This window comes from Balearica regulorum, chromosome 3 (genome assembly GCF_011004875.1).
Source record: "Balearica regulorum gibbericeps isolate bBalReg1 chromosome 3, bBalReg1.pri, whole genome shotgun sequence".
NCBI lineage: Eukaryota > Metazoa > Chordata > Aves > Gruiformes > Gruidae > Balearica > Balearica regulorum.
Genome location: NC_046186.1, coordinates 62,240,759 through 62,382,619, shown reverse-complemented (window position 1 = coordinate 62,382,619; position 141,861 = coordinate 62,240,759). Strand labels below are relative to the sequence as shown.

The following is a 141,861-nucleotide window of genomic DNA, read 5'->3' as shown; positions in this document are numbered from 1 at the left end:
TTAAGCAGTATGCACTAGTTGCTTATGTTTTGAAGGCAGCTGAGCACCAATGACAGTAGTTATCTCTTCAGTTGAAATCAGACTATTAAAATACTAACACAGCTTTTAGTGACTACTTCTACATGGATAATAAGAATCCACGTGGACTGATTCAAGAAGTTTGATTAATTCATTCAAATAGTGTTGACTTAAATGACTGAAAGATGCAAAACTGGAAACAATTTTGATTTCATTTTTCTAATCTATTGATAAAAGTGATGTATGAGAAGAGGAGACCTAGAACTTCTGGAAATTTGGAGGGCACTGTTTCTGGTCGTCAATGATTCATTTCAACCAGAGATATTACCCTTAGTTAGTTTTTATCGTGTTAGGGAAGAAAAAAGTGTTGTATTTAATAAAATGCTGCTTTTTCTTTTTCAGTAAATTGTGGTTTCAATTGAAGTATAGACTGACAGAAATAACTGGGTTAATTTTTAATGAGTGAACAAATGTTAAGAACATCCACAGAACATTTAATAAAATTGGAAAAGTTGATGCTTTTATTAATGTTGTTGTTAAGCTGTATAGTTACTTCTTTAAATAAATGTCTATAAAAGTATGACCTCCTAACTAGCAAAACACAACTAAATTGTATCAACAGTGGGGACCTGGCAATTTCTTTGGAAAGCAGGTTATACATTGTAATACGTAATCATGTTTTGGATTTATTCAGTCAATAAGGTTAAGATTTCCTGATTGCAAATTTAAATGTAATTTAAATAGGTAAGTGCAGTAACCTTGACTTAAAGAGACTTAGTTATCTACCTTATAATAAGACTTCATAATAAATGCAATTCTATGGTGGCAGCACAATAAACATGATGCATAGCTGAAAACAGTATGTGGTGGTGAAGGTCAGCTCAAGACCACAATCAGAAATGCTACACAGCTGTGGCTTGGTGGCTACCTTTGTTTAAAATCTAGAAATGGTGCTGTCAGAAGACAGATCACCTTTAAATATTGGTCTGTTTGCCATATAATACATTCTAATGTCTTGTTCTGCATGAGAATAAAAGCTTTTCAAATTTGTTCATGTAGACTTAGTATCCTTAAATGGACATGATGGAGAGTTCTTGTTACTGGGAGCTCTGCTTGTGGTGGTGGCAGAGGCAGAAGAAAGAACTGGTTAGTTGAAGCTAGGCACATCCTATGGATAAATCATAAATCCTGAAGGAATGGATGAGGGATTTTTAGCCTTGCTTTTCATTGCCCTTCTTGATAGAGCTAGATACTAAAAAGCACTTTTCCTCTCCTTACCCTTTTGGTACCAGTTTTCAGCGCCCCTTTTACCCATTGTGTACCCTAGAGAATATATGGGGAAGTTATTAAATGTAGGCATGTCAGCCTTGTTGAAGTGGAAAGTTCAGCATCTGTCAACATTATCCCTCTGTTGGAGGAGGTATGAACTTCAAAACATAAACAATATTACCTGTCTTACAATATCAGGTTTATCTTATCCTCCCTGATCTGTAATAATGCAGAACCTCAGGTCTACCCCCTCCCCTGCCAATAATTCATTAACTTAAAGGGGCTAAATGATGCATAGCCTGATTTGAACTGAAGTCTCACCAATCATAAATAAAAGTAAAAGCATTATTTGGATGCAATTATGTTAACTCCTGGGCATTCCATGTGTTGAAGTTTACCAAAATGTTTCAAATCTATCTAGAACTAATTCTGAGGACTTGCTAGTCATATACTGTTGTTATTTCCTTTCCTAGGAAAGGAAAAGCTTGAGACCCTAGGGTAAAGAATTTGGCTGCTGTTTACTGTGCCTGTTCTTGTGCCATTTGACCACTCTGACTTGAATCAGTAAAATTAAAGATGAGGATGAATCCCGATACTAACTTTCTGGGTCCCAGAAGTTAACAAAACTTTAACTGTAAGCTGTTATTACCATCAGCTGTTACTTGTTAAAAGGGGGTGGTCTTAATTACTGATGAGTCAAGTATTGAGGCAGATGTTGACAGTGGTAACTATGGTGGTGTAACACAAGATTTAAGTGTTACTGTAGGATTGTCCTTTTGAAAATTAGTATCTTCTGAAAGATGCCAGGTTATGAAATTACAGCCAAAATAATCTGAGCTATCCCCATCACAATTTCACTGTTACTTCCTACCCCTAGTCAGTGAATCCAGGTGGTCGGTTATAGAGAGAAAGCTTTAAGTTGGCACAGGTACCTCATCCCATGAGATAATGACCCATCCGAGTAGGCTTGTTTGGGTCCTCCCCCACCACTGGCTGGAGTGTAACTGCAGCTGGGAGAGGTGATCACTTCAGCCTGAGTCGTCCTATAGATGCTTTCCACGAGGAGAGTGTTTGTCTTGCCTCAGGACTGGGATGTGTTAGGTGACAGCAGAGTGGCTCACGCTGCGGTTACAGGCGGTTCCCTGTAGTGAAGCGAAAGAAGTGATGACTGTCACGCAGACAACTGTAAAATTCCTCTTGATATCCCACTTTGTGCAGGTCTACTGGCCACTATCCCCTTTAGTGATGCTGTGCCTTTTTCTTTTCACTAGCCTGCCTGTTGTGCTGCTCCTCAGAAAAATGGATTGCTTTTATTGTTACACTAGAGTTTCTTGGCATTCAGACTTTTTTTTTTGCTTGCTTTCTTTTGCTTGCTTTCTTTTTCATCCTTTAGGGCAGCCTTGAAATTTTTACAGGACTTGGACTGGTGCTGGGCCCACCTTTAGGTGGCTTTTTGTATCAATCGTTTGGTTATGAGGTCCCTTTCGTTACACTGGGATGCATAGTGTTACTCTTGGTGCCTGTGAATATGTGCGTATTACCAAAATATGGTAAGCACTCTTCTTCCTTTCTCCTTCATTCACCTTAATTTCTCGTGTATATAACTGTTTTAGAAAAATACCGGTTTCTGGAGTTTGGTACAACTCAGAGGGCAAAGCTCCAGCTGAATTAACTTGTGATCTTGATCAGGCCTGTGTTTTAACGCAAATTAAAATTAATGCGTGCAGATGGCCTGGAATGAATCCAACACCTCATGCCCATCTCTGCAAACACTAAGAACTCTGTGTGGAAGTGAACTGAGATAAATTTTTGTTTTCTTTTATCTCTTTAGCTTCAGGGCTTGTAAAGGATCAGTTGTGTTGTCTTTGTATCAGCTTGTCATTACATCTAGTTGAAGAAAAGGTGGAGATAGGTTTTGCCTAAAACAAGAGAACTTGACATGTTTGAGGGGTTAACGGAGGGGAAAAAAACCCTGGAATTACAGGGAGAACAAAAAGGGTTTATTTGTACTGAATGATGCAGGATCTGATTAACATGAGAGAATGGTAAAGTTAATAAAGGAGGGGTTTAACTGAAGTGTTGGAGGTCATATGAATTTGGTTAAATTTTAGATGGTCCTGCTTGGACAGAAAGTTAACTTGGACAGAGAGTTAAAGTCTTCACACAAGATTGTTATTGCAAGGTTATAGTTCTGTTAGTATTATCTAAAGACTAAAAGTTACTAAAAACTAGTAACTTAAATACATTTTTAAAAATATTTTTTCCTCTTAAATATGAAAACCTTGGAGAATAACTTCATATATATTGGCTTTTAGAAGAAACTTACAGTGATTAACCATGTGCTGCTACTGCTGGCTTTCCCCCTGCCTCCCCAAGCTCTGAAATTGTATGGAGTCATGATATTACTAGCCAGTTTGAAACTATGTTAAATAAGTGTTAGCTCTGAGCTGGTGGATGCTAATGAATGAACTTTTAGTTTTGTGCATATTTTAAGACCACATTCAGCTATTAAAGCACCAACAGCATCAGGAAGGAAGCCTTACTTAGAAATGACATCTAACCATGACATCTGAAAGAAACTTCCTGTTTGGAGTACAAATTGAACATGTAGGACACCCAGATGACTAGTTGCTTAAAAATTGGGGCAGATCTCAACTAATAACTAGCAATCTTTTTATTTTACTTTCATAGCATGTTTCTCTGATAGCGTATGAATGGGTTGTGCATGTTCTTTTAAGTTGAGATGTATCCATGAGATTTTCATTGTTTAAGAGCTAGCGGAGAAATAACCGTATTTTCACATAACTGGGAATAGTACATGCTATTGTTCTTTTCAAGTTGGGGATTTGCAATGTTGGAATCTAAATGGTGTACTTTTCTTCTTTTATTCACCAATCAAATTTCATTTTTAATATAAAAACAGTGTAGTGTGTAATAATCTACTATGGATTTTCATTTGTTAGATAATGAGTAATAGGACTAGAAAAAGGGAAATACTGATTTCTAAATCAAGATGATCAATCATGAGCTTATGCTGCTGAAAATAATGCACTTTCCCCTCCCTTTTCTCTTGAAACAGATTCAATCCCTAGCAAGGACTCCTTTTGGAAGCTCATTCTTCTGCCAAAAGTCTTACTACTCTGTCTTACTATATTTTCTCTAAGTGCGTGCTTGGGCTTTTTGGATCCCACAATGTCTCTCTTTATCCTAAAGAAGGTAAGTCCTGTTAACATGCAGAGAAGTCTTGACTTGCTGAATAGTAAATAACTGGTTATAAATTCAGTTTAAATATCCTAAACAAAATTAAGCCTAATTCAACTGCATTGCTTTAATTAACTGTTAATAACGTGATTTCCAAATACCTTGATTTCTACTGTTGCTCTTCGGTCTCAGAATGAGGCCTTTAAAAATGTGCTTTTTCCACTTAATTGGCTTTCAGCTGCAGAATACCATCTCTGAACAGGGAATAGCAGCTGGGTTTGGAAACGAGGGACTTTTTTCTGAGAGCAAATTCTGTAAAACTGCAACAGTCACTGACAGTATTATATCTCTTGATGCGGACATTAGTTTTCAGTGACATGTCACAGCCCTACCTTCTCTTACAGCAATGCCAAAATTAAACTGATTGCAACTATGTAGCTGACTTCACTCACTCATTAAAACAGCAAATGCTGTTTTATTTATTTACTTTAATTGCTTTTAATATTTATTTATTTGTTTCCTGATTAATTTTACTTATTTATTTTCCTAATGGTGTTTAAGGTAATGAATTTGAAAAACAGTTTAAGATTCTGTTCCTGTGTGAAATTAAGCAATGCTTTTTGAGTGGTTTATTTACTAATTGTTTTTCGAGGGAATAGCATTTCCCAGGTGGTTATGCTACTACTTTTCATCTGTCTAGTCCAATCCTTAGAGCACTCGTACAAGGTGGAGGAGTCTTGGTGCTAACCTCTTCCATCAGCAGATATGTGAATGTACATCTTCCACCACCCAGGAGGGATCTGTAATTATTCCACTGTAGATTATCACACACTGGTGTGGCTCTTCTGCTTCCCCTCTGCTCTGTGCTAACAGATACTTGCTATGAAAGCATTGTAGCCTTCTTGGCAGGTGTTCTAACCACTAAATTAGAGTTATTATTAAGTGCTTGCATATGGCAAGGAAGTAGTGAATATTTATGTAGTCCATGCCATGTGAAACATCTTGGAATACCTTCTAACTGGTAGTTAAAGCACTCATTTGAGAGACTGGTATGCTTTTGGTTCATTGCACACTTTGTTTCAATACAGAAATGTGACTCTGCATTAGGAAAATGTAGACCTCAGGGTGTTTGCAAAAAGCCTCTTACTCATTCTCATAAAAATCCTCCTTTGGTTGAAAAGACAGAGTTGCGTTTTATAGCACTATTTACTTTTAGGATGCACTGATTAGCAGTGGATGACTATAATATTTACGCTTCTCTAAGTGGAAATAAAACTGAAGATTGGAGAGGTAAAGACTAAATCCATCTAAACTTCAGTGTCTAAAGTGTCTGTTTCAGTGTGCCAGATATTAATGTTAGAATCCAGTGTGCTGGTGTAGGGACATAGCATAGTGTCTCCTCCTGACATTATTTAGGCTTTATCTGAATACAGTTGTGTTGGGGTGTTTTCACTCCATGCTTAGAAATGGAAGTGGAAGGAAACTGGAGCTCTGCTAATGACTTCAAATGCTTGAAAAACCTCTGTATGGTATCAGTAAAATACTTAAAATTATGCTTTTCAGACCTAGAATATTATTCTTTGATTGTCCTTTGTAGCATGTACGGTTTGACGGTTGTTTTGTTTGTTGGTTTTTTTTTTGTTGGTTTTTTTTTTTTTTTTTTTTGTCTTCCTTCCCATAGTTCAAACTCCCAGCTGGTTATGTGGGTTTGGTATTCCTTGGTTTGGCACTCTCATACTCCCTGTCTTCTCCCCTCCTCGGGCTCCTGAGCGACAAACTGCCAGTGAGTACTACCCTGCTGTACGTGCAGGGTTAGTAAAGCACTCTGTGCATTTAGGTAAAACTGGAAGACTCCCCATATTGAAGCGATGGATGTAGGCCTGGTCCTGTAAAGCGATCTGTCTTTCAGGACCTTGCACACACACTGAATACTGCCAACTGGAAGGTCTCTTTTGCAAGGTCCAGGCAATACATGAATGTCCAAATTATTAAAGGATATTGAACAAGTATCCTGTAGTTGAAATGTGGTGAGCTTTTCCAGTGGACTAAGCACAACCTATTTCCAGCCACTATGGAATGGAGAGTGGGAAAACATGTCCCAGTTATTCATGCTTTTGTCCACATCTAATTGTATCAGCTTTTGAATACAGGAGTGAAGATGTTCCAATTAGCTGTGTTTGACTTTGTCTTAAAAAGTGTAACATCCAAAATAGATCAGCACACTGACCGACTGTGGTTCTCTAGCTCTTAACTGCACCATGGAAAGAGACTTTGGCATTGATGTATGTAAAACTGCGTGGTTGGCAGCCACTGCTAATTGATCAAGGAAACCTGGAGACTTTGAATGCTGTGCATGAAGGACAGTGCCAGTTTTCTGACACTGTTTTTTTTTCCTGACACAAACTAATAATGGCCTTTGTACATGAGAATTACATGCAATGCTGCATGGTATCAATGCTGCATACTAAGGAAGAGTAATAGCTAAAATACTTTGCTAACAGAGAAGCACTGTTACTCAATATCCTGAAATGATCTCTCTATTAAGCAGCTGCTGCCAGTGATTGCATTGGTGGTGAGGAAACATGAATTCAGTGTTTCTTGATGGTGTTCAGAACTGGCAGAGAAATTGTGGATTCCCAGTTTGTGTATAATGATGGTCTCTGCAAGAGCAGTACTTTTCAGGAGATGAAAATTTAGAAGAGGGGTATTACGTTACAAATTCACATTTTTAAGTTACCCACCTCTTCATTTTCTTTCACAGTACCTCAGGAAGTGGTTGCTGGTATCTGGAGGCCTAATGACAGCACTGTGCTTTTTCATGTTAGGACCTGCTCCTGTGCTGCACATTGAAAGGTACAGAACTGCCTCTTCTTGAACCTGTCCCCTTATGTGATGTTTTTGTCACAGCTATCATGACCATAGTCCTGTATGCCCACAAGTCTATAGTTAGCACCTCTGTGCATGAAACAGGTTTGCTTTTTTTAACTTGAGACTATGAATGTAAAGCAGCAGAAGCATCTGAAAATTGAGATCTGCTTTGTAAAATATATCCTTTTTCTTTGCTTTTTCTTACTGTCTTTGCCTTTGAGAAAAGGAAATAGGTAAAATCATCAACATTCTTTGTCTTAGCTGAGTCTATTTGGGTATAATGTATCAGGCTACAAACTGTACCTGCAAAATCCTTCACTTGTGCAACAACACAAGTCTGGAGCTTAGATATATGTATTGCTGAGTTAAGCTTATCTGTCCACCTCTTTTCTATGTGCTCCTCTTAAAATGAACTGCATTTGATAAGGAAATGTTTAACTTGAGCACAGGATTTTTAAATTCTCTTACTAAGTCTTTTTCTAAGCATAGAGCTGTATTTTCAAGTCTTAGCGTTCATTTAAAGTAGAGTTGTTCTCTGCTTCAAGAAACCTAGTTTTCTGGTCAGTCATGGAGAGCTGATAAACAGCAAATGGTGTCCTTATTTGAAAAGAGTCTTCAGCACCTAATTTCTTTTAAATGCCTCTTTTTCAGTCAGCTGTGGATGTTTGTGCTAGTGCTGGTTTTGATTGGCTTTTCCATTGGCATGAGTGCTATCCCAGTGTTTCCAGAGATGCTGCACTGTGCATAGTAAGTAACTCAGTCCAACACATCTTTCATCTTACTGACAGTAAGAAACTGCAACTAGTTTTCGGGGGCGAATATGAAGTAGGGTTTTGGTGTGGATTTCTTCCAGCTTTTCGAGACAAAGGCAGTGAGTTACACTTAAGTGCTTTCACTGCTCTTGTCTTAGTTTTTTTCTGACTGAGCACCCCAGTCGTCATACTCCAGATATAAATTTGCAAATGTCTATCTCAGTGTTATGAACACGCTGAAGTCCATCAGACTTTGGGTCTCATAGTATGGGGCAACCTCTGTGTGCTTTCATATAGATAGGATTTATTTCAGCTTCTGAGGATGATTAATAGCAAGCAGTTTTCACTGGATTTTCAGTCTGCGTTGGCATTAACAATTGAGCCTACAGGAGTCATATTTGCTCACAGTACAAGGTCTGTACTGATGATGATGACTAGAAGGGTCTAGATTTACTCTTATTAGTATGTTCCTCTTGGAACCAGGTCTTTCCTTCTTAAAAAAACAACTGTTACTGTTTTACACTTGCTGTATGAAAAAAAGAAAAAAGTACTAGGTAAAAAGACATGATTCTACTGTATACTTTTGCTTGTTAACTATTTGTTATGTGTAAATTGAAAGGAGGGGAAAAAACTTTCCTTATAGAGGAAGGTTATAGACTGAGACATAATAATGTATTGTACTACTCTAACTGGTCTGTCTTTCTGCAGTGAGAATGGATTTGAAGAAGGTCTGAGTCTGCTGGGACTGGTGTCTGGGCTCTTCAATGCCGTCTGGTCCCTTGGGTAGGTATACAGTCACCTTTTTGTTTGCTGTGAGTGCCTGGTTATTCTGTGATATTGCCACGTGAAAGCCTGCTGCATTGCAGCTGGAAGTCTTGCATTGCAGTCATTGTGATGACCTTGATTCAAAAGGTTCTTGCTAAACAGATGCCTGGTGAACATGTTAAAACAGAGCTTTTTATCCAACAAAGGGATTGTACTCTGAACTTCTCTTCCTTGAAATGTATTGCCCTGCATATCAAAAAGCTGCAGTGATTAAGTGGATGTTAGCTCTCCCTTCTGTGTGATCATTTCTGTTGTCACTGAGATATTTAATGCTTAATATACAGAGAGGTGGGCCCTCATTTTTTACAAGGCTAAGTCTGCCCACATGGAGTGAGGGATCTGCTCCTGACTAATTCTGCTCCCCCTCTTTTATTTTCCACATTGCCTCCTCTTGTCTGGGATAGTTTAGGGTAGAGTCTTCTCTTTCAGCCACAGCCATATTTCAAGGTCTGTGTTTGCGTAGCTTAGCAGAGTGTGTCTTGTCTTTCTTACCCAGTGATCATCACAGAAATGAGTGAAAGGTGCTACTGGCTGAGTGACGCTTCAGAGTTGTCACTTAGTGGGATGTGACAGACTCACCCTATTGACAGCCACTTCCAGGACTTTTTTATCTGTCCATGTAGCCTTCTGTGGCTGCACCATTTTTCCCAAGCTAACTGAAGTTCTAACTGTCCTGTTTATTTGGCATAGGGTTCAGTACAGATACAGGTAGTATAAAGTTACCAAACCCCAGTTTTATGCTGTTCTCAAACATGGTTTTATTATGTGATTTGCTCTCAGAAAGTGTGTCTAGTTTTACACAGTTTTGTCCCCTACTGTAGTGAGAGACCATTATCATGTAAAACCTTTCATAAAGCGACAGTAGCTGTGTAATCTTTCCTTAGACCTGGAAGTGCAGGCCAATTACATACAGCGCAACCTTGCAGTGACCGTGTCTGTCACGATGTGCCTCCCCACCTGCCTACATCCACCAGTCTTTTGTCCTGAAATTTGAAAGGTTTACATTTTGAGGGGTGAGAGTTTAAATTTCTTTTATGATAAAAGTGATAGAACTGTTAGAACATGGCTGTTAATGGGGCCTCTAAGCCATTCCAGATAGAGAGGAGTGCATTCAGCTTTCTGGTGTGGATCCTATTTCCAGCTGAGGAGGTAATGAGATAGGTTTATTGGGGTCATGGCAAACAAGGATTTAATACTTATTGTGGATTATAGGAAAGTTAGGCCTGTAGAGGACAATCCCTTTGTTGACAAAGGAGAGAGAATCAATGGAGGGAGGCCACAAAATGCAATGAAAAAGTTCTCTGAGAATACGATAGGTTAACTTTTTTTTGAGGGGGAAGCCAGTACCTCATTTTGATTTGTTGCAGGTCGTTTGCAGGTCCCACTCTAGGAGGATTTCTAAATGAAAAGCTGGGTTTTGAATGGGCATCAGCCATCCAGGGAGGATGGGCACTGTTAACTGTAAGTAATTACACATTTTTTGCTTTTTATATCTATTGCAATTATGAGCATAACGTTATTATTACAATTGTAACTGTTTCCTCAAAGGGTCTTGCAACTGGAATATTCTATATCACTGAGGCAAGAAGGAGAAGGTATGTTCAGATATTTATTCTATATTTTACTTGCAGCTATATGAAGCAAGCCTTTGGAAGCTGTGCTTCCATATTTTCCTTGCTACCAACCTGATAATGAATGACAAAATGAGCAGTAAAAATATTGCTTAAATACTTTGTCTATATGCCTTTCTTAAATCCCTACTGACCTAAACAGAGGACCTAAACCAGGCAATGTCTATTCTACACAAGCAACAGGATGGTGGCATTAATGAACAAACCCTACTGATGGTTCCTCTCAAGAGGATGTCTGTGAGCTGGAATTGGATGGATGGTCACATCCAGAGAGTAATGGTCAACGGTTCAATGTCTGGATGGAGATCAGTGATGAGTGGTGTCCCTCAGGGGCCGTATTGGGACCAGTACTGTTTAATTCCTTCATCAGTGACACGGACAGTGGGATTGAGTGCACCCTCAGCAAGTGTGCTGATGACACCAAGCTGAGTGATGCTGTTGACACGCCTGAGGGAAGAGATCCCATCCAGAGGGACCTGGACAAGCTTGAGAAGTGGGCCCATGTGAACCTCATGAGGTTTGACAAGGCCAAGTGCAAGGTCCTGCATCTGGGTCAGGGCAGCCCCTGGTATCAATACAAGCTGGAGGATGAAAGGATTGAGAGCAGCCCTGAGGAGAAGGACTTGGGGGTGTTGGTAGATGAAAAACTGGACATGACCTGGCAATGTCCGCTCACAGCCCAGAAAGCCAACTGTATCGTGGGCCACATCAAAAGAAGCATGGCCAGCAGGTCGAGGAAGATGATTCTCCTCCTCTACTAAGCTCTGGTGAGACCCCAGCTCTGGGGTCCCCAGTACAAGACAGACATAGACCTGTTGGAGCGAGTCCAGAGGAGGGTCACAAAGATGCTCAGAGGGCTGGAGCACCTCTCCTGTGAGGACAGGCTGAGAGAGTTGGGATTGTTCAGCCTGGAGAAGAGGAGGCTCTGGGGAGACCTTATTGCAGCCTTTCAGTGCTTAAAGGGGGACTTATAAGAAAGATGGGGACGGACTTTTTAATAGGGCCTGTTGCAACAGGACAAGGGGTAATGATTTTAAACTAAGAGAGGGTAGATTCAGACTAGGCAAAGACAGACATTTTTTACAATGAGGGTGATGAAACACTGGAACAGAGGTGGTTGATGCCCCATCCCTGGAAACATTCAAGGTCAGGTTGGATGGGGCTCTGAGCAACGTGATCTAATGGAGGATGTCCCTGCTAATTGTAGGGGAGGTTGGACTAGATTACCTTTAAACATTGCTTCCAACCCAAACTGTTCTGTGATTCTGTGAAATGATAGGTGTAAAAGCAGTAGGACGTGGTTCTGTGAAATAGTGGGTAACCAAATCCAGTGATCCATGTAGCTCTTTCCATGTAAATGTGTGGCTTTTTTGTTATAATGTTTGTATTGTATAGAAGTATCCAGAGAATATTAAAGCTGTTTCTTCTCTCCTGTTCTTTTCCTTGTGCAAACAGTTCCAGTTCCAGCCTGCAAAATCCTCCTGGTAATAATGAAGAACGAACTCATCTGATGGGCAGTGAAACATAGCCAGACACCCTTTCAATTCTCTGTGTACTACTGTGGTTTAACCTAGTGTTGAGATGAGTGGACTTAACAGTGTTTCATTATTCTGGAGCTGGGATACATGATCCCTTAGTGAACAACCAGGTGTGGCTTAGTTGTAGCAGCATTACTGTTTTGAAACACTAAACACTGACTGCCTTTCTTTTGGAAGTCCTCGTGGATTGGCTGAAGTGATGAGTAACCCTTAGATGTCAGCCTGTATGCGAAGAGGTGTGTTTTCAAATGTCTGGTTTCTATATTTGAGCCTGCTGTGCATTATTCTTGGGTAAAGCTACTATTTTGCTACCATGATTTTCTGTATTTTTTTAAAGAAAGTTTGTTACCTTGTAATACTTTAACTGATAACATAAAATGTTGATACAGAATTTAGAATGACAAGGCATTAAGCACAATATTGTTTTCAATAAAGCAACTTTTTTTCCTAAGTTTTGTGAATTTTCTTAGACAACAAGAGTCTAAAAGACTTGGTGTCTACCAGCACTTTTATTATCTTGAAAGTGCCTGAAAATGGGATGCAAAGGTAATGAAGAGAAGACTTAGCATCTCCACACAGAACTGACTGATCTTCAGTCCTGGAGGAGACTCGGCATCGTTTGTGCATGTGTGTATACATATAGGCACAGCTGTATATGTGTTTGTATTATATACAAAGACTCAGCTTGGTGTGTGAGATCTATTCTACTAGTAAATGCGAACTGGAATGTTTGTACTAATTGCCTTTGCAACAGTAAATCTATCAAAAATCGTAGGGCTACTATTTTCCAACAATGGAGGGGGAAAAAATAATCTTGCCTACTCCAGATGCTTGGCAAAAAAAAGGCAAGGGTACCTGAGACAAGGGCATGCCTGGCAAACGCACACTAGGCTGCTTGATCTCAGTTGTTGCAAAAGTCTTTTAGTTTGTCCTTCAGTGCAGAACTGGGTCCTAGAAGGGGCTTAGAAAAATGGTCTAATCCTAGCAATTTCTATTAGTTTCTCTCGTGAGTAGCTACTGCAATTCATATGAGAAATACTTCTTTCTCTGCCAGAGCCCTTTTTAGGGCACTAGCAGAAAAACTGCTCCAGTAGCTAGCTGAACTGTGAAGCCCCAGGGTGCCAAAGGGCAGGCTTCCCCAGGAACATCCTGGCAATAGCTCCCTTTCCCTTTGTATCGGTGTACAACTCAACTGGGAATGTACAACTCAACCTGTTAGGAAGTGCTGACCCTGCCACTGCCCACGGTGAGGCAGGTGAGAAGGAGCTGAGAGGACTAGAGGTAGACATGAGGAGGACAAGATGCAGATCCGTAGATATGAGACTTAATTAGCTCTCTTTGTGGAATGACTTGTTCACTTACCTGAAGTGGCCAGGATTACCAGAAGGAGCACAAATGTCACTGAAATTAATGAGCTGTCCTGCAATGCCTGAACTTCTCCAGATCTCCAGTAGAAACTAGACAGGCTTAACTAACCCCTCTAGCTTTCTGGCAACATACCTTCTCCCCTCAATTCTTTCACATACGCAATGGAGGCAAAAGAAACCTGAAGAGGAATCCTGGTTTCCAGATTTGTTGCTGAAATCAACTCACAAGCTTGTTCTCTCACGATTATCCAGGGAGCCACGGTTAAAGCCGAGCAGTGGGATCTGCTATGGGAAACTCAGCAAGGCCCTGGCTACTGCTGTGCTTATCTCATGCGGTAGCAGGTCTAAGTACCCATTCTGCTGTTACTAACAGAGTTGTACAATCTGTGAAGCTGTGATAAGTAAGGACTGTGCCAGGTTACAGCCAAACTCCACTGGGCTAGGTCAGAGCAGCCCTGAGGTGGGGTGGCACAGGTAGCGCCCATGCTGCAGCATCGAGCTGGGGGCCGGCCACCTGCTTCCTGCAGCCCTGCCTGCACCCCGTGCCCTCCAGTTTGGGCAGGAATGTGTCCGAGCTGGTCTTTGCTGACATTTCCCAAACTCTGGCTTGTTTTCCTGCTCTGACCTGGGCTTGCCTTGAACTGAGTTTCTACAGCAACGCCACGCCTGAATCATTTGTACATCTGGCGAGCGACATGTTTCTTCAGCTGCAGCACAGTGGTGACTTCTCTGTCAGGGGTATAAGGCAGAATTGCTCAATGCTGGCGGCTCTCTTGCCTTTGATGATGTGAGACTTTCCGGGCAGGGTGATTGCATGTTGTGGTGTCGGTTTTCTGCCACTCTGGGGAATTCCCAGGTTTTGTGCAAGACTTTCCTTTTTAAAGCCCCTTGGCTTTGTTTGCCCCATCTTCCTCTTGGGCGACTTCCAGGCTCCAGACATGGGGCTTCCTAAAGCTCGTGCCTCTGCCGTACTTTTGGTGCTGTCTGCTCTGGAGGCCTGTGCCCTCAACAGCTACGTCGCAGCCGTCTACGAGCATGACGTGGTCTTGTCAAAGGACACTGAAGTGCCAGTTTCTTCTGAGGAGGCCTTGATGCTGATGGACAAAAATATGGCAATTTTGGAAGCAGCCATCAAAGCAGCAGCCAGACAGGTATTAGGATAGAGTTAGAGATGTTAATTTTGACATTGGCCATTTATTCATTTTCTTAATGGTGTTTTTTGGGTTTGTGTGTTGGTACCAGGGTGCCCATATCATTGTGACTCCTGAAGATGGCATTTATGGCTGGGTCTTCACAAGGGAAACAATATATCCTTATCTTGAGGATATCCCAGACCCACAGGTCGACTGGATTCCCTGTGCTGATCCTGGAAGGTATCGTCCCTGCTGTGCATGGGGGAACAGTCCGATGGGACAGTCGGCTACCTTTAGAAGTGGTTGTTTTAAATGTCTTGGAACAACTGCTGTGAAATAAAGGCAGGTTAGACATCAAGTTGTTGCCATAAATAGCTTCAGAGAACTTCATCATTTTTCTCTGTCATTTTTTCTCACTGTAATTCTTTTGTTTTCAGTTAGTGTACTCAGAAAGGTTGAGATTTGTTTAAAAGAAAAGCAAAACCTTACAGAATCTACATTTCAGTAATGTATTCCATGCATGTAGAAAATGTTTAAGATGCAGGAATATTAGGAATATTTGTGAATAAAATAACAGCTGCTACTGAAAGGATGTACTGCACAATTTCAAATTTGTATTTTTGAATCATGATGTGGTAGCCTTTTTATTCTATTGTTTTCCTTAATAAATTGCACCATTTTTTGAGGCTGCAATATTTGATGAAAGATAATGAAATGCACCGTAGAAGAAACAAGTCCTAAGCTACCTCAGCACAGCAGCTGAACCGAGCTGAATCAGAAAGCTGAGATTAGCCCATGTGTTGGTGTAACATCAGTGCTGTACCACATACTGGCAGCAGAAGTGAGACTCAAAGGTGCAAAGACTCGCTTTCACTGCAAGGAAACCCCCGTGTTCCCCACTTATCTACCATGAGGTGTAGCTGGAGTTTCAGGACACTAGGCTTTGAAGCACAAAACTGCTGCCTTCCGTTGAATAACAGAAAATGACAGTCTTGTATTAGAAATGACTAACTTACACCTATCATCCTTGTGATCTGTAGTCTTAGTGTTGGCGTTTTTATGGATTGACTGGTTTTTGATGTTCTATTTCCTTTCTCCCTTCCCTGCTGTTTAGGTTTGCTCCCTCACCAGTGCTGGAAAGACTGAGCTGCCTGGCGAGGAATAACTCCATCTATGTGGTTGCAAATATGGGAGACAAGAAGCCCTGTAATTCCAGTGATCCAAGGTGCCCAAGCGATGGCCGCAATCAGTACAATACCAATGTTGTCTTTGACTCAGAAGGGAAACTGGTGGCTCGTTATCACAAGGTAAGAGGATTTTATGAATTTCAGGAAGTGCATGATCCTCAGGTGATTAAAGATGTGAAACAAAAGCTGTTTCCCAGGCTTAAATGTATTCGTACATAGAGTCATTGTAGAGCGGGTGTCAGAGGACAGGTGAAAGCCTGTCCTTAAGATATCTTCATTCCTGCTATTCTGAATTTAATAGCAAGTAATTAAAAGAAATTAATTAAAACTCAATAAGCCCTCTATTTTTACTGCTTCTCAATAGGAAGTGACACATGAGATATTAAAACAGTAATGTCCTAAACTCTTGCTAACTAAATCCAAATCCCCTTCACTGGTATAAAATCAGAACCATGGATATTTGTGCTTGACTCTTCTTGCAGTGGTATGAATTCTCCTTTTCAAAATTGAGATATAGCATGTTCACAAAACATATTCTCCATTACTTGTATTTAAGTGAATGAGTATTATACTCAATATTAGTCTGATTTAAATGGTTTGATTTATTTTCTAATCTTTTTTTTTTTTCCCCTCTCTATTCCTTCCTTTTCATGAACAGTACAACCTTTTTGTGACAGAGAAACAGTTTAATTACCCCAAGGATCCAGAATTTGTTACTTTCAATACATCCTTTGGCTACTTCGGCATTTTCACTTGTGCAGACATACTCTATCATGACCCAGCTGTGGTCTTGGCAAGCAGATTTCAGGTTGACACCATTCTGTTCCCAACCGCTTGGGGTAACACTCTCCCACTGTTGTCAGCGGTCCAGTTTCACTCAGCATGGGCTATGGGAATGGGCGTCAACTTTCTTTCAGCAAATATACGCAACTCCTCTTTAGATATGACAGGTAACGTGATATTGTTCTAATTGATCTTGTTCCCATGGGCAATATTTATATCTATGCAGTGCAGTTGACCCAAGCAGAAATTCCCATCAGCTTTAGGCATGGATGCGCATGTCAACAGGATTAGGACAAGAGAACTTATACAGATAAAAAGGAAATCAAAATGTGATATGTTAGAACTCAGAAATGCTTACATCAACTAGAACACCTTTAGTTATCTGTTAAATGACCAGTCTTGAGAGTTTAAGCATGTGATTCTTCATCTTCTGGCCCTGGTGGTTATCCATGTTTTGGCCGTGTGAAGGCCCAAACTTTTTTTCTCCACTAGGTGGAAACCTAACTCTGAGAAATGTTCTTGTGAGTCCTGCAAACATCACTTCTAGGCTGGAGACCTTGTGTCAAGTTTTCCTTGCCGGCTTTGTTTTCATTGTATATTTTTCCTGAGCAGATACTAGAAGTCAGGCTCAAGTTTTGTGGGAATGTGCTTGCAGAAGTGAGAGAAAATTTACTGGTGTTGCTGAAATGTAGCCCTAAGCTTTGCCTTCCAAATAAAAGCAGATATGGGCCGTTTCTTTAGTTCTCAGTCATTGACCCTATGTCATACAACTAATATTCTTTATGGATAGGTTTTACTCTGGGATTTAAAGATTTATGTATTTATGTAAAGAGCTTGCATAAAGATGCGGCTTTTGATAATATCTTTTTCTTACATAATTTATTTGACCTAACAGTGTTACCATTAATTTTAGTGAGAAATACTGAGATCTTCAGCCACTTAAGTCATATATAATGGCATATAATTAGCACAGTAATCTTGCCACTTACAATACACAAAACATCAGAGTTTGGTCTTCTTTCCATTGATTGCAAAAAAGCATTAGGTTAGGATTGTAGTCTGTGAAGGCTTAATTTAGTTTCAAAACAGTCTGGTAAACATTAGAATAAAATTTGGCACATGTTTGATTAGTGAAGACTGCTTACTTGTACTGTACGCTTGCTTTTAGATTAAAAGTTAAGCTTTCTGGTGTTATGTGTTTGCAGGGAGTGGCATTTATGCCCCAGATGGTCCGAGAGCGTATTATTATAATACAGAAATGGAAAATGGTCACCTTTTGGTGACAGAACTGAGCTCACGCCCACGTCTGTCTCCTAACTATCCTGCTGCTGTTAACTGGAAATTGTATGCCAGCAGTATTGAACAGCTTCCATCAAACAATCACTATTTCAGTGGAGTCATTTACCATGATCTCTTCTCCTTCACGGAACTCACCGAACCCAAGGGAAATCGTGCCATTTGCCAGCAGGAGCTCTGTTGCCATCTGAATTACAAGATGGCAGAGAAGCAGAAAGATGACATTTATGTTCTGGGTGCCTTTGATGGGCTACATGTTGTTGAAGGAGAGTATTATTTGCAGGTAAGTTTTCCGTTCTTGAGCATTTGTCTCATTTTTGATTGAGGGGGTTTAAGAGGAGGCATATTTTAGGTTCCTCTGAAAACATTTGTTTTCTTCATGATGCATTTTGACTTCATTAGAGGTGCTGATCCTGCTTTTCTGTCTGTGTAATAAATAATGAAAGTGAAGACCCTGAGTTCACCCTGTGCTACAACACTTCGAGGAGGTTTCCATATATGTGTACAAAATGTCATGTCCTGTTTTCAGCTGGGATAGAGTTAATTTTCTTTCTAGCAGCTGGTATAGTGCTGTGTTTTGGATTGAGGATGAGAATAATGTTGATAACACACTGATGCTTTTAGTTGTTGCTAGGTAGTTGTAGTGTCTACACGAAGTCAAGGACTTTTCAGCTTCTCATGCCCTGCCAAGTGCAGAAGAAGCTGGGAGAGCACAACCAGGACAGCTGACCCAGGCTGGCCAAAGGGATATTCCCGCCCACAGAACATCATGATCCAGATAGAACTGGGGAAGGGAGGTGGGAGGTGGGATCACTGCTCAGAAACAGACTGGGCATCAGGGTGTGGGTTTCCACATATGGTGAGCAATTGTATTTGTGCATCAATTGTTTTGTTTGGTTTTTTTTTCCCCCTTTGTTATCCTCTTAAACTGTCTTTATCTCAACCTTTATCTTTTCTCTGTATCTTTTGAGTGTTCCCACTGGAATAGGCAAATAAATATGGCTTCACTTTTTTTAGGAAACTCAGCCATAGCTCAAGTAACTTACCTAGATCATAAACTATTCCACATCTATGACTAAATGCATATGCACTATGCATGAATGTACATATAACTGCGTACACATAGACACAGTGCTTTGCTGCGGTGCTGGCAAAGAACTGCCTTTTTACAAAGTTTCAAGTGCCAAAAGCACCCATGGATCCTCTTGACCTAAATAAATGAGTAGATGTATTGGACAATCTCTTCATCATGACAGCTTTTCTGACAACCAAATCCAGCTCTGGATTGTTGAAAGCTTAGCAGTATTTTGCTTTTTCCTCCCCGCAGATATGCACACTGCTCAAGTGCAAGAGCACAGACCTGAACACGTGCGGGCAGCCAGCGGAGACGGCTCAGACCAAGTTTGAGATGTTCTCCCTCAGCGGCACCTTTGGTACCAACTATGTCTTTCCAGAAGTCTTGTACAGCGGGGTGCAGCTGGCCCACAGGGAGTTTGAGGTAATGGGGCACCCTTGTGAATTGTCAGACTTGTAACACAGATGGTCAAAAAGCCCCTACAAGACACAGGAGCAACTCCTGTGTATCCTCTATTTCAGTAACTGGCTTGAGTTCAAGGCAGCTTTATTTCTGCCTGATTTTCCTGGTTGCATTCATACAGCAGGTCCATTTCCCTGATTCCCTTCTTCCCCAAATCTCCTAGAGCAAGATCTTACTCAGGACAGAAAGAAGTGTAGTTTTTCTCAGATTTCGTGGTATCTCCAAATGAGTAAGAGACTCGGGCATGCTTTGCTTTGTCTTTTTTTCAAGACATCTCTTAACCAGATCAACATTAATTAATATATTCTTTTGTGTTTGTCATACAATAGTACTGCTTTGCTGATGTTGCTGTTTATTTTACCTTCCCATAACTAGGTGCTAAATGATGGACGTCTGGTAAGTCGGACTAGTACATCAAAGCCAGTTTTGAGTGTAACACTCTTTGGGAGGTGGTATGAAAAGGACCCTCCACACACAGAGCAAGCTTCACCATGATTTCACTGCACGTCCTTTAAGATCTCATCTGCTTCTTTCTGTAATTAAGTATAATTAATTATGTTAATTAATGTTAATTAATGTTAATACATATAATTATAATGACATTCTATTTCTCAAATTGCCAATGACAGCATAGTCATTGCACATTCATTTGTTGACTTGATTTTGCAGCAAAAATAAATTACTCTTTTGGGTAGTTCTGTATGTGTTTTTGTATCATTGCTTTTGATTGTCATAGGTTTGACCTCGATCTCACAGGGGGCAATAGAAAAAAAATTCATCTGACTTTACTGGTAGGATTCAGGCACACAGCAGTGGATTGTAGCCCAATAACAACTGATTTTTAATTCTTTGGCAGGGTATTAGAAGTCATTTCCACAATATTGTTCTGCCCCATCTCTGAACACACACCTTTTTAAGCCAGAGATTAACACATCCTTTGAAGGCCAATGGTTGAACTTTTAAGTTACAATTTGCTTTGAAAATGAAAACAAGCCTCCAAACACATTGCTTCAAAAACAGTTATTCAATGGAGCACACAGCGTAATACGTTATCATGCCACACCCTAACGTACAGTTGGAGGAGTCTATTTGAATCTTTCTGGCCACAGTTTTAGCGTGTGGAAAATTCCCCTTCCAGAAAACTATTGATAACTGTGTCACCTTTTTCAAGCAGTCAGGTAGGCCTGTATAAAAAATTCTCAAAAAGAGCAATTTTGCAGGTGCCTATCTGTCTTCCCATGAAATGGTTGTTCCTGCTGGTGCAAGGGAGAGTCAGGACTGTGCAGGCAGGTGTCGGGAAAGGCTGACGAACAGCCTGAACAGATTGAACGCACTGGCACGTGTGCGGGTGCAGGCCCTGCAGGCTGTACCTTCTAAGCAAGCGGACTGGATCACTTTGGGTGGTGTGGCTAAGATTTCCATGTACTGTTCATTGTGTTGTTTCTTCTGCAGGTTTGTTTTGAAATAAAAGCACTGTTCACATTTAATCTGACCAACATAATGAAAAATAGACTTGCAGGATGTAAAATACATTTTCAAACAAAGTGAATGTTCTAAAAATAAGATTTTAGTCTCTAGATGTATTAAAGTGTAACCCTCTACAATTTATATAATAGAAGTAATGGAAAACACTCTACTTGTTTGTGAAGAAAAAGTACTTGTCCTGGTTTCAGCAATGGACATTTTGTGGACATTTATTGACATTTTGAAAGGGTAGTCCACAGACTAAGGGAATTATATCAGTATATTATATTATATTATATTATATTATATTATATTAAGGGATGAGAAAAGTGGTAGTGGTCAATGAGGATGCATTGAATTTTGTGGGACCTGAGCATGATGTAAATAGTATGGAATAAGGGGTGGATAATGTCCTGGTTTCAGCTGAGAGGGTTCATTTTCTTCACAGTAGCTAGCACGGGGCTATGCTTTGGATTTGTGCTGGAAACAGTGTTGATAATGCAGAGATGTGTTTGTTCCATGGACCTGTTGTTGTTGAGCAGTGCTCACACAGAGCCAAGGCCTTTTCTGCCTCTCGCACCGCCTTGCCAGTGGGACGGCTGGGGGTGCACAAGGAGTTGGGGGGGGACACAGATGGGACAGGTGACCCAAACTAGCCAAAGGAGGTATTCCATACCACGTGATGTCATGATCAGTATAAAAGGGGGGCTAGTTGGGGAGGGGCAGCAGCAGCTCCAGGACACGTGGCTCGGGGACGGTCTGGTTTCAGGACAGGTCTGAGCGTGCGGTCTGAGTTTTATGGCCCTTGGGTGAGAAACTGCATTGGGTATCACCAGTTTTGTATAGTCTGTTAAGTACTGTTTTGTTTTGTTTTGTTTTCCCTTCTCCCTTTGCTATACTAGTAAACCGTCCTTACACCAACCCACCAGGTCTTGCCTTTTCCTTCCCATTCTCCTCCCCATCCCACTGGGCGGGGGGGGAAGTGAGTGAGTGGCTGTGTGGTGCTCAGCTGCTGGCTGGGGCTAAACCATGACAGTACTGCATTTCTACATTTATATCTGCGCCCTAGGACATGGTATCCTGTTACAGCTGAAGAAAATACCCATGTGGTGTTGCTAAAAATGAGTGGCTTCTGATTTCCTCACCGCTGCCCATATGTCCTTGCTGCTTTGCAGTGATTGCATGGTCGCAGGCGTGACCCTTCGCACAGGCTTCTCCACAGCAAGATTAACCCGTGGAATAAGGAGTAGTCTTCCACACAGTCTCTCTGAGCACAAGGAAAGGAGCAGGAGCACAATGTGAAGATGGAGTACTTCCACAGCTAAGCTGATTTAGCATCAAATCGCATCCTGTTTCACAAAAGTAAGTCCTCAGATAACCGCCGTCCTCACGCAGTAGCGGGGAGACAGGGAAGAGTGCAGTAGAGGGGTGAGGAGAGTGGGCTGGGAAGATGGCGGCGTGAAAAGTAGAGGGAGCTCTAGGATAAATTTCCTCTTACGTTTCCCACAGCCATGTGTAGCCTGGACGCTGTAGTTTCGCTAAGTTTTATTCAGGGGGTTGGTTTGTTTAATGGGAGTTAGTTCCTTGCTCCTGGGGGAGCTGCCCATCTCTGCAGGCAGCAGGCGGCGGTGCCTGCTGGTACAGAGGCAGGCAGGGATGCCTCCATCCCACTGCACTACAGACACCCCCCTGTCCTGGCAGCATGAGGTGAACTTTGCAGGGCACTGCCCCGGCCCCTGCACTTGAAACTTTTCCTGCTCAGCCCTGCCAGGGTAGTCACTTTTCTGGGCTGTTTTCCTAGCTGTTGCTAAACAAGGGAGTGTTTACTGCTTCCTCCTTCCAACTCAGGTCTGACTGTGGTTAATGTGATTCAAGCCATGTTTCATATGATAAGAAAAATGGGTGGGGGTGGGGAGGGAAGGCTTCCAAGCTACATTACTTCAATTATCACTGAAATCTCTATTGCAGCCTTTTAAAGGCTCATATTTAAGGCTTCTGAATGAGCATGCTGTATCATAGAATCATAGAATGGTTTGGGTTGGAAGGGACCTCAAAGATCATCTAGTTCCAACCCCCCTGCCGTGGGCAGGGACACCCTCCACTAGACCAGGTTGCCCAAAGCCCCATCCAACCTGGCCTTGAACACTTCCAGGGATGGGGCAGCCACAACCTCTCTGGGCAGCCTGTTCCAGTGCCTCACCACTCTAACAGTAAAGAATTTCTTTCTAACATCTAATCTAAATCGACCCTCCTCCAGCTTGAACCCATTACCCCTTGTCCTGTCACTACACTCCCTGATAAACAGTCCCTCACCATCTTTCCTGTAGGCCCCTTCAGGTACTGGAAGGCCGCAATGAGATCTAGTAGAGGTGAATATTACCAGATCCAAATCGATGTTCCTAATGCTTGAAACCCTCAGTCAGCGCTACTCTTGCAGGGTGCTTGCATTCACCCACAACATCTCTGTAGACATATTGTAGAGACAACTCTACAATGAATTCTGTGGTAGCTGGAGGCAGGCAGGCTGTTCTACTTCCCACTATTCAGAAAACCTTTTCCAAATGAGAACACTGCAACTATTAGAAAGAAAAAAAAAAAAAAGATGTAATAAGGAAAAGTGCATTTGAACTGAATTGAAGGAAAAGATTAAAAAATAAGTATTCTTAATACACAGCATATTCCTGGGGACAGGAAAGATGCACCTGGTGAACTAGCCTGCCCTTCTGCTTCAGGCAAGTGGCAGCCAGGCAATGAGGCACTCAGTTAATGGTCTGGCTGGTGGCTTACCTGCCTGATTTCAGAGGAAAACATTCTCTCTAGACGCAAATTTTCTGGTGGAAAGCTGTTGGAAAGTGATGTACAGCTAGACAGAAGCAAATGGGAGAGCCATTGGGATAAAAGCAAGGGACAGTTCTATTGCTGGCACGTTAAGTGTATTATATCTAAGTATAGTGAGATGCTATGTAATAACTTTGGTTTAAAGCAACTCTGGGAAGCAAGCTGCACATAACGGTACCTAGCACAGGAACTGGGGAATATGAAGACACTAGAATAAAGCAAACAGTTTTTAAGACCCTCAGTTTTGCCACTCATACTTCACAGAAGGGTGACACATCCACTTTTCACCCAGGTATCAGAGTTGAGCCAACATACACAGCAAAACTGTTGTAATCAATGACAGAAAAAAGTATAACAACAAAAATTGGACCGTTATTTCTAGCCATGTGTTTAATAACTTATTTTTTTACTGCCACAATTACTCTTGGCATTGCTCAATCTTTTAGTCTCATTGAGTTGCGACATCTTTACTGTGTACTGCTGTAATTTTCCACATGTTACTAGCAACACTTGATTCCAAGGTAATGCTTTAACAGACCAGCACTTCCTCCCTCTTTCAAAGTTAAACTTTATCCCTCTTTTCTTTTCTGTGCAAGCTCCTTTTGCACCATTTATTCATGACTCAGTTCGTTCCAGGAGCTGCGAGGCACCAGCCATGCTCCCTGCCCAGCCTCTCCTGCACGCTGCGGTGTTTGCCCTTGCAGCCCTTCAGGCCCTTGCCTCCGACACCTTCATTGCAGCCATCTACGAGCACGCAGTCATCCTGCCAGATGCCACTGACGAGCCTGTTTCTCCTGACGATGCTTTGGCCCTGATGAACAAAAACATGGATATCTTGGAAGGGGCCATCAAGGAAGCCGCCCAGCAGGTACTAGATGTGTTGTGAGCGTTGCTAATTAGTGTTTTCTGCACCTGCTGACCCTCCCGGTTAGCTGTTGATGAGTGAATTCTTAACGGAGCCTGTTGTGTCAGGGCGCCCACATCATTGTGACTCCCGAAGACGGCATTTACGGCTGGCGTTTCACAAGAGAAACCATCTACCCCTACCTGGAGGATATCCCTGATCCGGCAGTGGACTGGATTCCCTGCACCGATCCCACAAGGTGATTTCTTCTGCCGTGATTTATGTGCTTTCAAACTAGCGTCTCCTGGAGTCATGAGATGCTACGAATAAATGCCTGAGAACTGCTAACGGTTTTGACATAAGGGTAAGTTTCACTTCAAGTTGCATATGTAAGGTAAGTTAAATGATAACATATACAGCATGTCCGTGTGACTAAATGTCTAGGGAGCCCTGTTTAAAAAATATGTTTTTTGAATTGGACACTTTAAAGAGACATTCAAACAATATACAGAACTTGGGTTGCTCAATGCAGAGGAAACTTCTTTTTTTCACATTTGAAAAAGCTTTGATGCCAAAACATGCTGCTTCTCATTCTGCTTTCAGTTTTGTCACAGTATTTTGAATAGAGCTGACTGAAAATTTTTCACACTAGTTTTCATTTGTTTTGTTGGTTTGTTTGGATTTTTTATAAATGCCATGTTCAAATAAAAGCACACATTTTTGTGGACAACAAAGAACTAGTTTCTGAGCAGCTAATAACAGAGGAGATGAGATCAGTAGTCAAAGTCCAAACATTTCAGTGATACAAACCCAGAAAGTTCTAATCTTAGTTTTTCACAATTAAGATAAAGTCTGAATTGCTAGAGACTCTGTGCTGTAGAACATGACCTGTCATTCACGGATCATGTTCCAGCAGGACTGTGATAACCTGTAGCCGAGTGCTGGACTTCAGTTCCATACACCATGTGTACATGCTCAGCCATGGAACTACAGCTGTGGTCTGCCTTTTTCACCATGGCTTTCTGCACCTGCTCGATGATGAGGTGCTTAGACCATAATATTACATCTGTGAGGATGTAATTCCTCAATTGTCCTGAGAGGAAGATTCACAATGGGGAGAAGTGCAGGATGTGCAACTTTTTACTGAGACATAAGTAGCTAAAATGTACGAGTCTTTCAATGAGTGTGGGCTGTGGGGTGGCGGGTCTTTATTCCAGTTCTCCACACAGTTTTTGTGAACGTGATCAGTGTGTCCCTTCACTGCCCCAAATCAGGTTTTTCATTAGCACCTTGTGGGAATATAACGCCTGCTATCAGTCTGGCATGCCCTATCCCTTGGTGCTACCTATGCATCTTGCATGATGGTCCTCCTGTATGCCAAAGCCATTTGTCGTGGTTTAACCCCGGCTGGTAACCGAGCACTGCACAGCTGCTTGCTCACCCCTCCTCACAAGGGGGTGGGGAAGAGAACGGAAAAAAAAACCTCATGGGTTGAGATAAAGACAGTTTAAGAAGATAACAAAGGAAGAGGAAGAAGATAATAAATAAGAATAATAAAACAAGTGATGCGCAAATGCAATTGCTCAACACATGCGGAACACCCCTCTCACCCCCAGTGCCCAGTCTGTTTCCAAGCCGCGATCCCACCTCCTGGCCAGCTTCTCCAGTTCTATCTGGAGCGTGACATTCTGTGGTTGGGAATATCCCTTTGGCCAGCCTCGGTCAGCTGTCCTGGCTGTGCTCTCCCTGCTTCTCCTGCACCTGGCAGGGCATGGGGAGCTGAAAAGCCCTTGACTTAGTGTAGACATTGCACCTACCTGGCAACAACTAAAAACATCAGTGTGTTACCAACATTATTCTCATCCTAAATCCAAAACACAGCACTATGCTGGCTACTAGAAAGAAAATTAACTCTATCCCAGCCAAAGCCAGGACAGCCATGTGCATTGCCACCTTACAGAGGGCAACGTCTGCTCTCTTCTGGCCTACAGGTGCTGCCAGTTTATGGCACATGGGCTGTCGCATCTTGAAAGGAATATCCCACTGCTGTTCATGCCATGGCTAGAGGACTGTGTGCTCCCGTCCATGGGAGAAGATAATTGCCTTGACCACATCAGCTCCACTATTCCACAGTTTGACTCTGCTTGGTGTGTCGAGGGCCCAGAGCTATAGTCCTCAGTGCCGCTATGCCAGACGCTAAGGTATTCTCCTGTGTGACACCAAGTTAGTCTCTTCCTCTGCCCAGCGATTCTCCTCCTGGCCTTTCCCAGCCGCAGGGTTGCCCGCTTGCAGCAGAGCATGTTCTGGGTGCCGAGGGGCTCTGGCAGGCAGCCCAGGGCCGGCATGTCCCTCCAGACACCGACGGGAGGGCTCCAGGACCTGCAAAATTGCAGGCGCTGCTGATGTGCCCTCGGGGCCTGGTAATGGACACCACTGACAGCGCAGATTTTGTTAGTTCTTTCTATTTTTTTTTTTTTTTTTTTGGCTAAAACACATTAGATTTACTCCAGCACCAGTGCAGGAACGACTCAGCTGCATGGCCAGGAATAACTCCATCTATGTGGTTGCAAACATTGGGGACAAGAAGTCGTGTAACTCCAGCGATCCCGGCTGCCCCAGCGATGGTCGCTATCAGTACAACACCGACGTCGTCTTTGACTCGGAGGGGAAACTGGTGGCTCGTTACCACAAGGTAAAGTGGCCTTGGAAAGTCAGGAGTTACTTTTTCACAAGTTCCAAAATTTGTCCATTCGGCAAGAGAATTAAATACCAGTCATTTTCCCTTGGCATGTTTTTGCTTCTGTTTATAATTTAAAAGAATATTTCTGTTGCTGTAAAGTGTTGACTCCAAATTTGCATTTGCTGTCATGTTTCTCAAAACAGACTAGAATAAAAAATGATTCCTCAGGTCCAATTTAGCAGCGTATGTTTTTGGTTGACTTCCTCACTTCATTAATTCCCCATTACTGGAAACTCTGCTGCTTGGGCAGCTTTATTTTTCAATGCCAGCTTTTCACCAGACTAACCCTTCATGTTCCAGGATTTTAAAATGTTCATCTGCATCTCATCTTACATGGATAGTCTGGTTTAAGGAACACAGGCCCTTTCCTATTGATTTTTTTTTTCTGATGATGTTTGTGCACAGTTTTTGCATAATTTGTATAATTACCTGGACAAACCCATGCTGGGTGTAAAAAGAAATGAGGGCATTGAAATATTTGTACCCAATGAAAGTATCTTCTTTCAGTTTTATGTGCCTACCTGCAAGGTTCATCAAAGTTGTTTGGGGATTGTGTGCTGGATAGCATGTTGATGTGGCTAGAATTAATTTGGTTGTTTATTTAAATGCACTTTGGGCCCAGTATGTCACGTAGCTCTTCAGAGATTACATTGAGACATTTGTTTGTGAGCAAACTGGGTGAGGTGGACGCTGATACCATGGAGGCTGGTCCCCTGTGCGTCAGTCTGGCATGGCCCAGGTGCCAAGTTACAGGTTCAGTAAACTTGAACCTACTTTTTGGCTCGGTGACATGTGTTTATTGTCCTGGCCACCTGGAGATTAAAGGACACTTTTAGTAAACGTGAATGTGAGGGAAGAATGAAAATGTTGAAAAGCTGAGAATGTCGCAAACTTGGATTTTTCTGTTGGCTGAGGTCATCTGCCTTTCCCTCGTCACCACTGCCTTTGTCTTCTGCTCTGCTCTGCAGCCTCCCTTCAGTCTCACACTTCCTGCTGGTGCTGTGTGCTTCCAGGTCTTCTGTGCATCTCCACACCAAGGTCGCCAATCCTGTCTCTTGGCACCAGATGCTCCATGATCCTCTTCATTATTATTTCTCTTCTGTGTGTCTTTCAGGTCACCAGAATTATAAGCTAGGTGGGGTGACTGGAGAGATTATTTTTATGGGAGTTGCATTTGGCTGACACCAACAGACCTGCAGATGGTCGCGTTCCTAGCTAGACACCAGGGCAGTATGGGTCTCCCTATATCCACCTTTTGGGCACTATGGGGATCATGCACTTTTAGCCTTACTTCCTACATGTGAAGGCTTCAAATACAGGTTAAAAAATTTCTCTTGTAATTTTGAAAAATTCTAGGGATATTTCCATGATATTGCAGTAAGTTTTTTTAACTGGTTTATCTTTTTTCCTTCCCCTACAGTATAATCTCTTTATGTCAGAAACTCAGTTTAATTACCCTAAAGAGCCAGAAGCTGTCACCTTTGAGACCCCCTTTGGGAAGTTTGGCATTTTCACATGCTTCGACATCCTTTTCCGTGAGCCTGCCGTGGTCCTGGTGAGCGAGTTGCAGGTGGACACCGTGCTCTTCCCCACAGCTTGGATGAACGTCCTGCCCTTTCTGACTGCAATTGAGTTTCACTCTGCCTGGGCTATGGGCATGGGTGTCAACTTCCTAGCTGCCAATACACACCACACCAGCATGTCTATGACAGGTAATTAATTCTCACTCTGTCTGAAAAATCTTTATAGCCATGAATCGTTATTCCCTGTTCTGCAGGGTGATTTTGCAGAGGAATGGAATGTATTTATTTGGAAGGTTAAGAGCCTAATCACTGAATTTGAAACCTGACAACCCCTGTCCCTACTGGTGCTATACAAAGAGCAGAAAAACTTGCAGTGTTTTCTTTTCTTCTCCCTGGCTTCTTAGGATTTTCCTTTCTTTCTTTTAATGCTTGTAAACAAGAAGTAAGTTACTGCCCCTTCTATCTGAGCAGAAACTTTTGAAACTTAAGTTCTTATCCTCTCCACCAGTAAGTCTGCAACCGAATGCCAAATGATAAATACACTTGTAAACCCAATGCATGGCTCCATTTACTCTGGCCAAATGAAAGACTTATTTGTAGCTGTATTTAACACAGTTATGGAAAAAGTGTTAAAAAGAAATTTTCAGACCTGTTGCAGTAATGTTGCTAAGAAGCCTGCATTTTTTTTAAAGAGTGTGGCACTGACTTTTTAGAGCTTAGCTTATGGCAGAGATGAATATCTTATAGTTAGACCAGGATCTTCACTGAGCTGTTAAACCACAGTATTGGCTTGGGGCTACTCAACTGCTTGTTGTCCATTTTATGTGGCTCTTGGCAGTGATGGGTATAACAGATTTTCTTTGATTTCCCTCTGTCACTTGGCACTAGTCAAGTGTGAATTCCCCACGTGGGGAGAGGTCCTCAGACAGTGTAAATGGGGCTGGACAGCTGCTATCTCCTTTTCTGTTCACCAGGAGAGGCCTGTGATACTTGGTGTTGTGTTTTGGATGGTTTGAATTGGTAGATGGTCCTTTTACATCAATTAGCCAAAAATAAAGGAATTCTTAAGCAACTCTGTTGCATACAGGAGAAAAGAGAACTGGGGAGGCCATAAATACAACCATAACATAGCACCCTCTGCCTTTGGCTACATGGAACAGACCTCACACAGGGAAATAAATGCTATTCTTTGCCAAAGCATGAGCTCTATGTACCAAGTTGCTAACAATCACCTTTGGTGAGACTAAAATTTCTGTAATATTTATAAAATAGCAGATAAGCTAGCAGTAGGGACAATTAAAAGGATAATATGAAATTTTTTATTCTTTTTGGACTGACTATTGTGCTCTCCTCAGGGAGTGGTATTTATGCACCGGATGGAGCCAGAACATACTACTACAATATGAAAACTGAGGATGGTCACCTCCTCGTTGCTGAACTAGATTCACACCCTCGCCTTTCTCCTGCCTCCCCACCTGCTGTCAACTGGAGCTCATATGCTTTGAGTGTCGAAAGATTCTCACCGAATAACCATGAATTCAGAGGACTCATCTTCTACGACTGGTTCAATTTCACTGACCTCACTAAGCCTGAGGGGAATCTCACTGTTTGCCAGAAGGACCTCTGCTGTCACTTGAGCTACAAGATGGCAGGAAAACAAGAAGAAGAAGTTTATGTGCTAGGTGCTTTTGATGGGCTTCATGTTGTTGAAGGACAATACTACCTGCAGGTAATGATTCGTTGGAGGTGGAGTACTTATTTTAGGAAGCTTCTTTACAGGGAGAAACCTTCAGCTCTGTGGGGGAAAAAAAGACAATGGCTTTCTTGTATGCTGGAGTCCTGGTGTCTTATTTGTTAGCAATAGGAAGTAGTTGGTAGAACATCCAAGCCTGCTTGCCTTTGAATCCAACATCTGTAGTGGAGAGGTCTCTAACCTCTTTTAAGTTCCCAGAGTGTGCTCACTAGTTTTTTAGCCATGCAATATTAGCTGAATTTAGGTCTTCTTTTGTGATTATCTGCAGTAACTGTTCTGAATCTCCTCTGTAATCTTCATCAAACAGTTGCTGTTAAAAAAACAGTTCATCATATTTATTTTTATGAGATGCTCTGATAATTTAGTCTCACCAAGATGTTAATTTTTTGTCCTTACTCAAATCATAATAATGAAGTTTACTGAAATGACATATGACTTTTACTGGAAACGTCCACTCTTCCTCTCTTTTAATCAAAGTTTGGGAAGACAGTGAGTTACATCCTGGTTGAATTTGCTTAAGGCCATATTAGAAAACCTTTGCCTTCATAATTAAGTTATTGTGCCTGCAGATTATTGGGTTTTTAGTTAGTTACTTCTGTCTGTCAACACAGCCGTTGCATATCAGCTGGTACGGACTTCAGGATATGCGGGGGAGGTCTTAGCCAGCAAATAGCTCATGTAATACATTTAAGAAGGTAGCTTGAATAAATTCAGTTCTTGGTGAGCTCGCTTGGAAAATTTATTTCAGTGGAAACTATGAGATGGTCTCTACCAGTACCATTTTCTAGAGAAGACAGGAATTTCTACTCTTCCTTTTTCCCCTCAGTATTTTTTCCATTTCCTCAGAACATACTAAGAGAATTAGATTCTTTCTTTCTGCTTATTTGCATTTCAACAGGAAACCATATTTGCTCATGAATAATACTTCTGATGTTTGCAAATGTGCTTCTTCTATCCCCAATATCTGACACAAATAGACAAACTCCTCCCTCACCTGTCAGCAAAAACCGCCAACATCCTTTGAAGTTTCACAGGAGTGCTAGCCCTATTTCACACAGGAGTGCTAGCCCTGTTTCATATTTCTTCGTGGTGTCCATAACTGTTCATCAGCTGTAACCTGGAGAATTAACTTTAAGGACAAAACATTGCCATCCCTACTTTCCTTTATGTGCTACAACTGCTAACACAAAACTGTAACAGAGAGTGCTGACTTTCTAGCCTTGACATACATTCACCAGGAGTTGGATGGAGAACATCAAGTTCATTTTTTCCATGGACTAACAGACCATCTAATGAATTGTCATTAGCAACATGCACAAATACCAGTAAGAGTACATACAGTTGCACAATGTACCCATGAGGAGAACTGTTTGATTTGTCTAAAATTTCCATTCACAAACTCATCGTACTGAGACATGTGAGAAGGGAATCTTCAAATGAGAGAACTGGAAATTGTAAGGATTAGTGGCAGTGACAGGATTGACCTTCAGGGATGAAATAAGGTGCTCTGGCATCACTTACACCAGAAAGTAAGGTTATTCCTACCTACTAAGGCAGTGCAGCTCTGGAATACCCCCAGTGAGATCAAGGGTTGAAAAAAGCAAGCTACAACTAAAAAGGAGTTGCTTAAAGATTATGAAAGAGATCCTGTGACGGTCACCTGCTCTGACACACACTAGCTTTGATGACACAACGCTTTCCTACCAGACTGCTTCTGTCTAGCTAAATATATTATTGTCTTCTCCTCCCTGCAGATATGCACGCTGCTCAAGTGCCAGACCACAGACCTGAACACGTGCGGGCAGCCGGTGGAGACGGCTCAGACCAAGTTTGAGATGTTCTCCCTTAGCGGCACCTTTGGTACCAACTATGTCTTTCCAGAAGTCTTGTACAGTGGGGTGCAGCTGGCCCCCGGGGAGTTTGAGGTAATGGGGCACCCTGGAGCTGTGTCATGCTAGGTTCTCTGCAGGGTAGTCATGGCATAAATTGTCTCAGCACAGCCAAAGTGACCTTGCTCATAGTGAATCATCAGATCTATTAAATACCTTTTAATGAAGACACTAGTTTCAGTAAGAGATATAGTCTGACGTACCTTCTTCCTGTTTTGTCACATCTTTCTGAGCTCTTAGCATGTTCATATGGGTACTCCTCTAATTATGTCCTTCTCTTACGTTTTTCAATCAGGTATTAAAAGATGGGCGCTTGATAAGTAAGACAAAACCAACAAAACCAGTCGTCACTGTGACTCTTTTTGGACGATGGTATGAAAAGGATCATCTGAAATAAGACCCACAACCACCAGCCTTCCCATGATGGAACAATAAATGAAGCTGTACACTATTAATCTCATGTCTAAATGAGATAGAGCATCCTCTACTACAACAATCCCCATTATGTGTCTTATTTCCAGTTGCACGAACTTCTTATCAATGTGCTTTGTTTAGTAACAATGCAGCAATATTATTGAGAAGTGTCTATTTCTATATCATAAGATTACTAATCTTTTATTAGTGAAAAACAGCAGTTGTGTTTCTCTTTCTGTTTTCTGGATTTTTATTTTTCTAGCCCTCAGAAAATCTATATTGTGAGCCAGTGAATACAATCTTATTAAAATAGCATTGCATATTTTATAATTGCAATTATTATGTGACCAGTAAATAAAACAGTGAAAGATGTGATTTGTGGCAGCTCCATACAAAAAAGCTCAATAATGCTTTGTCCCTGATATATGATGACTTATGCTGACCTATGCAAGTCTGCTCTTTTACCCCACTTATACATTTTTTTCCCTATTTGTGTTGCTTTGGTTTTGTTGCTTTTATGCCATCGGTGCATGTCATGTGGCACACGGCAGCACAGAATAGTGCATCATGAGACTGAGCAAGAACTCCAGTCAAAGACGCAACCCTGAAACAAAACCTGCCACGCTGCTTGGTCAGAATGCAACAGGAATCATAATTTCTTTGAAACCTCTGTTGAACCAAAATTGGGAATTGAAACCTCAAAATATTCTGCTTGCCCGTTCTGAACAGTAGCTTCTCCGCTGGATGTTATTCAGTGCTGGAACTCTTTGCATCCAGTAAAGAGGTCACCAGGTGATCTGGTATCATATAGCTGCTCCTCTCTCCCATCTTCTCTATTTCTTTCTGGTTGTGTATCAATCATCACCAACATATGTGAAATAAGCTTTGTCCTTTGCTCCTTCATGATAATGCTGGGTGGTGCTGCCCTGCAAATTCATTTACTGTATGGATTAGAGGGGGTTAGATTTTTACTGAAGACCAGCTGCTGCTGGTGAGAAGGCACGGCTGGTGAGAAGGCACATCTTTGCTTCCTCTTCTCCCCCAGCGACCCGTGCTTTGTTGCTGCTGCTGGACCCTAGTGACCTTCCTTCAACGCATCAGTGTACAAAGATGTGTACGGTCTGTGGCTGTGTCTTTAAGAGTGGTCAGAGACCCCTATTAGTCTAATTTCTCCTTCCTTTTCCCCATACTGGCATGTGGGGACCATTCCTGGTCTCAGCATGGTGCTCTCAAGGTCCTCAGTCCCATGTACTTCTGTTACAGAGCTGGTGAGAAGTTGGGAGTGCTAATAGTATCCAAACCCCAGCGCTGATTATCGCTGCTGTGCGCCATATGACCTCTTCTGTTTTCAAATGTAAATAGATACTCACATGTGACATAACATAGTGTCATGTCTAACATGTGACATGTTTATCAAAAGCCCCAGACAAGATACTCACGAAATCTCAACGCTGCCAGAGCCATACTCTCTTAAAACCTTGTTCACTGTTGGAGTCAGCTACTGTCTGGCACAGACTGATCCCAGTCTGGCAAGGGATTATCCCATGGGATCCTCTTCCCATGGGTACAGACTCAGTGCAGAGACTGTACTTGTGCCTCGGGAACCTGTGGGTCATACCGCAACTCTCTCCCAGGGAAAGGATCTGGATTTGCAGGAGGCTATGGCACGCAAGAAGGTCTCATCTTGCAATGTAGAAGGGATTCAGTGAGAGCGCGTGGCTGGTCCAGGAGCTCAGAGTCACCTCCTTCGGGTCTGTTCACTGCTGATACCAGTCCTCTGGCTGAGGGAATGTGTCTGCAAGTAGCATATGATCCCAACCCTGAATCTGGTGAGTATCTTGAATTCAGGATTTGGTTCAAAGCCATTGTGGTTTGGTTTAGGTATGTTTGTATGTTGAATATTTTCCTATAGAAGACTGGCATAAGCCATCATAGCACTAAATTATTTTTCCTGCAAAAATTGCGTAACATTTATCATTGTGAAATGTGTTGTGTTAAATGAGTCAAGCATACAGAAAGTAATCCTATGCAAGTCTACCCATAATGCACATACCGACTCAGTCTGTATAAAAGACAAGGCTGCCTGTATCCACGGATAACAATAAACACCTCTTCCAGGGAAGAGTGGCAAAAAAGCATTCCATTACCTGACAGCTGAGTAAGAACCAGAGAAGGTAAGAACCTTGGGTAACCAGATACAAGGGATTTTGGGGAATGTGCAGCTTTAGCTTCAAGATTTCTGATGAGGTGATATAGACATAAGAAGGCAGGCTGTAATAGGCAAAATTTAGAAATTGTGGCTTCCATTCACAGTGCTTAACAACAGAGACCTTCGGGGACATGAGATCTTCAGAGCTCAGTTACTGAGTGATGTGCTGAAGGGTTTGCTCAGACAAAAAGCCTGCCTGGCAGCCCCCTGCGATGCGGAGCAGCCCCCAAAAGCCACACAACTCTGAGCCGGTGCTGTGCTGAGGTGGGGTGGCACAGGTAGCGCCCATGCTGCAGCATCGAGCTGGGGGCCGGCCACCTGCTTCCTGCAGCCCTGCCTGCACCCCGTGCCCTCCAGTTTGGGCAGGAATGTGTCCGAGCTGGTCTTTGCTGACATTTCCCAAACTCTGGCTTGTTTTCCTGCTCTGACCTGGGCTTGCCTTGAACTGAGTTTCTACAGCAACGCCACGCCTGAATCATTTGTACATCTGGCGAGCGACATGTTTCTTCAGCTGCAGCACAGTGGTGACTTCTCTGTCAGGGGTATAAGGCAGAATTGCTCAATGCTGGCGGCTCTCTTGCCTTTGATGATGTGAGACTTTCCGGGCAGGGTGATTGCATGTTGTGGTGTCGGTTTTCTGCCACTCTGGGGAATTCCCAGGTTTTGTGCAAGACTTTCCTTTTTAAAGCCCCTTGGCTTTGTTTGCCCCATCTTCCTCTTGGGCGACTTCCAGGCTCCAGACATGGGGCTTCCTAAAGCTCGTGCCTCTGCCGTACTTTTGGTGCTGTCTGCTCTGGAGGCCTGTGCCCTCAACAGCTACGTCGCAGCCGCCTACAAGCACAACGTGGTCTTTTTCAAGACATATAGAATAGAATAGAATAGAAGAGACTGTTTCAATTCGAAGATGCCTACAACAGTCATCTAGTCCAACTGCCTGACTGCTTCAGGGCTGACCAAAAGTTAAAGCATGGCATTAAGGGCATTGTCCAAATGCCTCTTAAACACTGACAGGCTTGGGGCATTGGCCACCTCTCCAGGAAGCCTGTTCCAGTGTTTTTTGCTGGTCTTGTCAGATTACACTGAAGTGCCAGCTTCTCCTCAGTAAGCGTTGATGCTGATGGGCAAAAATAAGATTTCTGGGTGAAATTACATAGTGAAGAGGAAGATATTGTCAGGATAAAGAACATATTCCTTGGTTTCTTACAGAGCAGGAAATATGATTGGCCAGGTTGTGTTTCTTTACCTTCATAGACGTACCACAGGTTCTAACAAAGGGGGTTTTTAATGAAGCACCTGAAACTATAGTAGTAATATGCTATTTCCAAAATGCTATGCAAAAATTGCTTTCCAGAAGAAAAAAAATCGTTTTGTATGAGCAATTTCAAATTGCTTATTGTGCAAAAATTGCTTCTTACAACAAAAACAATAAAAAAAAAATCTGTGTTGTTTAATTCTTTCTCACGAAACGAGCAAGTGTGTTAGCAGAGAGATCAGCACAGTTCAAGGGTTAGTTTATTTTGCAGTGTGAGCCCGGGAGGGAGGACGCTCTCAGGGCACCTGCTACAACTATAATAAGCCCATTGGCCAAAGGCAAGAGGCATGGCAGGACCACGTGTCTCATAAGGGTAGATGAATTGGCTACACTGTGAAGCATGAGGGCTGTACTGCACGCGGGTGGTCTGCCTTCAGCCCTGGCTGAATTTGCAACCGATGGCAGCCACGAGCATTAAGGTTATGTGGAGTAGTGTGCGCTAACCAGGGGAGCCTGGGCTTGCCCCGAGATGGGTTTGGAAGTCTGGAGAGGGATGTATGAACAGAGTGTGTAAATGCTCCTTCCATGAAGAGTCTTGTAGATCAGCATGGCTTCTGGCATGCTCTTTTAGCCTTTTGATCATGTTTTATTTGCAGCATTTCAAATTGGAAACAAGATTCAATTCCTAGAAATGTTTCTTTGACTTCTCACTATAAATAAATGTCCTGATAGTTGGCAGAACTCTACTGTACCTTCCCAGATTACTCAATAGAAGATAATTTCCAAAGCAAACTTATTAGTCTTTACTCCTCCTCTTTCTATCTGGTTTATATTCCCCATGCCCAATCCAGGAGCTGCGAGGCACCAGCCATGCTCCCTGCCCGGCCTCTCCTGCACGCTGCGGTGTTTGCCCTTGCAGCCCTTCAGGCCCTTGCCTCCGACACCTTCATTGCAGCCGTCTACGAGCATGCAGTCATCCTGCCAGATGCCACTGACGAGCCTGTTTCTCCTGACGATGCTTTGGCCCTGATGAACAAAAACATGGATATCTTGGAAGGGGCCATCAAGGAAGCCGCCCAGCAGGTACTAGATGTGTTGTGAGCGTTGCTAATTAGTGTTTTCTGCACCAGCTGACCCTCCCGGTTAGCTGTTGATGAGTGAATTCTTAACGGAGCCTGTTGTGTCAGGGCGCCCACATCATTGTGACTCCCGAAGACGGCATTTACGGCTGGCGTTTCACAAGAGAAACCATCTACCCCTACCTGGAGGATATCCCTGATCCGGCAGTGGACTGGATTCCCTGCACCGATCCCACAAGGTGATTTCTTCTGCCGTGATTTATGTGCTTTCAAACTAGCGTCTCCTGGAGTCGTGAGATGCTACGAATAAATGCCTGAGAACTGCTAATTTTTTTAAGCTATTAAAAATACCACGTACAATAGAAATGAGATGCATCAAAAAGAACTCTTAATTAAATGGTAATGGGAATATGCAAGGTAAAAAGCATTGAGACAGTCTCACTTTTAAAAATTGCAAAAGGAGGAAAATGAGGAAATTTTAGGCAAAATCATTATTTTTAAAACATGTAAAACTTTATCACTACAGATCAATTGTGAAAATCTCATGTAAGTATAAGCTAGTTTATTATCATGTCAGATGCATAGATTAGACAAGGTGATTCAGTCCTCAGCTCATGTGGCTGGGTGATTTCTAAATCAAATTGCACAAAATATTCTGAAAGAAGTGCCTTTTAGAAACCCATTGGCTTGCATGGTCTGCTGTGTTACACAGAGCTGCTCTGAATGTGGGTCAGCAGGGGACACCAAGAGGACCAGGTTCATTTCTAAGTTAAGCTTTTCTATTATTCTCTTCTGAGGCTTTATGAAGCTAGATTTCAGGAGTCCTCAGCTCTGTAAATGCTATGGCCACTTTTTACTAAAGGTTTATGGGCATCTGCCTTAAACAAAGTGAAGAGTCTTAAAGAAGGCTAAAATGGTGTTTTTAAACCAAGGCTTAGATCTGCCTGAAAAATTTTTAAGTTATTTTAAGTTTATGACAGCATATAGATTTATTCTATCCTCTGTTTTCTGCAGCTGCCTATATCTTTTTATGTGTGTTAGCTTGGAAATATATCCTCACAGAAAATAACACTGTTAAGGGTACAGGAAAAAAGAACACAAGGAGACCACTTTTTAAAACTAAAGAGACTGGCAGATCAAAATGATCCTATGAACAGAGGAGAAATTGAACAGAAACTATGATTTGATCTATCCCTTTTTCTGCACCAGGGGATACACAGTTAGTGGAATAATAAATTTGAATGCATTTTTTCCACATCTGAACTTAAACTTGTAAAATTTTCTGGTTTGGTTTTTTTTTTTTATTTCACCAAAAAATTGGATTAGATTTGCTCCAGCACCAGTGCAGGAACGACTCAGCTGCATGGCCAGGAATAACTCCATCTATGTGGTCGCAAACATTGGGGACAAGAAGTCGTGTAACTCCAGTGATCCCGGCTGCCCCAGTGATGGTCGCTATCAGTACAACACCGACGTCGTCTTTGACTTGGAGGGGAAACTGGTGGCTCGTTACCACAAGGTAATGACTCCTGTCATTGTTTATCAGTATATTTTTCACCTCTATGGTACCAATTTCAGCTGGTTTATACAATAACTTTACACAGTTGTAGAGTGACAACCAGTCCAGGATGATCTGGTGCAAGGATCTTATGGACAGAAGGAAAGTAGGCAAGTGCTTGATGGATCAGGCATTATTTCCAGGAGCACCACAGCTGCAGAGCGCATGCTGGATACCAAACACCTAAGGGCTACATTTATGATACTAAACGGGAAAGAAGCAGTGAGATTTTTCCATACTCAGTAAATGTTAGCTGGTCCTCGGCACAGTTTTAGCTAAGCCAGACAGCTAGGCATTGCTTCCAGGGGGCAGCTGGGGCGCAGCCACGCCGTTTTGCAGGGGGAGAGGGTCAGCTGGATGGATGCAAACACACTGTGCCGGCCGGCTCAGGTATCTCAACCCCCAGCTTTGCCTTAAAGCCTATCTCAGATGCAAAAGTAGCTGTTCATAATCTTGCCTTATTTTTAGTTTTTAATATGCCATTTTCTTCACCTGCAGTACAACTTGTTTAGAAGAGAAAATCAGTTTAATTACCCTAAAGAGCCAGAAGCCGTCACCTTTGAGACCCCCTTTGGGAAGTTTGGCATTTTCACATGCTTCGACATCCTTTTCCGTGAGCCTGCCGTGGTCCTGGTGAGCGAGTTGCAGGTGGACACCGTGCTCTTCCCCACAGCTTGGATGAACGTCCTGCCCTTTCTGACTGCAATTGAGTTTCACTCTGCCTGGGCTATGGGCATGGGTGTCAATTTGCTTTCAGCAAATACTCACTACATCAGCTTGGCAATGACAGGTAAGTTTTAGTTACATATGGGACAAGGGAAATTGTCTTCAGAGTTCCAGATTCAGAAGCAGGCAGAAATGCTTTACAAATAGAGACGTGTGTGGAAAACAGTGTTTCAATCGGACTAAAAATATTCTTGATGTTGCATTGAACGTAGTAAACAGCTTCAGGCAAGAAAATGTTGAATGTTCTGGGAGAGGTAAAATTAGTAATCCAAGACATTAAATTTTGATCATTTAAAGGTGAAATTTTATTTCAAAAATAGAACAAATTTTCACTTAAATTTTCAGCCTCTCATTTAGCAGCAGCGGGTTTTGTTTAAAATTCAATCAATAGTTAAATGGAGAAAAAATGTTTTAAACAAACTTAATAACCTAAAACTAAAAGGAGGATTCCTCTTGGATATGGAATAAAACATTTTCAGGTTTTTGTGGCTCCTGAAGAATTAGAGATATTTATGTTTTGGTTTGATCTGAATAGATATTTACTGCCATTTTTTTTTCTATAATCTGAGAAAACGTTGCTGTAGCTGCATCTGTAACTCTCTCCTGAAGCCAAAGCCAAAGCCACAAAGGAACATTTTTGCCTGCCATAAATAGACTAAACTGAGTTCAGGCCACAGCCCTGGGTTTCCTCCCGTGAAACGCAATTACCCACATGATTTCCTTCTTTGGCAAATACGCCACTCTTAGAGCTCTGATTTATGTTTAAAATAACCTAAGTTCTTAAAAAAAGGGGGATGGTCATGTGTAAAATTGGCATTTAAGGCTCAGATTCAAGATCCAGTGAAGTACAACATCTGTGAAGTTTAGGTCAGGTTTTTATACTATGATGGGTACTTTAGTGGTTCTGTGCTTCAAAATTCTCCCAAAATTCTCTGTAACAAGTTGACTGAAACTAGCATCACCGACAAAGCCCGCCGGGGTGGCCCCTACCATGCCGTGCTCCGGGGGGCTGGCTGACGAGGGCTGGTGGGTGTCCTTGCAGGCAGCGGGCTGTTCACGCCGGAGGGACCCGCCGCCTACCATTACGACAGCAGGACAGAGGAGGGACGTCTCCTGCTAGCCGAGCTGAGCGCACGCCCCCGTCTTTCCCCCACCTACCCGCCTGCTGTCAACTGGAGCTTGTATGCCACAAGCATCAAGAAATTTCCAGAAAAAGACACTTTCTCAGGAGCTGTCCGGCGGGATATATTCACTTTCAGTGAACTCAGGCACGAAGCTGGAAATTACACGGTTTGCCAAGGAGACCTCTGCTGTCATTTGGTCTATCGGATGCCAAACAAGAGCAAAGATGAAGTTTATGTCCTGGGTGCATTTGATGGGCTTCACGGTTCTCTCATAAAATACCATTGGCAGGTAATTGGTTTCATGGGGGTGAGTGCGGGTTCTATATGCCTACATCCTAACCAACCCAAAACCCTTGTCCAATTCGGCATCATGAGAACTTTTCTTGTTATCAAATCCAGCTCTGGATTGTCGAAAGCTTAGCAGTATTTTGCTTTTGTCCTCCCCGCAGATATGCACGCTGCTCAAGTGCCAGACCACAGACCTGAACACATGTGGGCAGCCGGCGGAAACGGCTCAGACCAAGTTTGAGATGTTCTCCCTCAGTGGCACCTTTGGTACCAACTACGTCTTTCCAGAAGTCTTGTACAGCGGGGTGCAGCTGGCCCCTGGGGAGTTTGAGGTAATGGGGCACCCTGGAGCCATTTTATGCAAGATTTTCCAGGCTGTGGTGCTGGAAATCAATATGGCAGCAAAGTCCCTTCCAAGAACCACTTTCTTTGGTTCTGCAGACCATAACTCAAGAGGACATTTAAAAGGATGGATTGAATTCATCCTTACTGATGAGAATGTATAAATGCTAATGCTGAGAATCTCTTCAGTGTTCTCTTTAGCAAATATGCCTTCCCACTTCAGGTCACAAATCTATAAATAGCAACTTCCAAGGAGGTATTTTCTACAGGTTTCTGTTGATGAGCATTTTAGGAGACAAATAAATCAAATACTCTGAGAAATTGTCCAAGCAAGAAAAATTACTAATGAGTATCATGGATAAGAGTAGAGATCCTATGCAGTTCAAAATATTGAAAGGTATTTTTGAGGGGTTTGTAGGGTTTATTTTTTTATTTGAGACTTCATCATATATTTTTGCCAAAACATGTTTTCATTCATAGACTAGGTTTATGTAAGAGGCTAGATGAAATCATAATTGATTTGGAAGAGGTATTTAACAGCTTACAAGAGGCAACGAAGACAGCGAAAATGACTTGAAGAGTTTTAGGGGAAACAAGGGTGATTTTTTAAAAGGTAGAGAATGGAAAAACATTGCTCACCCTGCCTATTTGTTTTGAAAGGCACTTCTGTAAAAACATACACATCAACAGATTGATTTGGTATGCTAAAATATGATCATGGTCTAATGTAAAAAAATATTCTATATTTTCTTATCAAATGCATGCTTATCGTTTGTCACAGAGGCTCTTAAAAAGTGCACGTGTTCACAGTCTATGAACAACAGTGATTTCAAATTGATCTGTAAAAAGTAACTAAGAAAACAAACATATGGCCAGTAGCCTGAAATTCTCTGTTTCCATCTGGAAATTGTTTTGGGGTCTACAAATCAAAAAAAGATTTAAAATTACTGTCCTAGATATGTATATAACCTGCATTGCCATGTATGAGTAACTAATGAGAACCTAAAAAATTAGTTATTGTCATTCTCACCTTCTTATGAAGCAGAGAAAATGATCTTTTTTTTTTTCCACAGATGGAGCTGAAGGAAGTTTTAAAGACCTTCAGGTCCAAAGAAATGTAGGAAGGCAATGGCAGAGCCAGAGTGAATTGTGGTTTCTTTCTTTCTCATGATTGTCTTTTAAAAGTGCTGCATCAAAATGTCCAGTCTCTAAGGCCTATCCTTTCTGTACCATGCAGTACTGCTACTCTATTAGTGGAATATTAGTGTCATTCTTTCTCTTTTCAACTAGGTGCTACGTGATGGACGTTTGAAAAGTAAGCATGGCACATCAAAACCCCTCTTAACAGTGACGCTTTTTGGACGGCTTTATGAAAAGGACCTGCCGAATCCTCTGCGAACCTCTCCGTAATGTACCTCCTTAGCTGTTACACGCACCGTAGACAGGAGGGGAATTTCCTACAGAGATCCACCTCCTCATAAGCCGTGGCAGTGATCCTGGATCATTCCTGTTCTGTAGCCTTTCTCAGCAGCAGCAGCAGTTGAGTTTCTTTAGAAGAAAGCAATGTGATCGCTCTGTTGTGTACCTATATCAATGCTGTATATTTTAATAGTGCTTGAGCCAGTGGAACTATTTTTTAGTATGAACGCTGTGTCGTGAAATTTTAAAACAGAATTTATTTTTTTTTCCAGAGATACCACATAGATTGCCAGGATAACACTAGAAAGAAAACTGATACTAAATGTGTGAAATGTGGTTTGCCAATTTGCTGCAGAACAAATCTTTGCAACGGGAGCCTTTCTGTCCCTTTTGCACCTTTCTGTCCCTTTTCCCCCTTGCTGTTTTTCAGACTGTATAAGCACTAAGTATCCATGTTCCTCAGCCTTACACACCAATCAATAGGGTGTTCCTAACGCTTAATGGGCCTTGGCCCCGTTCTGACCGAGACACTGTACATTGAAGGGAAAACCAGATTACATATAAACACAGTATACCAGCACATTCGCCTAGGTATTTGGAAAATTTCTTCAAAACTGTGAAAACATAGGAAAAGGGTAATATATTAGTACCTGAAACGGATTTTATCATGTAGTGTGAGAAATGGGCATTATTTGGGACTTCTGGCAATAGCATGTGAAACTTGGCAGTCCTGGGCCTGGTGTGTGTGTGTGTGTGTGTATCATTTTCTGCAGCAAATGGGCCTCATTTGCGCCACATATGCCTTGGAGCGGTCCTTGCCTCAATGCTTACCCCATAGCCTTTTGCATCTCCTGCCCTTCACATCACTGGCACACAGCCTGCACCATGCTTAGCACTGAGCTGCCCTAAATGCAGTACATAAGAAGCACTCTGTGGCTTCCCACCCCATGAACACCAATGTATGTTATCTAGGAGTTGCTGAAATCACATGATTTCTGTTATCCCATGTGCTGCTGCTTCTCAGCCCACAAGTTTGGAGGTACCTTCCAGGACTTGTTTCATCCTGGAATTAAAACAGCTGAGCTCATACTCAAGGGAGGGACTGTACCGCTTAGGAGCAGTTATTCAAGACAGGCAGGGTCTCGAGGTCATGCTTGCTGGTGGCTTGTCCAGCACCTCACCCTTTTCACACCTGACTTGTGGTTGTAAGCCAAACTAGTCTTTCATCACACAGAGGAAGTTTTGGTCAAGAGAGATTATGACTGACCCATGGCAGTATCAGTCTCATGTGACTGTTGGGTGTGTTATGGGTATGGGGTCCAGAACTGCAGACAGCCATGGTGAAGCATGGGAGCTGATCCGCACTCCCCGAGCCAGTCTGATACACTCCAGGAGCCCCTTGTCTCGCATGTGAGAAGCAACATTTTGGGAAAGGCAAATGAGACTGCGCATGCTGGTTATGATGGTCTGCAAAGTCATCCCGTTGACCACGCAGGTCTGTTGGTTTGCACCGGGGTCGGCACAGTCAGGCACAGAGTGGGAAGTGTCCCTGCAGCAGAGCAGCCAGGAGCTTTCCCTGGGCACGGTCCCCACGGTGGTGCATCCCGTCCATCCTCAGTGCTGCTCACTCAGCCGTCTGCCCCTGGAGAGGTCAAGGAAACACTCCAAGAAAGGCAAGAGCTGCTCTGACATGTAAACCCCAGTACTGAAAAAGATCCTAAAAAGGTTTTTAACTTGAAAACATGATTCTCCCTGCTGCCCCTGAATTTTGCTTTCTGCCTCTCTACCCCAGAGGAGGTACCTCTGCTACCTTTCTGTTCCAGTCATGGTTGCTCCCTGAGATAGCTCAGGCCACGGCTCCAGCAGGGTAGGGCTGGAAGACAGAAGGAGCCCCGCTGGGGGGGACAGCCGCTGCCCCCCGCAGCCCTCTGACCATACGGGCGCTGCAAGCTTGTGTGTGGAGCCAGCGCTGCACCTCCTCCTCACACACCCTGCCGCTCAGCTCGGTCTCCACTTGGCTGTGCCTCAGGTGAAATATGCTTTTATCACTTGGCCTAGAATTGTTCATGTGGAAGTTAAAAAAAAAAAAAAAAAGAAAAAAACCAGTAACTGCTGCTGGAGTGGCATGTGAACACAATTTGACTTTTGTTTTTGTTGTCACAGTCAAATCGCTTGATTAAAATCTTCTTTGACTTGTTGGCATCAATAGCTTTACATGCTAATCCACAAAAGAGAAGAATCTGGGGACATTTTAGAAAGAAATGCCTCACAGATGCATCAGTGGCACTTGAAACAAACAAATACTTTGCAGGTTGCTGGTATCCCAAGTATTTCATGCACTCCAAATGGATGTGGGATTTATAAAAATCTTTCTGAAGCTGAAGAGGAATACAGTCGGGAGACATAGACTGAACAGAATTGCAGACATTCAGTATATTATTACTAGGTTTATCTTTATATATCAGATTAAACTTTCCTAAACTATCTGTACCAAAAAATTCAATAAGAGTTTATTCAAGCTCCCAAGTTAGTGTTAAGGAGATAGGGCTCCTGGGGAGGTAACTAGATTTTAAAATAAATGTTTTCTCTTTATTCAAGGGTAGAGTTTACGCCACGTCCTCCCTTGTCACTATTCAGGCTGTGATAATTGAACATAAAAATCTCTCACATATCGCTTGCTGGCATTTCTGAAGTGTGGAGTACTTCCCAGACACATGCAAAGCTGGCTGCCTTAGGCTGTCAGAGTTGGAAATGGGCAAGATATAATTGATATTACTAATTAAGCAGCTTATAGGACATCAGGACAGTACTCTCGAACCTCATCCATTAGGGATGTAGAAGTCCAGGACTATTTGAAACTTACACTAAAACCAAATTTGAAGAATGCTTGGTCTGTAGTTTTCAGGATTTGCTGCCCAGGTTTCCTCTCCCTGAGAGGGTAACAAAGGTGCCATACGATGGACCACTGGGAGTTTATTAATCCTTTTCTCATTTCTGATGATAAAGCAAGAATTTAACCAAGCAGAGGATGAATTTGGATGGACTGTTGCAGCAATCTCAGAATAGCTCCATCATTTTAATGTGCAAGAACCATGAACCCTGCTTTTGGGTAAGGGTTCCTTGGGAGGAGTGCAAAAACCAACCAGATCTTTGGCTGAGGAACTCAGAGATCACAGTGACTAGATGAAGTTCACTTTTAGGAAATGTAAGGGGTTTTTTAACATATGACAATTTCAAATGATGCAAATTACAGAAACATTTAGAATACAGAAGCAGAGAGATAGTGACTGATTCACTTAGAAGAGTTTCTGTTGAATTCATGGAAAGTTAACTGGCTATGCACTTACTTTCCTACGTGCTAGGTGGTAGTTAGAAAAGAGAGAATGTTAGTTTGTTTTTGGGGGGGGGGAGGGAAAGGCCTCTCCCACATTTTCCTCATGGGACAGAATTTGAGTTTCTGAAAGAACAGGAATGTTTACTGAGTCTGGGACAGATATGCCAGAGGAGAAGAATCAAATTAATTTATATGTAATTCATGTCAATGCCCCCACCTCAAAAGCTACTCCAGATGGTATCCTAATGAACCCCATCCTTTTCTGAGCTGGAAAAGCCTGCTCTTCACACGTCAGTATTTCTTCCTTATACCTTGATGCTGGCCAAAGCAAACAAGACCCACCTGTCCATGGTGTCTCTGATCACATGGAAAGAAAAACAAGTCCTTAATAGATTTTATTGATGCAAGGCATCAGATGAATGTAGAAAAATACTGCATTAAAACAACTGTAATCCAAACCTTACGGCTAACTTACTTAAGTAAGACTGGTAACAAATTTAGGTAAACTTCAACTCTGAGTAAAATCTAATATACTTTATTGTATGTATTGAATTAAAGCAAGCAGACCTCGAGCAAAAATAGAGTATCTCAGTAATCTGTTTTTTCTTAAAGAGAGCAGGACACTACAGCCATGTCCTTGTATGCATATTTTCGTCATTATAACCTCAAGTTATCCATTAAATGATGTGAACAGTGAGGTGCAGTCAGAGATTGTGCAACTATTAGACCCAGTAATACAATAGTAAATGTTTATGTACAACTTGTGTTATCATAGATGAATTACTGGCAGTATGGACACTGTTCATAGGTACACAGAATCAGTGCAGATATAGTGAGTTGTAGACAGAATGACCATGTCCTGAGTTTGAACTGAAGAATTTATAAATTTCTAATTAACCAAAAACCAAATTATAACCCCACCTCATCCAGACAGTGTTTACAATGCCACCACCAACCATCAGGGCAGGAAAGCCAAAAAAGAGAAATAACTTGCACATGTCAATAAAGACAGCAGCAATTGTTATAAGGTCTTGTGGTGGGTTGACCCTGCCTGGGGGCCAGGTGCCCACCAGAGCCGCTCTATCACTCCCCTCATTCACTAGACGGGAGAAAAAGTGTAACAAAAAGCTTATGGGTCGAGATAAGGACAGGGAGAGATCACTCACTAATTATCGTCACAAGCAAAACAGACTGAACCGAGAGAGGAAATTCATCTAATTTATTACCAAGGAAAACAGAGTAGAGGAATGAGAAATAAAATCAAATCTTAAAACACCTCCCCCCACCCCTCCCATCTTCCCAGGCTCAACTTCACTCCCGGCTTCAACTTCCACCCCCCCAGCGGCACAGGGGGACGGGGAATGGGGGTTACGGTCAGTTCATCACACATTGTTTCTGCCGCTTCTTCATCCTCAGTGGGAGGACTTCTCTCATCATTCCCCTGCTCCAACATGGAGTCCCTCTCACGGGCTACAGTCCTTCACGAACTGCTCCAGTATGGCTCTCTCCCACGGGGTGCAGACCTTCAGGAGCAAACTGCTCCAGCGTGGGTCCCCCACGGGGTCACAAGTCCTGTCAGCAAACCTGCTCTGGCCTGGGCTCCTCTCTCCACGGATCCACAGGTCCTGCCAGGAGCTTGCTCCAGCGTGGGCTTCTCACGGACCACAGCCTCCTTCAGGTGCCTCCAGCTGCTCTGGCGTGGGGTCCTCCACGGGCTGCAGGTGGAATCTCTACACCCCCTCATCCTTCCTCCATGGGCTGCAGGGGGACAGCCTGCTTCACCATGGTCTTCACCAGGGGCTGCAGGGGGATCTCTGCTCCGGCGCATGGAGCACCTCCTCCCCCTCCTTCTGCACTGACCTTGGTGTCTGCAGAGTTTCTTACATCTTCTCACTCCTCTCTCCGGCTGCAAAAGCGCTCTCTAACTGTTTTTTCTCTTTCTTAAATATGTTATCACAGAGGCGCTGATTGGCTTGGCCTTGGCCAGCGGTGGGTCTGTCTTGTAGCCGGCTGGCATTGGCTCTGTCAGACACAGGGGAAGCTTCTAGCAGCTTCTCACAGAAGCCACCCCTGTAGCCCCCCCGCTACCAAAACCTTGCCATGCAAACCCAGTATAGGTGCACCACAGCTAATACAGGAATGCTGTGGCTTGTGATGGACTATGAGATGTCATGGAGACCAACAGAGAAATAATTCCAATGTACCTTCTAAAAATTAACTTCTTGACACTGTAGGCAAACAGCAGCTTCTACTGAAGCCACGGATGAGCATAACAGCATTACCCAGTGTTGCCTACCTGTGGATCAGACACAACTAGAAATGAATGGTCTTGGTGACACAGAAACTTAGCATATTGACAATAATATGTTAATTTCTTTTTCAGTTTAGAAAAGAATTAAGAATTAGCAGAAGCACTTGTAGCGCCCATCTTTGCAAGTATTAAAATGTTACTTGTAGCTATTCATTAGTATAATATTGTAAGTGAAACACTCCATTGAAATACTTTCTTAGTAATCCATGTCAAATTTATGAAAGGTTTTGGAAAAATCTAAACCTCATTCTGCAAAATTTATTAAAATCTTAGGCAAAATACAATAATGATAAGCAGTTTTAATGCCTTAGCATCAACTCCATTAAGTTGAGCAACAAGAGTACAGTGAACTTGAGGCCAATATCATTGCTATGTTACTTACAGACTCTTTAGGATACACTCCCCCCATACTTAGGAGACTTTCCTAAGTTTTCTATATAGTATTTATTATTGTGCTGGCTAAGTGCTGCTATTTAAGACCTAAAGCGCTCTCTTTTTTTTTTTTTTCATTTTGTCTCCACTAAGAGCCAGAAATTTTGACTTAATGCTCTTTTCACTGAGGTCCAAATGGGGGCAGTGAGTTTGCTATACTACTATTAAAATCAGTGGTGGTACGTCAGTTTACGTCTGATGATTGTGCATTTGCAGAAACAGAGTTGTTCTGCATTTAGTCATGAATTCAAACAGTTGTATTCTGTGCGTTTTTTTTCAATGTGCCCTGCACGGAGGCTCTCACACCACTTCACTGGGTTTGGTTGGGGCTGGAAATCATCAGCTTTGCCCAGGAGAGTTCATAGAGACAATGATCCATATAGATCCCACCTCGTCAGAAGTTAGGTGTGCTGGCCCAGTAAAATCCCCAGTATCTGGGTTTGTCACCCAGCTGGCAAAATGTGCAAAAATTGATCAAAAATGTAGAAAACTTTTCTTCCCATCCCCTACTTGGTTAGTAGTTGTCTTCTCCAGTTTTCTCAGAGATGTTCTTACGCTGAGTTGGCTGCAATAGCTACCCCAACCAAATTGTGAAAGCACAGTGTAATTCATTCATGGAAACTTACTGTTCAAAAGAAGAATTATGCTTGCCTAAGTAGAAATCAAATATGTCTGACACTGAGATATAAAAAGGAAGAGCAAGCTGTAAAAACGCAGCCATTAATGGACAGTGATGTACTTCCTGGTAGCTAGACTGAAAAACAAAAAGCTTTGGCAGGGTAAAAATACATGTGTGGTGCCTTTCATAACAGATGTCATTTAGCTATACCCCAAGAGTATCAGGTGGCTGTGTGTATGTGGACCAGAGCTATTAAAAAACAAAAAAAAAGCTTAAGTTTGATCAATCATGATTACCTAGCAACAGGCTCAAACATTCATTTTGTTGAAGAGTTTCCAAGCCTATCTTTAATGTTACACTAGGCATTTTAGGTCGTTTATTCACGTTAACATTAGCCTCTCTTTGCAGGGATTCTTCCAAGTTCAGCATTAGACTAAACAAAAAGCAGGCACAAAACCTCATGCATTTGAGGGTCATGCAACACTTAATGTAACCACTCTTGTGGTTTGCCAAGGGAATCTTACAATGCCAGTTATTTTCTGCTGAGTCTTTTCTTACAGATTGTTGCTCTTCTGTCACTAAGAATGTGACCTGTACCCCTCCTTGATTTGCCAAGGCTCATCATTAGATAATATCTTGATGTCTTATGAACATTTGCAATCACAGCACTTCCATAAAGCTAGGAGTAATTTTTATCCTATAGTGCAGATGAGGAGATGAAGTGCAAAGAAACTGATGTTTACAGTAGACACTAATTTAGGCAGCTAACTTTAGATGCCAGAATATTTCATATTAAAAAATGCTGTATATAGTAAAAAAATGATTGTCACTGGCTTCAGCTGCAAGTGCTGACTACCTGTGAAAATTAAGCCCTGGCATGCACCCAGAAAATGAGGAGCACACATTCAGTGAAAGCTTCAAAACCTGTGCTATAAAATGACCCACCTAATATCGTGTGGTAACAGATGCATATACAGCATGTTAGAACAAGGGAAAGGAGGAAAGGGACCTGTGTAAGGGGATCTATTTAGGACATTAGTCCGCGCAGGCAGCTAGGGCAACAAGGCATGCAAGGCACAGAAGGAAGAAGAAGCAACAGTTGCAGATAAGAACAAAATGGACTACACAGGGAGGAAGAGGGGAGGGGGAGGAGAAAAGAGAGAGAGATTTACTTTCTCTTCACCAACCCTCACCTGCACAGACAAAAAGTTATGCAGGCTGGTAGAGACACATTTAACCAGGTAAACCTCCCGTTGCTGCCATCTGTTCCCTTTCAGTCTCACAGGTATTGTGTAGGAGATGTCTAGCAAGCAAGGATGTGATAACAAATAATAAACCAAATTCAAACTGACTCCAATGCACCCTTACCTCCCCTTCGGTGATCCAAAAAGCACACTGAAATGACAAACAGCAGCTACTGACAAGATAAATGAAGCTCCTTGCTGAAAAATCAGGCTGCCCACGCATGTCTTCCTGAGACTGGGCAGTGGAGGGTGGGCACAAAAGGGCACAACCTCTGAGGCTGGTAGTTTCTGCACTGCTTGAGTCGTTATTCCTGCAGCGTCATGATACCAGCGATGCTCATGTACAGCACTGCTGCTTCCTGCAGCAGCAAACAACTGTGGAAGCAAAGAATGGCACCAGCAGGTCTCCCCCCTTAAAAATGGCCCCCAGTGCAGCAGCACTGGCACCTGCAGTCAGTTGGACTTGCAAATGGCAATTAGAAACAATCAAGCTTGTTAAATATTTCTAGGAAAACAGCATGCGCCTATTGTAGCCAAATGCAGCGTTTGTGAAAGGCAAGAGAATAATGCGTGAAAAGGGAGGCTCCAGCAGTTTGTTTACTGACATATAAGCCTATATTGGCAATTTTAGGTTTCAGTGGCTTCCGTCAGAGTAGCCACACTTCCAGACCAGAATGTGACATTTCAAGACCTTCATTTCATCAAGAGTCCTCCCTCTTGTTCAGCCCCATGTCCCCTGTGTCACCCTGCCAGGGCCATACCTTCCTATTTCCCAAGCCCACCCCAATCCCAAATTCCCAGGGAGAAGCTGCAGCTTGAGCCACGCAGGTCCCGCTCAGAGCTCAGAGAAACCCCAGGGGCGCAGGAGTTGGAAGGCACGGCTCTCCACCCGCGCAGCCCACCAGCCGATGCACACAAACTGACCCAAAGTGGGTCAGTTCTCCTCCCTGGGATTACTTCTTTCTGGAAGGACTCCCCTCCTTGGGTTCCACAGCAATACTAAAACTCTTAACTGTTTGAAGATGCGGATGATGGTCAATGAGCTGTGCTTTAAAAAGCAACAAGTTGCAGTTTGGCCACTGCTGATTTGTAATTTGGCCATATTTAGGTATAGTTCCTCTGGTATGGTAAAAGATATACAAATAGGCAATTGACACTTCTTAAGTCCCTGCTACAAAGCATATAAACACCAGAGCATTGTAAATAAAAGACAAGCAGAATTTTTTAATAAGGAGGAAACAGTTCTCTTTTTAATCAGCATTGTTCTCAGATGCTGTTGAAGTATTGTGGTTGGACTTTTTTTGAAAATATCCAGTCTAGGATACACAAATCAAATTTTCAAAGATAACTGAAGTTGCTAAAGTTTGGCAATATTATGCAAAATTGAAAGGAGAGCAAGAAACATCGGGCTCTCTTAAAACCAGCTCAGTGCTGTTAGCTCCATCTGTACTTTGGCCATAATAAACATTTATCATTATTTTGTATGCTTCTTTCCATGAGGCTGGCTTTAACTTAGTTCACATGCAGTCATCTTTGCATATACTAGTGGCTTGTGTCAGAATAGATTTATTATCTACTTATGTTCTCTGAATATTTAATATTTACGTCATCCTGTTGATAAGATTTTTCCAGCAGGCTGTAAACCAGAGTCAGACCAAGTGTGCAGCTGCTCAGCTGTGAGATGCATGTGGGATGATTCACTATCACGCTGTATCCGCAGGCTGCACTGGTTCGTGATGAGGAAATAACTCCTGAACAGGTACCGTCTCCGTGTCATGCAGTCTGAAATACGGTGAGCTGCTAATATGCTAGGCTGGGATATTATTTTGTTTCAAACATGAATCTTCTATGGCTAGCACTGAAGCTAACAGTCATTATTTTGCACAGATCACTGCCTTCTTTCTGTAGCAAACAGCAACAGAATCAACAGCAATGAGGTTTTGCTGGTGGCCGACAGGATGATTTAAAAAGCTATTAATTCCCAGTAGCTGAAAGAGGAGCATAGGTAGGGGGCAAAATTCTTTTCAGACACAGCTATGAATTCAGAGTAAGGCTCTTTACTTTCTGTGAAGTTATTCCTGGGCCATGAGGATGCAGAATGACAAAGCTGGGATTGTACCTGCTTACTGCTCACTGCCTCCCTCCTCCGCGTTCACCTTCATATTGGAGGTAGTGTTCGGAGGCCACCGAATATCTACAAACCAGCCACAGTCCTAAATTCACTCCTGTGGGATTGGTGGGTGGACAAGAGCACTGGAGAGGCACACGGGACCTGCCCCGCTGCGCGGGTGTCTCTGCTCCGCACCCCACTGCGGCTGGGGGCGTTTGCTCGCCCTACCGGGGAGAGAAGCGAGGGGCTGCTCCTGCCCTCCGGGGACCCCTGGCACTGCTGTCTGCCAGACCAGCTTTTGCGACCAAGCAGAGGTGATGGACCGCATCATGGCATCACTTAGCAGGGCTATCAAATATGTAGAACGTGTACCCCCCCACCCCGTGCAGAGATAGTTTCTTGGCTTTGGATGGATGTGTTTTGCTTTGCTGTAAAAACATTATTTTCTTGGAATCTCTTATTCCTCTGTGCATTTCAGAGATTTGCATTTATCTTGAGGTTTGGATTAATAGTCCTCATCCTAAGCACTATGCTTTGAGAAAGAGCACAAACATCGCATTACTCCGTATAAACAGCTATTTTTACTTGGCATGCAAAAACAATGGTCTTCACTGAAAAGGAAGGATATAAACCATGGGAAAAGATCTAGAGGTCAATCATCTCATCCGTTCTTCTTTAAATTCCCCTGGTATAAATCTAGGATAATTTCAGATTGTCTTCAGTGGAATTGCACCAGGTTTGCAGCAATAGCATTCAGATTAGTATTTGGGACATCTTCTCATTTAACCATATAATGACATACTTATTTTGAACTAATAACTTGTTGGGAATTTGTGCATCTTCCTCCAGATTTCAAACATATGAATGGAAACTTAAGAAGATAATTTTTTGCAATGCTGTGCTTTTTTTTCCTGAGGACTGCATAAATGGTGAGTGGAGTTAATATACTTTCAAAATTCCTCTCCAACCATGGGGCCACCTTAGAGCCTCCAGGAGTTTTAAATCCATAGCTCCCCTTGCAGAGAGCCAGTTTTTAAAATGAACCATATGAAAATGAGAAACTTTCCTCTGTCTAATGGATACTACAAAATTATACTTTCTGCCAAATGACCAAACCATACCCATAGCTAAGTGCAGGCTAAAAGAATCGCAGTAGAAATCAGTGCTGTTCTGGCTTGTATTTTTTTTTTTTTTCATGGTAATAGTCCTCATTCCTCAGTCCTGTTGTGTTCCTTCTTATTTCCAGTATCCCTTTCACAGCCTTGCCTAAGAAGGACAGAATCATTTTTTAACACATTGTTCACATGGGTTTGGTGTCTGGCAAAATTGCTATTTCCATTCCATTCTGGGCTGTTTTCCATTTTTTTTTTCCATTATTTTATGTTTGAAAAACAAACAAACAAGAAGTGTAGATGACCCAAGGTATACTAGACACTGTGACAACATCTCTTTTTCTTGGTTTTCCAAAAATCTGAAAACTAATTATTGCAGAAAAGAAAGCCACAGGAACAATTTTGTAGACAAGTTTTTACTTTGAACTTTGAGGTATAACTGTTTTACTATATTACAAACTCAAAAGACTTTTGAACACTGACTATTTGTAAGTGCTCTGAGGTCTCCCAAAAATAGCGCTTGACATATTTCTCTTTGATATTATAAACAGCAAGTTTGAGAATATTTTCATGATCCACATCAGCATTAAGCTGCAAGAAAATGCCTGTTTGAAGCATCTGCACCAACAGCATGAAAGCTTGTTACCAAAGCATTCCTCATTGCTCTACATCAGTTGACAATTTGGCCTGCTTAATTACATAATTATCTTGATATCTTATAAACTGCCACTTTACATTCATTTCAGTAAACATACCATTTAAATACCACCCTTCCCATACTCTCAGTTTCCTCTAGGTCTGTGGTTCTTTCTGATGTGTATGGGTCCTGCACTGCAAGTTGGGGCATCCAGAGATAATGAATGCTACGTGCTATGCCTGTGGGTTGGCATTTGGTAGAAGAGTGAAGGGCATCTCCAAAAATAGTCTATGCAGAGACATCCTGCTGTGCTCTCCTGTAATTTTTCTTTTTAAAATACATTTAACTATTTTAAGTACATAGGCACTGCTGGTAGCCAGCTGAAGAGCAAACATGGCTTGCCCCTGGGACCTGTGCTCGAAATGGCTGCTCGCACGTCTGTCATGGGAACTTCCTTCCAACAGCACATTCCAGTGATAAAAGCACAAGTGCAGGCACAGAGCAGGCAGACAAGACACGATCGTCATATAGCCATCTGAAAAACATATCATACCCTACAACATACTGTTTTGCATCATCAGGTTTTGACTTTTTCATTTATTTCATCTCCGTGACGACTCCTAACCCTTCCAAAGTCCTCAGCAGGTTTAAAAAGAAGCAGATTGCCTCCTGGAGAAACGTCACACATGAGAGGAAGAACGGCAAGTTGTTCTTGCATTTTATTGCAAGTCAGGAACTGGAGGGAAACGTTCCAGACCGGACTCAAAGTCTGGTCGTGAACGGAGGCAAAGCAAAAGCCCAGACCTCACAGCTGGTGGCTGCCGCCCGCCCACAGCGGAGCAGAGCAGCTCAGGGCAGGGGGAGGCTCCCCGGCCCCAGAGGGTCCCCTGGCTGGTAGCTGCTGGGTAGCTGCTTCTAAAATAAGCATTTCAAGCAGAGCTGCCTTTCCAGATCATCCCCTTGAGTTTTGGCCACTGCGTCTCTTGAAGGAGAGGGGCTGCAGGAGAGCAGAGTATGTGCATGCATAGATGTCCTTTGACTAAGTCCCCATAATGAGCTGGCCACCAGACTTCTTTAGAACTATGAGTATTGCACAGAGTAAGGCACCCTGGGTTTGTTCCCCTAAACTTTACCTTCCTATAATACGTATGTGTTAGGATGGTAATTACCAAGGCCTAAACCTTCACTCCTCAAAGAGAAGCTCCAAGGATGGCCCACAGCTATGAATCTCAAAAGGGTGAAGGCCTCTCTGAGAGACCAGTATTTGGGTGCCTAACATTGCTTTGCCAAGCTCTGAGCAATTGGACCTGACTCCTCTCCTCAACAAATCCCCTTGACCCTCCCAAGTGGTTTCTCACTCCGCCTGACAGTTGTTTCTGCACTTTTTTAAGTTTGCAAACTCTCTTCCCATAGCAAGGAGAACTTTGCATTGCAACACCTCAGTCCTTTTATGAGTGCAGCTTCAGGAAAAATAAAAGAACTGAGTTGTTTGCATTCATTTAGATTTTTGTGCACATAATATAATGAAGCAGTTAACCCAGGTCATGCAGCAGAGTTTGCAAGAAGTAGTATCTTACTCTACCTTGTTGTGTATGTCCCTGAGGCACCCAGCACCACTGGGCTTTAGCTGATGGTCACGATATCAACAGTCTTTTATGTTCAGCAGTATCACTGTTTTAAAGGGCTGCATGGTCCTTTGTTGAGCAAAAAAATTGATGCTCCTCATCCGTGACTCCAGTACAGCCAATAATAGGTGTTTACTTTAAACACCTTTTTAGTAGCTGTATCTTGCAAATAGCTGTTAACTGATTAGGCCGTTAGATTAAATCTGCTTGTTCAGTAGAGTAATCAGAACTAGGCTGATAAATACACATCATGTCACTCTGTACACATTATACCTTTTCAAGGAAATCTTACACGCTGCTGTAAACTACCTATACTTATGTATTTTGCTGGTTTTTTAGAAGCTTACAGAAGGGCAACTACATAGTGTTTTTTGTTCTGCACCAAGATAATCTCGGGCTGCTCACAATGTGAGCACAGCGTTCAATCAGAGAAGTAAACATACTTCAAATGAGTTCAATTTACCTATAAATAAGGCCTATTAAACAAATATGAGTGTTACAGCCATGATTTTGTTCTTAAGTGGGTGACAAAATAAACAGTTTGAGCTACTATTCCCATTAACAGCTTCTCCTCAGAGGAGGGGCCAAGAACTCTATTCATTGCACCCAACGTCCTCCAGCAATGTGCTGGGGCTTCTGGAGGCTGCTCCAGCTGTGGATTAAGTGTTTGTCCTCTCAAAATTTGTATTAGCCAGAACTGTTATGATGGTGAAGAGGCTCAGCTGTCTTTTGAGATGGTCTTTAAAAGGAAGGGGTGTCACACAACCAACGGAAAACAAATGAGCATCAAGAGCAGACTTCTACCCAGCGTGCGGGGAGAAAGGTAGGAGGACAGGCTTTTAAAAGGATGCTTCTTCATATTTCCATTTTATTGAATTTTAAAATTTGTAATTAATTATGGAAGAGAAGTGTTCTGCTTTCTTGTTGAAAACTTCTTCAGTGTTCAGCTTATTTGGACAGTTTGGCACATGAGTTTTGATTTATTTTGTTTCCATTTCATGCAAAACCACATACTTGATCTCAGTATGCTCAATATTTTAGTTGGAGGTTGGAGTTTCTTCTTTCTGTTTAATGAAAAAACAAAATCCCCTGAAAATAAGATTTTTTTTTTTTAAAAAGAAAAGGAGTTTCCAAGGGAGATCATATTTCTTTAGTCTAAACAATTTCCCTGTCAGAGAACAATAGGGAAGTTATTCATTTTTCAAATAGAAAATTAGAGATAGTACCTTAATTCTTTTCGGTTGTCTTTATAGCCTGTTTTACCATATTTGTTCACTTTATTTACACATAAAATAAATGAAGATCAAAATCTATGTGACACATTTATAACCTGAATGTCCTTAAAACTTTTATAATTATCTTTAGCATATACAGTTAATTTGGTGTTTCATTCTTTCTGCTGTGAAAATTGATAATTTGGGTTAATAAAGATCCATCTGGCTGTGCTTTCTCTGTCTTGGGTGTAAATGTGCCGAAAGAAGGAATGATAGGCAGGAAAAGAAACATGAAGAGACAGACCAAAAGTGAAGGAAAAAATAGATGGAGTCATAGTTAAAGTGAGGTGGAAAAGAGCAGAGATGTTGTTAAACATTAGCAGGCAGAAAAAAGGGGAAGCAAGAAGCACTCAAAACAGTAAATAAATATACTCGGATTCCATGTGTCCTGTTTTCCTGAGAGTGCCTCTGGATGCACCTTGTCCCTGGCACTCGGGTGCCGCTGCCAGGCACGACTTGAAAATCCCTGTGTATAACACAGGCTGTTAGTGGTAGCTGCCAGGGTTTCACAAGCTACAGTTTATCGTCTATATTCAGCTTCCATTTAGCTTCTAATGCATGGTACGCTTGTAATAACATTTGTTTTGATATGGGAAAAAATTAATTATTCTGTATGTTCTATTCAGAATAACCAGAAGCAGCAAAGTCCCAAAGCGAATGTGTTAAATTAGTGCGGGCTGAATTGCCATGTCAGTATTTTTCCGACTTAAACTACCATGTTATACCATAACGATAATGGTAGTGAATAGCATGTGCTGATGTTATTTATTTTTCACGATAATACCATTTTTCTGTTAATTAAAGGAAAACGAGATCTTTCAGCAATGAATATTGCTTGCCAAGTGCTCAAGTACTTTCATTAAATGCTTTCGTAAAAAGAGAGACTGGCAAGAGGGACGTGCTAGTGCATACAGCAGTATTTGCCCTCAGATGCAGACTAAACCAATGTTCAGAAAACATTTCTCTCCATGTTTGTGCCTTGGCTAAAAACTGTATTAACATAACAAATACACATAACAATGCTAAACTACTAGCACTGAAATAAACTAGAGCCCGACAGAAAAGATATTTGCTTATACAGCAGTGGATGCTTCAGATCCATCAGGCTCTTCCATTGTATTTTGTCAGCAAAAGGACAGAAAAGTTTTTTTTCTCCTCTTAGATCTTTTCCTTACATCTCTGTTTACAGCTAGAGCCTACCAGAATTCTGCAGTAAGACTTGATTTGGTAAGGCAGTGCCATTTGCCTAGAAGCTGAGGGCTGTTGGAAACTCTCTGGTTTGGCCAGGCTGCGCAGCGGGTTCAGCTGTCGCTATCGGGACGGGGCTGCAGGAGAGGGGGGCTGAGCGCCGGGTCCTCAGCTTCAGCCTTCTGGTTTAGACTTGTAGATCCTAGACTTATGTATAAAAAAAGATAAGTTGAGGGGGCTTCAGAATCTAAAATCACTGATTTTCAAGAGCAAAGTGAGAGATACAGGACTCCAACCAATTTTGATGAAGACGACTGGGACTGTTTAAACAGAAAATAACGAAAAAGACTTCTCATCTGCCCACTAGACAAGACATTGCCCAGTGCAGACCTCTGGGAGCCACTGCTGTTCTGGTGGGAGGACACCCCATTATACAGTTTATTTCATTAAATGAGATTCCCGTTTCGAGGGAAGTCTAATGATTAAAGTGTCATTCTGTTAAAAATATAATTATGAAATAGTTTAATCCTTCATAAATAATGAAATGTGAATTTCCTACACATCCAAATAAATGAAGGTTTTTACAATTGCCTTTTTTTTCCCTCCCTGCAGCTCTCCCCGTATAGAAAAGAAAAGAACAGTTGTAAATGTATTTCAGCATTAGGAAAAACAGTACCTGTGCTGCATAACTACCTGGATTTGAGACCTCAGTAAGGATGCAACTGTGCTGTGAATCTGTAAATGGCTCTTGCATAAGGAGCAGCTGGTCAAACAGTATCCGTGTTTCCATGTATATCTTCATGGTCTGCATTATTCTGGCCACAGTGGTTGGAAATTTGACGGTTATCATCTCAATATCACATTTCAAGCAGCTCCATACGCCTACCAATTTCCTGATACTTTCCATGGCTACAGTAGACTTTCTGCTGGGATTCCTCATCATGCCTTGCAGCATGGTGCGCTCTGTTGAGCACTGCTGGTATTTTGGGGAGCTCTTCTGCAAGATCCACACGAGCACGGACATTATGCTGAGCACAGCTTCCATCTTCCATCTTTCCTTCATATCCATCGACCGTTACTATGCTGTGTGTGATCCTCTAAGATATAAATCAAAGATAAATACTTTTGTTATCCTGGTCATGATATTCATAAGTTGGATGGTCCCTGCTGCTTTTGCTTTTGGGATGATCTTTCTAGACCTCAATTTGCGAGGGGCAGAAGAGATTTATAATCATGTCCATTGTGCAGGAGGATGTTTTGTCATTTTTAGTGAAACTTCGGGTGTTGTGGCCTCCATAGTGTCTTTTTACATCCCTGGATTTGTTATGCTGTACATCTACAGGAAAATATACTTTATAGCCAAGAGGCAAGCAAGATCCATTGATGCAATTAGCAAAAAAAAGACACGATTTGAAATGAAGCACCACATTTCATTCTGCAGAGAAAGGAAAGCTGCAAAGACATTAGGCATAATAATGGGAGTGTTTCTCATCTGCTGGAGTCCATTCTTCTTCTTTACAGCAACCAATCCATTTATGAATTATGTGATACCTCCTATTCTCATTGATGCTTTGGTTTGGTTTGGTTATTTGAATTCTACATTTAACCCAATTGTTTATGCATTTTTTTACATGTGGTTTCGCCGGGCATTAAAGATGATTCTGTTTGGAAAAGTTTTTCAACAGGACTCTTCCAGGACTCATTTGTTTTTAGAGTAACATGCTTTAAAAGGTTGGATTCATGGCTTTGACTTTTTGTCTGGAGGCTGAACTCCTGGATGTAAGAGTGAAAACAAAGGAAACACCTATTTGTTTACTCATTTACCAAATCTGGTTTAAGCACATGAGCAACTATTGCGCTTTATGTCTTCTCTCATTCCAGATTGGGAATTGTGTGTGGTGTTTTGATTATAGCTATTTATATGCAATGCACAGGAGAGCAAGGCTTAAGTTTAAAAAAACTTACAGCAGCTTATATCCCTGCTCTTAATGATTAAGAAATTATTCCAATACAGCAGATTAATTTCTTGAACAAGGAGTGCTTATATTACAATATTTGTGTTTATTTATTTGTCCTCTAGAAAGAGCAGAAAAGCCTTTCCTTTTGCATTTCTAGACATCTTTGAGTAATAACCCAAAGCTTTTAAGTTTCGTCTCTCCCCTTCAGTATCTGTGCAGAGGTCAAAACGCCCATAACCAGCCATACCAGCACACTTGTGGAGGGAAGATGGGACAGAGGAAAGTCATACTGCTCCTTCTGTTTCTATTTCAGTTAGTGCTTTTCACTTATGGGTTTGTCACTTAAAGGCTTTGCTGATTAGTGGGATCAAAAGCATGTTTAATTGATCAAAGACAAGGAAAAATACAATGTATGGAATGAAAAGAAATAGCAAAAAGCAACAGCAAAAAGCAACATTGAACCTGACAATGCCAGAAAATTATGCTTGTCTAATGAATGTTTCAATGTAAAATATTTGCCAATTTGCATTTTACAGAACTTTTTTTTAGCTTGGACGTATTGTTATTTTGTCTGATGGCAATGCTGTGACAGCAGATGAGGAAAGTATATAGACAATTGTGAAGAAATGCTATGGTTGACCTGAATGGAGGGTGAATGGGGCAGGGTGGATGTGGAAGCACCAGGAGTGGCAGAAGAAGGGCTGTAGGAATGGTTGGGGGGATGACACCTGGGTGAGCAGGCTGTCAAGGTTACATCTGTGGGCAGCTTCTCAGGACACCCAGATCAGGGCACAAAGGACAGGCGAGTAAAGTAACAACTAGCACATGGTCACCAGCTGAAGAAGACCCACAGACTGTAATTTTTTTAATCTATCACCTGGCTTTTCTAGAGTTAACATATCACCAAACAGAAGGAAATAATACCTCTGGCCTGATCCTGTGACATCTGGTTGGACTGTGAAGGACTAGTGCTGGGAATGGACAGGAAATGATTAGTACCCGAGAAGACTACGGACAGAAATTGATGACTCTGTACCGAAGCAAGAGCTATGCTCAACAGTAAATGATGTCCTCCATTCATGTTACTTGTATAAAAGTGCACAACATATGTATAGTTTATCTTCCTTTTCTGTGCTTTGTAGAGCACTGAAGCACTCTACGCTGTAGACCATAAAAGTTGAATGATGCTACATTTCAGCACAGCATAATATCAGGATCGAGATAGTCTCTTCTACTGTTTCATTGCCATCTTGTAAGTTTGCACTCTCCAAAATGACATAAGAAAGGAACAATGAAATATACACCACATCAGCACTTGCGCTGTGGAAGATAATCCTTGTTAGTGACAATACGACTACTTTAATACTTTATCTCACAGAAATAAAGTAAGTTAAGATTAAAAAAAATCTATCTGGTAAATTAATGGGTAATTCTCTTCTTCCTTCATCCCCAGTAACACTGGCCTGATGCAGTTAATTTTCTCATGCTCAGTGTTAACTTCTGAAATGAACTGCGTGATCACTTGGACATCTTGATATCTCTTGAAATAGCAGTTTCTGAAGTGCTGCCAGGTGATACCTCCTTTCTTCTGGTGGTGTTATAGATTGAAGGAAAGTGATCTTTACCTATGAGGAATGTTGCCCATCTGAGGCTTTTTTAGTATATTTAGTAAGTTCAGCACATATTAACATAGTCCCTTTGGGAAGTCAATGGAGAAGTTGTTTCTTCTCCCCCATCCACTGTCTGTCTCCCTGAAAATCTGGAAACATTACTGTCTTTCCAGAGAATTTCAGCTCTACCAGAGTTCACAACTGGTCAGTCTCTCTTCATAACTTGTTCTGGCATCTTTCTGGTATTATTTTCTGGTTGCAGGAGAAGTTTGTGAATTAATATGATCCCATCTTGCTTGTGGGATAGCCTCTAGTTCAAATAGAGCACACGCCTCTGCAATCTGTGCCTAGAGCTTCGTGAAAAGCTAATCAGCTTAAAACCATAAAAAAGAGACCCACGCTCCTGAAGGCTGATAACCTAACCTAAATTTAGACATCTAGAAGTTAGGCACTACATCTGCTCTAGTCATTAGCAGTTCTCTTCATACTCACTGTAGAAAAACAGCCACCTTCACAGAGTGTTACATCTCATCAGCTTATCGATTTTTAGGTAAGGTGAATTGCTCCTGCAGATGTTATTTCTCTTACTACCAAGAGGGATCTTCCAGTCACTGAAATAGATGCTTTGATGATTTTAGACATAATTTTTAGGTAAGTGAGATAAGGATCACTCAGCATAGCTGAATCCCACAGTATGGAAAAGTTGGGAGGATCCTGGGACTCCAAAAATGCTTGTGTCAAAGGTCAGTTTTCTGGAACTAGCAGTTAGATGTCTACTCAGGAGCTACTCTTGAGTAGTAAAAGCTCTGAAATGAGATTTTAGATCTAGGCAGTGATCCATGGAGCTACTACTGAAGATTTGCCTGCATAGCTGCAGATGGGAGACAGTGGTGGAACGGTGGATTGTGAAGTCCCAGAGGCACATACACAGTTCCCTATGTCCTGCCCTGGAGCACATCAGGAGGACAACAGGTCAAAAATTGTCAGCAGCCGGTAGGTCATCCTGAGGAGATGCCAGGGAGGGCAGATAGGGGAGACCTTGGGTCAGAGGAGTCCCAGCCATCCCATGTATGCTGTGCAGAAGTTTGGAGGGTGTCATGGTTTAATCCCAGTAGGCAGCTCAGCCCCACCCAGCTGCCCGCTCCCTCTGCACCCCCAGCCTACTCGCAGAGAAGGTCTTGAGGCTGTGTAAGCACTGCTCAGCAACAGCTAAACCAGGGGCTTGTTATCAACACTGTTTTCAGCACAAATCCAAAACACAGTACCATACAAGCTACTACGAAGAAAATTAACTTTATACCAGCCATAACCAGTAGAGAGGCATCCCAACATCATGGCTGCACAAGATCACCACAATCTATCTAGTGTAAATGAGAAAAATAGGAGAAGAATTTTTCAGTGTATAGACCAAGAACTCTCCTGTAAGCTAGTCTAGCCAAGGTGTCACCAATATTTATTCTCTGCAGAAGTAACAAGGGGCTTCCACACACAGACTGCTGGTGACCTTCATCCACATCTAGGAGGCAGTTCTCCTTCTTCTTAATAACCTACAAGTATAAGTCAGGTTTATGCATGGCCCAGCTCAGAAAGTTTCAGAAATAACTTTTTCCTCTGGTGTCCTATTACCTACAGGTGGCACCTCCCCAAAGAGCCTCCTTGCCTTCTGTTTACAGAGTGTCTTCTCTAGCAGAGGAACTTTAGTGAAGTCCCAGGTTACTTTCTCTCATTAGCTCTAACCACAAGCAGCGCAAAGCTATTTCTCACTGTAAAGGGGATGGACAAATTAGATGTGTTAATGATGCTGCAGGGACTCTGAACCCAAGACTTTGATAAATTAGGAGATCAGAAGAAAACTGCCTCATGCTGTTGTCCTATCAGATTATGAGTTATGTCTGGTGAAGCAGAATGTGCCTTACTGCAACCTCAAAGTGTCATCACGTAAATGAAGTGCAAAGGGTATTGTTAAATTCCTTATCAACACATTTAATTAGTGACCTTATTAAGCAATTCCCAGATGGCTATCTTTTTCAAAACAAATGAGTCTCCAGTGGGTGACTTCATATGTTTTAACTTCCCTTAAAACTTGCACTCCAGCATGACGAAAGGATCTTTTTCACCAGTAAACCTATGTCTATTCATCTTGGCACCGGTGAGCACAATTTGCAAATCTTCCTCTCGTGCTTTGCCCAAAACCGGCAGGTTTCATGCAGTAAGTTTCAAACTCACAGACTGCCGCCTCTCCTCTCTGCCTTAGTGCCTGTAGCTCCTGCTTTGATGGTTGCAACGCGGTGGGCTGACATCTGCTATAGCCTCAGGCATGGTGGCCCCATCTGTGGCCAAGCCTCACGGTCTGCCCCTCAGTCACCAGATGCATCAGGATGGGGGAAGAGGAGGAGCACCGGCTGTCCAGGCAGGACCCTTCTAGAAGCCTCACAAGGAGAGCCACATTCCAAAATGGGAGTAATTTAAACAGCTAGATAGAAAAATACATTAGTGCAGTGTTCAAACAGAAAAATGGAGCTCTTAAACTGTGTAAATATTGCAAAGTGTATGGCTTTTCTTAAATCATTAACTCATCTAGGTCGTGCACACTGTGCACTCTCTGTCCTCTACAATGCGTTAATACCCATTCAACAAGGAAGAAAAAAATAGATACAGTCAAACACATGATACTTAATGTGCTACAAGTCTTTTAATTCTGCAGTTTTTCCAATCATCTTAGTTATCTACAACACTACTTCCACACTACTGCATCTAAAGACATAATTCAGAAAAAGACTATGCCTATCCATAAGCACTTTTTGACTAGTCTTTTTCCATTAGACATAGCCTAAATTTTATAAACTTCTGTGATGAAATGACTGGTCTGGTAGATGAGGGGAGAGCAGTAGATGTTGTCTACCTGGACTTCAGTAGGGCTTTCGACACGGTCTCCCATAAGATCTTTATAGAGAAGGTAATGAACTATGGGCTGGATGACCAGATAGCAAAGTGGATTGAAAACTGGCTGAACGGCCAGGCCCAGAGGGTGGTGATCAGTGGCACAAAGTCTAGTTGGAGGCCAGCAACTAGTGGTGTACTCCAGGGGTTGACACTGTGTCCAATCCTGTTCAACATCTTCATTAATGATCTGGATGATGGGGCAGAGTGTACCCTTTCAACCTCAACCATTCTGTATTCTGTGATTCTATGAAATTTAATTCTCATAATATTTACTGAGTCTTGCATAATGTCACATAGTCTTGCATAACTAGATTTTTCCAACTAAATTTAATTTCCTACTTTGTAGGTTTTTTATTAAGTTCTTTTCACCTTCATGCTGCCACTTTAAATCCAACCAACTACATGGGTAATTGAAAATGTTTCCATGTGAATAGCCTTTGTAAAACAAATTCATTTCCTGAGATTGGATCCAGAGGTAACTTAGGCAGCTGGAATTCCACAACCCACTTCTAGATGTCTGGACTTCTTATTTCCCATATAGGTATAGGAAAAGTCAATCTCCTTAAACACTGAGTATTCACAGCATATGGACTAAAATATAGCTGTCAGTTAAAGAAAGATCATTGAAAGCAGAGGGCATCCTATACCCTTTGGACTTTCTCAGTTACCAACAGGAGAGAACAGTTCTTTGAGAAAATTTGAGCTTGTCTTTTGCTCTCTGTTGCTGTGATTTCTGCTTTACTGAAGACAGCCCAGAGAAATAAGAGCGTTTAGTAATAAGTAGCCAAATAGTTCTCTCCAATCAATAATTAAGAACAACATGGAAATGATGAGGTACAACATGAAGAAAAGTCATAGGCTGTGACAAATCAAACTGTTTTACCAGCAAAAATAATGACTAAACCAATTTTCTCTCCACACTGCCTTTGCAGTATAGCAGTGCCTCATATGGTTAATTCTCAAAGACAATTTCCAAGGTCCTTTCTGTAGTCTCGCTTTAACCTAGTTAAACAGTTTCTTTTGTAAAGGTTTTGGTTTCTGTCAATTTGTTAGCAGTTTTTTGATATTTCATTTCTGAGAGGTGAGGTGTCAAACTGTTCCCCCATCGCTGTCTTCTGTCCCATGCTGAAGGAGGACTAATGGTGAGGCGCATGGGACACTGCTTTCTGAAGGTAATGCTTTTTGAATTGTAGCCTCTATCCACAGATTTATTTATTTACTTAATCTAATAGAATTGTGTCTGCACAGATTTCTGCATGGATTTGTTTTAGTAACTTATTTTAATAAAGGATCATTTGTGTGAAGCTTGCATATCTCTCACTCGATTACTTAAAAATAAAGTTACTAGATATGCCTGTCTCCAAAATACTGACAGAGCTCAAAGATAACATATTTCTGCTGTATACAATAACAAAACTTTGCTATTTTTGGAGTCTGTAAATGATTCTGTTGTAGATAATCCCATTGCATTTTATTTCCAACAGAAAATTTCCTTGTCTTTCAAGCAGCTGCCATAAAGGTAGATTCCTTTAGATGTTCTTACTTTTCCCTTAATTCATTTTAAAACCTAAAACCCGTGTCCATTTTCTGCCCTGTTCTTATGACATACTGTATATTGCATGCAATAAAAATCCAGTCTTTGCTGAATAGCAGTCATTTACCATTGGACTTGTAACGCATTTTCAATGCACCTGCATAAGGGTCAGCATTAAGTCTGAACATCCACCTCTGACCTCAGACAACTCCATTTATTCACATTAATAGTGAATTAATTTTGTCTTTTTTGGTAAGAAAATAAATACTACCTTTCCTATTTTTTTATTTTTTTTTATAAATAACACATAGTCCAATAACAATGATAGATTGACCTAAATTAACACTTCTTTTTATCTGTTTCTGTAATGTAGGGGGAAGATTTTTCTATACATTGTGTGAAAGCTGCATTTACAGTCAGCATGACAGAAAGTGCTGTTTCAGCCTATTAAATTACAAGATGGCAATCGTCTTCAAGATTATTAAATACCTAATTTCTAAGTTTCATCAGAAATGGCAATTATTAAAAAAATGTGAAAGATGATAGAATGTATTAGCCACTAAAATAGATAAAAAACAGAACAGCTTTTCTTCACCTTTACATTTAGCCTCTCCTTTCAAAGTTTCTTTTTTATATGACCTGTATTTATACTAAGTCACCAAAATAGCTCACCTATACATGAGGGTAAATGAATTAATAGACCAAACAAGAATAATAGTCTTGGGAATACAGACACTTGGCTTTGTTTATCTCCTGTTGATGTAAACCTCTAAATTATATATATATTTTTAACTCAAAATCTCCTGGGACTTAAATGTAATGACATAAAAGAAAAATAAATTCCCACCTTTCACTAATCTGAGCCAGGTTACAAAGGGGGTCTGCCTTTTACAGACATTGCAGTTTTGCAGGACAATAACAAAACGGGAAAATGTCTACTTAAAGAATCTATTGGTGGTATTACTAAAACAGATGCAGGTAGGGTTAGCCTATAAAACTGACTTCCAAGCATTTTCTTTTATCTTTTGATGCTCTTTGTCTGTATTTTCTTAGTTTCAGGGTGATATCTATTGGAAAAAGTCAGTGGACCAAGCTGCTTCCCAAGTTCCCTTTAAGTGGGTTAAATTGCTGTGGAGAAGAGTATCTCTTTCTGCCTCTATTTCTAAATATGCTCTTCGCCCCAAACAAGCTATCAGGAAAAGAGGTGGCAGAAATGGGTCTGGCTCTCCCTTTCAGTTAGTGGAATTATAATGATAGAAAACAGTGTATATGTAGGGAAATAAAAGAATATTTCTTATATCATATCAATTTTACAACTGATTTCCATCAGATGTGTTCATTGCTAAGACTTCATAATCCACAGCAGGTGAGTTTAGCATCATAAATAATTTGGAAAAGGGGATTTTGGCAGCTGATTTGTGATTCTTGAGATGAGTGTTTAGGTGAAAAGCTCATTAACTGAAATCTCCAAGAAAGCTGAGGTATGTGAGCTCGCATAACATTTCTCCTATAGAAAAAAGATCAATATTCTAAGACTGAAGATACGAATAAATGTATTTACAGACTGAAATGAACTTGAGGGATTTCTTTATTCATGCATTTTTTTCCTTCCACCACTTTAAAATTACTAATATTATGAGGTATATAAAGAACCATATTTTAGAAAATGCTCCAGATACAATAGAATGCACTAAATAAAATTGATGGTATCATGTAATTTAGTTAATTTAAGAGGTAATTAAGTTTATTTTCAACTGCTTTGTTTAAAATATTATTTGCAATGAATTTTATAATAGCTTCCAGTTATCAGATTTCATGTACCAATTCAGAAAAATAATAGGTTGCAGCTGGTCCCTATTTAAACCAAGGGAAAGTTTGCCTCTGAATTACTGCATTTCACTCAGTAATTTAATTCATGCTCTAGACTTACTTTATCTTGTATTCTCATGTTAGGATTTGGAATCTTTTGGAAACACATGAAAAAGAAACCTGCCTGTGGAACTGCATCTCCAATACAAAAATCTAATGAAGGATTGATTATGCTCTCTCCAAATATCTCGAGGGATTTGGCTGATTGCTCTGAGTTTGGAAATAGCTCCTGTCCTGAGAGCTTTAGGTCACCAGGAGTACGAGGGATGATGTATCTATTCATAACAGCAGCCTTCATTCTCACCATCTTCGGGAACCTGGCCATAATCGTTTCCATCTCATATTTCAAGCAGCTTCATTCTCCGACCAATTTCCTCATCCTATCCATGGCCGTCACAGATTTCCTGCTGGGCTTTGCTGTTATGCCCTACAGCATGGTGAGGTCTGTGGAGAACTGCTGGTACTTTGGGATGACATTCTGCAAAGTTCATTACAGTTTCGACCTGATGCTCTGCTTAGTTTCCATTTTCCATCTTTGTTCCATTGCTGTGGATCGGTTTTATGCAATCTGCCACCCTCTGCGTTACGCCAGCACCATGAGCGTCACTGCCACAAGGCACATCGTAGCCGTGTGCTGGTCACTGCCTGCTGCTTTTGCTTTTGCTGTGGTTTTCTCGGAAGCTTATGCTTCTGGAATTGAGGGCTATGAAATGTTGGTTAAATGCTCGAGCTTGTGCCCTATTGTGTTCAACAAACTGTGGGGGGCTGTTTTATTTACAGTTGGTTTATTTGCTCCTGCATGCATTATGATAGGGATTTATATTAAAATTTTTACAGTCTCCCAAAGGCACACGTGGGAGTTGAGCCAGGCACACAGGCAGACAAAAAGTGATAAGAAAAATGAGCTCTCTAAGAATAAAGATAGGAAAGCTGCCAAGACACTGAGTATAGTTATGCTAGGTTTCTTAATATGCTGGTTTCCTTGTTTTTTCGCAATCTTAATTGATCCATTTTTACATTTCTCTACTCCTTTACCTTTGTTTGATGTTCTAAACTGGCTTGGGTATTTAAATTCTTTCTGCAATCCATTAATATATGGCTTTTTCTATCCCTGGTTTCGGAAAACATTTAAATATATCTTAAAAGGCAAAATATTTAACCCGCATTTTCGTACTATAAAACTTTTATCTGAAGATCAGACACAGTAATAGATTCTACTAGTGACAGCAGCTCTAGAAATGAAGAAGAAACAGTGGATTACTGGATATTCATGGTTCAGTAAAAGCCTGCAATGTGCAATATGAATTTTATGAGTCAGTCCTGTAGAATTATCTCATCAAATATTTCTTTAATAAATCAGACTCATTTTCTATGATATTTATTTACTACTTGTGTGGTAAACCACTTTGATAGTGTTTCAGAAGTTTAAGTCTTTCTAGATTCCCTTAATGCATTGGGTTTTTTTTTAATTTCAAAAAGTATTTACATATAGTCCATAAGCTCAGTATTTCACCTAATCTTGTATGCATGCAACTAATCTTTCTTGAGGTTCACCATCAATATTCTCCCGAACTGAATACATCCCAGGCTAATATGGTGACAGTCTTTTGTGACTAGAGCATCAGCAAATGTACAGAGTCTGCTGTTATTACCAAGCAAATAGAATTGAGGTGTAATTTTGGCTTGAAGTTGGTCTTTTCTCCTGAAAACAAGAGAATCAGGTTTTTAGCCCTTATCCTCCATGTGCCTCATACTCAGGAGGAGTATTGGGGAATCAGAGTACTGCTCACACTCAGGTATGTGCTTGTCCTTTCTTTGTTTAGGCATTAGGCTCCAGATGTTATAAAATGTTCTTGCTGACAGCCCACCCCATATTCACTTCACCACACACTTTATCAGTGAACTGTAGCCTCTAATTGTGGTCCTTGCCATGCTGAGCTCCCTCAGATGTCAGTAAGAGTCACTGCCAGAGCCCACTCCAGTGACATGATTAAAGTGAGGTGGGCTGAGTTGTTATTGAACACGGCTACTGCAGTCTTTTTAGTGTGAATTGTGCCTCTGACTTACCTTTCCTGTACAGTGTATATTCTACCCTTACTAAAGTCTGACTACCAAAAAACTATCCACATGTTTATTCACTTCTTGGCTTATCGCATCTATATTAGTATGACGTACCAGTGATAGCTGCTCATTTTCTGTGCTGGAAACTTTTTAATGGATCTGTGATAACATGAACACATTCTGGTTTTGATCTGGAAAATCGCAATTTCACCCTCACCATGAAACACTTGAGACAGCAAGGAGATGGAAGGTCACAGACTTGTCTGGGGTGGTGTGTAAGGCTCTCACCTTTTGTAATAAGAAACATAAAACTCAAGGCCTTTAAGCTGATGCAAATGCTCTCTGTGCACAACTGCCACCAGCTGAACAGCCAGAGCAGGGAACAGAGCCGGGCTGGATGCAATAAGGACTTTAGGCACCTAGAAGTTGGATAATACATCACCCCACATCATTGCTCAATACATGTCCAGGGAGACCCCTGGATTAAACATGGGGGCAGCAGGAGGGGTGCTCAGGGAGAGCAAGAAAACTGAGCAGCAGGTTGCTTGCGACCAATGGCCCAACTCTGGAGAGCTGCATCTTTTTAAGAAAGCCTAGCTCTGACTTTCAGAACCTGTGCTGTTGCCTCAGGTTGGTCTAGACTCTGATCTAGACAGACAGCTCTCCGGAAGCTCTGGTGATGCAGAGCAACCTTTGCAGACATTTCACATGAGACCTTACTGGCCAGGGCACCATCTGGGATGCTATCAGGAACTTTTTGCTTCTCCTTTAGGAGCTGAGCCACGTGAAATAGTGTTTGGGGGCAATATGGAGAGCCTGTGGTGTGCCGGTGCTGGCAGGGAGTGGGGAGCTCCATTCCAGGTGATGGGGGACGTGGCAGAGACAGATTTGCAGCCAGCTGTGCTAGGTCATGTCTGTATGCAGCTCAATGTGGCTCCTTCAGAGAAACTTGCGTGCCATCAGATCTGCCTTTGTGTTAAAACTAGTCCATGAGGGGGTTTTATTGAAAGCTAACAAATGCTAAATGTCCCTGACATCCTTCCAGCAGTGAAACCATGAGTCAGATGATGGGCCACAAAAGATTAGATATAACACTGGACTTGGAGGCAGCTACAGATCCTTTTTTAGTGTGTTCACAATGTTTGCTGCCAGCAGTGTTTGACACTGTATTCAACTATTCTGCAGAGTGAGTTTTAATCCCTCTGTTAGTTACACAAGCATGTGTTAAATTAATGTTAGGTGTTTAATTAAGCTTCTAAGTCCACATTTAGGCATTTCTGAAATTTCTTCTACATATTAAATATCTAGCTGGTGACACATGATGGAACTAGAGACATTTTAAGTAATGATTAAATTACTTCATTAATATATAGTATAAATCATTCAGTTAGCCCAATACATTACATCTCCTACAAAGACAACATTTCTTCCAGACTGCAAATCTTCAAGGAATAGTTTTGAGCTATCTGTGAGGCTTCAGTGTGTCATGTCCTTGTGTGTGTGTCCAGTGCGTGCCCTCGGATGTTAAAGGACTATCTACTTAGTCAGTCTTGCTACCCAGCTTGCAGCCTGAAGCTAGATCTTCTTCAGTAGTTCTTCTGACCAACGGGTCTTGCAGATGTGTCAGACGGTGGAATTTGGTTCCTGAAAACCTTTGTGGCATGCCATGCTGTTCCCCCTGCTGTTAAACTTGATGCAGCTGCTAAACTTGGTGCTGAACAAAGCACTGCTTTGCACAAAACCTAGGGCATCAGAGTGATGGGGATTGTTTTGTGGACCACACCTGCTGGTGCACAGGAGAACCTGAGTGTCTGTGGGTTTTGCTATAACATATTCATCACATTCAGTTCAATGGGGTACACCATTTACATTCAGATGCAAGCACTGCAGATCTCTTCATTTCTTTCTCTCCTTCAATATCACTGTAAGTTGTTTTGTTTTATTTTTTCCGAAACACACGCTCACCCACTAATCTATTTTTCCGAACTACACAGTGAACATTCAGCATGAATTCTGGTCTATATCAAATCCACTGTGTTCTTCTCCTCAGGGCAGCAGCCAAAAGGTTTGGATTTCTTGTATCTTTTTTACTGTGAATTATTCCAGCAAGAGCTAATGTTGTCCTCGGAGGATATATTTCCAATCATGGATTCAGGATGGAGTTCAAGCTCCTACATCCAGATGGGCACCTCAGTCTGAGAGCACCCTCATGGTCCTCTTCCTCTCTGGTACATCCCAGTGTGAACATGCAGGACAGCAAGACACGCTTAAGAGCATCCCAGCCAGGTAACCCACACTCAGCCTCCCTCTTGCAATGCCTTGAACAGCAACATTCAGAGCCATCTTCAAAGCCAGTGATTTTTATTCAAACGATTGCTATATTTTCATTCTTTAATGGTTTGCAACTCAGCAACTCGCGTAGTTAAGTTAACTCACATAATAAAGTTCACTATTATATTTTTTTCATCTTTTCTGTCACAGCCCAAACTGTGAGAAAGGATTTCCTACCCCCTTGTGGAGCCCACAGGAAAAAGCAACTTTAAAGAAAAAAGTCAACATCTATTATTAAGACAGGTATAAAAAAAAAGTTAAACTTTTGGGTTGCAAAAACACCAGCTGAAAACTTTTTGAGAAATAGATTGATTTATTTTTGCAAGCTCTGTGCTGATTTTTATTTTATATTTTAATATTGCAGAGCACTTAAATATGAAGCCACTGATATAGCTGTGGTTCTGAAGGCAGGAGTCTTCTGGAGGTGAAGAAAGTGAGCAATAACTTAAAACATCCAAATGTCAATTCTCTGGAGACACTGCAGTAGCATTTCTAAAATAAACTCTTCAAGGTTTAAATTAGAGATTTTAGTTTACAGGCATTAATTTTTCTATTTAAAATGAAAATATACCAAAGAAGTCAGATAAGTTCAGGTAAATTAATGCTCAATAGCCAGTGTTCAATTTTCAGCTATAATGGGGTTTTTTTGACAAAAAAACCCCACAACAGTTTAATCAGCTTTAGTGAAAATTAAGCAAATGAAAGTAACCATTGCAAGAAACTCATGACAAAAGGGCATATACAACTGTAACTATATTAAAATAATGTATTTATTCTTCCTTTTACATAACCAAATTATCTTCCGATTGGATCAGTTGCATGTCAGTCTTCCTGGCTGCAGCAGCAACAGAGCATCGATGAAGCATTACAGAGAAAACCGACATAGAAAAGGATGTGCAGTTTCTCAAGAGACAGCCAGGAGTATTTTTCGCTATATATAGGCCAAGAATATTCCAGTTTTCTTGTAAGAAAGGAGGAGTGTTTTCAGTGGTATTTTTAATCACACATTTCCACCAAAATGGAAGATGGAGAAAATCCAAAGCGGCGTCGGATTTTAATAAGAGAAAGGATATTTAAACACACGTAAAAAACCCAATCTGGTCGTGCTCGGGTGTAGACGGGAGCGAGATGTAGAGGCAGGGGAAGGGAGCCCTCTGAGGCAGGAGGGGAGAGGAGAACAGGCAAATATTTGTGTGACACTGATGGGGAGCAGCCTTCTCGTGCTCCGTGCCTGCCAGCAGAGGCTGTAGCTGCAGCAGGTCGCTGGCGAGGCCAGGCGGGACGGGGGCAGCTGGCCAGTGCCACCAGCCCACATCAGCGTTTTCATACCGGGCAGCTAGGGACATCTGAGCTCCAATCTGAGCTTGGGATCTTGCCCTCAGACACTTCAATTTCAGAGCCCGGAGTACGCTGACATTGCAGGTGGAGCTGACACCAGTGGAGCTAAGGGCCGGATTTTGTCCCCTCATCCTTCAGCTCAGATGCCAAGTGACAGCCACAGCAGTTGCGACTGTCACATTTGTCTCTAGACCTGATCTAACACTGGTTTAAAGATACATGGTGGTATAAAGATACTTCTGCGGATATAAAGATATGTTTTAAATAAATCAGGAGAGGCAAAATTTGACCCAAAGAAGGGAATATGTGCTCAAGAACGTCTTTTTCACAGAAGACCTTTCCCCTACAGATCTCGTTCTGCAATGTTTAAGCAAATTTGTTTTATGTGTTTTTTTTTCCCCAGGACTGGCTGCAGTCCGATACTTTGGTGAATACTTCATGCTGCCAAATCATGACTTCATCCAGCCTCTGGAGCTCATGGCTGGTGTATTATTGCTTTGACTTTGTTAAGATTATAGGGCCTAGGAAGGCAAGGCATGGGCTTTGCCCCTGTGCTACGCACATGCACACAGGTGGAACCGTCCTGTCCAAAACAGGGCGGGGGGGAAATACATCTGTAACTGCTTCCATCCATCATCTCCAGCAATCTGCTCTCCCACCAAGTTTCTGGCCTGCTCCATGGTGAATACTGACTTTTCCTCAGTGCCATGTTCTATCCCACAGCACAGCCAGCTCCATCGAATTGTGCTGGTACCTTGGGGCTCTCTCCTGCAAACTCTACGCACCTTGTGACGCGGTTGGGGTAGCACCTCTCCTTTTTGTCTGATTTCTTTCTCTTGACTGTAATTAGACCATCTTTAACCCACTGCATTACATCACCAAAGTGACCATCCCTATGATAGAAGTAATTTTCTTAGATAGCTAGTCAATTTTATTCTTGTTCGCCTTTAGCATGGTTTTCTCAGGGTTAAATACTGACCTTATTGGAGAATATATGGCACCTATTGCCTGCAGCAGTTTCCGTGTTTCCCTTATACTTAACAAATGCTGAGGAGTGCTGGCTTTCTCCTTTTCTTCCTCTGTTCCAGGCGCAGTGATGGCAGAGATAAAAGTCCTCATATTTTCTGTAGCAAGAAAACATTCCAGATAAATTACTAAAATTCTCTGTGTGTTACAATGAGATGCAAGAATCAGAATTCCTTGAAAAACCAGAACAATGTAACAGAAACACCATGTGTGATTATGGAAATCTCGGGGGGGGATGGTTGGTTGGTTGGTTTTGTTGTTGTCTGCCGTTCTCACGACAGTTGATCTTTTTATTAACTTTTCAGCACCTAAGGACTTGTGCAATGCCACCTTCTGGCTGGATTACTTCAGCTCTGCGTGCAGCCCTAGCATTTAGGGTTTGGGTTACCCTTTGCTTCAAAAACCTTTGAAAATGGTCATTGCAGGTGCAATATTCAGACCCTTCTATTTTCAATGTACTCTACTGCCTTCCTGTAAAAACTTGGTTAACTAGTCACACTCCTTATAAATGAATTAGCAACTCCCGGCATTACTTTCAGAAAACTTGCAAATATTTATGTGTTCTTTCATCTTTACAGTATTTGCGTATACTGCCAAATATAATAATAGGTATCCTACGGCTGTGCTTACACTCAGCAAGATAATACAATATCCTAGGAAATGTTGTGGCTGGATGCTAGGAAATGACCCAACACAGTGACAGCCTATACAGGATACGTTATCCAGACTCCCTGCCATGTGCACAGAGACACAAGCTACGTGGCCACGACACTGATGAGCCATCGTGTCCAAGGGCCAGAGTGATTCTCAAGTTTAAGCTGCATGAGGTAATTATTTAGATATTACTGTCTGAAAATTAGCACCCCAGTCAAGTCATCCTGATCTATTAACCAAACCTTCCAAATTAACAAGGGGAACAGAATGGAGTCAAAAAGCTTTTTCCAGCTGAAAACACTCCATTGCCTTTACCTACTCACAGGACTCCAGAGACAGTAAATTTTTCATTCTCTAACTGAAAAATATTTTAAATGTGGGTTGATTTAGGGTATGATGGTCCAGCTTCTGAACAACTGCCTCTCTCTCCATGTGCTGCCCCACACTGCTTATGAAAATAAGTTATCATCAAAATAGTTATCTATGAAGGTGGGTACATTCCCTCAGAGGAATTAAAGGTTAGATTTTTTAAAAGGGTGTAAATGAAATATAAATTTTAAAAAAACCAACATATTTGTCAAAATTTTCATGGCCAAAGCTTCAATTCTGCCTTCCCAGTGGTTACAGCACTGTGCCCCTTCCCCACAGTCAGGACACCAAAGTGACGGTCGGGTGCTGCCACAGCTGCTCTGTTGTGTGAGTACAAAAGGAACGTGCTCCTCTTTGAGGAAGCAGGACATTCCAGTGCATCTGGCTTTTCTAACATCATTATAGGCAGAAACGTGATGTTTATTCCTCGTTGGGACAGTTTAGCAGCAATCAGTATCATCTCATTCAGTCAAGTCAAACAGGAAGAAAATGTGTTTCTACAGGGTTTGAAAGTGATGTTTGATGCCCATGGAGCAGCCCTGGACCAGAACATCCCCTCTAGTCTTGCAGGCCCCACACCAGCCAAGCAAGGAAGAAATTGTGTGCAATTATATTGACCATTTCTGCTTCCTTTGGTGGAAATTGCAGGAAATGAGTGGTATCTGCCACTCCGGTCTGGAATCAGCGGTCTGGCTGCAGGTCAGTGCTGGGCAAGTACCTTGAACCAGAAGAAGACAGGTGATGGGGAGGTCTGCTTTAACCTACTGTGTGCTCTCCTGATCCTTGTGCCACCCAGGGCGGCAGGAGCTGCCCCTGACCAGGAGAGTTTGGCCACCTCTGCCTGCTTTGTGCCACTAAAAAAATATATAAAAAAGCAGCTTTGCATGGGACTCATGCAGACGCTTGAAGGCCAGTTGATGCTTTTCACAGGTGGACTACTGGTGGCTTGTATTTCAGTATTAACTCTTTATTCATTTTCTTCTGCCAGTGCTGTGCAGTACAACACCTTACTTCTCTCTCTCCTTTCCCTTTTTAACAGCTTAAAAATCTTAAGTTTCTAATTTTGCTTCTGAAATGTGTACTAACAGACCCTATTAACATATTGCTTGTTTTGGTTAGGTTATTCCCAGTGGCCATGTGGTTTGCTTGCTGCAAACAACAGCAAAGGGAATCGGGAGCTCTGGGGAAGGGCTGTAACAGTTGTACCTGCAGCCCTCTTTTGCAGTCTTGGGATTACATTTAACACCTGTTATTAATGAATTCTTCTGCGGAGAACTCTTGAACCAGAGTATGTCACGTTCGACTTTCTGCTGTGTGTAATTTGACTTTTACTGTCATATCTTCTGCACTTCCTCTGCCGTGTCACTTAATATTGAGTTCATGAAAAACGGCACTTTAGGGTCACATTCAGAAAAAAGTTTGGACAGAAAAAATGATGAGAGCGAAAGTTTTGAAGATGATGAAGTATTGGAATTTTTCACTTGATTATGATATTTTTAATTTCAAATTTAACATAAATGGAAAAGAAAGAGTGACAATAAAAGGATAACAAGATTAATAAACTGAAAGAAAAACATTTTAGTTTGGGTTAAGACAATCCTAGACTAAAACAAATATGTGAGTATTTAATTTCAAAGAAAGCAGATACAATATTTCATTTCATTAATTCATTTTGTTTCTTAACTTCCTGAACTAAAATACCCATTTTTCATTCATTCTCTAATCCAAAATCTCCTTGGTTTTAATTCTTTAGTTCACTAATTTTGACAAAGATGCTACAGATGGGGACAATGCCAGTGAGTTCTTCTCTCTCCCCCTTCACTTCCACTTTTAACATGGTTTAAGCTGCCACAGTTAACTTACAAAGGTCCTGCTTCTAAAACTGCTCATATAGGTGTGTCCTATATGAGCATTTGTATGGGCAGAACACAGATCAGTGTAACCAAGAGCAGGAAAATGTAAAAGCAAAAGTTACATAAAACCAGGATGCAGCAGGTAGAACAATTTCATGTGAGTGCCGTGGACAAAAATTTTCCATCATTACAAAACTGAAGGACAAATGCTGCTATTTGTGTAAGAAAAATGAAGAAAAAATACATACCGCACCCGGTGGAGACCCCAGTCTGCACGGAGGTGGGGTGCCCTACACCGCGTGAGTATTTACTCTACAAACATTTCTGCCACTCTGCAGTAATGATAAAATACCATACGGGATACGCTGTCTTCTTCAGAGATGATCACTGCTCACTACTACGAGGGAGAGCAAAAGGCTGCATTATAGGCTGTACAGCTGTAGTACACGTGACGGAAGATTTGGGTTTTAGGTTCGCTAGCTTAATGTAGGTCACCTTAGTAAGCCCACGGCTTTCTCCTACTATTATATTCTATTTAGGGATCCCGCAATGACTATTTTGGAAGCTGTGAGGAAAAATTTCATTGCAAAGGGGCATTGATGGTGACCCTCTTAGAAAGTCCATAATCCTTTGAAACTGTTTTGTTCTATTTTAAGGAACTCAGACTCCAAGGTTTCTTAGAGGAATTTAGATCTTAGAGGTATGCGCAGCAGTTTCAGCAGAAAAAACAGTATTGGCTATGCATGTCTTCACTGCAGGGGATCAAATCATAGCAGATAATATGCTTTTCCTTCTATATTTTTTGTGTTTTCCTGCTGAATACTAGGTCGCATAGTACATTCAACAAAAATTCAGTTTGAGATTATATCCAGGAATTTTGGCTGAAGAAGGAAGGGTAAAGACAAGGAATATCTTGAGAATTGGCATTTTTCATGTTATGATAGCATTCTTACTTTTGAAGTTGAAACACTTTGTTCCAAAGTATAAAGATCTACATTGTCACTATTTGAGCCTTCTCTTAATTGTGAACTGGTCTCTCTTCCCATGACCAGATGAGGAAAGGGGGAAAAAATGCAAAGTGATTCCAACAAGTAATGTGTACAGGAAAGGCAAGCTGAGATTGTTTGGTTACATGCTGTTCCCTTGAAGGGTGGTGATAATCACTTCAGAAGCATCACGATAGCAAGCTAGCTAGACACAGTATTTTGACAAGGACATGATTTTACTTGGAATTTGAATGACACAGTACTTGGATGACAATGATACTTTATTGCATATAAAGTATAGGAAGAATGTAAACAAACGAAAATGTCAGAGCACCGAGGACAAAACCCCTGATGTTACTATCAAGAGATATCCAAAAGCCTCTGACAATCTTAATATAAATGATCACTTATTAGTATGTGGCAACAGGAAAAGAAGAAACAAATCTCTTCTAAGTTTTACAGTAAGTCTCCAGCTAAGCATGTTTCAGAGAACTATGCCCAATTTATACCTTGTTGCACCAGGATTTTTAATAGTGTGAAAATTTCACCTTAAATTGTTGTTGAAGCAAAACTGAAAAAATAAAACTATCTTGCTCTTGTAGGAGTTTTTAAACCCATATAGTAATAGCTGCTATTTGTGTCCTGACATAAAACAGAATGGTATGGAAACTGATGCTGACTGTAGCTCTTTCTCATATTAAAAATTCAGTCTAAAAAATTGCCTCAGCCTTATTCTAACAGTCTCTCTGCTGGGCGTCAGCAGCCTCTGGCACGCAGTGCCTCAAAAACATCACGAGGGAGGGGAGGGGAGCTGGGCAGCAGGCAACTTCTTAACTGAAAAAACTGAAAGCAGGGAAGACAAAGGACAGTAGTCATATTGGAGAGCTTGTAAAAAACTAATTGCAGAGCAGGGGAGAAGAAGACAAGCTCTGAGAGACGTACCATCAGGTCCCTTAAGAAGCTGGTATGAGCTTGCCCCGACGGAGTGGGAGACAGGAGTGGAGGATCTGTGAACCGGGAAAATGTTCACTGAGAACTGAGAAGCTTGTTTTAAAAACGTGTATCACCTTCCTGAGTGCTATTTGTCTCTGTAATGTCCATGTTAAAACAGACTGTTCCACTGCATCAAAGAAATATCACAAAATCATCCAGGAATGAAGGCTGCTGTACCCACCTCTTCTGCCAGCATATACCGTGGGCTAGAAATGGGGACCGCTATGGGGGAAGCAAGGAAGATCCAGAGGTACCTGATGTAACTCATGGAGTGAAAGATTTGGTTTTGGGGAGACTGAGGCTCAGGACCAGGCAAGGAAGGCCTCCATGGGATGGAGGCCCATCCTGATATCCCAGGATGAGCTGGTATTAGCCGCATCTTCTTGCAAAGAAAGAAAATTCACAGTAAACTCTGACACAAATCTTCAGAGATTCAACAGCAGCTGAGCACGTGTGCATTTAAACAACTTCTTAGAAAATGGCAATTTTTGCCAAATACACAACAGTGTCTCTATGCCCCTAAGGTATATTAGTCACCTATAGGGACTTTCTCTCCATCTGGTTTATAACACATCTCACACTTTCCACTCAGGCAGTAGACGTGTACTTAGGAAAGGATTTCAGTGCACTGCAGTACAGCTTCCATTCTAAGAAAAGAGATATTTTACCGTAAGTATTCCTAATTTAAAAGTTTATGGAAATGCAATTAAGAGAGATTTGCTATTATGTTTTGTTGCTGCTGGGAAGGATGGGAAAGGTGGGAATAATTTCCATCTATTATACCAGTCATTTCAAGAATAAAAATACATATAGAAAAATGTCATGTATTTAACTGTAGTTGTCTTACTGTTAAAAATCATACCATTCAGCTATCGGATTTAAAAAGACTACTGGAATGATCCATTATAATCCATTAATATTGTATATTACTTACAGTTCAAATTAAAAATTAAATAACTTAAAACTTAGATAGCAATTTCATAAGTAAAAAGCAGGGGCAATCTTTAGGACATATTACAATATTTCTGTTTGCCTTGCTGAATATTTATGTCATCAACACAATGGATATCCACATACATCCCCATAGCCAGAACACTATAAAATGAGCAATTTGCCCTGAGGGGTTTTCCTTTGCAATCATGTACTGCTTGTTTTAGAATAATCACAGCTTCGACTTAATAAAAAGAATAATAACTAAATTGGAACTTCATTTCCAGGGAAATTCAGAAATAATGTGCCACTATACTAGAGTCAGCTTTCAAATCTCTTAAGGAGCTTTGGCTTGCAATGCCCGTTACTCAACACTGGTTCTCCTTCTAAGCAGACCTTCTCTTTATTGACTGCTTGCCCACACACCTTTGGATTTGCTGCATTTCCTGCACTACTCGTGGTATTGGCTGAAAGAAAACCAAAATACAGTATAAAAAATGATGCCAAAAAAATGGAACAGATGGATCTCAAGCTGCTTTACTTCAATAGAGATATAAAACCAGTAAATTAGGCTCATTTTTGCACCTGAAATATGGAAACTCTCCGATGGCTTTAATAGAAGTATTTGATTAAAAGATGTCTCTCCTTCTAACCTGTCTTTTTGTTACTTTTTTTCAGGTTAGTCATTTGGCACCACTGCTGGAAGGTGAATCCTTTTCCGGGCTTGTGGCAGAGCCGGGGGAGGCAGTGGGACCTGGGCAGGCTGGCATGAGCTCAGGCCTGGGCCCTGGTGCTGAGGAGGGGATGCTCGTCACCTTGTGCTACGAGGCGAACGGCTCCTGCTACAGGACCGTACACCCCTTTGGGGTCCAGCTGGCCAGTTATCTGGCCTGTGCCTTGGGCACGCTGATCACGGTGCTGGGGAACCTGCTTGTCATCATTGTCATTTCCCATTTCAAAGCCCTGCACACCCCCACCAACCTCCTGCTCCTCTCCCTCGCCCTTGCCGACCTCCTCCTGGGCCTGACCGTGCTGCCCTTCAGCACCGTCCGGTCTGTAGAGAGCTGCTGGTATTTTGGAGATGACTTCTGTAGGCTGCACACCTTTCTGGACACACTCTTTTGCTTAACCTCCATATTTCATCTGTGTTTCATTTCCATCGATCGGCATTGTGCCATCTGTGACCCTTTGCTCTACCCCACCAAGTTCACCATAAGAGTGGCCTGCATTTACATTGGCGTGGGGTGGGCAGTGCCTATGGCTTATACCAGTGTCTTCCTCTACATTAAAGCAATTGCAGAAGGACTGAGCCATTTTCTGCGAGATGTGCCCTGTGTTGGTAGCTGTCAGCTGCTGTTCAACAAGCTCTGGGGGTGGTTGAACTTCCCGGTATTCTTCTTCCCTTGCCTCATAATGATAGTTCTGTATGTAAAAATATTTACTGTGGCTAACAAGCAAGCCAGGCTGATAAACAACATGAATAGGAGTCTCGGGTCTCAGCTACCCGTAGGAGCATCTAAGAGGGAAAGGAAAGCAGCAAAGACTCTGGGGGTAGCTGTAGGAGTCTACCTCCTGTGCTGGTTGCCCTTCACTATTGACACCATGGTAGACAGTCTTCTGGATTTCATTACTCCCCCAGTTCTGTTTGACATGCTAATTTGGTTCGCTTACTTCAATTCTGCGTGCAATCCCTTGATCTATGTATTCTCCTACCGCTGGTTCAGGAAAGCTGTGAAACTAGTCTTAACTCATGGGATCTTTTGTTCCAGGACAACTACAGTAGACTTGTACCAGGAATGACAAGAGTCTTCACGTGCACTGTAGAAAATATTATAGGCTATATCATAGCATTTCTCATTAATATTCTTTACCACCCACCTAGCTAGTATTTCTCTTCTTATTTTCTATTTGCTTTTAACAGCTGGCTGGGGCAGATCCCAGGTTTAAATAGACACGCCGTTCTGTGACTCACCTTCTACAATATTTATCCCAGCACACAGGACTTATTAAAGTCTTGCATTTGTTATGTGATGCCGACATCATTTGTCTTATTTTTAGACAAAGCAAGTGGTGCTGATTTACGAAGTTTCATAGAGTGTATGTCAGTTTTTAAATACAAAAAGACATAAGGATACAACTACAGGTAAGATCAAATGTCTGCCTAAGCTGGTGACCAACAGCAGATGAGAGAGCAAGGTTATACCGATATTTTATACACTATTTTTCCAACCCACAAGGACATGCTCCTGAGCCAAAAGCTACATATGGGAGATAGATACATCCTGAATTCCCCAGTGTCCACTGAAACCCGTTGAATCTTTGCCTGTTTGATCCGTGTGTGCAAGGAGGCTGCTCCATACCTTCGAACATCCTTTTTACCTTGCTCCCTATCTTTTCTTTTCCTACTGCCTGAAGGGAGTTAGAAGAAGGCAGAAGAGGGAGGACAGGAACTGCATTGGGTAATCCAACTCCAGATACCAACAGGTGTTATGATGGTTTATGTTTTGTTCTTTTAATTTATTTTCCCTGACAATCCTAAGATTCCGCATGCTCTTTTGTTTGCTTGTTTCCAAAGAAATGCATAGATGTGCTTATAGACATAACATATGCCTACATACTTGGGCTGCGCAAAACAGGTCACCGTAGGTTCTCAGTTTTCTTCAGCTATGTATATGTGCTTTCATGAGGCCAATTTTAAAACTGTAGATGCTGGTAAATTGACATCTCTGTTCAGCAGCAAGCTGCATGGCAAAATTTTGTACTTTTCATAATGGAGTTATTTTCTACCTCAATGTTATGAACATTTTCTCAGAAAAAAAAAATGTGGTAAGCAGTTGTAACTCTTCTATTAAAAAAACCTAACAAGCAGCCAAATAACAACTCCAATAATTTTGTCTTCTTTTTCTATTAATGGTATGTAAAACTATTATTAGGTTTGAAGGTTGTTCAAATTTTTAGTTAGTTCTAAAACAAGTCATTCCGTCCTATAGTCAGCTGCATATTTTCTGAGTGACAAACTAAAAGAACAAACAGCTAAAGAAAGCATGTAACTAATAGTAAGAAACCAGAAGATACTGCATAGCCTACTGAAGAGAGTGGTCATTTTTTCACTAAATGCAGCAGGCAAATGAATTAAGCCCTACATGTATAAGAATAAAAAAAGGAAATGCACAGCAGATATCAGTGCAATACAGTGATTATTGTAGCAGCTGCATATTTTAATGTATGCAATAAACTAAATGGTAAAACTCTTTTCCCAGTTTTTTATCTTATTGTTACGGCTTTTTTGCATGGCAAGTAGAATTTCCTCCACTAGTGTAAATGAGCTACAGCTTTGGGATGTTGTAATCTGTTCTGACATCTGTTTATTTCAAATCCTTTTGGTTTTGAAGACCCCAGTCTTCAAAAGAATCTTCAAGAATCTTAAGACCCCAGTCAGAAAAAATATTAGTATTCAAAATAATTAAAGCTAAAGCATATGTCTGGAGGAAAGAGAAGAGAAAGAGGGCTTATGTGTTATTTTCTGGGACATCCTGAATAGAGAGTGACCACAAAATGTTGGTGTTTTTAAACTGAGACATTTATGAAGCCTTACTCCTAGAGTTGGAGTGTCATTCACTTCATTCGCGCAGTGTCTGATATTCCCTCAGCTTGCTATATTAATCTTCATTGTTTCTTAGGACAAAAGCCAAGGTTTCTTCTACTGTTCCTCTGTCTACCCATGCTGTAGCAGAAGGTAAAAACCTGACCCCTATTGCATACAGCTGTAGACTTTCTACAACAAGGGTACCAAACCCAGGGACCAGGCTACACAGTGAAGCGCAGAATTGGATTCTCAGAAAAATACAGGTGCCAAATTACCATAGAAATATATAGGAAAGCTGTGGTACATCTTGAAAATCAAGACTGTGGGATGAGTTTCGAGATTAAGGCTCTTAAATTTAATGTGTATGGGTAGGTGTTCATAATTATGGTAAATGTCTAAGCACTGATTATAGCTACAGCCAGAATGGCTCTTTAAGCTCAGGCTGTAGTCAGTGGATATTTAGGATGTGAATCATTTGCCTAGTGCTATCTAAGGTGCCATAGGGAACCTGAGATGTCTACATGGGGCTAGAATCCAGCACCAATGAAGCAGCAGCTGAGAGCCACATGGGACACCTCTGGGCATCTGAAATGGCACTAGATACCCATCTGTGGGGCATCGAGCTTAAGCAAGGCATATAATAGAAGTTTAGACATTTAGCTATATAGAAATCTGCAAGCCTCAAACTGAGTCCTGTCCTAGAGGCATCCTAACAACATCACTGACATCTTTTGCTCTGAACTCACTGCAGCCAAAGCAATAAAGGGAACTTCCGCTGAGTTTCTAGTTGGTTTTTTGAGATATTTTCTACCAGTCCTCAACAGAATACAGAGGGTATATGCCATGAATGCATCCAGTTAGCCACTGCTCTTTCGAGTCCCATTGCATAATCTGTCTTTACAGTTTTCTTTTCTTCTACGGAAGTGGATGAGCCTTACTCCCTCGATGGGTTACCATTGTCTATGCTGCCATATTAGGACTACGCCATAACATTGCGTGATTGTTGCTAGATCTCCTTTTTGGATAAACAGCAGGCTGGAACGATGGAGAGACGGAAAAGCAGAACCCAGTGTACTGACATGTACAGTGGTAGTGGCAGAGCAAACAAGTGAGAAGAAAAAGCTGCTAAAACCCTGGGAGCAGCCAGGATCACTCTCCTGATTTTTCTGATACCGCATTGCACAACTATCATTAAATGATGTTTTCCTCATCTTTATAACTCCCCCTCTGCCCCCTGGTCTTTGATGTCTGTTTGGTTTACCTAGCCAAATGCTGTTAGGATCCCCGTGCATGGTTTGTTTTTTTTTCCTTCTCCATGGTTTCAAAAAGCAATGAAGGTAATTACGAACTATAAATGAGGAGGAGGTGAAGGAGCTGTAAAATGATGAAGATCGATTGCTCAACAATGACCTCATTTTCCAAATGAAAATCTATTGGATTCTATCACAGCTAGTTGCTGACCCCAAAGTCCATAGATTTTCTAATTTTTAATATATTTCCTTCTGTAGATTTGTATTTCTCTATCTGAACAAAATATTGCCATTTAATTTTGTGCCCTTTATAATTCTTTGTCATTTCAAAATGGTCTGGGTGAAGTTAGAAAGATTATGTATTTGTAGGTACTACTTAATTAAAGACTGGGCTTTGAAATACTAATGTCAGCTTATTTCACTACTGAGGATGAAAGTATAATATGGTCTTTGGAAATTAAAAAGAAAAAAAAGGCAAAGAAAGATTTGAAAATAAGTTGCTAGTAAACTTTTTCTTTCTTTTTTTTTTTTTTTTTGGAAACATTATCAATATTGGGAACAGACTTTCTCTGTTTATTTAAAACATATGCTACCACATTAACTACTGCTGCTGGGAAGCAAGTACCAGACTAAATAACATGCAAATGGTCAATATAGTTTTTTTTTTTTTTAAAACAAATAGGTTGTACAGGCCATTCTGCAACATAATTACCCCATAAGCCTGTTCAGGCTGGAAACTGTCATTCATCATAATTTTGTCCAGCATCAAGTGTAATAGGAACCTAATCTCATTTCAGGTTCTGGAGTGGATATTTTAATTAAATTAGCAAATGGAGATGACGACGACAATAACAGGAACTGTTGCCAGTCGTGGAATGCATCAGTAACAACCACCTTTGCCATCAGTACCAAACACTTGCAGCATTGCTCTTCCTAGCTAAAGTTAGAGGCACACAAGTGAAATGCAATAGCAGAGAATAAAATTTGTCCATAAGGAGAATTACACACCACTTAGGCACCACTCACGCCATGGAAAGAGGATGCTCATCAGGCATACGAGGCTAGGGCTGGGTTGCTTCCCCTTCATTTCATAACGTATCGTGCAGCCCTGGGGAGCTGCACGGGAATGAGCGCCTCGTTCCTGCGTCACCGGCGGCACCGAAACTTGTGCCACCCACCCCTCTGGGCACATGTGCCTGCCGATTCGGTGCCAGGGCAGGGGCAGGAGGTGGGAGGCAGAAATAGAGTGTCAGGAAGGTGGGGCAGATTCGGATACCGGGCTAGGAGGAAGGCGTGCCCTTTCAAAATCACGCAACACTGGTTTTGGTTTAATTTCCAATTCTTTCAAACATCAGAAACCATACTGAGTATGGGTCCTCAAATAGTGCGTGTTTGAAGTGATATCCCTTTTAGCTCAGTTTTACGTACATCAACAGGAACATAATTGCCATGCGCTCTGATCTTCAGTCAGTGAATATCCAGAGCATTCTGCATGGTACGTGTGCCTATGAGTAGTGGGGTCTCAACATTTTCCCCTTTCTTTCCCCAGAGCCTTCCCCGTTTCATGTAATCAACTGAAATCTAATCACTCTCCCAAAGCAACAGGAAAGGTGAGCGAATCCATGATTCCGAACTCAATGCCCAGTAATACTGGTGTGGGAGCTCTAGAAAGAAGCCAATTAATAGAGTTTAGCAACAGAATTGTGTAACAGCAGTCTGTTGCAGCATCTCTGATGGCAACCCTCAGAGACAGCTTCTTTACAACTCCCGTCCATGCACCAGTGAAAACATTCTTATTTGCAAGCATAGGAAAGCATGCAGAGAATGAAGGAACCCTCCTTTTTTATCTAGAAGGGTGAAACTGAGCATATTTTCCCACTCAATAGCTTTTCTTCAGCACTTAAAAATCTTTTAAGGACATACTGTGCTTTTAGCATTATTTGATCAATAAATAGAACTTTCTCGCTGGTGTCTTAGATGTATTTTCATAATTAGTTTATATGATTACATTAAAGAGACTATTTAAATATTTTCATAATATGGACAACATTTTAATGAAAAATTTGGTTTATAATCCAGCTTGTCCTCCCAGGCCATAACATCTTTACTGCAGTCAGTTACTTTAACAAATAGTATCACAAACATCTTTAGTTATTGATCAATAAAAGGTGGGTGCTGATGACAAGCGAGCTAACAGCAGTTAAGTGCCAGCATTTTGTCCTAGCACCACTAGGAAAGTATTTGGACACCTCTTTTCCATAGCATGAGACTGAACATTGATCAGTGACGATCTGCGTATTCCCTCCAAGCTACAAAAAGAAGTACCCAAGCAGTGATCTGCAGAGGAAGTATTTTCAATGATAAAGGGTCACTTGTTTTAATTGGAAGCACATCCTTGAAATCAGATAGCAAAAGATGGATTGTTTTCTGGAAAAAAACTGACAGTGAGCTCAGCTGAGACTCTATAAAGCAAGAATGACTGGGCTTAATCAACAGAGTTTATATGACAAACACTTGGAGATAAAAATCAAGGTGAGACCTTAATTCAGAAGGGACATGCATTATACTCTCATTAGCGCACCATCTGATGAGGTCATCTTGGATCAGCTTCAGTATGTCAACAGCATAGGGGCAGGCACCTGTGCATGTAGCAGCACTAAAATCAGAATAGCCTAGCAAAACTAGAATGAAGAGGTATACAGCATTCCTGCAGCAAATAGGCATATCAGAATGCTTTTTCCTCAGTAACATCCTGCAGATGAAGCAGCGCAGCCCCAGGGCTCTGGGAAGCATCTGGTCCTGTAATTTTCCCTTTGAAGAACCAGGGAGGATGCAGAAGCACCCCAGCTGCTACGCAGGCAGCTTGAGGCTCACCTGCTGCTTCTTCTTGGGTAGCTGGCTCAGGAGGAGACCGGGTTCCCCCACATCTCTGTTCCGTCCATCGCTCCCCGGTGCCATGGCTCCGGCTGCCCTCGCAGCCACGCGTGGCCTCGCTCCTCCGACACACCCGGCCCAGTAAGGAGGCAGCCGGGTGAACACACCCCTCATTTTCCATTGATCCTGGCACCACCTGCCCCCTCCCTCAGATAAATACTGCAAATCTCTTCCTTTAAAGGCATCTTTAAATATATCTGTAATTTCCCACTCGGTTTCTTGTAAGTGTCCATTCCCATTTAGAGACTAAGTGACCAAAACTGAAGGCAGTACTTCAAAGCAGGCTATCAATGTACTAACATCGTATTTTTCACTGTAATATTATTTCCTTATTTTCCCCTTAATTCCTACAGCATCTTTTCTTTAAATTACACTCTCCCTCCATTTTTTTCCACCCGCTGAGGGCTACGCCCCCGGAGCGGCCGACGAGGGACCGGGGCAGCCCCGTTCCCCTTGGGAGCGCCCGGGGCCTGTCGGCCGGGAGCTGCCCGCCAACACGCCGGACAGCATGAGGACCTCAGGCCGCTCCCGGAACTCCAGGCGGCCCGGCCACCACTCCACCTGCTCCGCCCGCCGGGCGGGACACCGGCGCGGCCCCGCCTCCCCACGCCCCTGCCGTCACGGCGGCCCGGGCTGGGGTGGGGCCAGGCCGCGGCCTGCCCCCCTGTCCCCGCCCTGCTGCCGCCACTGCTGGCGGTGCCTGCCGCGCCCGGTGGGAGCAGGTTGGCCGGGGCCGGGTAGGGGCAGTGGGAGTTCTGCTGGGGCGGAGGGGGTGGTCGTGGTTCAGCTCGGAGGAAGGGGTGGTCCAGGGCGGTGTCCGGCCAGCCGGGAAGGCGCTGCTAGGCGGGGGGAGCCTGTCAGGGCAGTGGGAAGGGCCGCAGCGGGCCGCGGGCCCTCGCTGGGGTCGGGGCCGATCCCTCGGCGCGGCGTTGCCGCCTGACCTGGGGCGAGCAGAGTGGCTGTGGGCGGGAGCGGGGTGGCCGGGCCGTGGGGCGGGCGGGGCCGGGGCTGCCGGGGAGACGCGGTTTTGGAGTGTGGTCGGTTGTGTCGCCACCACTCCCTTTCCCCCACACCCCTACCCGTGACATCCCCCTGATATCATGGCTTTGGGCTTGACGCTGACCGTGATGCTCCAAGGAGAGACTCGGGGCCTACAGCTGGTGTTTTACAGCAGCTTACGTCGACTTGTAGGGTAGGATGGTCACCTTCGCCGTCGTGAAATGCTGTCCGTGCTATTCCAGATCCGAGGTGAGCAAAGCGTGTCAGCAGGAGAAAGGGAGGTTATAAAAACTGCCTATGTAAATAGCGAGCCTGGGCCTGGCAAGTCAGGCCCCTGGCCCGATGTTGTCACTGCTTTGCTGGTGAACCACTCGCCGCTGCACCAGAAGTGGGCACTTCTTGAGACTGTAGAAGGAAGTGGAAGGTTTCACTCTGCTTTGCATGAAATGCAAGGCACTGCATCTTAATGGAAGCTCAGTGATAAAATCCCAGGATATTTACTGCCAGAAGCGATGTGCTTGTGTGTTGTGACCCCCTCTCTGCAAAGACAGAGAGGCAAGCCAGCACAGCGAGCAGAGCCCTCCTGACTGATCATCCAGGCGTGTGCTTTGGTGGCAGTGCAGCACTTCTGCTTGGAGGCTGGGGTTTTGTGCAAGTGGTGTTAATAGAAAAGAAGGAAAAGAGGAGGGAAAAAAGTTAAAATGTGTTAAAATTAGAAGAAAGTGATGTGAAATGGTGGCATTGTTATAAACTGTATTTGTGTTCCCTTCATGAAGACCTCTCTTGTAGCCTTGTATCAGAATATTAAGTAACGCTCCTTGGTGGCTTACATTGAATTGAGACTATTGAGGGTGGGGAGGGGAAGAGACCATGAGCTATATGTAGTCATCAGCATCCTGGTAGCCGCAGAGAAACCCAGCATCCACTGCAATCAGATTTTGTGCAAAGATAACTTTTCCCTTGGTGTACTTGATCTGAGCATTTGGTTCAAAGTGCACAAGCTGCCATTATAGAGGTTTGAGTGAGAACATGTAGTGCACTAGATGTCCTGTGGTTCTGGTCCATCTTCATTTTCCCAGGAGACGTTGTTTGTCTACCAGCAGCACAAGAAACTTGGCACGTTGAAATGGTCGTCTCAGGTCCATTTTCACTTGTCCTGTTCCCTCCCCAATGGTTACAGTACTCAATGTTCATTTTCCTATTCCTGCTTCATCGTCAGGCTTCTAAATGCTTTGTGTACTCCTAGGAAACATAATTCCCTTACTTAAGGCGTTTCCCTGAGAACTAATATGTTCTTTTAGGCTTATGAAAGCTACGTGCTTCCTTCACCTAGTTCATTATAAATATTGGTGTGGATTAATTAGACAATGATAAGCATGTTCTTTTTTTAGCCATATATGCTGAGTGTTGGTGATGCATTAGGCCTAATAATATTTCAGGCTTCTGTAATTTACTTTTCCACACTGGCCAGTTCTAAATGCCACCACTCTAAATTACATCTTTGTTGGACAGAATGGTTTCTAGGGAAAATGACTAAAACACTGACTAGTGGCACAATCTAATAATATTTCTTTCTGGAAAAAAAAAAATATATAGTTCTTGCCGTTACAAGATGTAAGCTTGGTTTTGGTATGTTTCAGCATGACTAATGTGGCAAGGCTGAGGGAATTGGGCAGAGTGAAAATTACCTTTGACATCTACGTTAGTGTTGCTGCATTAGAGCAAAGCAAGTTTTAAATAAACCTTGCTTGCTTTTCCCTACCCTATATGGATTTAAGTTTCTTCTACCTGAAAATAGATGATAAAAGTTAAATAAGCAGGAAGGAATTAATTTTACTGCTATTTTGTTTGCATGTTTATTATGCTCCATAGTTGGTTTTGTATTATGGAAGTCCTCAGCCTCCCTTTGTGGACCAGGATTCCAGCACATTAGGAGCTGTAAAAGCACATAGTAGAAAATACGATCTCTGTCTCTAAGTATTTTAGCCTAAGTATAAGGCGAAAAAACAGATAAACTCAGAAAAAAACTTAACCTCCCTCATTCCCACTAGAGGAAATAGTGACAGATTTAATGCTCACCTGTATATTACTAGGTCAGTTGCTATGAGTCCATTAGAATCCCTCAGGTGCTGTAGCAGGGAGTACTTATCTTACAGTATATGGTCCTTTCTTTTTCTTTTTCTTTTTCTTTTTCTTTTTCTTTTTCTTTTTCTTTTTCTTTTTCTTTTTCTTTTTCTTTTTCTTTTTCTTTTTCTTTTTCTTTTTCTTTTGATTAATTTTACCTGCTGAAAAGTTGCTGCTAAAGTCAGCAGCAGATGCTGTCCAAAGATGGTAATGTGCTTTTGGTTGCCTTAGGCAGGTGCCAGTCACTCCGTAGATGCAACTTGTCTCATCTCAGTATTTGGGTGGTAAAACCTACTGAGATAAAATAGATTGAGCAATGTTATATTGCAGAAATCTTACTAATCATGGCTGTTACTGTGATACGGTAGCTAACATTGTGACTGGCTGCAATTCTTTTTGCTGAAGTGTTTCAGCAGTTCGTCATTTTTGCCTGTGTTTTCACCCTGCTTGAAGGATTTGGCAGTAGTTTACAAAGGAAGTCACATTTAGGAGCTGTTTGGGAGAAGCTTTGTTTTTCTGTGACCTTTATATATATAAAAAAATAATCACATACAAGAAAGCCCCATGACTTGTCTCTGGATATTTAAAGGCATAAAATCCTAATTCAGATCAGATTTAAATTTTCAAACATTTTTATGGAACACAGCATGTACATTTTGCTTTCTGAAAGTTAAAGATCCGTGTAAACATTTCTAGGTCCTGATGCTAAAACATTACTTAAACAGTAAAATTATTGCTTAAGCATTCTTATCCGAATGTATATGAGCTAGATTTATAGGAGGTAGAAAACTCTTAGAATATCTAAATGAGAAAATACAAAATAGATTAGGTACTTATTAATTGTCGCCAATTGGAACCTGCAAGATACTTAGGTGACTGCTGCTGAGATCTAACATGTGCTGCGCTTGTCACGTCACATTGTTTTGTCCTGACAGAGCTTTCAGGAATTGCACTGGGGAGCTGCTCGGTTGTGGAGGTCCCACTTTCTTGTCTCTGCATTTGGCAGTGATCTGACTGGAAGTCGCCAAGGAAAAAGTGGATTTTTTCCACGCCTGACAAACACCTTTCAAGAAAACATGATACTAAGGTTCATTTTTTGCTTGGGTATGGACTGACAGTGTGATCCAGGAACCAGTTAATGCAGAAATTAGGAAAAATACATAGCAATCCTTTGAATTCTTTAAACTTCATGTATGTTCAGAGAGGTCTTGCTTCAGTGGGTGTTGATGAAGTGTTCTGATTCTTTATTTCATTCATACCGGTAGACTCAGTTCTTCAGACTTTCTTCAGTAGCTTGACAAGCCAAGTTGCCACTCGGTATACTCCCATTCAGAGACAGAGATGTTGAGTGAAAGATAAAAGGTACAATCAAAAGCTCACACCTGACTGAAACTTTTAGAGGAACTGAAGACTACCACAGATGCGGCTCGGTTCCAGTTTGAATGCGAAGTGTACTTCCCTCAACTGCAACTGATTATTAACTTTCCCATCTTAAAAGTTATGCAGGCAGAAATACCAACATAAGTCATGACAGAGTACTTAAATGCTGTGGAAATGAAAAAGGGGTAATTTCTATGGAAATTCGGAGTCTCAATGAATGCTCCTATCACCTTGATATGGAAGGAAATGCTTGGTGCATGTGTCTGTTTTGTTTCCTGGTGGTTGAAACCCTGACCTTGTCAAAGCCATTAGCAAAACTCCCGTTGACTTCCCAAGGGCTCAGCTATCTGTGTTTTCAGAGGAGTTTGAGTAACTCAGCGCTAACAAGCGAAAGATGTGTGAGTGGAAGTAGCGTGTTCGTTCGGTTCAGATGCCTGTGTTGCTCTGAGAACTAGAATGAGGAAGAAGTTCACATTTTCTGTTGAAAAAAATAATAAACAGATACAAAATTTTCCTTCTCTTAGAGCTGTTCAGTTTGCTTTTTCTTGACTTTTGGGGAGTTTGTGGTGAAGATTGGGAAGTAATGAGAGCTGATGGCTGACCCCTCACCTCTCTTTCTGTAGCTTTCAGTAGCTTATCCTGTTTCCAACCTGTGTTATTAACATGCTCAGAAATAACAGTGCTGGTGGGAGAATTTGTATGGAGTAAAACAGCTGTCAATTTAAACTATATCCTGTGGACTTTGCAATCTATCATCTGAACATCCTCTCATTATGTGTTGTGTTTCGTTGCCCAACTATGTAGCTAGAAAGTTGCAAAGCTCAAAGTCTTCTGTATTGTACAATCTGTACATTTGTCAGTGCAGTGTGGTGTAACTTATTTAAAGATACTTACAGTTAGCTGTAGAAATTTTCAAGATAAAAAAAAAAACCTCAGTCACTGCTTTGTCCAGGCTTGGATGAAATATTCTGTGTATGTGTCTTGATTGTAATGCTGTTGCTGAGAACAGTGTTACAGGCAGCTGTCTGGTGAATATAAATATGAAGGGAGAACAAAGAATTGTGAGAGACTGTACAGTTAGTTCTGTAGCCTTTCTACATGAGGTAGTTTGGTCTCTTGATCTCTCTTCTCCCAAGCAGCTGCATTTTAGTGTTTAACTTTTAACATTAAATATAATGTTTAACTAAAAAGTATTTTTAGCCAGTGCTAGCATTGTAGTTAGCTTGCTACTAACGTATCTAGAAATAGTCATAACTTTTAAAAGAAACAAACAATGTTAACAGTTCTGAGAAATCTTCTGTGTCAGACTAACAACTTTTAGGTAGTTTTTTGGATTTTATACTTACAATTGTATTTTCCAATAAATTGATAGAACTTCCTTATTTAGTACACCAAGGCATAGAGTCATTTATTCGCTATAAAGTTTGTATGGGTTTGGTCTTACAATACAAATTCAATGTGATATTGCCTAGAGTTTCCAAAAAGATCAAGAATTGGACCAAATAAGCGGGATATAGGCCGGCTGGCTGACTGACTCCAGACTTTAGTCTGTGACCCAAAATATCTTGAATCTGCATGTGGTACAGACAAAGACAGGAAACAATACTGCAGAGAACTAGCATGACTCATGGGCAGTTGTGCAGCAAATACGTAGAAGAGTGCAAATACACTCCCTGTCTCCTCATCTGCAATCAGGTAGTTCATGACTAGGGCCTGAAGACTCCAAGCAGGATTTGGTACCCTGGTGCAGCAGCCATTTCAAAATCTTGCAGGGCTTGTCTTCACAGTGGCAGCAGCTTGTTCATCCAGCATAGGTAATGTAACCTGCAGGGCAGCAGGGATGAGCCTGACCTCTCTAGTTATATTCCTGGTGAAGTTCTGGTGGGATGTGTCTGACTGCTAACATGTCTTGGCAGCTCCACTAGAGATCATTTCGTATCACAGAGATATGAAAACAGTCATGTTTTAAAACAACCAGGGTGTTGCTGTGCTGTATTAATACAGGCATTTCCGAAGGTGAAAGAAAATATTTGGCAACAAGGAGGGTTAATTGTTTGTTTTTTGAAAAAAGTTCGTAAGGACTTGAGTTTACAAACTGTACACAGCTGGTATCACACTTGACAAATCAGTTGGCCTTTTAATTTCCTTCTTTTCCATTTAAACATTGAAATGTGCTTTCTCTCTTTCCCTGAAACTGAGTTTTAGCAGTGTCTGTTAACCAGAAGCTCACAGGCGAGGAGAAGAGGACGTTGCTTGGGAGACACATAGTTTGGGTTGAACAGTAGAAGTGCGGGGAGCTGGTGAAGTTAAAATGTTGAAGCCATGAAGGTGATGTGCAGGGGAATGGAAAGGATCAAGTTAAGACAAGCACAGCCTGGGTGAAATTGTGGGATTGTGTTGGATGCATGTATGCTTGATTAGTCTGTATTCTTATGGCCAAACAGATAAATTGACTGTTTTGATTTGCACGTGTAGCCTAAGCTATGTCTTGTTAATTTGGATTTAGAGTATCTTTGAGCTTGTGCTGAAATTTGGTCTATATGGGTGAAAAGCAGGCTGAGACATCTCTAGGATTGTGTATGTGTGCTTTTAGGGCAAATGTATTTGTGAGTATTTGGGTTGTCAGATTTTGACCTTTTTAGATAAGATATGGTAGTTCTGGGTGCAAAAAAACACCACTAAAAATGTATTTGTATACCCAAGTTGTTGAAAAATGAGTTCATATTGAGAAACACAGCAGTTGAAACAGGATAGTGGCAATTTATAGAATTCATATGAAACTGGATTACAACTAGAACTGAAATTGAGGCAAATGATTGGTGTTTAGAGGGAATGACGTGCCTCCTTCATTCTGATATCTTATGTGATACCTGCTGGGTTCTTTTCCAGTGGCTTATATATGCTAGGTTGTATTGGTGGGATGGGTGATAACCATCTAATTGGTTTGGGACATAATTTATCAGCGGATTTGTCGTTGACTGGTTAAACATACAGCTTTTTTCTGGAATGGCAACAAGTGAAAATGCATACTTTTTCTTTGCTTGCAGTGAGGAAAATACAGAAGAGTTTTGACAAAGGATGTAATTTCTGTGATGTAGCTGCTGTTGAGTAATTGCAGATCTTAAGCTCTGTGTATTACTAAGGATCTTAATAGTAAGAGTTATTGTAGAAAATTCAAAAAGGATGTCATATACTTATTTAATACTTTTTTTAGGAAAGTGTTCCCTTAAATTCCATCTTTGAAGTACTGTTTTTGGAAAGGGAAAACATTAGTATATGGAGTTCTCTTTAATCTTTTCTTGTGTATTCTTCTGTAAGATGATGAAGACCTTTGTAAACCAACGACCAAGACATAACTCTGTTTTCTGGGGACGGGTTTAGGTGTCTTTAATAGGTGAAGACTCTCTGACTAGTTTACATCGTGGATGATCTTGAAAGCAAATCTACTCAGCCATGTCGTATGGTGCGGGTTTTGGGGATCCCAATCAACTAGCCCAACGCATAACTTCTAACATCCAGAAGATCACACAATGCTGTAAGTTGCATTTATGCATGTTTTATATAAAACTAATAATGGTGGTGCCCCCCATTCAAGGTATTTTTCTCACATTCGTTCATGGGAATTCACTCTTTGACTTTACCTGCTCATTTCACAGGTTTGTGGCACCCCACACAGCAGATCCGGTCCTTCGTATGTATGGTTAAGTGTGATCTATCTTGGGGAAGTATAGTATCACTCTGTATTCACCAAATGAATAAATAATTAGTAAGATGGCTGCTGGTAATAAGCCAGTTTTCTTCTGGTTAGTTATGTGGCACCTTAAGATGGTGGGTTGAGATGTTTGCTGAGCAAGGATTGCATCAAATATTTGCTGGAGCTTGAATTGTTTAGTGGAGACAGAAACTGTGGCCTTGCAGCTTGCCCTTGGAAGTACGTATTAGATATGTAAATAAGATTGTGCAAGTGTGCATAGATTTGTGCCACCTAATTTTTTTAGCTGCCTAACTGGGGTGTTCAAGTTAGAGGTAAGTTAGGCTGCTGGCATTTTCAGTCCTTTTCCCTTTCCCTCCATTTTCCATTATGTTTTTAGTGTGTGTGTGTGTGTGTGTAAAGCAAATACAACTTCATCTCACGAATTATGCAAAGTATACTGTCAATCAGAAAGGAGCTAGCCATGAACAGCATATAGCTAGGTTTTGGCATGCATGTTTTTAATGCTGTGCAGGGTATAGTTTACATGCAGAAATGGGTATTTTATTATTAAAACTTCAAATGAATTCTGATTAGTTAAGTATGTTGGGTTTTATTAAAACTTTGATCCTTGTTTTGCAAGACAAGTTTTAGGAGTTGGTATTTGTAGCACAGATTAATGGCACAGATTGGGCTTTTGCCTATTTTTCTTCAGCTGCATTTTGTATTTTCTTCCAGAAAGAATTTCTTTAAGTCTCAACAGACAGGAAGAAAAATTGCAATTTTGCTTCACTGAAAAGTTTCTGTACATCAGGGTTGTACCTCCTCAACCTAAAATTAACAAACTGGATCTCTAAAAGCTGTTATGCTTTATTTCCTAAAATTTGCTCAGTTAATTCACTCAGTCTCATGGCTTCTAATTTGGTCTTCCAGAGATACCTGCCAACCTGTGACAGACACCGAGGCTCCAAGATGTAAAAAAGAAGTCTCGGTTGTCAGGTGAAAATGTAAAGTGAAATCAGTGATTGAAACTGGAGCGTTGTGAAGACAGTCGCTGAACATAATTAGCCATCTTGTGCTGGACTCAGCGAGTCCTTAGTCTCATCCTGCCTTATCCATCTCCTCTCTTGCTACTGCTGTCTCTTCCCTCTCCCCGTGACAAACAAGGCATACTAAAAGCAAGCTGCCCAGGCTTAGATAGAAGGAGACATGTCACAGGGGTGGCAATCCTGCTCTCCTCTCCTTTTTGAAATTTAGATGGCTAAAGTCTGAGCAATAGATAGGTGCCTTCTTCCATACCAAGACCCAAGTCCAAATCTCTTTTAGCCCTACTGCTGCATGGCTTCAAAAACAGGAGCTTTGCCTTCAAAAGCTCCAGCCAAGCACTTTTCTAGGACTGGTAGGTACTCAGATGGATTCCATCCCTCTCTCTTCTGTAGATCTGACTGAACTGTAACCACCGAGTTATTCTTGCAATCCAATCTTCTTTGGCAGATTCTATGAGGATCTGGATCCTATGGGCATGCTGAACATGTTTCCTGGATTGAGCTCTTTAAAGGCTTATGTACACTTTTCTAGCTATCTTGTTCCCATGTGTAGTACCTCTCCAGCTTTCTGTTGGAAGGTGTGAGCCGCAGGAAGTTCCAGGTCAAATGGGGAGAAACCTGCAAGCTTAGGGACCTGTAGAGCCAGTCATCTGCTGAGCAGGTGTGTCTTAGACTGCAATTTATGATCTTGGTTAGGGAGGGAGGAAGGGGGAGAGAAACAGGAATCTTGACCCTAAATCCATGTTTTTCCTTCTAAGCAGTTGACTTGATTTTGCACTTCTGTCCAGAAATACTTGTTATTTGTGAGATGTGACAACACATTTGAAATCTTCTTGGTTAACCTGGACTTGTGTAGATATTCTGGTTTTCAGAGTGAGATTAATAGACTAAGAGAGCTTTATTTCATATTACCAAACCATTTCAGGAGGTCCCTCAAAACTAATTCACACTTCTGCTAACATACAAGCAAACTGTGAATACTACTACAGAGATATAGATTAGTTGAAAGGAAACTGGCTCTTCCAGCTAGAAGCTGGCCCTTTAACTTGCAGGAGAAATACAGAACTTCCTGAATTAGACAACGCTGTGCTGCCGAGATTTCATAATACACCACAGGTTTATAGGAAGTAGCGTTTGTCGGAACAACAATCCTTACTGTAACATTTCTTCAAGGTTGAATTATTACACACAACCCCTCCAAATAATAAATTTGATGTGTTTCGTGATCAACTGTTTTTAATGCCATACATATACAAGATGGAATACGTATATTAAATATGTCACATTTCATAATGCATCCACATGATGCTGCTGTTGTATTAATACTTGTGATCCTTACCTCCCTTCTTTCCTAGTTCATGTAGCCTACAGTTACTGATTGACAAGCAAAGCTCATTTCTATACTGGTTTGGCACACCAATAATTAAATCAGTTGCAAGACAGTATTCTTTTTGGTTTGGGTTGTTCTGTGGTAATGGAGAGGACCTACACTTGTATCAGGTAACAGCTGGGTTAGCTTAGCACCCTTTTAGCTTTAAAGAATGGATTTTATTGATCTGTTGATCCAATAATTTGATTGATTGTTATGTTGAAGATGTGTTGAGAGTTGTAAATTGCTTCTGCCTTGCCTGAACCACTGGTGAACTACTACAGTAAATGCTACCTGTAGTGGACTGTTTGAGTTTCTTTGGAGGAGAGGGTGTTGGTGGCTCATTTTTAGGACCTTGAAGATGTAATTGAGCTAGCTAATGGGAAGCAGCATACACTGCTGTCTGCACTCTGAGCTCTCTTGGAAACCAAAGCCAGGAGGGCACCTATATGTGTTTGGGATCCCATATATCTCACAGAGCGTTCAGTGAAAAGAAGGTTGTTTCAGCTGTTCTTCAAACAAGGATCTGTGCTCTGGTTTGCATTTCCAGCATTTCTGTGGAAATAAGTGATTATAACATCACTTAGCAACATCTAGGGAATGGAGTCTACTTTCCTCAGCCTGAAACTCATGTTTTATCAGCAACATCTCCAAGCAGAGATTTAGGGAACTAGTCTGCGGAAGGTTTCTCCGTGCCTTTATTAAAAATGTTCCACTGAGCAGCTGGAATTGCAAAACTTAAGGCTCTTGACTTCCAATGTAGAGTGGCAGGCCTCAGGCAGAAGAGGGATAGTTAGGCTCTCAGACCTACTCCTAGTGTTTTTAGAGACTCCATGTGACTCTTTTTGAGCAGTGCTATAAAACCTGGGGAGCCTGAATCATATGTGCTTGAATGAGCTGCAGTGTTGTGTACCGAACCTTGGTGAGGCAGCAATGCTTGCAAGCCATGTCTCGCTGGCTGGTTTCGAGTCTGTGTTAACAGTGATGACAAGCAGATCTGCAAACATCTAAGGAAACTTCAGATTTAAATCGCAAAAGCGGAGAAGTGTATAATGAGCTTTGGCACCTCTTAAGCTTAGGCAGCTGCTAAATTTCTGTGTTACTAGGACACAACTTATGATTAAGGTTTGAAAGTCTATCTGTCTGGAATCTAGTCCCAAGTAACTGTAATTCTCATTCCAGGCCTATCTTATATCTGATCATAAAATCTAGATGACACACATTGTGTTGGACTTTTGAAATACGAATTTAAAGGTGCTTGAGGTTTGTCCCTAACTTTCTAAATATGGAGAACAGAATATAAGGGATGATGCAGGGTGTAGAGCTCCAACCTGTCTGGGCTTTGCAGATGGAGAACTTATTACCAAGGTGTTTTAATCAGTGTTTACTGAAGGAGCAGTCGCTCCAGAACTGGGTTTCATAGGTTACACTCTCACTTATATGGCAGCTTACTGGCAGCTGCTATTAACTTGAGAGAAATCTCAATGTCTTCCTTCAATATTTCCTTGAAGTATTTTCCTGTTGGTCACTCATTTACAGTAACTGGATAGACAAGGAATGAGTGCGATACACAGAAACAAGATGAGCTAGCAAAAAATTCTTCTTTGTGACAAAAGAAGTCCTGCCTGCTTACAAATCTGTATTTCTATCAGGCAGGTTAATTTCATAGAATCATGGAATGGTTTGGGTTAGAAGGGACCTTAAAGACCATCTAGTTTCAACCCTCCTGCCTTGAGCAGGGACACCCTCCACTAGACCAGGTTCCCCAAAGCACCATCCAACCTGGCCTTGAACACATCCACAGCTTCTCTGGGCAACCTGTTCCAGTGACAGACCACTCTCACAGTGAAGAATTTCTTCCTCATATCTAATTTAAATGTCCCCTCCTTCAGCTTAAAGCCATTACCCCTTGTCCTATCACTACATGCCCTTGTAAACAGTCCTTCTCCAGCTTTCTTGTAGGTCCCCTTCAGGTACTGGAAGGCTGCTATAAGGTCTCCCCGGAGCCTTCTCTTCTCCAGGCTGAACAACCCCAACTCTCTCAGCCTGTCTTCACAGGAGAGGTGCTCCAGCCCTCTGATCATCTTCATGGCCCTCCTCTGGATTCACTCCAACAGCTCCATGTCCTTATTTTGGGGCCCCAGAGCTGAACATATTACTCATACGCATTTATCATACTAGGGACATACCTAGTAGGATGAGACCATTGAGTCCATATTTTGATTTTCTTTTTTTTTTCCTCCTCTTCTTGAAGAGCATGTAGCAAATTGTACAAGAGGAAATCTGTTCTTTGAACAAATGGAAAGATGAAAGTAGAATAAGTAAAACAAACAAAAAGTCTAATTTAAAAGTTTTAAAATATGTTAATTTCAGACTTCTTACACCTGTGAAGATGAGGGGGAGCAGTTCTTTGAAATCTGACAGTTTCCTTATTTTAAAGAATTGATTCTCTGGGTGTAGCAAAAAGAGGGAAAACATTTTGTTTAAAAACTGTTCCCAAGAGGGAGCGAAATGGGAGTTGCATTCATCTACAGGGACAACTACAGTTGTAAGAGTAGGAAAAATATGGTTAGAGGAATTAGAGGCCTTTTCTGCTTAGTTGGAAAGATTTGACTCATGTCTCTGACAGGAACTGTGCAAGAAGAAGTAACCAGACATGGTTTTTCCTCCCCCACATACTTCTTCTCAAGTCTCACTCCTGTGTGTGGGTCATTGAGGAAGCAGACTTGTTATGCTTTTGTTTTGCTTTGCTCCTAATATTTTCTTTGTAGCTACCAAATATGTCACTCAGTGCAATCCCCGAAGAAAAGCAATAACGACACAGGCTAGATAGATAATTCTCATGTCTCTGCTGGCATCTTAGGTTGGACTTTGGGAGCTGTTGGTTTAGAAGCATTTTAGAATGCTGTCATTTACATGGGAACACAGAACAAAGCCTGACATTGATAAAGTACACACAGTCTTTGAGTTTTGGGGAATTTCTTGCTTGCCAACTGTAATCAGTTACAGAACCTACACTCACTGAAGTGAGGCATTTATATTCCCTCCCTATCTCTCCCTTCCCAACTCCTCCAGTCTATAAAGGTCATGGCAGGATTTTGTGCAGTGGTAGTAGCAGAGTCAGTAAGAATGGCATAATCTACCCTTGCTCAGTATTGGCAAGGTCAGTGATAAAGTATTTTACTTGTTCATGCACACTGAAAATCAGCCCAGCTGGAGAAATACATGCTCTGCATACAGCAAGATAATAAAAATAAAATAAAATAAAATTCAGTAGCCACAATCCATGTATGGCTAGAGGGAGTCTGCCTGGCTTTGAGAGATTCTTTCTCATAAGGACTCTTGCTTTCTGCTGACTTACTTTTCTGTTCATTAAGATAGCACAAACATCAATTCATATAGAGCACATTTGCAGAAGGTCAACTTCAGCCAGCAGAGATCCCTCTGTCATGTGATACCTCTCCTGTGATAGCAAATTTGACCAATTTGTGTTGCATCCCAAGTTTTCTGTAAGCCAGTATTTTCACTGAATGTTGTTAAAATGGGAGTTGAGTTACAGCAATCATATGACTTTCCCTTTCACTTTATGTAACTGTAGAAAAGCATAAAGGTCAACAAAGCTGATCAGAGGGCTGGAGCACCTCTCCTGTGAGGACAGGCTGAGAGAGTTGGGATTGTTCAGCCTGGAGAAAAGAAGGCTCTGGGGAGATCTAATTGTGGCTTTCCAGTACCTGAAGGGGCCTACAGGAAAGCTGGTGAGGGACTGTTTATCAGGGAGTATAGTGACAGGACAAGGGGTAACGGGTTTAAGCTGAAGGAGGGTCGATTTAGATTAGATGTTAGAAAGAAATTCTTTACTGTTGGGGTGGTGAGGCACTGGAACAGGTTGCCCACAGAGGTTGTGGCTGCCCCATCCCTAGAAGTGTTTAAGACCAGGTTGGATGGGGCTTTGGGCAACGTGGTCTAGTGGAGGGTGTCCCTGCCCATGGCAGGGGGGTTGGAACTAGATCTTTGAGGTCCCTTCCAACCCAAACCATTCTATGATTCTATAAACACACATCAAACCCTGAAGAGTATTAGAGTTCTGATATATGCCTTTTTTTTGTGGTTTAAACTCGGTAGGTAGCTAAAAAGTTTATCTAAAACAGGCTGAAACATTAATGAAAAAATACATCTGCCACTATATTTGTAACACCAACAGATCTGCATGATTATTCTTTGGCTACGGAAGGATACAGATGGGCAAGTGAAAAATAAATGAAATCACTGAGGTGTTGAAATCAGAGCCTGTATGAAAACAGAATTCTGTTTTGTCTATATTTAAAGTGCGGTTTTGTGCAGGTGTGTTTTTAAAGCAAATAGGCTTAAAGTAGAGCTTGTTGAGACTTTTCATGATGATATTGTCAGAAATTTCCAATTAGCTGCAGTTAACCAGAATTCAACTTTGTAGGAACATGCCAGTTGGAACAAATCTCTTTTTTTATTATTGTTGCCGTTATCGGGAAGGTGTCTTCTATTTAGGATGAACGTTCAATAAAACCTGGAAAAGGATGGTTATTTAGTGGGTTTAAGCATCTATTATGGTCCAACACATTCCATTTTGTGGGCTTTTTCAAGGCTGAGGAATCAAGCTTGAATCTGCTATATCTAAGTTATAACCTGAATATGGAGGATAATAGGAGGAGGACTTCAGATAGTTTGGGTGTTTCTAAATGCCTATCTTTCTGCAACGAGGTGAAGTCATGAAGCCAACAGTTCTTTTAGAAATAAGCTATTTCTGAAAACTTAAAGCATTAATTATTTGCATGCTGTTCCTAAAGACTTTCGTCTATGTAAAGCAGCATATATATTTAGGGTAGTATGCCTCACAGGTTTGTGTATGAATTTGGAGAGTTTTGTTAATAGTTTTCTGTGTTTTCTCTTGTTCGTTAACAGTATTTTGGTTCTATGGAAAATGACATATGAAACAGTGTCTTATGTGGATGACTTTGCACAAGAGGGACAGGGATTTATTTATGCTAGCAGCAGAACAGAGTGAGAAATGGGTTTTCCATGTACACCCCAGAGTGCTATTTGTGTTAGTATGTGCAGAAAAGGCAGAATTTTTCCTTGTCCTACATTGTTCTGCATTACCTTAGTTATCTAGTCTGAGTGAGGTGGGGACAAAAGAGCTCTTTAAATTAAACCACCTTAGTTTGGAAGTAATTTAAATAGCAGTTGTAAAGACACTGTGCAATTCGCAAATGTTGCAAGGTAACCAGTGAAGAGATCCACAATTTTGTCTGCAACTGTTGCTTTTGCTGATGGAGCAAATATAAATGGACTCACCTAGACAAGGTAACTTTTTCAAAACAGTCTGCATTTGCAGCAGAGAGGGGAAGGGATGTGACCAGGGTGCTCATGCTCCTTCCTATCTCTAGAGTTAAATTTCAGAGTCTTTCTAAGGTACTTAAAATACCTATTCCAGTTCAATTTGGTTGGATTTTCCTACTTATGGGCAGAAAAAGAGGAGAGCTGCATGGGAGTTTGATTATCTGGAGAGCCCTTGGACCAAATCTACTACAGAGCTGCTGTGCTGGAGGCTGCACTCCCGTTAGGACTGGGAATAAACCCAGGATGACTGCGAGCGACCCCCGGAGTGACAGCTACGTGCTTGTGTCGACCAGTCTGTGATATGTTGAATGTCTTTGCTTCCATGTTAGCTCCTGAGTTAGCTTCCTGTGCTAATGACCTGACCTCTTAAAAAAACCCCAAGTTTTCTTCATGTAGGTGACTTGGGTTCATGGTGTTTGTGCAGCTACTGTTTACTGCAGAATCGTGCATCATTTTCATAGCTTAATAAGCTACTGGTATTCTTTAGAGAGCTGTTCAAATTTTGGGGTTTCAGGGAGTTACCAGGGACGTTTTAGGATATGAATATAACGTGATTATAACTTGATTTAATGACTTCCCCTTGGCTGATCTGTAATAATTGATCACATGATCAGTTATTGTGCACTTAAACAAAGTGTATTTACTGTGCTGTACGCCCACAGTAGAAGAACAGGCACTACTTCAATCCAGCTTCACAGTGTCCTTGAAAGACCATTGTAAGCAGTAGTACACTAGCATGAAATAATGACAGCAGCACTGAAAAAACTGAAGGCAGATCCTGAACTCCAGACATTGTTGCTCATGTTTCTGGTCACTTGGGGGCATGATTCTATTTAGAAATGCTAGAAACTCTAACAAAATAGAACAGAAAAGGGTACAAAACTTGGTGTTTTCCCACTCTTACATGCTTAAAAGTCTTTAGTCCTTAGAGCTCTGAAGACAATCTTCATTCCCATCCTCATTTTATTTTCTCCTTCCCATGCATACTTCAGTTACTGTTTCTCTGTGCCAATGTATTATCCTGTTTTAGAATAATCAGTGTTATATGTTGGGTTAAGATAGACTTAAAACCCAATTACTGACATTTTTAGATACTTGAGTCCAATTAGGTGAGCTCTTGGACGTAGGAGTGCTTTTTACTAAACCGGAGTCTTTGGCTGGTGTCTTGGATTTGATTCCTCTAGCAAACTGTCCCTCTTGGTTAAAGTAGGGTTACCAAAGCGTACAACACTTTGGCATTGTGATTTATTTAAAATTTTAGTGAGAGTGAACTACGCTGGTAGCTTTAGAAAGGTACTTATGCTCGTACAGAAAACTTCAATCTGCTGAATTTATTGCAAGTACATTAGGTTGCTATGTGTAACAGCTTTTATAAAAGATTGATCCAGGAATGTTTTCTGCAGCGTCTGTTCATCTTTAGTCAAGTACCCTCAGTCGACAGGCAGAAGGAAAACACATTGAACTGGATTTGAATAAATTGAGGAAGTCCGTTGTCCCTAGGCAGAAGCAGTTTGAACTGGGGTAATTTTTACAAATAATTCTTCTATTCCAGTAACCTCCTCTGAAGTGACCCTGAAGTTTATTAAAGTCCACACAACTTAATCTGTAACTGGATGTGCTGTTTGTTGACTCACTTGTTCAGCTGGAAACAAGTAGGAGATTCCTTCATAGTTACCCAACTAGTGGCAGCGCATGTGAGGTCTTTGACAAAGCATTTCTGAATGGTGACTCTACTGGTGATGTACACACTGCTTATTTGCTGTATGAAGCCATAGCTAAGCCTGAGCCTCATGTGGAGCAGACTTTCTTTTTGGTGCATACAAAGGAACACTTTGCTGATTCTGTTTATTCTGCTTGGGCTCAGGAGCTAGGAAGACGACTGAAAATGAATGGCTTTAAATCCCCATTGTTAGTTTTAGTCCTGTGAACCTTAGGCAGTGACTAAAACCCTCTCTGTCCCTTTTTAAGTAAAAGACAGTGGTATGGAGGGGACCTTCACCATTACAGTTAATATTCAGGAGCACCTGTAGCTGCTAGTTGGAACAGTGCTCTGCTCCTTTTTCCTGTGACAGGTTCCCAGCCTGGCTGTTCTGTAAGGCAGATTTCATTGTACTTGCCCTGCCTGCTTGTCTGGTTCTTGTCCTCTGCAGTACAATGCGTCCGTGTTTGTTACTCCTGCTGCTGCCAATGTTTTTTTCCAAGCACACCCAATGGCTGCCACATTTCCTGTGGAAGCATTAGACGGTAGCTTTATGAAACTGGGCAATGCAGTGGGTCTCACATGGACTGTAGCACTGAAGGAAACTGCAGTCTTGTGTGATCCACGTAAGAAGTGAGGTTCCAGGCTGCAAAGTGGTAATAACACTCATTAAACACCTTTTTTTCCCCCAATTTCATGCTTCTATGTTGTGGCCTTCTTTTTAGGACTCTCTGGGTTATGTGTTGATTCACCTCACTCTCCAGCTGTAAAGCTGCAACAAGCTTGGTCATGGCCACTTGAGGGTTTGGTTTTCCAAATGTTATATAGACTGGAGGTTGAGATGAGAGGACAGCTGATTGTAGGTAATCTAGGAAAGCTTCTCTCCTGTAGCTGGAGTTACTATTAAGCCTTCCAAAATAAGACCATCCTCAGTTTCCCTTGTCTCATGCTAGGGATGAGTGTGGTCCTTGGACGCTTCTCAGCCTCGCCAGAGAAGGTGGGTGACCTACAGTCCGCTCTTTTATTTCCCTCCTCTTAGTTAGTTCTTTGCCTTTCAAACATTAGGATTTTACTCAAGGGTTTGGGGGTTGGGGTTTTTTTTACCTTCTGCAACAATACTATGGTGTTACAGCCTGTATGGTGATTACTAATTCTCAGTTGGGGGTAACTTTGTTGCTCCTGTGTTCTTAGAGGCAAGAAGTTGTTTACATGTTGCTCTTCATTGTATTAATTTCTTTATTTATATCTCTGTTTTAATTTGAAACTTCCTGTGTGATCTTAAACACTTTCATGTTCAAGGAGCAGAACCAGCAGTTATGTCAACATGGATTTACTTGTGGTAATGGAGCAGCTTTGCAGAGGTGGCTGAAAAACAAGGGAAGATGAGGATAAAGGAGATGAAACTTTCTTCTTTCCTAGCCAACTAAAAGCCAGCTGTTAAGCAAGGATAGTATAGTATGTGAAATAGTATTTTTTTCATAGATAAAAACATATTTATTGCAGATCTGGCAGGAACATGTTTCTCAAATACTCCTACCTGTTAAAAAAAATGTAAATATTTCCACTGTAAATCTCACTACTCCTGTAACTCATGTAGAGAAAAGGAGGCCTTTTGTATGAGACAGTATTAATATTTTTTTCTGTTCTACTTTTTTTTTTGTTCTCTTTAACTAGAGGGAGAGCTTCCACTGACTAGAAATGGAACCACTGTTTGGCTTAGTAAAAGTAAACATGAGTTGACTCTTAAATAATTTTCTCTGTAGGAATTCAGGTTAGGTCTTAAGTGTTTCTCTGGCTCATCATTAACCATGTCTGACCTGTTCCTGAGCATGTGACCAGTCTGAGAGTAGCTGAGTAGCTTTCATCAGCTAATAGTTATGTATTATGAGATTTAGATGAGGAATGCCACAAAGACAAGTGAAAAGTCTTCTTACTAATATGTTATTGCTTCTTTGTCATACAAGACTCATTTTCAGGTGGAAAAAGTGAGATTTTTTTCTTTTGCATTTGAGACAGCAGTTGCTTGAAGAAAATGCATTTTTGCTTGTGTGGCATCATGCACCCTGTTTCCCGCACTGCACAGTTCCCAAGGGGGACTTGCCTTGTGCAGTGGCTCATTGCCAGCCCACAGCTGGCAAGGTGCTGCTCCTGCAGGGTTGCCATGTGAGCATTGAAAGAGCTGTTGATCTCCATTATATGCAAACATCTACCCTGATCTTCAGTGTAGAAGTGGCTGCAGGAGTTAGCACGCCTCTGATGGGGACTGTTGCCATCTCCTGGTGACTTTGGTGAAGAATGCCTGTGTGCACACAGTGTGTGCCATTCTGCAGCTTCAGAGCATAGTTCAGCAGCTAGCTGTATGTACCCAAGGAACCTGAGCTAAAGTGTCAGACTTTGCACTAAAATGGATTAAAATCACTCACAAGATCCAGTCAGGCTCGGTTACAGGATTGGTAATGCCCAGAAGGACAGGGGCGACCTCTGGTAGTCATATTACTCCTGTCTTTCAGAGCTCCTTGGGAAGTTGGAAGAATCGGGAAGTGGAGAAAGTAAAACCATAAAGGGTGAGGTAACCTAGGAACCCGTGAAAACTGTGCTCTGATCTTTGGTCCCTGGCCATTACCAGTATGTTTACAGTGCAGTGCTAGGACTTCGTGAGTTGGGCCTAAGCTCTCCGGGACACTTGAGCATTACTGATGGATTGAGAGGCACCAAAGCAGCTGCCAGGTGCCTTGATGTGCCAGCCTGAAGTCCCTGCACAGAGGTAAAAGCTGATTAAGTGAAGGAGGCAGTACCATTTTAAATATCGCCATCAGCAGCAAAGCTGAGAACTTAAGGACCTCTGTTTTATGAAAAGTAATCCCAGGTGTCCAACAGTTTTGCTCTCCATTTTCAGTGCTAAGACCTTCTCTCTGCTTGTTTTCCAAATAGGGCAGAGAAAGGAGCCAGCAGAGACGTTTCTACAGTCTAACCTTCAGGAGGAGAGGCTAGGGCTACCCTATTTTTCCCTTGAGGAAAGGAAGGGATAGTGACTTCTATCTAAGAAATTTCAAAGCCAGTTTGTGCTTTGAATCAAATTCTGTAAGATCTCTGTGTGTACATGTGAGGGAACAAGACATTTCACCTCTGTGATCCAGGTGGTAATGTCCTAAAGCTTCTTTTAAAGTTTGTTTTATCAGTAAAGCTGTACGAGTTCATGAGTGTAGACAAATGTCTGGTGTTTGGGTGGTTTTGTGATTATATGTATAATACCATATCAAATGTTTGAATTAGTAGTAACTACAGTAAGAAATCTATAAGAAAACCCCAAGACAACCCCAAAGAATTGTAAGACTACATAAGAAATGTATTTTTTAGCCTGTATACACTCTAGCATGTTTATATTTATATGGACTACAAAGGATGGATTTCTTTAACTCATCAACATGCAGGTATGTACTGTAAATTAAGATTTTTGTGAAGGCCAGCTTCTCTGCTTCCTGTGTTATACTGGTCCTACTAACTTGCTTTTGGCTTTTTCATGAAGTGAATTTTTCATTCTTCAGGAGTGCTGTTGGAGAATATTGGCCACAATTTACTTTTACTGCTCCACCTTTTTTCTGTTTGCTTACTTGAATTCAATGCAGCATACTTCATATGAACAAAAAATTGAAAAGAGAAATGCTGTGGAGTTTTTTTTTTTTCTGAATAATACCCTTATTGTGAAAGGTTAAGGTGGAAAATGCTAAATTATGGGAAGCCCAGACTAATTGGTGTCAGTTCAGTTCTTCGGTTTTTTAGTATATCTTATTTTTTTCCCCTTGAGGTTTGAAAACCTTTTAGCACTTTGCTATTTTGATAAATACTTACAGACTTCTTGGTAAAATGTGTTTTAATTTTGTGCTGAATTCTTGAATCACAAGATCTGAACTGGAATGAACTTCCCTCTGCCTGGAATTGTATAGCTGACCAGCTATGCAGTGCTGCCTTTTAATTTCCTCTCAATTATCTACTCGTATTCAGTTTTAGAAGTAGGAAAGATATCTAACTAACTTCGAATGCAAATATTTTAAGTATAGGCTTTGTTCCAGAGCATTTTTCAAGTGAGAGCCTTTATTTAAAACACAAACCTGGATTTTCTTTATTTGCAGTTAAATAATGCATCTCTAGGTGGCGGTAGGACACATCAGTATTTTTTCTGTCTGCAAAACAGCTGTTAACAAGAGTGCTTGCAGTTTGTTTTGGGTTTGGTTTTTTATTTGTTCTCACTGTAAAAGAACATACAGAATACATGAGCACCTTGGCTCATGAATCAGATGTGAGAGTGCCTTGGAACAAATAAAGGATCGTTTGTGTTCAGTTTTATAGATATTAAAACTTCACACTGTTGAAGAGAACACAGGCCAGTTACCTGTTTGTTTGTTTGTTTTAAAACAATGCGTTACACTGAAGATAAAAAAAAGGCTTAATTACCCCCAGGCAGTATTTACCGGTAGGTGTGACCAGCTCCAGCTGCCGAGGAGCAGCAGGGAGGGAGGACCCCCATCCCATCCCATCCCATCCCATCCCATCCCATCCCATCCCATCCCACAGGCAGGAGGCCCCCGCCGGGCTCGACGGCAGGTGGTGACTGTAGAAAAAATTCTACAATTTTCACTTATGTTTTGCTGCTTTTCAGCTCAATTAAAATAAAAGCTGTGTGAAACTAATCTTACAGTGCTGTTCCCCAATTTTTTAGTAGCTCATGTCCACTGAATTCCCCCAAGGACTTCTGCCTTGAGGTATTTGATTTTCACCTCATGCAAACTTTGGGGACTAACTTTCCCCTTTTTTTGATATCTTCATTACCTGGGTGTGCACAGAGAGAAATGGCTACAGCAGTCATAGACATGTTATCTAAAGCAGTGTGGAAAATCCAATATGATTTAATTTACTGGAGACTTGTTATGGAACAAAGATTAGAATTAATATTATTACTAAAAATGTTCTAAGGAATTCCAGTTTTATCTAACTGCTTAATGTAAGTCACAGGTAACTTTCTGCTTGTAACTGAAGTTGTGTCTGTTACAGATCTCTTCCACGGTAGATGGAAAAAAACCTCTTTTTTTAATGGTTTTCTTCATTACTTAGAGATGCCTTTTACTGCAATTTTAACTGTATTTAGGGAAAAAAATAGCGTGCTAGTCAAGTGAGGATTCCATGTGCTATTGTACCGTCATGTTTTCTGCTGACTGTGTGATACACCAATCTGTCTTGAGAGGGACACAGAAATACAGAGAAGACAAGTCTACTCCTAGCTGAGATCAAGCAAAAATAAGTTATTTTTCTTATGTATTCTTTCATTTTAGAAGATGTGAGGGTGTTAAGCTGAGATAAAGCATGTTGAGGATATTAGTTTTGTAGTGTGATAAACTGCATGTCCTTAAAGTGTCTGTCCGTTTTTCTCCTTGCTTTTTCATGTGACAGCAAAATATATTATGCTGAAAATAAGGCTCAGATGATGTGTCACTTTTTGCCGTTCAAAACTAATATAGTTTATGAAATACACTTAAAAATTACTGGTGGTTTGCATGCCACATTTTAAAAATGTAAAGATCTCAAAATTACAATTTAAACCTGGACACCTGGTGACTTTTTTTTTTTTGGTGTACTGTAAGCCCATGAATGCTTTGTTGTTGTCTCTTATCAATGTACTGGTTCTGAAATATTTGTGTATGATAATGTCATGGCAGTTGTTCATATGGCTTTCCAAAATGACATGCATAAAATACAATTAAGCTAGAAAAGAATTGTGCTGCTTATTTTAAAAAATTAATATTAAAAGGCCTGATGTATACTTATTATAGTGAAACTATTAACTGATTTTTAAATGGCGTGTTTCTACCTAAACACTTTAATACATTCTCATGCTTTATAAGAAACCTTGGGCATTGTCTTTGAGTTGGCAAAAAAACATCACTAGTTGTTCTGGGACTTCTTAAGCAGAGTCTTTGTAGTGGGTTGAAAAAGTCTTGAGTATCAGTTTCTGTCAACTTTTATGGCTTTAGAATTGTCAAGCAAAAATGCATAAAGTTAAGTGGGAATTGTCTGTGCCCCTGTGCCCCATTAAAATTTCTCTTCGTCTTCACAAACAGCTGCTGAAATACAAAGAATACTACATCAGCTTGGAACACCACAAGATACGCCTGAGTTGAGGCAACAGCTGTGAGTACTTCACATGAAAATGTTTCGTTTCATTTCATTGCATTGTAAACAATCTCCTGGTAGATGATGAGGTGGTTTTTTGTTAGGCAGAGTGCTTGATCTCATTGAGAAAGGCGAGTATAGAGATATGCTTGAAATTTAAATGCTGCGATCCCCTTTTTAAAATTAATCTTGGATAGTCTTTGCAAAGTAGAGTCAGCTGGTTTGCCCATTTACATTGCCTGCAGCATCCATACATCTATAAAACCTATGCTGTATGCCAGCAAACAGAAAGGGGCTGGAACAAAAAGCAATGTCACATTTTTAAAAACAAACACCCGCACCCTTCTATGCCAGTCAACTCTTCAAATCTATCTGTGTGAGTTTCACAAGGTAATGAATATATTGGGTTTTGTGAGATGTGATACTGGGGCAGAGAGAGGAATGTCATCTTAGCGATGAAAGCAACAGTAAGGGATGACATTATAGAATAAACATGTACCAGAAATACTAGACTAGCAGAAGTGAATAAGGCTCCAAGGCAGATGTGCTGTGGTTCAGTCACCTGAAGGTGGACTTTCATTAATATGCCACTAGCAGAGACAGTCAGCTGCTCTCCACTTCTCTGCACAGTCTAATGAACCAGTATGTTTTTTTCCATTAAACTCCTTTAGCACATTAATCTCGGCATCATAAATGCATGCAGGCGACGTGTTGTGCTAACCCTGTGGGTGAGAAAGTTGGCAGCCTTCAGTGTAGTTAATGCTGCGCTGTGGCTATTGAGCAGGAGGGGGAGGAGGTGTGTGTTGGACCAAAGGCATCACATTCATTTTGTATTGCTTTATAAAAACCCGAGTTCAGGGCCCATAACGTTAGCCAGGTACAATCCACAGTGGTTGTCCTACTGAAGACTGTGAATAAGTGAAGATCAACATACACAGTTTATGCAATAACCAGACAGGATCTAGGCATAAATTCGCAACTAAACTGGGTAGAAACTGCTGTGAACTGATGTTCCAGTCCCTTTCTGGAGGTAATATATATGGTAAACTTCCTTGAGTTTTCATCTGTCCCTTTTTCACTTGTCTGAATGTTTGGCCCTTCCTGTCATGTTGGTATGTATCTGAAAAGTTATTTGACTATTTTAAATATTGATGTTGATTGTTTGCTAATAGCTTCCCAGATAAAACCTTTTTATATACACTGGGGAGAAGATACAAAAGCAGGCAAAGAGTTTTAGTTGCTCCAGGAAAAATGTATGAAAATTGGTAAAGGAGTATGTGATAATATTGGAAGCAAAGAGACGTAAAACCAAAAATAGCAATGCTGTTGAAGAAGAGGCTTTTTTTTAAGCACTGTTAAAGCTATTCGTAAATAATGATGTTTTCAGCTAACTTTGCAGCTATTGTATCATGGGAGAATATAGATCTCTTTGGATAAGTGTCCCAGTAACTGTCAGGAATTGACCTTTCATGAACTGTGGTATTGGAATTATATTCAAGCCATAGTATGTTCTTCCACAGAGAAAAGACTTGGTCTTTTCTACAGTTATTCTGAACTCAGAAATGACCAGATGTTTCTAACTATCGATAGCCTCAAAAGGACTTTGAAAAGCATGTTTAGATATTCATAATAACTAGAAAGCTATTGCTGTGTGTTAGGAAAATAGAAGGGAAAAAAAGGTGAGTAATGAGATGCTGTCACACTGAGGAGCACACACCTTGAGCATCTGTCCTGCCTGGAATCTATGGTGTCACGCCTTTACAATGAGGAACAGAATAAAGATGGCTTTGTGCACTTCAGAGAAGCATTTAGTACTGCTGCTTTTCTGAGAATCAGTGAAATTCAAACAAAGTAAGCCAATGGTCTCTAACAAACCTTTGCTTTTGGTTTTAGGCAACAGAAGCAGCAATACACCAACCAGCTCGCCAAAGAAACTGACAAATACATTAAAGAGTTTGGATCTTTGCCAGCAACAAGTGAACAGGTATAAAACCAAAGAGCATGTCTTGTTTGACTATCATGTTGGCTCATGTAGAGTGCTTGAGTGACTTCAGTTCTGCATGCCCAATTTTGTACTCCTCGCCAGGCTTTCAAAGCGCTGTTTAGTTAACACATTTGCACAACAGGGACACTTACTACATGAGAATATTTTGTTGCAGCCCAGACTTGTTCCAAAGTTGTTTTTATGTATCAGGAATGAGGTAGTTTGACTGAAATGGTAGGAATCAAGACAGTGGGCTGTGCCTGTGATTTCAGGTAGCTGGGCACTTTGTAATCCATTGCAGTGATGATACGTCTGACTCCACAGGCACTCTCACTGCTTCCAGGGTCAAGGAATTGTGTGCCAAAACTGCTTGCAGGTCAGGTGGCCAGACCTGTTCATCCACTCCGAATAATTTGATTACGCACAGTAGGCCTGTTCTACATCACTCAGATCAGCACACGTGCTATGTCTTGTCCACAGGTTTTCCTTTCTTAAGAGGAGTGGGGACAGGACCTGTTACTAAAACAACCTGTGCAGTCTTTAAACTGCTTCTTTCCCAGGTTTGTGTAAAATCTCAGCAGGAGGTAACATGTGAAGTGCCTGTTGACATTAGCACACTCCTATCTTATGGTTTCTTATTCTAGTGAAATCTGTCACTTAAATAAGGGAAGAGCAACAGGATCCCTGAAAATGTGAATTCAGGTTATTGTCACTCAAACAACTTGCCTGGTCTGTGGTTGGTCACCAAGGAGCCTTTAGGAAAATGAATTGTCCTGAAACACTGAATTCAAATGCATGCTATGATCCACATGTGCTCATCCAGTCAAGTTGTAAACTTCTAATAGAGGTGTTAAAACTTGGTCTTGGCAGTGAGGTGTTTTACTGTTTAATTTTACCCCTTTTATCATGAGCATCCTCATCAAAGCTACCTCCCAATGAAATGCATAAATAACAGATTGATGAATGGCAAATTATACCCTCTCAGAAATTTGGAAAGAAAGGTTGATGTATACATTTAGGGAAATATGGTGGAGGCTTTCCTGAGTGCCCAGTATTCCTCTTCCCTCCCCTATATCTTAAGAAAAAAGCCAGAAAGGTTAGAACAGGTATTTTTGAAGCAGTTCTTTAGCACTTAAGGAAGGATGTGAACCCACTTCTGGATGCAGTTCAATATGTATTTCCAGCATTTATGTAAAATACATGTGAAGTGCCCTGTTCTTTCTTTTCTGTATCCTTCCTTCCCCATACAGTCACCTCTGCATATTTTAGCATTCATGGTATCAAAATACTTAAACATTAGGTTTTATAATCAACAGATAATAAGGATGGTAGAGGCTTTCTTGTCCCTGCCCATTTCTCATTTCCAGCTGTTAAATGAAAATAAATACGTTGGTTTCCTCCTTGAATTGTGCAGACTTATGTGATCCCAGAGGGAAGGAAGATTTTTCCATGCAGTTGCAAATGGTTTTGTAGACAGCCTTCCCTTACACCTATTTAGAAAAAAAATGAGTATATGCCTTAGCATTGAGCAGCCTGGAAATGGCAGAGCCTTGAAAAGCCAGAGCTTATTTGACTTGGTAAAACTCTTTCTCCTATAGCGTCAAAGAAAAATACAGAAAGACCGTCTTGTGGGGGAGTTCACCACAGCACTAACAAATTTCCAAAGACTCCAAAGGCAAGCTGCAGAGAAAGAAAAAGACTTTGTAGCCAGAGTAAGAGCCAGCTCAAGGGTATCTGTAAGTATCGGAAAATGTGCCATTATGCCCTGTTCACAGTGGTGTTGGTGGTGTTCGATGTCAAACTTGCCTCCACAATGTTACTTACAAAAGCTTATCTCTGACTGCAAATACTGCAGAATGCGTGCTATGTGATTATAAGTATATAATTATAACCTTTCTTTACTCACTTTTATGCATAGCTGAATTACACAGTTCATTTTATAGTAAAGGCTGAATTAAGTTGTAATAACACCCTGCAAGAACTGTTACTTCTTCCTTGCCTTTGTCACACAAAGGCATGAACTGCCCCTGGGTTCATGCTGTAATCTTGCAAAAGCAATTTTTAGTAGATTTTGAAGTGCTTTAGCTGGACCTTTAGGTATCAACAAATTATTCCTACAGGGAAGAATCACTTGCCAGACTTCTATGTAGTATTAAAGTGGAGAAGTGCTGAGGAGCTTGAGATGTTGAGCTTTTCTTTGTCAGCATATCAGTTTTGCCTTTTCACTCTGCCAAATACGCATTGCTATACTTGTAAATTTTAGCAGGCAGTTACTGAGCTGAATGTTTTTGCTTGTGTTTCAGCTTTATGCATGCATAAAGCAAAATCAAAATGAGAACGTGTTAAATCATGTTTCAGTTTGAAGTTGACTTACTATAAACCTTGTAATATTGACTCATCATAGAAATGCTGGCCTTTCAGGGCCATAATGTTTTATTTATATTTTTAAACACTGATCATGTAGGGTGGTGCTCCTGAAGATAGCTACAAAGAAGGAACACTTGTCTCTTGGGACAGGTAGGTTGAATTTGTTAATAAGTCTTAACCTAGTTCAGAATAATAAATGTCCTGTAGATAAGCCAGCTGCCAATTTTTTTTTTTTTTTTTTCTGATCAATTGCCTTTTTCTGGAGGGAGTTGGGATAGGTGGTTCAGTTAGGCTTTCTTCCATAGGGCAAGTTTAGAGAAGAAGCTTTTGTGGGATAGGTGGGAAGAAAAAGAAGCACTTTGCATCATGTCCCCCTTTTTTCCCCCATACTTCAGCTTTAGTCATCTCCTTAAGCTGCTCTAAGTCTGTGTTTGGGCTTTCTGAGACCCAAACTCAGGTAAGCAGAGTCCAACCTGTGAATAGAGTAAAACTTAAGTTGTGATAAGGGTCCAGTGTTTACTGGGATCTTCCATTGCTTTCGTACTCTCCATGAACTGCTTCTCAGTCTCGGATTCTGTTTTGTTGGCTAGCTTGCTTTTGCCTCAGATGGATATAAACTTTGCAGTTTATAATTCGGAAAAAACTTTGCCGTTGTATTCATACTTGGAATTTCCAATCAGCTAGCTCAATGCTATGTGTAACTTTGCTCAGCAGCAGCTTCCTAGACCAGAGGTGTGACCTTTACTGTTAGCTAGACAGCCAAAGGCAAAAACCTGCATTTTATTAACTGATAATGTAAAGTATGTGCTATGTATTTAACTGCCGTTTTAGTCTTCTGAGTTGTTTCTCATCATGCCTGTTCAATTCTGGGTGGCTTTTTGTTTGTTTGTTTGGTAGTCAACCGCAAGCACAAGTGCAAGATGACGAAATTACAGAAGATGACCTCCGTCTTATTGAGGAGAGAGAATCTTCCATTAGGCAGCTTGAGGTAAGTACAAGTGGTTTTACAGCGCAATGTGCTTTTAATGTTTCCAAAGAAAAAACATTGTATAGTGGCATGAGAATTAATTGCAGACATTAATCTTGAGGGGTTAGGGTTTGTTTGTGGGTGTGTTTTTTTCCTTCAAAACTACAAATATTGCCATTAGATGTGAAATGTGCATTAGAAATCTTCTGTATGAAAGCCATCTTTTGATACTGTGTTTGACTTCAGTAGTTCAGTTATGGAATAAGAGAGTGCTCATGTGATTGCAAGAAAAAAATACATATCCCTTTTTTCCAACATAGTCATCATATTATAGCACCTTTTTTAATAGTGACTATAAATGAAGCAAAATTATATCTTTCCTCCCACGTACTCCTAATGTATTGTTCAACATCTTCATTTTGGAAGCATTCATTTTGAACACTTCTGAAAATACAGAGATACTCTGTTTCCTTCAAATTTTTATAATTAAGGGCTTGTCAAAAGTTAAAACATTTTAAAACAAGATGTAAACTACACAGGTTGTCATGTGTGATGAAATACTGACATCAATAGACTTCTGTGAAGACAAAATTAATTTTTCCAGCCAGTCTGGAATCCATATCTCTGCCATCAACAAGAAGGATGCTGGAACTGGAGTTTGTCAGGAAGTCTTGCTGATGCATGTGGCAAAATCCATTCTATGTATACATTTTTCAATAATCTCTCTCTTGCCACCCATATATTAACATACAGTGAACTAAACGTGTCAGTCATTAGTGAAGAAGAGACCATATACACAGTGGTAATCTGGCATCTATCACTTCATCATAACCAGATGGTAATAGGATAATGTAATATAGGTGCAATGGCCTGGTCATATTATAGAGGTAATTTCTGTAAACTGTGCTGCTTATTAAATTTGCATGTGTTTCATTTAATAGACGTGCTAAAACTAACGCAAAATACTTTCTGTACATGCTTTTATTAATTTGGCTTAAACAGATAGTTTTTAAGCAAAGTTGGCATGAGCCTTTCCCTTCAGTTAGACTGATACAAGTGTGTAGACAAAACCTCAGCAATGAGAGATCCTGTTTGTGATGTGAAGTGTACTTTCTGCACATACTCATCTTCAGTTAGTTTTATTATAATAAACTCTGTCTTGTAGTACCAAAAAAGCCTTCCAAATAAACGTATTAAGGTTTTTTATCCTGTAATGTAAAGGATCATGGAGCAGTATTTGTCTCTAAATGTACAGAGATGATAGAATGTTATGTCAATTAATGTGATGATTGTTTTCTTGCAGGCAGATATTATGGACATCAATGAAATTTTTAAAGATCTAGGAATGATGATTCATGAACAAGGTGATGTGATAGGTAAGTCCAATTCGAATATTCTCTGAAAATCTTTTATTCTGTGTCTCTGCAGATCAGCAATGTAGAACTTCCTTTTGCTGGAAAAATTCCTCTAATGAGAATATCAATGCTAAAGCAAATCAGGTGCAACCTAATAATGGGTAGATTGGCTGAGGAGACTGGAAATACATTAAGAAAATGTGTTTAAAATGTAGTTTAAAACGTTATATAGTTTTAAATGTGTACAAAATGTCTTTAAAAGTGGTTTTTTGAATTGTTTGTACATAAAATTGGAGTTCATGTGAGGAGTTTTACTGTATTGACCAGTGATATAAGTGTGCAGATTCAGCAAAGGTTCCTGCTTTACCCTCCATGCAAACAGATTTATTCTTTTAATGAAATGTGATTGGAAAATACATTTTCTGAGTCTGCTGCTGAGCCATGCTGTCCAGCATACATTTGCAGGGCTTTTTCTATCGCCTTAGCCCATAATGTGTTCTTGTTTTTCCAGGAAGAAAAAAATAAATCTGTGTCAGTATGATAGAATACTCGACTGGTCATGCCTCTTGGGGTGTTTTGTGTGTCTGTTCCCTCTGATTTCATAGTCCTTAAGACTTTTTTAATCTGAGCAGAGAGTAGTCAGTAGCAAGTTGGAGAACAAGTAAAGGTTTAAAAAAAAAAAAAAGGAAAAGTACTGAAACTCTCTACCCCAGTTGGTATCTAAGGGTCAGCCCTGCTTCTAAAGCAGGGGAACTGTTACTGGCATGGATTCAGGCACTCGTTGCCCGGGCGGTTCAGAAATTAACTCAGGGATAAATATAGGATGGGTCAAATTTCCATAATGCAAGGTATAAAACTTTGGGTATTGATGAAAACACCAGCAGTTGGGGGGCAGCTATTACATATGCTCTCAAGTGTATTTCAGTATTCTAAACCTTTGGCTGGGTTATGACTAACCAAAATTTGAAATATTTCCTTTTAAAATAAAGACAGCATAGAAGCCAACGTGGAAAATGCAGATGTACATGTGCAGCAAGCAAACCAACAGCTGTCAAGAGCAGCAAACTACCAGGTAACGTCAATGCTGACTGCCGGTTGTGCGTAACAGGCCTTACTCACTAGTCCTGACTTCTACTTTCTTACACAGTTCAGATTTTGCTTATCAGTTTCCTCAAGGCTTGGAGACTTATTTAAACATTTATGTTAGACTGCAATGGTATTTCTAGATCACAATACAACAAAAGTCGGTGACCTCTGAAAACTTTGGGTTTCCTGTAAAATTAGCCAGGCTGTTTCAGAGCACCTGGAGTTATACCTTTATTTAAAAAACAAAACAAAACACCAAAAAAAAAACCCTGAACAAACAAACTCCTCCTTTTACAGCTCAAGAAGTAAAAAGTTCCTGTGTATGGAGAGCTAGCCTCTAAAGATCACTGGAGGAGTAGGGAAGATATACAGGGAAGTCTTCTGAAGATGCTGCCAGTTGGCACCAATTTTTGCTGTCTAAAATCTTCTTAAAGCTGTATATATCCAGCTTCTGTTAATTGCTACCCTGATGTTAAAAATATTTCAAACTCTCAATTTTTTTAAAGAGCCTTTTAAATACCTTTAAATGCCACTTCTTTCTAACATTTTTTGAACTTATTAGAAATAATCCTATTAGTAATAAATCTTCCCTCTTAAGGCAGAGTTAGTCCTTAGACTTTTTTTTTTTTTTAATCCTCTTATGTGTGTTAGTAGTAGCCAGGACAGTAAATCAATGACAAAATGTCTGAAGGATTGCCTGCTGATTTCAGGGAGAGGGAAGAGGGTGGATGCATCCTTGAACTGTATTCTAGGTGGCACATTAAGTAGGGTTGATGGCTCCTATTTTGATACTGACAAAGTTCAGGGAAAAAAAAAGTAGTAGCAGCCAAAATTTTCAGTGGAAGGTGTTAGTGTTCTGGTTGAAATTTAAAATGAAAAACTTTGTGCTTTATCTTGAGGAGGAAAGGATGAATATGAATAGCCTTCCTTTGAGATCAGAAGAGACTTTTGACAAGCTTCTGTTCAGTGGGTCTTGCAGCAGAGACCAAACACTGGGCAGAGTTGGCCTGTTTTTGAGAGGATTGTGCAGTTTGCTTCAGATTTGAACTTTCCTTTGCTTGAGAACTCATCCTTGTTCCAAGACACTGAAAAATCATTTCCACTTTCAGCAGACTTACTTTAATCTTGGCAGCTGTTGTATCTGTATGCCCTGACCCCCCCCACATGCTGGCCGGACGAGGCTGCACATGGTTGGTACCCTCACAAGTCCTGTTTGTAGTTAGATGAGGTTTGCACCACTCATCTGCACTGTGGAGTGCATTCACACAGCAGAGCTGTTTGGGCAAAGCCAGGCTCCTCTCCCTTCTTTCCCCCTTTACCACTGCTGCTTCAGCACTTGCAGAAATGATGGTCAAGTGTATGAGGAAATAAGATCTCCATGTCTTTAGTCCACTACCTTGCTTAAGTAGTGTTACAGGGAAAATGTTTGACTTCACTGCAGTGTTGGCAAGAGGTGGTCTCCAGGGTAAAAACGGAAGAGACTGGGAGTATAAGGAGAGAATTGGCCACAGATTTTTAAAAGAAGGAAGGTAATCTAGCAAATGGATTGAGTTCTAGCAAGTAACATGATGAAATGAAGAAATCTTAGCCTGATGATGGGAGAAGTGCCAGTGAGATAGTAAAACTAGAAGAGAATATTTAAGAAACCTGGTAGTCTGGGTGGTACTGTGCAGAGAACTGGCAGCTCCAATGAAGAACTGACACAGATGTAGTTCTGCAGGGGAGAAAAAACAAAAACACCCAGGCAGAAGAACCTCTGCCAAATAGAGCAAAGCCTGGCTTTTCTTCTGGAGCTGTGGCCTAGAATCCCAAGATTTGAGTGTTATTATCCCTTGGCTATCAGCAAAAGCCTGTGAAACCCACTGGTAATTTCCTTTCCTGCTGTGAAGGAAACCTTCAGATTCCATATCCTTCAGATAAAGGATGACAGATGGCTGCTAGTCTTGGGTGTTCTGGTATCTCAAGTTACAGACCTGTATGGGAGATGTGAAAGTTCTGGACATGCTCATAAATTACACATGCTTTATTCTAGGGACATCTGTAGAACTGGGTCTCTAGTCAGGTCTCTTTTTTTTTTCTTTTTTTCTTTATTTTTTTTTTTAAGAGCAAGTTATACCTAAAAAACTTCACAAAACCAACTTTCAAATAACTCTGAATAGCTGCAAAGTCAGTCTTCCAGAAGTCTAAAATTGCAGTCCTTCGTCACCTTCTCTATATACATTAATAGTCTTTAAATATTTTTTTCCAGCAGACCATTTCTGCCTCCTCTACTGTGCAGATTGATTGTCCATTTTCCTTTGTACATGGTCACTTGCTCTTTCACATTTTATTTTCCCTAGTGTTCTACATTCATTACATTACTGCATTCTCTTTCATTAGTTTATTATGTATGCCAGAAAATACCATTGAAATAATTCTGTTGAATAATACAACCATAAAAGTAAGTAATGGGTAAATTAGCGCTTTTTTTTTTTTTTTCCTTGAACAGCTTTATATGACTTGCTGTTAGCAAGGACACAATTATTTAGATTGCACAAGCAGTAGGACCATAAAAGCATTTGATTTGAGTAGTCTTCTGATGTGATGGTGCAGTTTCCAATCAACTTGTTTTTTTTTCTCTATTGGCAGCAAAAATCCCGAAAGAAGATGTGCATCCTCGTTATTGTACTTGCTGTTGGCGTATTGCTTCTTGGAATCATCATATGGTTATCTGTAAAATAAGCCTCTGGAGAAAATGTTGCAATTGGTATTTAAATTATGAAAGGAAATTCCTGGTCCTGGTTTGCTTATTGTGAAGCTGAGTAAAATAATGGTTCTGTACTTCATCACACTTATTTTTTTATAAGACTTTTTGTTTTAACCTGGGAAGTAACATTCTCAGTACTACCGTAAGTATAACTGCCTGCCCTCTTGGATGTGACTGCTGTCTTACCAGGAAGAAAAAACAGTCAACATCATAAACTGTTCCGTTAACTTAAACATAAAAACCTGTTAAGGTTTAGGGGGGCTAATCAAAATCCTGATAATTTGTTTTGAAGGAGTGGATAATTATCTTTTGAGATATTGCTAAATGTTGCTGCCAGAACAAACTCCTGAATTGTTGCTTGCGGCAACAAATTCACATCTCAGAATTTATTTTTAAGTTAGAAATGTATTTCCATATCTTTCCCTTCCATCCCACTCACCTGCCTATTTGATATGGGTGGTTCAGAAATAAAATGTAGGTTGCTGAAGTTGGTGTGATCTCTCTTTTATAACTGAAGCCTTTGAATTAAGCCTTCAGTTTGCCTGAAATCTTTTAGATGCTTCATATATCTCTGTATCTGGGGTTGAGTATGGTTATGCCTGGAAGCCTCCTGAAAAGGTGGGTAGGGTGGATGATGTAATGATGTGGATTTTTTGTTTCAGTTCTTGCATTAAGAAATATGGTGGTTTATGTGCACACGTTTGGTATCTCTGCATCCGAAGTGTGCATCAATGAGCTTGGCTAGATGAAATTAAGCTCTAGTCTGTGAGTTCTTAGATTTGCTGGGAAGAATAGAAATTCCCAACTTCTTAACTGCACTCGAATATCACTGTTCTGAAACTGCTGTGATTCGGTTTCCATGAACTGCTCCAAAGTTGTACATGAGGTCTTTCTTACAGCTGAAGAAAAGCAGATTACAAGTTCAATTCCAAGTTCAACAGCGGTATTTGAAATTAAGTTGAAATCGGTTGAACTGATTCAAACTGTTTGAGATGTTTGATGCTTGCAGCCTTTAAAATGACCTTTTTCCTTTTGTGCCATTTTGTACTAATGTATTAAAAATGTAACAACACTTTTTTGCCAATTAATCTATTTGCCTTTTTAATTGATCTTGATGAACTAATCTGAAAAGTGTACAGATGAAAAGGTCGATAATCTGTATTTTATAAAGTTCTTGTGGACTAGACTGATAGAGAATGCACTGTTTACATGGTGAGCTAAGAAATGTTATTTGGGAACAATCTAACTCTAAGCATACATGGACTTAAGAATTGTAACCGTGCAACCAAAATAAAGGTCTTTTAAAGAGTATGATTTTCTAGTAGTTACTTTTTTTTTTTTCAGAATCTGTCTTTACAAGCGCAGCTGTCGTCTTTGCCTTTATGTACATGATTGAAACTTTTCTGAACAACTCCAGAGAACTTCAGCTCTGCTGGCTAATCAGCCCAGAGGGACCTGTGTTCCTGTGCTGCACTTCTCATCGTTAATGAAAATGCTCCTGGATTTGCATTCCCACTCGCGTGAGCCTAGTCCCAGGAGGAAAGGCTGCTTTGCTCTGCGTGGCTGCTGACAGTGGGTGCTGAGGGTGGGCTGTTACTTGCTCTGCTTTGGCATAGCATGAAGATTTTAAGGGATGTGAATCCACGGTGCAAGAAAGGAGGCTTGTGTTGCCGTATTTGGATTCTCAAAAGCAATGGAAGGAAAATAAGTCCTGTGAAACTGCGTGATTACATTCTCTGTAACGTGGAAAATATTTCTGAGATTGAAAGGGGAATTTAATTTTCGTGTAAGTTGCAGTATTGACTCTTGTGTTGAGATCCCAGCTACTGTGCTCCTGTGCCTGCCTTTGTGCTGTGAGTGAGGCGGGGACACCATTACCCTTACTTGTTAAATAACCATCGGACGTGCTTTCGGCCCCTACCAGCCATGGTAAGGCTGGCACTAGTAATGCCAATGCCTTTTTTTGTTTCCAGACTACACTAGTCTAAACTAGTGGAGCAGTCAGCATTTTGGCTGAGTAGCTTTCTCACCAGTGAACTGTCTAAAAATGACTTTGGAAGTTTCCTGACCTTAATGGTTAACAAACTCTTTACACTATTGCAAACAGGCACAGAGAAATGGCCTGATCCTACTTGCCCAGATCATTTTCTTTATTGCAATACCTCATACCTACTTCTGTCAGTGACTGAGTGATTCCACTGATGTGCTGGGGAAGGAAAAGCCGGACTTCAACAGCAGATCTTCAGGTCTGACTCCTGGCAGATCAGAAATTTGGTCTATGCATAATACTTGTCACATTTCATATACATTGCAATTTGTCTGTTTTTCTGCTAGGAGGGTTCTCTGCTAAAAGGCTTATCAAGTTTCATCTTGGGATGAAATGGTATATTTACTGATTGCCTTATCAAGGGATGACTACTTTCATTATTGAGGTTATCCAGCAGCAACTGTAAGGCAGAATAGCCAGTATATAAAGGTTCATCCACCAGGAGCTGGTGAGAATCAAGCTGGGGCAACAATTTCAAGTGACTTAGAAATTCTGAGTTGCACAGCATCGCATTTCCCAAACCCATGCTGCTACTTGCTACCTCTGTTCTTGTATGTCTTTATTTCCCACATGCAGTCGGCTCTTTGTTTTAACTTGTGCACCTTATCTGTTGAACTGCTCCCAGGTGGTAGTGGTTCAGGCACTGTCAGGGAGGAGAGCTGCTGAGTGCCACGCTGCATGCATTGGTTGCTTTCATTCGTGATCTCCTACTCATAAAAACTGCTTATGGGGTGGGGGTCCCTCTCCAACGTCCTCTCAGACGCAAGATTTCTTCCTTTCTTGAATCCCAGGGGAGGGGGGACACCGGAGCCCTTTACCTCTGGAAGAGATGAAGGGCCAGCTGTCAGAAGCCGTGGGGATGTCTCTGCTGGGGGCTGGCTGGTTCCAGCTGGGCTGCTGCTTACCCAGCCGTGGGGCAGGGGGTGGTGGGGAAATCGGCACTGGAGTGTTTACACACTGACTCCTGTGCCTGTTGGAGGGAGCAGCCTGCAAGGCCCTAATTGCTCATTAAGAATCTTGGTGCTATTAATTTTCAAACTTGATTAGGCAGAAACAAAGTGTTGGGCTTTTTTCTATTTAGAGTGTCCACGTTGGGGGGCATAAATCCTCCTTTTTAAGCTGCTCTTAATGGAGCTCCTCTCCTGTATTTTCTCTCCCCTGCATACATGCACACTTCGCTGTATAAAATGCAATTTCCAAGTATTTAAAGAGTTGATATCTATTAAGAACCCAGTAAAACATCTGGATGTAACGTGTATGAGTCAATGTTTTTAGAACAAAGATTTTGGCTGTTCCAAATTATCCATCAATATCTGTCAGATTAGCAAGGCCAAAACATTCAAAGCACCCTTCATTTTACTGAAGGAACCTGGGAAGAATAGTTCCTTTGTAGTTATCTTCACCACACACCAGGGGTGCTTTTCTGTTCTCTCTTGCTTTTTCAAAGAGCTGAAAATCACAGGGGCAGACAGATTTTTAAAGTTTTTTTTTTTTATTTCCCTCCCTGCACCTCCCCCCTTGGAAATTGTTCTTGATAATAAGCAGGGTATATAATATTGCCAAACTAACTTCATACCTAAGAGCCTTCTTAAGTTACCCACACGCACACTGTGCATTTAGTCGGCAAAATGCACACAGTGCATTAATGTCAGAGGTATGAGCTAGATTTTGGGCATCAAAAGTAGTTTGAAACCATGAAAAAAAATTTAATCTTGGGAATAAGGGGTCAAAAGGTGGGAGGAGGGAGGTAATGACATAATCTGTTAGGATAGTTTGAAAGATCAAATACCTTTGTATTTGATCACTGTTTTGGGATGTTTCAAGGACCGTTTGTGCTGCTGGGTATCATGTTTGAAGAGATGATTTGCTTTGCTTCAGTTCTGGTTGAACCTATTTGATGCTTTCAAGAGCAGAAGGTTAGTGAGAGAGGAAAGAGCAGGGATCTCCTTGCTGCTCTACATCAACATTTGATGGCTTGCTGTTTCTTATGATACCTACCGTGCAAAGTGGTGCTTAAGTGCATAGCATGCAGCTTTCCTTTTCAGTTTGCAATTAAGTCCAAATCTCTCACCCAAAGCTGTTGCGGAGTGAGGAGTGATTATTCTCTGATGAGGTGCTCACCTGCAGAGCCATTCTAGATGTTACTGCAACATACTGTTGAAAGAATAACTATCTGAAAGCAATCAGCTTTCAGACATCTTTGTTCTTTACGTGTCTCCGATGGTGCCCTTGAAGCTGCAGAAGTTTCTGTAGCTTAAAAATGCAGATAGCAAGGCATTCATTTAATTCTTTGTGTGTCCTGAATGTGTTCAATAATAAAGGAAGCCAAGCGTTTGCACAACAGTGAGGAACTCTATAAAATCCAGAAATAATCAGAAAAAGTAACAAAATGTTCGTTTTCGAAAGGCATGTCGTATTCCCTCAAGTAGAACATCATGAGAGAACCAAACAATGTTGTAATTTGCTATTTATACAACTGATTCTCTGCTTTTCCTGTTGGCTATCTTGAATGTCTAGGCTTGAACACAGCTGCAGTGATTCTTTTTGCTCCTATTCCAAAAACAAGAAAGGTACTTGGCTAAGGGAATGCATCACATTTGTTGATATTTGCAAGAATATTCTGAAGAAGAAAAACTGTAAGTGTCTGCTCATTAACAGTCATGCCTCAGTCCACAACACAGCACTTTTCTGCTACTGCTGATAAAATAGATTTTTCTGATTTATCAAAAAAAACCCCAAAACCTAGATTACAAGGCTTGTTTGTGTAGCAAAAAAGACAGGCCTGTAACAAAGGCCTACATATATATGATAAGAAACTATTCATTGTTACTTTAGGTAGAAGGCTAAAGATTCTTAGAATGAGCACCTGTTACACATCATGATAAAAAGGAGGACCTACAAGACACTTCAAGGCCCTTATATACGTACTTTTCAGAAAGGGAGGACACTAACTGCCTCCAGGAGCATCCTTATCTTCCTGAGGCATGTAGCAAACAATTACCAACACCAAAGTACTGAGAAACTAGGGGAAAGGTAATTTGGGCCAGGGTCCCCACGACCACCCACCCATAAGCCCCCTACCCAAATTATACCACCTACTCAAAAGACAGAGGCGGAGAAAGGAACTGAGCATGCATTCTAGTTTGCATACTAGGCAAAGAAATAGGAACCAACTATTGTAACGGGGAGTGCACCACTTTGTAATCTTTGTCACATTGTGTATAAATATGACAGAGAACCAGCGTTATGTGTGCCTGATTAGAGGAACTATCCTCCTGACACTCAGTGCTGCAATAAAAGGAAATGCCTGCTTCTTCATGCTAAATTGGTGTTAAGGAGTTTTCTTTTATTACCGAATTTCGGTGACATTTGCACAAGAAAATTAAACAGATTGCAGCTTTGTTTTTATTAATGTCACATGTTTTAAAATATGTCTTGCAAAAAGTGAGTAAAAAACCTAAAAATTAAAAATAAAGAAACTGGAGGTTGCTAGCAGCATTGTTCACACCTACCCCACCCCCGACCAAGTTTTTCAAGATTTATCATGATCCAAATTATGAACAAGTTTTTCCTTTATTTAAGCAGAAAATGTTTTGTCTTTGGCAGTGCAAAGTGAAGTCTGACGTGGTAATACTGGTGGGAAGGAGCAGGTAAACTGCATAATGCAGGCAGTATAAGTGACAATGTACCTTCCCACCTTTACTCAAAAGAGGAGAAGCTGCCGTAGCGGTTGCTGTAACTGCCGCGCTTGCAGCTTAAGAGGCAGGACGCGACTGCGCTCCAGACCCACAGCAAGTTCCTCAGCGACAGCTTCAGCTGCTCCCGAGCCTTGCCCACTGCATGGACCTTCACCTAAAGAAGGTAAGCAGGGACAAGGAGAGGATCTTTCCTGCTCTAAAGGAGAACATCAGCCAGAAACTTGCCGGTAGATAAATATATTCCCTGCCATCTGCACCATGTTTGCTCCCTCCCACCCACCCTCGCATACGTCTGGATGTGCTGTCTGCAGAGGGAACTGAAACCCCCCTAAAACTGGGTTTCCCAGAGCCCAGCACAAGGGAAGAATTAGACCTTCGTATCTCGTGCTCTTCAGGAACAACTCTGCCGCAGAGTGTCACTGAAATAATGAGAAACCTCATTGTCTGATATGCCATTCCCTGAGACAGCTCTTCTTCAACCAGATAAAGAATAAATATAATTTTGGAGACTAGCCACTGTGTTGTCAGGGAGAATTAGACTGAAGAAGCTTGGGGGATTAGAAATGCTTATTAAAAAGTAAATTTAAACTGTCTTTCTAAGATGACAAAACAAGTCAAAGCTTTCTTATCCCATGTCAGCCTTGGTTTTGATGTCTTCAGCAAATCATTATTTAAAATAATGAATGAAGAAGGAATCTAGAGCATTTGTCACTGATCTGCATTGTTTCTGTTAGTTTAGAAATGAGTATGTAAATTCCCAAGCAGGTAATTGCAATCCTTGAAGCTCTAGGGGGAGAAGGGGTGTCTCTGCAGCAATGAGCCGCTATCGTCCTTCCACTGTGGACCCACAGTGGTGTTCCTGGAAAAGGGCAGTCTGGCAACCGACCGGTCAGACAAAAGCACAGGGCATCATCAATTTTCAAGTCTTAAGGCAAAAGCAGGTTTTTCATTTAAAGGATGAAATACTCTTAAAATGCCATCTGCTGTAAGAGAAATAGATGGCCTCTTTGATGCCTGAATTTCAGAGTTGGGGAAAAGACTCTTCTGCAGCCTGGTCAGCTATCACATGATGGGGCAGGATGTGGTGGTTATTTAAGCTTGTCTGGGTACAAAGAGGAGTAGAGTCAGGTGTTTGAACATCTGAAGAATCTGAAATTAGAGTGAGAAAATGCAGCTGGATTATTAGAGAGAGGCACTTGGGTATCTCCTAAGAGTTGCTTTGCAGGTAAGTGTTGAACTGGCTCCTGTTAAAGTCTGTGGTGCCTTGAGATGAGTGAAGAATTTCTTTGTTATGCTTTTTGTTGAAGTTTCTTTCACAATTTTGGTATCTGGATGAAGGGTAGAAATCACCTTCTAATCTCTTTTAAGGAGTATGGATTTTGTTAAAAATATTTGGAGTCTAAAATACATTTTAAAATATACAATTTTGCTTTCAGTGCTGTATAAACCACGGGTAGTGGATTATATGCTATTTGGGTTTTATTCAGGAAAAATATCAGTATGATTCTGTAAGATGTGTAAGATATTTTCTTGGTTGCTCGTTATGCTAAACTAAATGAGCAGCTACCTGGAAAGATGGGCTGTTTCAATAGGATTTGCATACCCTTCGTTTGGGGCAGAAGTGACTGTCGGTAAGGCCTGAGTCCCTCTCAGCTGCTGCTGGGTCGTTCTGCTTAACCACGCAGCATCCTCGTCCCTTTGAAACTGTCTCTGCGAAGCACCGCTTACACTTCATCCATGCAGAAGCTTAACAGGAGAAGCCAACGCTGTTTGTTGTGAGGGGGGCTGTATCTGATTCACAAGCAGAGCGTGGGAGGTGCACACACCAGCACAGAGAAGGCAACCAGTGCTACAATCTGCCTCTCGGGCTTTGCCACCCTTGGAGCGGTGCCCTCGGAAACGGAGATCCCTCTCCAGGACTCGGACTCGCCTCCTTCAGCATCTTCCCTATGCTCCCCACGCCAGCTCACCCAGACAGGAGGCAATGTTTTCGCTTTGCACAATTTAATCTGGTCTTGCCTTTCCTACTGGCAGCTTTTCCCCTGCTCCAGCCTCCGCCGGGCAGCCCATGTGGGCAGAACCAGCTCTGCTTTAAGGTTCTGCCTACCCCATTGTGCTGACTTTCTTTCTGCAAATAAGGTCATTTAGGTTGGCTACATGATTGCTATGCAAGTCAGTAGTTCTAGGCTGGGAACAAACATTTTATTCACTCCATGTCAAAGGCATTCAGTGATGGAGCAATTTGACATCATCAGTTCAGCAACTTCCATGAACTTCTCAACCAGTTGTAGCCTTGATCTCAGTGTAGCTCTTCCCAGTGGAGAGGAAAATTCAGTTTGTTTCTTCTGGCAGACGCTGGAGTGAGATTTTTTTTTTTTTAAATCTCTACAGTTCTAATTTTATGATGGAACTGCACTTGAAAACAGCCAAGTGCCCAGTGATCCAAGCATTTTCTTGCAAGTCAACCCTTCTGTCATCTCCTCTGCGCACACACCCCCTCCCCCCTCAGCTTTGCTTCTGAACGTTGTCAGGACAGTGGAAGTTTGACCTCAAGTTTCTCTTTTCCTCCAGACATAAGATATCCATAAACTCTCTAGATAAACTGCAACTCCTCTGGATTTTCAGTAGAAATTATTTAAAAAAAAAAAAAGTATGAGGTTTGTGAATCATCCTTTTGCAAACACAGCTCTGCATAAAAAGGCTAAAGGGATATTTTGTAAACCGTGCACATAGACTAGAAGAGTTCTGAAAACCCAGAAATATTACATAAAGACCACAAGACTAAATGAAAGTAAGAAAAATATTTGAGGGGAGAGGATGAGGTAGGGGAGACAGAAAAGGAGCTTTCTATAGCTTGTGCTATAGAGAAGGACAGAAACAAATAGAACAACTGTAGGTCTGAGAAACTGGACATGACTGTGGAGGGTTGTACTGAATAACACTATGCAACATCGTCCTGGGCAATAAATGGTCCCTGACTGACACCCAGTACAGATGACTCAAATTTTGGAAATTGCTCTTCTATGAATAGCCTTCTAAAGCTGGCCTACTCTACAGCCAGAAAAACCATCTTTGCTGCTGTTGTTTGACAGCTTTGGGAGGAAAAAAACAGGAGCTTTTCTGCATGTTATGTTTCGTTTCTATCCTGAGGATTCAGTAGCCTGGTGGAGTCATTTTTGTTATGAGTATAGGGAAGAGCTCAGATCCCTGAATTTTTCTTGACTTCCCAGTTATGTTCTTGTTTTCTGGGAGGGGTGAGTGCAGAGAGAAAAAAAAAAAAAAAAACATAAGGAGGACTTGAGCAGAGGAAGGCTTGTAAAAGGATTAAGAAGACCAAAGTAATGGCATCATACTAATATCAAGAAATTGAGTTCAACAGGCATAATTCAACTTAGCTACACATGAGTTGTTATAAGACAAAATATATACCAGTCTCAAAAATTTAGACACTGAGCAAGTCAGATATTTTATTAAATCATATTCAAAACTTCAGGAAGACATAAATATATTTGCTTTGACAGCATCCTTAAGGTTGCACAGGGTCCAAGAGTGTTGGTATTTTAATTACTTTTGGTTCTTAATTACTTTTGTGCCTCCTCATCTCTGCTGTTCTATCAGGAAGGTGCTGGTGAATGAAATGAGCTATTCCCAATGCATGTTTGATCATTTGTGCTTTTCACCATGATTCCTCTGCACCAAAATCATATCTGCAATACTCCTTTGATTTTCTGTTGGGATGTTTCTAGCAAGAACCCTGAAGCTGTGTTCCCCACTTGGATGCAGCAACTCTGATCCCCAAAGGAACGCAAGGGCAAGACTGATCAAGACTGATTTATTTTGAAAGGTGTGTTCAAAATACCATGGCAGGTACTGAAGATGTAGTAAAATCTTATGCTTATCTGACATGCTGCTCTTTGATGCTGTGGTGGTTTGACCCTGGCTGGGGGCCAGGTGCCCACCAGAGCCGCTCTATCACTCCCCTCTTTCATTGGACAGGGGAGAAAAGGTACAATGAAAGAAAACTTACGGGTCGAGATAAGGACAGGGAGAGATCACTCACTAATTATCATCACGAGCAAAACAGACCGGACTTAGAGAGGGAATTCATCTTATTTATTACTAAGCAAAACAGAGTAGAGGAATGAGAAATAAAACCAAATCTTAAAACACCTCCCCCCACCCCTCCCATCTTCCCAGGCTCAACTTCACTCCTGGCTTCAACCTCCGCCCCCCCCAGCGGCACAGGGGGACGGGGAATGGGGGTTATGGTCAGTTCATCACACGGTGTTTCTGCCGCTTCTTCATCCTCAGGGAGAGGACTCATCGTTCCCCTGCTCCAGCGTGGGGTCCCTCTCACGGGAGACAGTCCTTCATGACCTTCTCCAACGTGAGTCTCCTCCACGGGGTGCAGACCTTCAGGAGCAAACTGCTCCAGCGTGGGTCCCCCACGGGGTCACAAGTCCTGCCAGCAAACCTGCTCTGGCCTGGGCTCCTCTCTCCACGGATCCACAGGTCCTGCCAGGAGCTTGCTCCAGCGCGGGCTTCCCACGGGGCTACAGCCTCCTTCAGGTGCCTCCACCTGCTCCGGCATGGGGTCCTCCACGGGCTGCAGGTGGAATCGCTACACCCCCTCATCCTCCCTCCATGGGCTGCAGGGGGACAGCCTGCTTCACCATGGTCTTCACCACGGGCTGCAGGGGAATCTTGCTCCGGCGCCTGGAGCACCTCCTCCCCCTCCTTCTGCACTGACCTTGGTGTCTGCAGAGTTTCTTACATCTTCTCACTCCTCTCTCTGGCTGCAAAAGCTCTCCCTAACTGTTTTTTTTTCCTTCTTAAATATGTTATCACAGAGGTGCTGATTGGCTTGGCCTTGGCCAGCAGCGGGTCCATCTTGGAGCCGGCTGGCATTGGCTCTGTCAGACACAGGGGAAGCTTCTAGCAGCTTCTCACAGAAGCCACCCCTGTAGCCCCCCCGCTACCAAAACCTTGCCACGCAAAACCAACACAGATGCCAAGGACACCTTGAATATTTTCATCTGGCAACTAAACCTTTTTTTTTTTTTGTAGCCCCAAATTTGGGCTCGCCTTCAGTAGTCGTTCCTAAAGAGAGAAGGGAGGAGTTTCCTCAGCTTGGTCCTCAGTCTTTCCTGGGTAGGCTTTGCCACGTAGATACACAGAGGATCTTTTTATGAGGCCCTTAGCAAAATCAGCCCACAAGCATTTAAGGAAGGCAAAAAAGTAGAACATCATTATCAAATGCTTTATCAGGAAACCATTTGTCTGATCAAAAATTCCTGAGTGCTAAAGAACAAAACATATGGGGTTTGTAAATCAAAATGAGAAAGGGGAATGCACATTTAACATGGTTTAACCCAGCCTCCAACTCGACCTCTTTTTAGAAGCTGTTGTTTTGTTTTCTCTACTTACCCAAGGTTGTAAAATTTTCCATGGATATGCATTACAGAATACTTCCCACTGTGCTGAGTAGTGCTTAATGACTGTTAGTCATTACGGTGCTAATAGTACTGATTTGCTCTTAAAGGGTGCCAAAATACCTTGAGTGTTTACTTTCTAAAGATGCTGTGGGCAAGGGGATGAAGTAGACTTAACAGGAAGGCACAAGACTGGGGCTAGTCTGGGCTGGTGCATGGGTGTCATCTCAGATGACAAGAAGTAGGTGACAACTGCACCTCAGAACCATGCTGCTTTCGAGGTAGTGATGGGGAAATCATTTATTTTTTAAAAAAAAAGCAAACCCAACAAACCAAACCAACAAACCCCAACTGGATGCTTGAAACTCAGGCAGCAGCCCAGTGGTAGAGCCTGAAGCCTGAGATGCTGTGGCATTCCTACCTAGGCTGCCTTTTCCTTCAAAGAGGGCCAGAGCAATTTGGACAACCTGCACACCAGTCACCCTATTAATAACATTTTTCCACCAGCTGTAAGAATGCAGTTTGGTGATACAGAGGGGAAAAAAGGTTCAGGATCTGCAGGCCAAGATCTGCAGATGCCGTCTGGAAAACCCTTGAGGGTATTTTTAGATCATTAGTCCAGATGAAGATTTGTTAGAAGAATAAACAGGTGACTGTGGATGTCTCCTGAACTAGCGGAGAGGTACTTCACAGAGAAATCTCCAACAAGAGGCTGCGAGCACGTAAACTAGCAATTTGCAGGGAAGTTTAGGTTTGGACTGTAACCTCTTATCTTACCAGGGACAACAAGAGTATGGTGTTAAAATAACAGAGAAGCTCCTGAAAAATGCTGAGGAGTCAGACTCTGGTCTATGCTTAGCAGCGTGAAATGACAGTACAGCACCAACAAACCAAAGTTCATTACTCGTAGACCATCTATTTAATGGAAAACTGAAAGTTTGGCTGTTGCAATGTCAGGCTTGTAGGAATAGAGAGAGATGAATGAAGCTAAACAAAAAAGACATTATGATTTAAAGTCCATGAAACGCCACTACTTACTGAAAATGACACATTGTGCAACTAGGTTGGAAAGAAGTGGTCGACAACAGCATTAGTATCACATGAGTCTTCTGAGGTCGTGACCACAGACGGTTTTGTGCTGTGACCACCGTCTCCAGCTTCCACCGAGAGTTTGGGGGAGAACACTGAATTCCTGCTTCCTCGAGGAGCTCTGCTTCAAAAGCAGAACGATACGGGCCCAGATACGTGAGCTCTGGAGTGTTATGCTGCCGGAACAATTCATTGTCTGCTGGCAATAGCAATAGTGGTATTTTAAAGCAGATCTGTAAAACACTAACAGGGCAAGGGGCCATCAGAAAGCAAACGCTGTTGGTAAGTTTTGCTGATAGGTGCTAGTAGTGCGTTGGCCAGGAAAGGAAGATGCAGTGTTGGGAATTTGTGTCTTTAAAGGGCTTAGCTTCAGAGATGGGAAGTTTGTGAAGCAATGGTGGAAGTGCAAGGTCCCTGGGCAGAGCCACTGGTACTGGTCCCTGAAGAAGCAGAGCTTCTCTGTGCCCAGAGCAACTTCCCAACACTGACTTAATTTGTGGCTCTGGCCACTTAGTGGCCTGGCTTAATTTATCTTACATCCCTTCCCAAAGGAGAAATGGAGATCATCTGTAATGGAATTGCCCCTCCCAGCAGGGATTGTAACTCCCTGTAATTTTCCCTGCTGAGCAATTTCTGTATCAAGTTGATCTCAGTAGGGAGGTTTTTCTCTTATTGGAAGAAGGAAAAGTGAAAAAAAACCCCAAACCCTTCTTTTCCTGCTCAGCTAGACTAGTGTATGAAAATATCACTTGTCTTCAAACTGCAGTATGATAAAGAAATCATGGACTGTGGAGGAACTTTCTGTTTGCAAGGTGCTTCACAAGCCACATCATCACACAGCATCACTCAAGTCAGCTGCTTGAAATCTCTGCACCACAGTGGGGCATTTAAGGCAAAAAACAATGCTTTGAAAAGATGCAGTTTGGGGATACCTCTAACCTCCATTGGGAGGGAGGATTGAGACGATTGTTTTGTACACACATATTCTCATATCCAGATTGCACAAAAGCCACTGCTCTTATATTTCCACTGTTAATAGTTTGCTTGTGCGATTGCTGCGGAAGCTTGTCTTGCCCAACCCCCAGTGCATCCCTGGAGCTGCTGGCTTTGCAAAAGGAGCACTCCTGTTGATTTACAGCTCGTAGACTGGCCAGCTCTAACCCCCGAGCCTGCAGGAACGGAGATCAGAGCTGTTTTCCCATCTTTATGCCTTTTTCTCATAGAAACTTTTTCTCTTTGGGAGTGGGGAAAGGACAGCCCCTGCTTTGGCACTTCGGTAGGAGAGTAAGAGTTGGGGAGGCAGGGGCGAACTCACTGTCTTCTTGTGCAACCTCTTCCCTGCTTTCCTCCACCCCAACCATGACGTGATCACCCAACTTGGCCTCAAGTAAATCTAGGAATCAATCTCGATCCTCGTATTTAAAAGTAAATGTTTTTCTAAAATAAAATAAATATTTAAGATTTTTTTTTTTTAACTTGTCAGCTTCTCATATTAAAGAACTGCAGCTCCTGGAAGTTCAAAGCAAGCTCGGTAACGGGAAGAGGTAGTTTCTTTTTCCCGCAGCCCAGCAATGTTTTGTCAAAATGGGATTATCTGTGTATTTTGCTAATATCATGACTTGTGACTAATACAAAAGGAATTAAAGCCTCACTTAAAACAAAAGCCAGCAAATAGGCAGTTGCTTCTGCACGATCATTGTTCTCCCCTCACACCCACGCAGCTTAGCACGCCTGGAGTCAGCTGAGGGATCATAAAGCGAACAAGGACCCAAATTCATATCACCAGCAGAAAGCGTTAAATACAGCTCCACCCAGGAGTCCCCGCAAATAGTCCGTGGCGACTGAGCTCAGCTGGTACAGTCACATGGGGAAAGGTTGCTTATATAAGTATGGGTTTCGGGCTTCAGTCTCGTGGGTATATTAACAAACCTGTCATCGCTGAAAATTGAAATAACATGCATTCATGCTTTGGATTGGCATTGTGTGCTCCAAGCAATGATTTGTTTAGTTTTGTTTGGAAGACTCCAGCTTTGGTGAAGTGAACCCTAATTTAAAAATGTTTGTGCCTATGACTGTTAGGCAGCTGCAAATCTGTACAGTAGTGCTCATATGGGAACAGCTGGCAGCTGCTTTCTGCTGATGTTTCGAAGAAATGTCTGCGATCTGCTGTGGTCTGGACTTAAACTTTCTCAAAAAGTCTAGAAATCTCTCCATCGTACTTATTGTTTCTTCTGGAACACTTGCATAATGTCCTTGAAAAAACGTCAGTGATTCATAAAATAATATGTACTGATGACATTGTATCCTTAACATAGCTGTATTATAAAAGAATAACAATACAAAGTTATAAATGATTCTATTAAAGTAACTCTTAAATGACCTGAGCATGGGAGAATATTTTACCAGATATGACATTCTCATATGGTCACAAACTATCCGTGCAGACCCCTCCCTACACAGCCAGCTACTGAGAAGGTGAATGGTGGTGTTGCAAAGAGATTACAAGACTTCTTCGTCATACAAACACGGGCCAAGGCTCTACAACAAACCTGAAAATAAAAGCAATTTCTTGCCAAAACTATGAGCTAGGCTAGTTTAAAGCTTTTAAAGCAGGATTTTTGGTCCACTCATTTGGAAAGCCCTGGGTTAGGGAGTGGTTAGGGCAGTAAATGGAGGAGCAGCAGCAGTGCAGGGAAGGGAGAGATGGCAGAAAAGTGGTAATTCCCAACTAGGAGAGCAAGGGTGAGTATCTGGGGCTTGGCTGGGGCACCAATCATTTTACCCAGGTCAGATGCAGTAAGAACAGGACATGCGCAGCAGCCCAAACACACTTCAGGTTGTATTACACCAATTAAAATCTCTTACAATGACAACTTGTCATTAAGCATCGGAATTTAGCTTTCCCATGAAGATTTCTTATTTAAAGTCCATGTCCTGCTATCCCCTGCCAATGTAAAGGCCAGAACGGCTACTGTGACTCTGATGCCTGATCACCACGGAGTATTGCCCAGAAATTTCTGCACCTGATTCACAGCTCTGGGTTGAGCCGGCACGTACCTGCATATAGGACCATGGGTCCTGCCTTGAAGTCTGCAGGGCCTGAGCACCCACCACACCTTCTGGGAAGCTGGTCAAGCATTTATGGTTACCATTTAACTTTTCCATACAGTTGTCCTTCTTGGTTTGAATTTGGACAGCTTTTGCTTTCGGTGATGCAGTTGGGCAATATCTTTATTTACAGATTATATTTTTAACTGTGATTTTTTCTGTTGGTGCTTACAAGGCATGATCTCATACCTTTGGCTCACAGCTAAGAAATGGAAGCAGGTTTTGGAGGCTGTCAGTGAGTCTTTCAGTCATTTTCTGTATGGTTTCAGTTTCTTAACTATCTTTCCAGTGTGTGCACCCTGTCCATAGGGGTCCTGGAGGCACAGCCAGCTCTCCTCTTTCTCATCGTTTCACACTGGGGGTTCCTGTTCAGTAGATGAATTAGCCAGATGCCACGCTCTCTTTCAGCATCACTGCTTCCAGGGTACTTTTTCTATCACATACCTGCGACTTTTTATTTTTTTCTATGCTTGATGTTATGGTTTTGTACTTTTGTGTTCCTTCTCTACATCTGCTTTGTTTCCCCTGAAGTTAGTGATCCGTTGCTAACATCACTAATGTCAAGAGATGATGTCATTTGTTAATTTTAAGGATTTTAATTTCATTGCTTTTTGTCATACTCCTTTCATTTGCATAGTAACAGTGCTTGTCATTACAGGTTCAAAACTTGACAAAAGCATCTATGACCATGACAAGCAATTCAACAAATCCAGGAGAAAAATTCAGACATTTTAATGATGACCATGTTGAACAACATCTTTTGGAAATCTTACAGTAAACTTACCTTCAAATCAGCAAGCAAGAATCTCATCCCTCAACCTGTGTACACTTTATATGCACACACTTTACATATAAACTCCACATTTCAACCAATTGCTTAAATACAAGCCATCTTGTGTGTGCATAAGCACTTGGGGGTCTGTACCATATATATACAGGAGCAAAATGTATTGCATCAGTTCTGAGTAAAAAATCTCATCTCAGCAGAGTGCGTCAAAGTTTGAGAGAAGGTTGTTGCGGTTTTTTTCTACCAAGGACTGTTTTCCTTCTCAAAAGCGAGGTTATTTCTCCTGTTTGTGTTGGGAATTTATCACTGACTTCAACAGAAACAGGATTGGGTTCAATAGTTTGCTGTGTTGAAAAATTCTGTAAACTTTTGTGATGGTGTAATTAAGAGCTAATCTTCAGAATTTGTTGGGAAGACAGATGCTACCGTTGTTGTCCAAAGGATGCAGTATATTTGGCACCCTCTTTCTGCTACATTTTTGTTTCTTCTGTGTATTTATAGCTTTGACTGGCTATGGAGGCTGTTTGCACAGAGGGTAGGGCATGGGGATGCTCTCCACTTCTGCAGAAGAACACATTCCCCCAAAGGTACCAAGTCCCACCTCCTGCTCTCCTGTTCTGTGTTTGTTCTCTAATTTCCACATTATAAATAAGAGATGGAAATTAAACCCAGAGGTAAATTGTGCAATCTGAATCCATTTAATCCATCTGTCCAATTAGGAAAAAAGTAGAGATTGTTCATTTAGATACAGAAAAGGCTGCACGGGACGGATAGTCTTCAGCTTCCTACAAAAGTCATACAGGTCCATATGGAAAACACATCCACCAGCTGGTTTCTGAACTCTACCAGGACAGTGAGGGGTAGGGACCAGAAAGCGCCTTCCTCCCCTCCAAGAGCAGCTCTGTTGGCTTCCACACAAATAAGTAGCTGAGGCACAGAACAGCACTTAAGGGCTGAAATTGCCGCTTCAAAGATTGGCCACCTAACAGCTTTGTAATGACAAGAATGGTGATGGATCAGAGTCAGTGCATCCAAAGGACAGAGAGAGGAGAAGAGAAAAAAAATCCACATTGATGGACATGCTAAAGGAGAGGTTGGACAGACATCTCCTGGGTCTGACACAGGTAAAGCTGATCCTGCCCCGGAGTCAGGCCTTGGCTTAGACGGTCTCATGAAGTTAATTCTAACCTGGGAAGTGCATTACTCTGATAAAGACTGTCATTTTGATTTTAGCCAGTCTGTCTTAAGGAAAAAATAAAGTAAAAATCCACAGGTCTGTTCTCAATCTGACAATTATTTGACAACCTGTTTTTTTCTCTCTTTGTTGTTTGGGTTTTTTTGGCCAAAGAGATGTTAATATTAAATCATTATTAACCTATCAGCATATACTCAGAAATACTCTGAGAAATTTAGTATTATGTGGAGATAGCAACAGACAATATTTAATTAACCAGTAAAATCTATTATAATCTGTCTACAATCTTGGTATAAGCAATAAAAATTGAGTCAAATAACCTTGGTTTTCCAGATATTTACTCATGTTTGAAATTACAAAGAGCAGAGAGATGTAGTTTGACTCCATTTTTTTCATTGGTGTCATCGTGGTGAACCCAACATGTTCTTCCTGGGGCTGGCTGGCTTCCTGCACTCTGCCTCTACTCCAAATAAATAGAATTATCTGGTCATATGAGAGGTAGAATATAGGAGGTGCTTTTTAGATGAAGAAATCTTAGAAAAGAGAAACTATTTTATAGTGCTTAATCCAGCCAGATGTTTTGTGTAATCACCAAAATCTTTGAAATGTTACTCAAAAATATGGATGCAATTTTTAATGGGACTATGAGAAACCAATTTAGAGGTGTCAGAATTGCAGACGTTTTCGAGTACCATAAACCACCACCCCAAAGCAGAAGCCTCAGACTCCTTGTTTGTTTTGAAAAAATAATATATGCAACTCTCTGTATTTTTTTTTTTTAAATTTTTCAGCTATAGTGTGTTCACATTTAAAGTTATAGAGAATTCTCTCAAAAATATGTACTGTTTTCATACTCATTCTATATAATGATTTTCTCACTAATTCAGGCCTACACGTTACAACTGTTAACACCTGTACGTAAACTACATGTGGCAGGTTTTATTGCTGTGTGGAATACCCGGGTTTAGCAGACGGTAAGGAGTTCAGGTAAAGAGGAGATGCATTTTGCCTCCCGGTGCTACCCTATTGAGGATGCTCCTGGGTGTTGGTAGGAGCCGGGGAGCAAAGGGCAAAGAGATGACGCCTCTCTATTGTTCCTTAATGAGCCAATTAATTACGAAGATTTAGCCTGATTACGGGTAGTGACCTAGCACGTAATTTACCCGTGCCTGGTGT

The 141,861-nt window shown here is 41.5% G+C and overlaps 8 protein-coding genes across 17 annotated transcripts in view; all 8 read left to right on the top strand.

Annotated features, from left to right (window-relative positions):
- The window catches only part of SLC18B1 (solute carrier family 18 member B1), a 17,923-nt gene extending 5,370 nt beyond the window's left edge, over nt 1–12,553 (top strand). For 3 of the 4 annotated variants that reach the window (XM_075748146.1, XM_075748145.1, XM_075748147.1), the window contains exons 6-14: nt 2,681–2,837; nt 4,367–4,503; nt 6,170–6,271; nt 7,250–7,341; nt 8,008–8,103; nt 8,817–8,891; nt 10,301–10,394; nt 10,482–10,528; nt 12,020–12,322. In XM_075748146.1, the coding sequence (XP_075604261.1) occupies nt 2,681–2,837; nt 4,367–4,503; nt 6,170–6,271; nt 7,250–7,341; nt 8,008–8,103; nt 8,817–8,891; nt 10,301–10,394; nt 10,482–10,528; nt 12,020–12,092 (873 nt within the window). In that variant the 3' untranslated portion in view covers nt 12,093–12,322. Of the gene's footprint in view, nt 1–2,680; nt 2,838–4,366; nt 4,504–6,169; nt 6,272–7,249; nt 7,342–8,007; nt 8,104–8,816; nt 8,892–10,300; nt 10,395–10,481; nt 10,529–12,019 lie in introns of all 4 variants that reach the window. The other variant, XM_075748144.1, reaches the window with a different exon arrangement.
- Nucleotides 12,554–13,945: 1,392 nt separating this feature from the next.
- On the top strand, nt 13,946–20,097 carry LOC104641728 (pantetheinase). Its single transcript, XM_010310468.2, has 7 exons — nt 13,946–14,620; nt 14,712–14,842; nt 15,717–15,909; nt 16,448–16,739; nt 17,778–18,151; nt 19,196–19,366; nt 19,781–20,097. The coding sequence occupies exons 1-7, from the start codon at nt 14,408–14,410 to the stop codon at nt 19,898–19,900; spliced, it is 1,494 nt and encodes a 497-aa protein (XP_010308770.2). The 5' UTR covers nt 13,946–14,407; the 3' UTR covers nt 19,901–20,097.
- Nucleotides 20,098–22,090: 1,993 nt separating this feature from the next.
- On the top strand, nt 22,091–33,245 carry LOC104640481 (pantetheinase). Of its 2 annotated transcripts, none has more exons than XM_010308843.2 (8): nt 22,091–22,231; nt 24,344–24,575; nt 24,680–24,810; nt 27,051–27,243; nt 28,712–29,003; nt 30,170–30,543; nt 32,322–32,492; nt 32,752–33,245. In XM_010308843.2, exons 2-8 carry the CDS (start codon nt 24,363–24,365, stop codon nt 32,851–32,853), a joined length of 1,476 nt encoding a protein of 491 aa, XP_010307145.2. In that variant the 5' UTR covers nt 22,091–22,231; nt 24,344–24,362; the 3' UTR covers nt 32,854–33,245. The 2 variants fall into 2 exon arrangements, with proteins under 2 accessions (XP_010307145.2, XP_075604257.1); XM_075748142.1 differs by having other exon boundaries at nt 22,095–22,231; nt 24,334–24,575.
- On the top strand, nt 22,114–43,240 carry LOC104640482 (pantetheine hydrolase VNN2-like). Of its 3 annotated transcripts, none has more exons than XM_075748139.1 (8): nt 22,114–22,231; nt 37,183–37,414; nt 37,519–37,649; nt 38,737–38,929; nt 39,467–39,758; nt 40,737–41,107; nt 41,268–41,438; nt 42,739–43,240. In XM_075748139.1, the coding sequence occupies exons 2-8, from the start codon at nt 37,202–37,204 to the stop codon at nt 42,856–42,858; spliced, it is 1,491 nt and encodes a 496-aa protein (XP_075604254.1). In that variant the 5' UTR covers nt 22,114–22,231; nt 37,183–37,201; the 3' UTR covers nt 42,859–43,240. The 3 variants fall into 3 exon arrangements, with proteins under 3 accessions (XP_075604254.1, XP_075604255.1, XP_075604256.1); XM_075748140.1 differs by lacking the exon at nt 22,114–22,231 and adding an exon at nt 34,910–35,044; XM_075748141.1 differs by lacking the exon at nt 22,114–22,231 and adding an exon at nt 35,420–35,923 and having other exon boundaries at nt 37,298–37,414.
- A 5,774-nt stretch (nt 43,241–49,014) lies between these two features.
- TAAR1 (trace amine associated receptor 1) lies at nt 49,015–66,505 on the top strand. Its single transcript, XM_075748114.1, has 4 exons — nt 49,015–52,566; nt 53,767–53,846; nt 56,987–57,114; nt 58,755–66,505. The coding sequence occupies exon 4, from the start codon at nt 59,470–59,472 to the stop codon at nt 60,469–60,471; it is 1,002 nt and encodes a 333-aa protein (XP_075604229.1). The 5' UTR covers nt 49,015–52,566; nt 53,767–53,846; nt 56,987–57,114; nt 58,755–59,469; the 3' UTR covers nt 60,472–66,505.
- A 2,128-nt stretch (nt 66,506–68,633) lies between these two features.
- TAAR2 (trace amine associated receptor 2) lies at nt 68,634–69,875 on the top strand. Its single transcript, XM_010304979.2, has one exon. It carries the CDS (start codon nt 68,745–68,747, stop codon nt 69,873–69,875), a length of 1,131 nt encoding a protein of 376 aa, XP_010303281.2. The 5' UTR covers nt 68,634–68,744.
- A 12,101-nt stretch (nt 69,876–81,976) lies between these two features.
- On the top strand, nt 81,977–83,008 carry LOC104637471 (trace amine-associated receptor 5). The gene has a single exon (XM_010304977.2). The coding sequence runs from the start codon at nt 81,977–81,979 to the stop codon at nt 83,006–83,008; it is 1,032 nt and encodes a 343-aa protein (XP_010303279.2).
- A 6,579-nt stretch (nt 83,009–89,587) lies between these two features.
- On the top strand, nt 89,588–124,640 carry STX7 (syntaxin 7). 4 transcript variants are annotated; one of them, XM_075748112.1, is made up of 10 exons: nt 89,588–89,700; nt 96,863–97,016; nt 112,773–112,842; nt 114,718–114,808; nt 116,407–116,544; nt 117,273–117,325; nt 118,073–118,163; nt 119,446–119,518; nt 120,487–120,569; nt 123,212–124,640. In XM_075748112.1, the coding sequence occupies exons 2-10, from the start codon at nt 96,935–96,937 to the stop codon at nt 123,302–123,304; spliced, it is 774 nt and encodes a 257-aa protein (XP_075604227.1). In that variant the 5' UTR covers nt 89,588–89,700; nt 96,863–96,934; the 3' UTR covers nt 123,305–124,640. The 4 variants fall into 4 exon arrangements, with proteins under 4 accessions (XP_075604227.1, XP_075604225.1, XP_075604226.1 ...); XM_075748110.1 differs by having other exon boundaries at nt 89,619–89,715; XM_075748111.1 differs by lacking the exon at nt 89,588–89,700 and adding an exon at nt 90,116–90,226.
- Nucleotides 124,641–141,861: the final 17,221 nt, after the last annotated feature.

Bases quoted from the DNA above. Each gene is read 5' to 3' on its own strand.
- STX7 (XM_075748112.1), top strand. From the start codon at position 96,935: ATGTCGTATGGTGCGGGTTTTGGGGATCCCAATCAACTAGCCCAACGC. The intron at 112,843-114,717 runs GTGAGTACTTCA...TTTTGGTTTTAG, and splicing joins CCTGAGTTGAGGCAACAGCT to GCAACAGAAGCAGCAATACA. The intron at 114,809-116,406 runs GTATAAAACCAA...TTTCTCCTATAG, and splicing joins TGCCAGCAACAAGTGAACAG to CGTCAAAGAAAAATACAGAA.
- LOC104640481 (XM_010308843.2), top strand. From the start codon at position 24,363: ATGCTCCCTGCCCAGCCTCTCCTGCACGCTGCGGTGTTTGCCCTTGCA. The intron at 24,576-24,679 runs GTACTAGATGTG...CTGTTGTGTCAG, and splicing joins TCAAGGAAGCCGCCCAGCAG to GGCGCCCACATCATTGTGAC. The intron at 27,244-28,711 runs GTAAAGTGGCCT...CTTCCCCTACAG, and splicing joins TGGTGGCTCGTTACCACAAG to TATAATCTCTTTATGTCAGA.
- LOC104641728 (XM_010310468.2), top strand. From the start codon at position 14,408: ATGGGGCTTCCTAAAGCTCGTGCCTCTGCCGTACTTTTGGTGCTGTCT. The intron at 14,621-14,711 runs GTATTAGGATAG...TGTTGGTACCAG, and splicing joins TCAAAGCAGCAGCCAGACAG to GGTGCCCATATCATTGTGAC. The intron at 15,910-16,447 runs GTAAGAGGATTT...TTTCATGAACAG, and splicing joins TGGTGGCTCGTTATCACAAG to TACAACCTTTTTGTGACAGA.
- TAAR2 (XM_010304979.2), top strand. From the start codon at position 68,745: ATGTTAGGATTTGGAATCTTTTGGAAACACATGAAAAAGAAACCTGCC.
- TAAR1 (XM_075748114.1), top strand. From the start codon at position 59,470: ATGCAACTGTGCTGTGAATCTGTAAATGGCTCTTGCATAAGGAGCAGC.
- LOC104640482 (XM_075748141.1), top strand. From the start codon at position 35,822: ATGGGGCTTCCTAAAGCTCGTGCCTCTGCCGTACTTTTGGTGCTGTCT. The intron at 37,415-37,518 runs GTACTAGATGTG...CTGTTGTGTCAG, and splicing joins TCAAGGAAGCCGCCCAGCAG to GGCGCCCACATCATTGTGAC. The intron at 38,930-39,466 runs GTAATGACTCCT...CTTCACCTGCAG, and splicing joins TGGTGGCTCGTTACCACAAG to TACAACTTGTTTAGAAGAGA.
- LOC104637471 (XM_010304977.2), top strand. From the start codon at position 81,977: ATGAGCTCAGGCCTGGGCCCTGGTGCTGAGGAGGGGATGCTCGTCACC.